Genomic DNA, 144,179 nt, shown 5'->3' on the forward strand with positions numbered 1-144,179 from the left:
GTATTTTCTATCACAACTATAACAAATCCCTTTTTCTCTTTTTCCTCCAATTGTTGTGGTATCAACCTTGTAGGTTGTGGAAGGCTAGAAGCAATAACAATTCCCTCTTTATAATTGTGAGTGGTATACTTCCTTGTCGCCATAATTTTTCTTTCAACTTTTCTTGCCACCTTGAATGCCTTCTCCAATGAATCAAGTTCCCAAAGGAAAACCTCATGTTGGATGTTATCCTTTAAAGTTCCTATGAAGACATCAATCCTATGCTCCTCTGGAATATCATTTACCTTGATATTCAATCTTTGGAAGTCCTCAATGTGCTCCGCCATTGAACCCTTTTGTTTGATATTTATCAATTGGCTAAAGAAGGTATTACTCTTTGTATCCTCATAATGTGCTACCAATTATTCCACAAAAATTGTCCAAGTGACAATTGATTTATGAGAACAAAGGCATCAATACCACACAAATTGATTTTTCTCTAAATATTGAGATGCAATGCATACCTTTTGTGTGTTCGACACATTATGTAGATCAAAGAATTGCTCCATCTATAGTATCCATGTTACCGGATCCTTGCCATCAAACTTTCTCATATAAATCTTTAGAATGTGGTCAGCCTTCAACCCACTATTGGAGTCTCTAAAATCAAAAATTTGTATTCCTTTGATCCTCATCATGATTTTTATGGAGTACTTTATCACCACTAGGAAGCATTTCTCGCAGAAACTTTGTCAAACCTTCCTTCAAATCTTCTAGGTCCCTTTCATTTATATTTTTAAACCATCCTTCAAACCTTCCATCTTAACATTTATGTCATCTTTCAAATCTTCCATGTCTTCTTTTAAGCCATTCTTCAAGCCATCCATATTAGCTTCCATTTCTTTTTTTGTTAGTCTTTGCAAGAGCGAAATTTGTTGCACTTGGTCTCATAATTTTGATATATCATGTTGCTATGATACCAAATGTTAGGTAACCAGATCACAAAAAACATAGATTGACGACTTTAAAATTAGCCTCTTAGTGGGGGAAACCTCCTTTACATCACATAAATGAACAATTCTTGAATGATACAATTGACTAGACCTCCTTGCTATATATAAGAGTCTAAGGGGTCACAATATAATTAGAGCCTACATAACAATAATAATGTAAGGACACAACAATAAAAATAGTGAGCTTCTATGAGGCATAACAATAAAAATATGGGGGCTACATAGGAACAACAATAACAATATGGGACTACACTAACAATAACAATAACAATAAAGGGGCTACACTGGTATTACAGGGACCTAACACTGGCTCCTTGTGTGAAGGTAAAGTCTTTAGAAGCTTTAAAAGGGAAAAAATAAAGCATCCTTGGTGGAAAGACTTAAGGATGGACAATCACGGGTGGAGCTAAAAATTACCGCAAATGCATCTAAACTAGTGCTTTCAATCATTGTTATTGGTCCAATGTTTGAAAAAAGCTTTAAACTCTATTGCTACATCCATTTTTCTTAACAAAACACACCCTCCATTGATTCCAAAGGATAGAAGTCCTTTTGGAACAAGAAAAAGAAGACATGTATCAATTAGGCTTAGATAAGGAAAGAGATCTAAGTCTAATCTCTTCAATACGGCAATAAAATCAATTAATGATGGTAAAATACTCCATTAGTAAACATCCTAATTGTTACTTGAAGCCCAATCATGAGATATACAAGACAAAAAGGGAATAAATTTAGATATATGATTTTCAATCATAGGTTTTAATTACCTTAAAACATGTCCTTAATTTTATAAAGTTGTTAAGCTAAAATGTGACTTTGTTTAACACACAAATAACTAATTAATTAGGAGTAATCATAAATTAATAAATGCCAAAGGATAAAATGTCATAATACCATCTTCTTAAACCAATTTGGCTTGTTGGACACGTGTTGAGCCCTTTTATTCATAGATGCAAATCAACCCCAAGAGGCCAAAACCTTCCTTCTCAAACATACACACATGCAAGAAAAGGTTCTATACCAATCAAATTTGAGCCTAATGTTTGTATTGTGTCTCCTCATACTAACCACTAAACCATAACTGCACTAAGTGACAAACTTACATAAACATATTCAACTCAAAATCAAACTTTTTATTTTTTTACATTTTCATAAAATTAATACAGTTTTAGTTCATGGGGTGTAAAATAGATGAAGATGGGGTGTATTGTTAAGGTATTATGTGATGTGAAAGTCATCGGTTCGAAATTTCATGGAAAAAAATCTAGTCATGTTAAGAGCTACTGTGTCCTGGGCCGGGCATGATCCTCGGGTGTTTTTGACGACTTAGAAGCCCTTGGATCATGGTTTCTCAAGGCAAAAGTTAAGCGTGTAATCATCTTAGGACTCACACAACTTAGTAAACAAAAAAAATCAATACAATTTTATATTAATTTACCCTTTATATACCCAAATTAAATGGGAGGTTCTCCTTGACATGAGGCTAAATTATAAGAAGGGTTAGCGCCAAGCTTGGATGCATTCACTAGATTTATCTAGAGAGGAGTTTTGAGTAAATCTTTGGTGTTTGGTAAAGTATTTTGAGCAAATCTTTGGCAATTAGATAGAGTAAATAAATGAAATATTGTACTTCACTAAAACCAATATTAGATTGATCTAGAGAGGAGCTTTTGAGTAGATATTTTGTTTAGATAAAGTATTGTGAGTAAATCTTTGGTAGTAGGAAAGAATAAATATATGAAATGTTATATATCATTAAAACTAACTTTTTATGCTATTGTATGAATTGAAATTATGTTTAGTTAATAAACTACTGTTTAATGTTTCTATATCTATCGGTGCCCATATGTTGTCAAGGGGGTCAAACCATCTGATAAAAGTGGAATTTTGTTCAAGTGTAATCCATAACAATGTCATATTTAACTACAAACAAATTTTGAATAAATAACACTAGGAAAAAAGTACTAATATAGTGCTATAAAAGAAGCAATAAACTAATTCTAAGAATCTACAAAGTTAGGAAACCATAACGGACTAATGATCTTGTTAATTATTTTGTCCCAAAAAAACAAAACGAATTGAAAATAAAAAGACATCATCATCACAACCAAGACAATAAAGTTAATCTTCTTAATAAATTGTTATTAAATCCTTCTTAATACAAGTGGTATCCAATTTAATAAGAAAGATGTGAATGTCACAGCCATAATTTATTAAGACAATGCCTTTGAAGATATCCTCCAACCAAACTTTTAAATGCCCATCCTAAATCTCTTTTTAGTGTTAGCACACTTTAAATGCCATTTCTCATTCTTTTTGGGTACTTTGCCAAATGAGTATATGTACTTTTAAAATCCTCTTTTATTATTTGGAAATGAGTAGTGTGATTTGTTTTTTTTGGATGACGAAATGGTTGGCATAATGGGATGTTATCCTTTTTACATGGTTTTAAATTCCACGAGGGGATACTTTTGGCCCCTTGTAATAAGGCTCAAGGAGTAGACTCCCCTACCCTCATGTAGTCTCAATTCTTGCTAAATTGTAAATTCTTATTAAGCTTGTATTTGACTTATAAACAACCACTAAATCGATTTTGAGATCATCCAAATTACTCTAACAAATTACTTATTGTCCATAATATATATAGATTTGTGTTTTGGATGAATTTTGACATTTATATTTTTTCAATATATTTTAAATTTTTTTATTTTTTATATTATAATAATAATAATAATAATAATATTATTATTATTATTATATTATATATTATTAATAATAATATATTATATATATTTTAAATCTTTTATAAAAATTAAAATTTTTAAATTAAAAAATAATGTGTAAAATCATAAGAGGTTGATCACAAACCTAGTGCAATACCTAGATAGTTTTATAATGGAAAATGAAATTAAATATAGTATTTTAACTTAGAAAAACTAGGCTAACACGTTTTTAGTAATTAATTTTATTTATAAGTAATTTTTATATGAACAATAAAATTACTAAAATATTTTTTATAAAATTTATAAAATTATATTTAAATTTTATAAAATCATGATAGGAATATAATTTATATGGTAAGAGATAAGTGCTAGGTAATTTTTTTCATAGATGAGTAATTGGAATATAATATGTATAGTAATTAAGATTTTTTTCCAATAATTCCTCAAAGATATACGGCTTTTTGCAAAGTATTATTTTGATTTTTATAGTTTATTTAGGACATTTTTTTTCTTTATAATTTTGAATAAAGACCAAAATTTTATATTAAAAGTTATTTTTAACATAATTAGAATTTATGGGAAAAAATGAACTGCGAGATTGAATGGTTTAACTTGCAAAGTATTATTTTGACTTTTATAGTTTATGCCAGACATTTTCTTGTTCCTTATGATTCTAAAATATATGCAATTTAATAAAGACCAAAATTACCCAAATTTTATATTAAAAAATATTTTTAACCTAATTAAAATTTATCGAAAAAAATGAACTGGAAGATTGAATAGTTTAACTTGCGATAACATATCAACAATTAACTGATTCCGAAACCAATTTTTACTACCCAATTAGGGAAAAAAGTTTGTTTTTAATTAATCGACATCTCGTTATCTATCCAGTTTTCTAATTTTGAAGTCATAATCCTTTTCTATCTAATAAGTTTGTGTATAAATAAATATTATGCGTGGTTTTAAAATTATAAATCATGCATAATAAATTATTGGTCGAGCGGCTGGGGATGACGGTTTTCTCGCATCGGTCTCGAGTCCCATTTGTAGCACTGCCGCAGCAGTATATGATGTATTAAATGAGGATTGATTGTGATGTGATGGTTGTACATATTGTATATTGATTATTAGGCCTAATACAACTTTTTAAGAGGACCTTGTCCTCTCCATTTAAACGCAGTTGTCTATAACGCGACTTTTTGAAAGTTTTTTCGATGGGTTTTTCCGGTCGAAATCCAGCACGAATTTATTGGAATCGCAAGTTTGATAGCTAGTTTCTGCACAATGAAAGCGTCCCAGGGGTTTTCGAGGGTGCTGAATCCAAATATGCAGTTAAAAAACCATTTTAACTGCAACAAATCAAGATTTAACCTCAATTTCTTCCGCCGGATTCCGTCACCAGAATCTCCAAAAAATCGCATTATAAACAACTCCCATTTAAATTATTGGAACTCATGATACTATATATATATATATTTCTCATCTCTATATATATATAATTATATATTTTTATAACTTTTTATATATATTTTTCATAAATAAATAAATAATTATATTTAATATTAAAAGACTTTTACTCATTTGGGTCCAAATATTGTGAACCAAGACGAATTTTGATCTTTTTGTAATGATGGTACAAACTTTTTAATAATCGCTTGAAGCTTTCTAATAATGTATTTATGTAGAGTTAAAAATATTTTTTTCTATTTTTTAATAGATATCGTATTTATTTATTCATATAGGTATTTTTTTAAAAATAAAATTGAATGTTTTTTATAATTTATATAGTTCTTTATGAATGAGAGGAATCTTTATATTTTTTATTTTTTTAATGATGAAGCAAAATTAATTTTATTAACATTTTTTTAATAGATATTGTATTTATTTATTCATATAAGAATTTTATCTATTTATTTATTTTGATAATTTTTTTATTTTTATTTTTATTTTTTATTTTTTATTATTATTTTTAATTTGTTTCATATATATTTTGTGGGAAAAAGATTAAATTGTAATTGATGGTAATATTTAAAATGGTTATAATAAATTTCAAGGTTTCCGTGCCTTTTTAAAAGCTAGTTAGGATTTAGAACTAAGAAAGAAGTTAAGATAGTCTCTAGTGTTGAGCTTCTCTTTATCCAAAGGATAATTGACAAGATTGCTACGATTCTGAGGAAGCAATTGATTGGCTTCATCTTTAGACCTTTGAAAACCATTCGTAGCTCTTTAAGATCTGTCAAAGACCCTATTGATGCAAAATGCATGAGAGGTGTTTATTTAATTCCTTCTTCTTGTGGAACTCCCTACATTGGAGAGAGAGGGCGTTCCATTTCACGAAGGATTCAGGAGCACGCAATGGATCTTAGGCACTGTAGGACGTAAAAGATTAAATTGTAATTGGTGGTAATATTTAAAATGGTTATAATAAATTTCAAGGTTTCCGTGCCTTTTTAAAAGCTAGTCAGGGATTTAGAACTAAGAAAGAAGTTAAGATAGCCTCTAGTGTTGAGCTTCTCTTTATCCAAAGGATAAATAACAAGATTGCTAGGATTTTGAGGAAGCAATTGATTGGCTCCATCTTTAGACCTTTGAAAACCATTCATAGCTCTTTAAGATCTGTCAAATACCCTACTGATCCAAAATGCATGAGAGGTGTTTATAATTCCTTCTTCTTGTGGAATTCCCTACATTGAAGAGAGAGGGCGTTCCATTTCACAAAGGATTCAGGAGCACACAGCAGACCTTAGGCACTGTAGGATCCACTCCTCTACTCTAGCAGAACATGCTGAATTAGTGAAGCACCATATTTGCTTAGAGGATTCTAAGGTCCTTGCGAGGGTTGATCGTTTCCATCACCGGAAATTAAGAGAAGCCATTGAAATTGAAAAGAGAAATAAGACTGTTAAGGGATGATAATTGGAAGTTAAGCAGTCTGTGGGTCCCTTCTCTTTGTTCTTAGCCCCGCTTTCCTACCTCTGTATTAATTAGTGTTGTCATGTTCTTTGGCTTTTAATTGTTTTGTTTTATTTTTATTATATTATATTAATGATTGGCTTTTTTTTTTTGGACTTATTTGTATTATATAATACTCATTAATAAAATAATAGAATATTTCTCTTTCATTCATATCACATTTAAGTAAATAGTGATATTATTATTAGGATATTATTATATATTTTTATTAACATTTTATTAATAATAGTTTGTAAAAATTTCATATTTTCTTTAATTTTAAATCAATTAAAACTAATATAGTTTATTTATAGAGTAGAAATTCATTCCTATCACGTTTACTTAAATAATGATGATATTATTATTAAGATATTATTATATATTTTTATTTTTTATTAATAATAATTTGTAATAATTTCTTATTTTTTTAAGATTAATTTTAAATCAATTAAAACTAATATAGTTTATTTATAGAATAAAATAATAGAAATTATGGTGGTAAAAAATATATAAAATAAGTTGGAATTAATTTAAAAGAAGTCAAAAGTAACTATTGACTAAATTAATTTTTATCCCTTAACGTTCCTTGTTATTAATTATTCTTTTGAACGTTGGATACTGACCGTTGCATCTCTGAGATATATTTTAGCAATCTGTTGATCTTGCTCCTCAGCCTGGTCTTGATGATGAACCTAGATTGAGGTTCGAAACACGTCGACCAATAATTCTCCATGTGATTTTCTGGAAGATCTTAATCATCATGTATGTGATTAAGGTTAAATGTTACTTATAAGTATATGACATCTCTTCTTGAGTTTCAATGTTTATTAGTATGGGATGCTGGCTTACTTGTGGATAGTATCTAACTTGACACTGCCTTTTGATTCTAGAATAAGACCTATTGATTCTAGAATAAGACCTAAAACTACTTTTAATTGGCTTTGAATTCATTTTCTTATGAAATTACAATGTAGGTTAACATCCCAACACTGATTCTAGAATAAGACCTAAAACTACTTTTAATTGGCGAAGAATTCATTTTCTTATGAAATTAGAATGTAGGTTAACATCCCAATACCCAAACGTGTATGAGAAGAGTTAAAGTTTGTCTCCATATAAGGTACATACAAAACATTATATGTGGCATGATTTCCTTGAATAATAGTGATAAGTAAAGTGCATTCATGAATAACATCCAATGTTAGTGATTCTCATTATCAATTAAAACTAACATATGATAAGTATGATAAGTTTTATTGCATTGGAAAGAAATCCAACATCTATACAACATGCCTTAAATACATCCTATTTTCAACTTTATAAATTCATGCAAATTAGATCTATTCCCTTTAAACTTAATTATCAATCAAAATATTTTTCATTTATCCATTAATACAACACCCATGCAAATTGGTTGGAGGAAGAGGGCATAGGAAATGAGGGGTCATACACTAATGCACATATCTATACCATCATACATCTACAATAATTCCAATGAATGAAAAAGTTAGCCAAAAATTTAAGTTGATCATTGTGCTAATGCCATTAAGAGAAAAGAATTTTTAGAATCACGGTGTTTCAAGTTCACAAAAAAAGACACAATTTGATTATTTTTTATCATATTATATGGGAATTTAAGGAAAAGTGTCATATTTGTTGTAGTGCATAGATTTTGTATTTATATACTTAAATTTCAAAGATGATTATGAGGATTATTATCATCTTGAGATGAATTTTTAGTGTTGGTAATTTCTTATTGGTTAGTTCCTTGATCAGAAGACATGATCGAAATGAATGATTGATTATTGGTTATGCATGTTTTGAGGTCATTTGCTGCACACAGGGACAAGTTTACTACAAAATCAGTTTCTGAAGTAATGGACAAGGATCTTAGAAAAGTGAAAGAGGTTTTTTCAATCACATACCAAATAACACAAACCTCCTTCAGTTTATTCACAGGTGTTACTATGTGGGATATATGCAGTGATATTTGAAGTCTACATTAAAACAAAATAAATTTTTCATGTGTTTTACTGTTTTAGTCATTATAGTACGACGCCATTTTACAACAGACATAAAGTAATTTTGAGAAACCCAAGGAGGTTTTTGTCAACCACGAGCCATATAAAAAAAACCTCTTTCAATTTATTCACAGCTATCCTGAACTGTAATATTTGACTAGATATTTTCAACCTATTTTTACAGATTTTAATATTTAAGATTTACTATTTTAGAGATTATTTTGCGACACAAATTCTGAGAAAAAGGAAATGAATTTCTAAAAAGTGAGAGAGGTTTTTTTTTCCAAAATAAACTTATCTACAAAAACCTCTTTCATTTTTGTAACAGGTGTTATGGTTCAAGAGATACGAGTTCATCTTTGACACCCATTTTCAGAAATTCGGTCCTAATTTAATGTAACTGATTCTATCTTGAGGGAGATGGTTGAGCTCAACTCCCTTAGTACATGGATGAGCTAATTGTATATATTGTATGAATTTCAGAGCATAAGAGGTTGGATTTTTGCAGTAGAGTGAGGCTGCCATTGGACTGTGTAAAGTTTTCCTAGAATATTATTTTAATGAAGCTTTTTTTGCTCTTTAAATTTGGGATTCATCACAGTGTTTAATGTGGAGCATGTTTTTTTTGTAAATTAATTTCCATGCTTTGTTTTTTCTACTAATTTGGTTACAACATTCTCTAAGGGAAGTGTTAGGAATCCATCCATGCATGATGCTCCTTTCACAATGACTAAGTTGTTTGATGTAGTGGTTATCTTTTCAGAATCCATCCTCTGTCAGATGCTCTGTTGAGTAACCCTGTGCTTCTCTTTCTTCTAAAGTTGCCACTGTAGATCCATCCCCTGATTGATGCCTGTAGGGTAGTAGTCTTTTCCCTCTTATCTTCTCTCATTATATCTTTAATTTGGCTGTACATTACACTTATTTTGCCCCAAGTTTGCCGGCAGATGCTAGCCTCGATTCCATAGCCCAATGATCCTTTCTCCTGCTGTTTTCAACCCATAATTTTCAACCAAATCCTTATTCTTCATAGCTAGCCTAAGATTTAGTTATCGTAGCCACATTTTGTTGGCAAAGAGAGAGCCCTCTCTGGTCTAGTAGGGCTAGATGCTAGATCTAAAGCTTGGTCTGTGGTTACCTCGAAAATGCCTTTTTTCAGCCGTGAGGTACATTCTGAGTGTTAACATATTGGCGCCGTTGCTGGGGACGAGGTGACAGATCTTCTCCAGGAAAGATCATTCAAGTTGCAGATTTGGTTGCTGATGGTGGACAACAATCAGACATATATGAAGGCTGAAACATCCACCTGATGACTCCACTGTTCGAAATCATGAGTTTCAAAGTATTGATGGTGGGTCCACTGGCTAAATGAAGGACTCAAATGTTGCTTCTATTTGTTCAAGGTATTCTTGTATCGATTTTTCTCATCTTCCTGGTTTTCCTAATCAATTACCAAAGGATGCATATATTTTGAGTAATGGCCCTATATTCAATGGGGGAGATCTAACTTTGACTCTCGAACATAAGGAAAATTTTAAAACATTTGTGAAAATTCTTAGAGTTAAAAAGGAAGATGTCTTCATTAGATTGTTCTTTGATTCGTTTCAAGGCAAATGTAGAAGATGGATTAAAAGTTTTCTTATCAGATCTATGAAGTCATTCGCAGATTTTTGGCATATCTTTCTTGAAACATGGATGGAGAAAGAGGAAGAATTCAAAATAGAGGTGCCCTCTATTCAAGGCTTTAGAGAATGGGAAGACATGTGCACAAACGATGAGGTAGATGAGAACTTTTCTTCATCTCTTTCTTTTTATTTGAAGTCTTGTCGATGTAGCCATGAAATTGAGCTCAATTTTTTGCAAGAGTTTGCCATCAAAATTGAAGGAGATCTAACTGAATTGGAGACCCAAATACAGTCCCAGGATCTGGATTGTCGAGTCCCATTATTTTGGGACCTTTTTCAGCAGAAGGAAGAGAAGGTAAGGTTGCTCGTGGATATTTGCATTGATAGTTTGCAGCTGGAAGCATGTATTGAGGAGTTGGGGCAGCAAACAAAGTCTAGTTTCTTCGATCCTATTGCAGCGTACATGGAAATTTTTTTCAGTTTGAATGATAGATCAAATTGTCTTTTGCACAACCAGACTCATTATGTGCATGTATGGCTGTCAGCATTTACATTTGTGTCCTGGTTCAAGCACTTCCAAGCAGCATCCTTGTCACAGTTACTTGATTGGTTGATCTGGCATTACAACATCACTTGATCTATTGATTTTGCTGCAAAGTAGGGTAGGTTTGTGTATAAATAAGCTACCTAAAGCAGCATTTTAGTTTCCAGTATTTGTTTATGTACAGGTTGCAGTATGTGTATGTTTTATGGATTGGTATAAGTTGTTTTGAGTTTGCAGTTGTTTGACCGTATTTCCCAATGGATGAGGCACTAATCTACATGTTCCCAGAGATCTACGGTTCTTGGCACCTCCAAGGAGCTGCCATCCCTGATGGCGCCACTGTTAGAGTCAGTCCTTTGGCCTTCCTATAGTGATCAAAATGGGCCTCTTACTAGGTTTGGTTTGGTTAAATGTTTTGCACATGATCTTCAGTGTAAAACATGTCATAAGCATGTTCATCAGAAGAAGCTCAGAAAAATATTTCAATTGTATACCACACTCCCAAAACCGGCTCCCGGATCAGAAGACATGATCAAAATGAATGATTGATTCTTGGTTATGCATGTTTTGAGGTCATTTGTTGCACACAGGGACAAGTTTACTACAAAATCAGTTTCTGAAGTAATGGACAGGGATTTTACAAAAGTGAAAGAGGTTTTTGTCAATCACATACTAAGTAACAAAAACCTCCTTCAGTTTATGCACAAGTGTTACTATGTGGGATATATGCAGTGATATTTGAATTCTACATTAAAACAAAACAAATTTTGCATGTGTTTTACTGTTTTAGTCATTATAGTGCGGCGCCATTTTACAACAGATGAAAAGTAATTTTGAGAAACCCAAGGAGGTTTTTGTCAACCACGAGCCATATAACAAAAACCTCTTTCAGTTTATTCACAGTTGTCCTGAACTATAATATTTGACTAGATCTTTTCAGCCTATTTTTACAGATTTTAATATTTAAGGATTTCCTGTTTTAGAGATTATTTTGCGACACAGATTCCGAGAAAATGGAAACGAATTTCCAAAAAGTGAGAGAGATTTTTCTCCAAAATAACCTTATCTACAAAAACCTCTTTCATTTTTGTAACAGGTGTTATGGTTCAAGAGATACGAGTTCATCTTTGACACCCATTTTCAGAAATTCGGTCCTAATTTAATGTAACTAATTCTATCTTGAGGGAGATGGTTGAGCTCAACTCCCTTAGTACAGGGATGAGCTAATTGTATATATTATATGAATTTCAGAGTGTAAGAGGTTGGATTTTTGTAGCGGAGTGAGGCTACTATTGGACCGTGTAAATTTTTCCTTGAATATTATTTTAATGAAGCTTTTTCTGCTCTTTAAATTTGGGATTCATCACGGTGTTTAATGTGCAGCATGTTTTTCTTGTAAATTCATTTCCATGCTTTGTTTTTTCTGCTAATTTGGTTACATCATTCTCTAAGGGAAGTGTTACGAATCCATCCATGCATGATGCTCCTTTCACAATGACTATGTTGTTTGATGTAGTGGTTATCTTTTCAGAATCCATCCTCTGTTAGATGCTCTGTTGAGTAACCCTGTGCTTCTCTTTCTTCTAAAGTTGCCACTATAGATCCATCCCCTGATTGATGCCTGCAGGGCAGCAGTCTTTTCCCTCTTTTCTTCTCTCATTATATCTTTAATTTGGCTGTACATTACACTTATTTTTCCCCAAGTTTGCCGGTAGAAACTAGCCTCGATTCCATAGCCCAATGATCCTTTCTCCTATTGTTTTCAACCCACAATTTTCAACCAAATCCTTATTCTTCATAGCTAGCCTAAGATTCAATTATCGCAGCCACGTTTTCTTGGCAAAGAGAGAGCCCTCTCTGGTCTGGCAGGGCTAGATGCTATATCGAAAGCTTGGTCTGTGGTTACCTTGGAATTGCATTTTCTCAGCCTTGAGGTACATTCTGAGTGCTAACACCCCTTCTCACACTTATTTATAGTGTTGTTGTAGCTGCTACAACCCCCTTGAAAATTGTGCCCATGCCTTGATTTTGGAGTTTACCTTCTCTTTATAAGAACCTATCTTTCAATGTCATCTAATATTCCTTTTGATTTTCTAAGTGTTATGATGACTTATCTTTGCATGTAGTTCTTGTGATGACTTGATTAGGTTATCTTGATGATAAATAAGTATTGTCAATGACATATAAACAAATTCTAACACAATCCAAATTCCATCCCAATATTGTACCAATTGTCAGTCTTCCCTCTTCAAACTAAACAAATTCTTTGTCACTCAAAACTGCATTATCCCTTAAGCATCAGAACTGTACACACCTTGAAGACATGCAATCCATCAGTATGCAAACTACACTATCCCTCTCTCAGAGTCAAGACTGTGTAATCCACTGAGTGAATTAGTTGTGCAATCCCTTATTGCTAGGAATTATATAGTTCCTTTTGCTAGTGTGGCTGTGTAGTTTCCTGGAATAAGCTAATGCTCATCCCTAGAAAATAGGGAGTTCACAATTAATTTTTGACAAGTGGCAAAAAATGTTTCTATTTTCAATCTTGAGATAAGTGTCATTGTTTCCTTGATTTTAGGCATGCACGTCATAAACCCTAACCTAAGCACGTGGGGGCTGAATCTATCTAATAAAAATTATAATAGCTCATTTGCACACTCAACATTGTAGCTCTAGCCTTCCCCATGAGATCAAGGAGCTTTGGACTTGGTTTCTAGCGCTTTTCGTGTAAGTTTTTCATGCATCACTTTTTGTTTCTTTTATCACTTTTTCCGATATGGGTGTTATTTCTCCCATTTATATTCATGGTGGCTGGAGTTTCTATTGTTATTATCTTTTACAAATGTTGTTTCAATCCGTCATATATTTTTCATAAGTTTGGCACCGCTTTCTTGCTTATTTCCTACCAACAGTTGTAGCTACTAAGTCATTTTGTGCATGCATCTTTTTCCTTTTGCATGAACTTTTCTAGCCCATGATTTTGACTAATCTAAATCGCCTTATGATATACACATCTTCCTACCCCAACATCATATATTTAAGTTTTTCTCTCTCTTTCTCGGGCAAAACTGTGTAATCTTTGGGCAGTTTCTACCCCTTCCAACTACGCATTTCAAATTTCCAAGCAATAAGGTCAACCCTTTGCCTATCAGACTACGCAGTGCGCAGTCACTATATCTCCCAGTTGCGCATTGCATAATTCCAAGCCTCGGTTGTCAACCTTGGCCTTTGAGGATGCGCTATGCATAATCTCTTCCCTCTCCTACCCAGCTGAGACTGCACATTACACTGTCTCAAGCCTCAAACTTCATCCCTTTATGATGAGATTACGCAGTTCATAGTTTAAGAGCCTAGTCTACCTTCTTGAGCCTATAAACTGCGTAATCCTTATATTTAGTTAGTGTTTTGTTGCTTTAACATTAATGGATGAATTGATATACTTAATATAATTTTTTTTTCCATGAGTGCATATTTTTGTGACAAGTACTATAGGTTTTGAGCTCATCTCTCTTTTATGAATTGTCATCACCCTCAAAAGAAACAAAAGAGAGTAGTATCGATGAAGTGGTTGAGAGCACTTCAGTCACCATGCCTATTTTATTTGACACTCAACTCTTCATAAAAAAGACGCAAATATCACATGGCATACAGTCAAAGATGCATTCACACCTACTGATTTCAAAGCATATCTGGAGGATAGACAAGTGTATATAAACATCAAATGGTCAGGTTTTAAAATATTTTCTTGCAAGTTCCCAGTCCTCCCTTGTCCAGATGTCATCAAGTGGATCTTTTTGCACCTAGATACTAAGAGCATGGCCCTCAATAATGTTAGTGGGTAACGACATGCTTCATATTTGGCCCATGGTATTCACCTAATGTATCACTTGCCTAAGCCAGAGGAATATATGGATTCATACTTTTGTTCAATCACTAGCTATTTGAGTACCAAAGATGTTATCAAGACTTGGGTGAAAGATCCATCTAATTTCTTCCAAACTCCCAGCAATACATACAAGACTAGATCTCTTATAAAGGTGTTCCAGTACCTTATTGTATTATGTTATTAGATATATGGTTAGAAGAGTACTGAAACCTTCTGTGAAGGTTGGGTTTACATGCTGCATCAGATTTTCAACGAGGGGAGGGTGTTCAATTGGTCAGACCTTACAACTTAGGATTAATGTAAACAATGCAAAGAATCCATCTAAGGGAAAACAAGCAAGATTTTATATGTCTCCATAACAGTTAGATGGTATATGTCCTCAAAACGTTTTTTCTTGGCACGAGCTGGACTTGGACACCCAAAGGTCCTGTTATTAATTTCTATTACAAACTTCTTTTAGAGTGCAATTATAGAGGAGTCATGGAGAATTTGGCAAACCACTTCCTCAAAGTATTGTACCAAATGATTTTTTAGGAGGAATCACCATACATGTCCCATGAGGCTACGGATTCAATAACAAAACTTTCCCATTGGTTTGCATCACCAGATGGAAATTACCTCAGGATTTTCGGTTGCTAAAAGTCATCATGTCTATTACCGAGGTATGCCACAGATAAGTTGGTCATACAAGAGATCGCATATCATCTTACCACAAGCTTATCAACAATAATGCAAAGGAAAAATAAAGCACCTTGGACTACTTTTCTTTTGCAGGTGGGATCCTACAAAATCAAGAACCTGAAGGTTGCAGAAGCTAAAGCTAATGAGTTGGAGAACTTCAAGTTTGGCACAATGGAGTACCATTTGTGTGATATTAGAAGCATTTACAAGCAACACTATGCCAAGATATGTTTCAATTGGCCAAGTGGGACCTATTCTAGACCAAAGGAGGAGAAGATTAAGAACTACTATAATGCCTCTAGGCCCCATGCATTAGGAATCCAAGAGGGTCCATCCCATGTGACTCTAGAATAGGAAAGTACTCTGGAAGCAAGGCAACCAGAAAGGCATGACCCAATGAATATAAAGTATAAAAGGAAGGTTTATCATAGTCCAGTAGAGGAGAAAAGATCTAAATTCAAAGTGGATCTAGCTATTCTGAAAGTGATTATGACAACAGAGAGGAAGAGCAAGAAGAAGAGAGATGAGTAGAAGAGACAAGAGGACGAGCAAAGAAAATAGGAAGACATGAAGACAGGAAAATGCAAGAAGAAGAAACGAGAAGAAATGAGGAAGAAGAAACAATGTCGAAGCAAGTAAAAGAATAAGGACATAATTTGCTACAGGAATTAGTGAGTAAACAATAGCAGGATCAAGAAATTTCCCAAGATATTGAAGAGTTAATAGTTATTTAAGACATGGAGGTAGAACAAGAGAAACATAATCAAGATGTTGATCTTATGCCCAATGCATAACAGATCATCATTTAGTCTTTGCCTCCTCCTACAGATGGGTAAGCTTTAGGTGGTGAAGAGGTAATTTCTCCTTTAGATGATGATCTGGTCATGGATATTCACAACTTGACTTTCGATGAGCTTCCAAGGAAAATTGTGCAAGCGAGAAAGAAGCATTTTCTTGATGACCTCACACATCCTGCTTTCATAAAAAAATAAGGTGATTGTTATGGACACCAAGAAGAATCCAGAAACTATTGTTGCAACTAACTTGGCCTTTGCAGGAGATTCTAAGGCAAATACATAGTATATGATGGCAAAAAATAGGCAAATGGAAAATAATTTGCAAGTTACGAGACAACAAATAGAACAAATCTAGGAAGAGACTCAAAAGTTGGCTCCCATACATGTGTACTTGAAAGATCTTCAGAAAACTATATTTGGTGAAGTACAAGCAATGGGAGAAACTATGATGAACATTTATAAGGAGTTGGTCACAATGCACAAAGCATTTGTCCCCTTGCATGACATGCAGGAGAAATCATGGGATAATGCTAAAGCTTTGAAGGTCATTCACGTAGCTATCACTGTAGTTCATGAATGGGGAATGAAGTATCGAGTTGCACCGCCAGACTTGGTTAAGAAAACAAGGCAAGAAAATGAGTTGGATAAAGTTGAAGTTAGAATGCTTATACAAAGAAACAAACAACTCATCACCTTCACATCCAACATCTTGTCTTACTCTGCATGGTTGTACAACAATATGGTTTCTTTGGTGAAATATCATAAGACCCCATCAGTCACGACATTCATAGAAGAAAAAGGTATAAATGCATCCAAGTAGGAAGTTTCAGAATACTTGGTCCAGCTGAGGCAGATTGCTACCAAGGAGGACCTAGAGATCAACAAACATACCATGCAAAAGTATATTGGTGGCCCTGCCAAGATCAACACTATTTTTTTCTTATTGAAGAAGGAGACAAAAATTGGTTCCAAAAATGTATACCTAGATGCAATCGAAACTGGAGTTCGCTTTCAACCTAATATTCTTGCAAATTTTGCGGAGATCATCAGACAATACAAATATTGGCATCATTATGTGACCAATGATCTACATGTTGAAGCTGCTTAGCTAGAGTTTCCTCAAACTCAAGCTTGATATATTTACTTTTTATTATTAGGCTCTACAGAAAAATATTAGAAACCTATAATGGAGGCTTGACCTATGAACATTGACCCAAGCATGAGATCTATGCTTTAATAAGTCAATTAAAAATTTATTTTGACAAATATATTACATCTTGACTCAAGTACAATTATGAAGACCGACACTAGTTAGATTTTTCAACACTCCCTCTTAATTAGGGAGGTATTCATAATAACATATATATAAAGGTACATGGAATATCTTGAAATGAACTACAAAGAGTTCTAGCACACTTAGTGTTGCGAACTAGATACCTGATGAGGGTAATCTATTAGGGTGGGACGAAGATGGACTCAAGCTTTCAGCTAGTCTAGGTACCATCAAGCTTACTTATTGACCATCAACCTAGGGTTCTAGGTGCGTATCCAAGGTCAGAGCTCCAAGACCAACTCCACCATTCCTCTTAGATATCTAGATATCAAACCATGGGTTGACCAGATGTCCTCCCAAGCATCCGCTAGTAGATGCTTCAACTCTCCTATCAAGCTAGATATATCCATTTGTCCAAGCATGTTTCCGGAGTGTTCAATATTTTTATGGAGAGATTTACCTGTACAAACACAACCCAATCAATAATAAACTTTCAAATATAAGTAAACACAAACCTTTGGGGTCCTCTAATGCCAAGTTATCCAGATACAATTTGTCGGAAGTTTTCTTCTTCTTTCATTTCTTCAGCAACAACTTCATGAACATCTAAAAATAGTACTTTTATCCATTTGACTTCATCCATACTTCAAGGAATTCACTGACATAATATTCCCTCCCTCTTAACTGGGGAGATATACACTTTCTTCTATCTAGGCTCCCTCTCAACTTAGGGAGATCAACAACTTCATAACATTGGAGAAACTTCATCCTATCAAGGCTTCATTTATGGCATCAAGGTTATCTTGATATATAAATTCATCATGCTTATATGAACATCTTGATCATCTTGAAGATCATGTACTTGAAAAACTTTAATAACACGTACAATCAAAAGCAGACGTGACATCAAGTTATTAGATACCTAAACCTAGTTAGAAAAGGTTACATCTTCTTATATTTTAGATTTTAACAATTTGTTACGGTTTCAACATAAACTCTAGACTTCAAAGACTTAGATAATATACTCTCAAGATATACTTTGTTTCTGATAATCAAGTTATCCTCTTGGCATATGTATATCTAGGGTTTCATCATTGAGACTTATATCAATACTTAGGTAAACCCTAGAAACAATATATTACATCAAAGTTAGATAGAAAACAATCTTAACAAAGTTATGGTTTCGATTGAGCGGAAGCATACATTCCTAGGGTTGCATTCCTAGAATCTCCTTTTATAAGGGTTTTGCTTATAAACCCTAATTTACCAAACCCTAAAAATTTAGGGTTTCGACTTGCAACCCCTAACTTATCAAAGTTTTAACAATCTAAGGTCTTGGTTTATAACAATGATAAAAACAAAAAACCCTAAAAGACTAGGAATTTACCATAAAACGAACAAAAATCTAAACATTATAATAATATACTTTTCTATATTGGTTCTACGAAGACTAGGGTTACAACATTATGGTTAACATATCTTTAAGCAAGGATTTCATTGCACATACCCTAAGTATTTTAGGGTTTCATTGACATATCGTTAGGTTAGGGTTTTACAATGAACCCTAAATTTTAGGGTTTCATAAACAAATTGGATAATAGTATGAAGGTAGATTTAATCTAGAGATTAATTACCCTAACAAGAATCCATATGACTCGAAAACCTAGACATGAGAGAGTTAGTAATACCAAGAAAAAATTAAAAAATATATATAAAGGATTAGCTGCAAATTTGTTGTTTTGAACATACTTGAAGTTGTTCCTTTTTATAAACCTATTATGGTTATTATTATTGAGGGGAATTCCTTTCAATTATGATTTCCTTATGAGTCTTCTTGTGTCCAAGTATCCCACTCAAGTTACCATTCCTCCAATATTAATTTACAAGCACAACCAAAATATACAAGTATAATAGCGTAGAGACCATCTAGGGGTTTTATTATTTTGAATGAATTTCATCATTCAAATCCATTTTCATAAATAATTTCCACACCCTAGATAACCTAAGTTAGAAACAATAGTATTGGGGTAAGTGTTTATATATACATTTAATCTTTATCTCAAAGAGAGACTTGCGGACCTTATAAACTTCTCATAATGAACATATAGGGTATACCTTAGACCTTTTTGATTGAAGGATTGGTGTTCCATAGGATTTGATGCTTTTCTTGGAGATAGAAAACATATTAGTAGATGGATAAAACACAAAATAACAATACTTACTTGATATTCAAGTTTTATTCCACATTTTGTAGAAATACATCAATTTCTTCATCGTTCAATAGTCAACTTTCTTCATTGTAACTTGCCTTTCTTCAAATATAGTGAATGAAATGTAACCTAGTTTAGTCCTCGAAGTCTGTGGTGATTGTAACCTTATAGTAGGCTTGCGATGTCCTTTGGTTTAGTTCCTTTGATACAATTTTGATTGATGACATGACTTAATTTTTAATGGCATTGAGTTCATTATGTGCTTAGATCTTTGGCTTATAGTTAGCCTCACCAATGTATACTTATGCTTCAATATTGTGAGGGAGGTTTGGCTCCTTTCTAGGATGACATAGGTTGCAGACGCCTTTCCAAATTTGCACTGATATTTTCCTTTTATGAAATACTCATAAATTTGATCCCTCCATAAGTGTATTCAATCCTAGACTTTAAAGCTTTGAAATGACACCACAATTTAAATTTTTTAATAGAGAATTCAAACCTTCGCTTTAAGATACTTTGCTTCTGCTATTTATGCTCAGATCTGTGGTATAGTTACTATGGAGAGAGATAGAATATGTGTCCATATTTTAGTCCTACTTACCTTTAGTAATTTTGTCCTAGGTAGATATCCTTCTTCTTAAGCCAATGTGAGCTTCTTTCAACCCTTATTTCCAAAGAACCAAGCTCTGAAACCATGTTGAAAATCTAGGGCATCATGTATTTAACTTGATTTCTCTTCTATTATGACATTATCTTATGATGGTTCACTTATTGTATCTTCTTTCAATTTGTTATGTTCTTATCATTAAAACTAAGGGCAGTTGATGAAGGACACAAATAAAATGGAACACAAGATGTAGGCACACAGCTAGGGAAAACCCCTAAGTAGGGGAAAACCCAGTCAAGAATTCTTCCTTCAGTAGATTCATATCAAAGTGAGACAACCAAGACTCTTGACACCTAGACCAAGAAACAGCCTTCCATTCATCAAGTCAGCCTAGCTCACATATGTTGGCCCATTTCTTTGTATGAAGTCCATCTTGACTTTCTTATACTGTGGTCTTGCACTAGTAGTCATCTTAAACTTCAATATTGTAGCTACATGAAATATTTGACTTCAGTCCTGTAGTCATAAATATCAGTCCTAATTTTTGGAGCACATAAAAACTTCGGTACTCTGTAATATATAATTTTGTACCATATATAAACTTCGGTCTCCTGTCATATATATACTTTAGTCCTCTGTAATACATATATATACTTCAGTCTCCTGTCATATATACTCTAGTCCTATGTGATATATACTTTTGTACCATATATAAATTTTGGTCTCCTATCATACATATACTTTGGTCCTTTGTAATACATAAACTTCGGTCCTTCTATAATATATATGCACTTCGGTCCTTTGTCATGTTTTGATCCTGAGATAGCTTGGTGTTTTGGCCTAATAACTTATCCATTACTTCAACCTTGTGAACTAACATTCCTTTGATTTCCTGTAATCCAAGTTGCACTGAAGTATATATCCAAACTATTTTGTGATCTCTATCTGAACTTGTCTGCACTTGTAATTTGGGTCAAGTTCATGTGTGTATATAGGTTTTCCTGTCTATAATTTGGTGCTGACTTAAATAATTTGATGAGCTGACTTGTAGAGAATTTATTTGTTGAGGCTGGCTTGCAAGGAGACCAAGGCTTGCCTTGATGGAAGAGGTAGGACTTTAATTTGACACTTAAAATATTTTTCTATCATGTTCCCAAGAAGGGTTTCTTGCATCAAATTTTGACTTTGACTCAACAGAAAAATATTAGAAGCCTATAATCGAGGCTTGACCTATGACGATTGACCCAAGCATGCAATCCATGCTTTAATAAGTTAAATAAAATTTCCTTTTGACAAATATATTACATGTTGACTCAAGTATAATTATGAAGATCGGCACTAGTTACATTTTTCAACAGGGTCTAATTGGGACTTCACATCAGGGAGACCCCCTCCCCTGTTGGCAGCTTCCAGCACCCGCCAACAAGTGTGTTTCAATGTTGGGTTAGGACTAACTTTTCCATTGGTTGGGTCAACTGGTGCAATTAGAAAAATGTATAGTGAATACTCAAAAATCAATTTCTCCTCAACTGTGAGGAGTTAGAAGGTGTGTCATATATTGTTGGAAAAGTATCAAAATAAGCTTTCCAAACAAATATCCTATGCTCCCATTTGAGCTAAGTAATTAGAGTAAAAATTCCTTCAAATATAGGGTATCCAAATGGGGCTTTCTTGTACTTTGGTTGGGTCGAATTGACAAAATATTCCATATATCCTCATTCCTATGGAATTAGAGGGAGTGCCATATATCATTGGATAGGTCCCATAATATGCTATTTGAATATCTAATTTCCTCTTTCATTTGGATAGCCTTAGACATTAAAAACAACCATTTTCAACAAGAAGACAAAATCCACTCTCAGTAAGCATGAAAAATCACATTCTTGGGTTAAGCTAGCTAAATATGGTGATGATTAAGAAATTTCAGGTGTAGCACTGCACCAATAAAGTGATTTGACCTCCAGAACACAAGAGATGATTAATATGAGGAATAGTGACTATTATGAGCCTCTTTTGAAGAGTTTTCAAGAGGTTTTTTGCATTCATTAGTCAATTAATTTTTTTTAACTTGAATTTCACCTTTAATTAACTTAGTGTTACTTAAGAAAATTCAAGAAAAATCCTTGTGAGTGAGAGAAAATATTGTCATAGCCTTCATGTATCTAGATTGAGGCTCAAGAGAGCATTATATAGCTGAGTTAATGTCTAGAGAAGCACTAACCCAATGGCTTAGTGGAGAGTTGTGGCATTGTGTTGAGGCTTAGTGGAGTGCTGAGGAGGCTTAGGGAGGAAGAAAAGTGAGATTGAAGGCCAATTATGATGGTTTTAGGATTGCCTTGAGGCCCAAGAGGGCACTATAGAACGGGGTTGATGATCAAGAGAGCGATATGGTTTCTTGATAAGGAAAAATTTGAGAGAGGCACAAGAAAAGGATTTTAGTAGGGTTGTAGTGCTACTTTGAGGCTCAGTGGAGCATTGTAGTGCTAACTTGGGGCTTAGGAGAGTGTTACACTAAATTTGAAAAACTGGAAAACCATGTTGCAAGGCTAACCCATAGGTGGTAACAATTAGCTAAGGGTCAACAGTGTGACATAGTGCTAGCTGAAGGCTCAATAGGGCACTACACTGAGGCTTTGAAATACTAAAATTTGTAAAGAAGATCAAGTTGAAACCTTTCTCTAAGAGATGCCTTAGTAGGCTAAAGAGTTGCAAGGTCCTTTTGTTTTGATAGACTAAGGCTTAATGCTACTCATTATGTTTGGACTGGTGAACAATATTAATCAATCTCACAAGCCTTCCTCCATTGAATCAAGTCATCAGAGAGCTAATCGTAGATTACAATTTCTACCTAGGATTTACAAGATAACTTCTAAGCTTATTTGACTAGGTGGGCCCCTCTATTCTTCCAAGGTCAAGGAACTAGGATGAATTAAGAAGGGTTGTTGTATTAACTACAACAACTCTATAGGTAAATTGTTTCCCAACCTTAATACTAATTTTATTGTTGTCATTATGAAAGTGGGCCAACTTGAATCATTGATGACTTTCGGCTCATCACACTTTGAAATAACATCCACAAAGTAATTGCTAAGATTATAGTCGTTAGGATAAGGCCCTATCTCTCAAATGTAATTATCCTTGAACAATTTGGATTTATCAAAGGTTGGCTTCTATATGAGGCCATTAGGTCATCTTAGGAGGGTTTTCATACCATTAAAACTCAAAATCAAGCAGTATCGATTTAAAATATTTATTTCTCTAAAGCATATGATTGTGTCTCCTAGTTATACCTTCAATTATTGCTACTACAAATTGGATTTTTTTTGGATATGGTGAAATGGATTATGATATGTCTTGATAATTTCTTTTTTTGTCCTTATAAATCTGTGCAACATCCTTTTTCTTCAAATCTAGCAAGAGTCTTCGCCAAGGATGCCCACCACCATCTAACCTTTCCCTACTTATTGCAAATGGCCTCAATCGAGGTTACAAAAATACAAAATTTGGTGAGAGGTTTCTTAGTGGGAAGAAATGAAATCTTAATGCACCTACTATTTGTAGTTGACATATTAATATTTTTCCTATGTAAAGCATCAAAAAGTCATAACCTAAACAAAATTTTGGACTTGTTTTGTGATGAAATGGGAATATTGATAAATCTTGGTAAGTCAACCACATTTTTTCTAAGTTCTATAGAGGCGGGATGGCCATAAATTCAACCACTCTCTCAATCCTTTGCTCATGATACCAAGGAGGGCTTCAATATGAGGTCAAATCATTATGGAAAATTTGATTGGAGGTGGCCATTGGCTCGTATTGAAAAGAGGATCAACTTTTGGTGTAACATGTGGATTTCGCGGGGTAGGGGGGTGAATCACCCTTGTTAAATAATCATTTGTTTCTAAGTTGTGCCTCAATTTCCTATGTAAAAATAGTGCAAAGTACCTTGGGTCACATTTGGTTGCATGGAAACAACTCTCAAAACCAAAATTACTTAGAGGTTGGGGATTAAAGGAAGTTGTTGCTTATAGTAAGGAACTTGCGATAAAGTTAGTATGGACTTTTATTATTAAGGAAAACCTTTGGAGGTGCATCCTTGACTGGTTATGTCAAATGAAAAAGCCTATTCTAAATGCTTCTAATAAATGGTAGGCTTTAACATTAGCTTGCCCTATTATTGGAAAATTCCTAGCTTGGAAGGTGGGGATAGGATCTAGTGTGAGGATGTGTGTTTATGCCATTACAAGATGCAATGATTAGATTCTTCTTTCCATTGGTTGGTCATGTGTCTTCATGAATTAGGACGAAGCACTTTAAATAAGAGTGGGGATCTAATGACAATTGATTTGGAATCAAGGCTATAAATTAGCAGAGTAATAGATCCAGATGAACATTAGCATCAATAATTGTTGTTGATTCATGATTTTCTAAAGGCACATGTTTAGGTCTTAGACAATGAGAATGAACTGGTGTGGCACTATAAAAAATAGGGAGTGATCTTTTCTTCCAAATTAGGCTATTAAGTCATGTTGTGTGAAGAGGTCTAGGGGATAATTTGTGGCATATAAAATTGTGAAAATTAAAAGGTCCACTTAAGATCATATATTTTTTTGGTTGGTTCTTTAAGGTAAGGTTTTAACGTGGAACCAGTTACAAATTAGAGGGAAGCATGGACTTGGTATTTTTTATCTTGTAAATCTTGGATGAAACAAATTCTCACTTATTTTTTTATATGCCCTTACACATCATAGGTATGGTGGGAAGTTAAGCAAGGGCTAAGGATTTCTCATCTATCACAAAATGAATCCATATATGATTGTTTTCATGAGTTTTTCTTGGAATCAGTCCTTTCCTATCTTAGTGGCATGAGATGCATGGCTTGTATAGAACTTGCGAATTTTCAAAGATAAGGTATCCCCCTCATTCAAAACTTTGTAAAAAGTTTTGGACTTGGTACCAAATTATCAATTTGCATTGAAGGAGTTTAAGCAAAATGACTTTAGGGAGGTGATGATCGATAAAACTCAAACATGGATTTTTCTTGACTGTATGTGTTAAGAAGATAATGATACATGTGACATTGGGTTTGCGCTTTAATTCTCTAATCTTCCTTTTATCACTAAGAAGACCAATGTGGGTAATGGCACAAACAATAAAGGTGAGTTTATCACATTGCACAAACTTCTTAAATGTGCCTTGAAAAGCAATGTCTTTGCTATCCAAGTGTTAAAGGATTTAAAATTAATTGTTGATTCAATGAATGATGGAGTGAAATTGACTAATCTTGCATTACTTGGCTAGAACTTGAAATCATGTGTCTATAATTTTCAGAGTCATTCATATGTATAGGGATAAAATTGTTCTGGCAGACTTTCTGTCCAAAGAGGCCATCTTTATCCCTGAATATAAGTTAGTTGAGGAAGTTCATGCTAATGGGAAGTTGTCTCCACTTTAGGAAGATTTGTTTTCTGTCAATTAGTTTTAGTTTGAGTTTGGTATAGTTCAAGTTAAAATCTCCCATACTATTGATATGTTTCTGATTTTGTCATTGTATTGAACAAAATTTGAAATCCTAAGAGCTACTCTTTATTTTTGTTGGCAATTGATAAGCATGTAAGTTTTGGTTATACCTTAGGTTAGTAATGAAAAAATCATCATTATCATCACATATTTTTGATATAAAATAATTTATTTATCACTGATATTGAAATGATTCTTTCAATATTAATATTTTTTAAATACTATATTTCAAGTCCATATTAAACATAGAGCTTCATTATAGTTAACAAACAATAACTTATAAAAATTCAATTCTCTTTACACGAATGTAATTAACCAACCATAGCTCATCAAGATTGAAATCTCTTTAAAAAAACAAAAACAACAAAACAACCCAACTAAATTTAATATTTATAAAATAGTCTGGTGTTACATTGTGTCAAAATTTATATGCACAAATAAATTTGAATAAATAGTGTCATTATCCAAACATACCTTCTCAAACATAATCACTATGATTTGGCCTCTATTTTGATTTGCTATTTTTTAAAAGTTTTTTATTATTATTTTCCATAACTATCGCTGAGAAGATTTGACTTATACCAGCACCTTGATGTCTCTCTGCAAAAACAAGTCAATTTCACAAACGCGTATGAATGAAATTAATGATAATGGGTATCTTGCATAAGCGCACAATTTGGTTAAAGATCCATATTAACGAGGTTCCCAAGTTCTACAATAGTTTTCTTATATCAAATTTTATTAATATTTAGGATTTTTAAACAGATCAAATCTTTTCAAAATATTATAAAATTTTATTATTATAAAATTTAGAAAAAATTATATAAAGAAATTTGATTCCTCTAAATTCTTGATAAATTTAGAGTTAAGATGAATCTATACTGGTTTTAAATAATACATTAATAAAATATTTTAATCATAAAAAATATATATATATTTTCACTTATTTTGTATAATACATATATATTTCACACTTTCCACATTAAAATGCATGCCCCTCACATTCTAAAGTAGAATATCTCCTTATATATATTCTTTTATCCACATATGCATTGAAATTTTTGATTTCTAATACATATTAAGTTTTATTTTTTATTATTATTAATATTTCATATTAAGAAAAATTTAATTTAAATTAATTTATTTTTCTTCATATAAAGTTGATATAAAATTATATTATTTAATATGAACATTGAAATATTTTACTTATGGTAGCACTAGAATAGTGGAGTAATAGTTTGTAGAGAAAACTGTGGATGTTTTGATCTCTTCATTATATAATCTTTTCTAGAAACTACTATTACACTATGACTCACAACTGTGGAAATATTCATTCAAAAGCACTAGAATATCTTTTTGTTATTAATATATTTTTGTTTTAAATATACGTTCCATTGTACATAGAATAAATTACATATAATGTAATATCAAAAATAATATTTTTACATGCAATTTGTCAACTCCATATTAATAGTAAACGAATATAAAGTAATTTTATTTCTTTATTTTACTTTAAATTACTTTATCTCTATATAAACTTAAAATGGAAATTAAAGTAAATTAATTTTTTTACTCTCAATTACTTCACATTTAAATATAAAATTAATGTGAAATTAATATGAAACTTGAAATCTTATATATATATATATTAAACATCAAATTTATTATTATTATTTTATATATTAATACAAATATTATTTTATTATTTGTAAATATAGCATTATAAAACATCATTTTAAAATGTAATATTATGAAATCACATTTACAAAATTGTATAGCATCTATTAACATTAAATTATTGATAATATATATTTCCTATTTTTTTTTTTAATTTAATCTATTAAAAACCCTTGAACTAATAATAATGGCTAACCATCTTGTTGAGCAATCTTGTGCTTCTTTAATCATGTGTCAATGGAAGAGGTTTTGAGTTCCATCCATGCTTTTTCATGGCAAATTTATTAACAAGCTATTGGTATGAAACTAATGATAATGGGTGCCTTATCCAACACCTTGATCTTAATCAATACAGTTGGGTCTTAATCAATACTTGGGTCTTGAGGTTTTGAGTTATGACATTAAGTGGCAATCTGGTGTTATGTGGACTTTCTCTACCTTGGGCTCATTAGTCCTGCAATTTAGAGGTGGAATAAGACATGATTGTGATAAGGCAGCCACGTGTCAAAAATAGAAAACTTTGACCAACAATGTACTTTGACCACTTAAGTCATGGGATATTGGAAGCAGGCTTCCGTCCACCTAACCATCTTGACTTTAGGAGGTTAAATTTTGTGGCACCTAGGACGTCTTCAATGGATAGCAAACAAGAAAGAAGCTTCGGGGAATATTGTTTGTTAATTCAGTTGGCAACTCAGAGTGATATTGTTGTAGGTTGACCATTTCTATTTGAACGCCGAGTTTATTAACTTTGACTTGACCGATTTCAGATTAAACAAACTAAATATAATAATTATAACATTCAAAGCACTTTAGTACTGTCCTACCCTCTTTGACTAAATATACTTTAGTGTTTTAGGATTTTAGAGATTAAATTTATTTATAATTAAAAATATTTTTTAAATAATAAAATCTACATTGATTATTTTATTTTAAAATTTAAACCTGATTTGATTTTAAATAATGAAAATTATCACTAGTCTAGATTACTTTCATAAGGATTATATTTCATTTTTTAGGGTAAAATTTTAGTAAAGGTTTGGATTTGGAGAGATTTGATTTTTTCAAACTTCAATTTTTTTATGCAAAATTTTAGTAAGATTTGCATTGAGAGAGATTTGATTCCTAGATAGATTTACATTGGTTTAATTATTAATGATTAATAATTATAAATATTAATTTATTTATTTTTTATGTAATTTCATCGAGTCAAAATGTTATTTTATATATATATATATATATTGATTAAGTCAAAATGTTTAGATCACATAACATAAACATAATAGGACATTTCAACATTTCTTCCATAGTGAGTTGGAGAGTGTATCTCCCTTTAAATGTAATATATATATATATATATAACCGTTATCACTAATTCAATTCAAATATACACTAATTCAATTCATATATATATATATATGAGTGGTATCACTAATTCAATTCAATATATATATATATATATATATATATATATATATATATATATATATATATATATATGAGTGGTATCACTAATTCAATTCAAATATATATATATATATATATATATATATATATATATGAGTGGATGGGCATCTTTCCAGAATTGAATTAGTGATAACGGAGATGGTTAGGGTTTCAGGAACAACGACTTGCGCCGCCGACGCACTGCAAACCAGAGCTCAGCCAAAGTTATAACCTGGTTATCGATCTACCGCCCACAAGCTTAAAGCTAAAGGTGAAGCCATATGGCTGGATCGAACTGCGCGAGAGTGGATATGGGTCGTGCTGCTGCTGCGTCCCCTTATTCACCTGGGTAGGTGAGGTTTTGTGCCAATGAATGGAAGCTGAGAGCTACAACGGACCCAACCAAAGTGGCCATGATCCCAGAGGGCCGGACTTTCTTGCTAAAAGCAGGTATCCTTGACATAGCGGTTGGGTCTATGAAAAACGATCCCTACAGGCCAGATCCGGAGAAACCATGGCATAGACAGAATACAAAACTCAGTGGTGCATTTGGGTTCACAGAGAAAAAGCCCGATCCAACAGATCAAGGCCTCAATAAGGTCATTCCACTCTGTATGGACGAAGATCTGATACAAATCTTCATCAAATTGATAGGGGGCAGACATTACTACATGCGACTCAGCAAGGGGATGAGTATACAAGAGTTAAAGAAGGAAATCCAGATTCAACTTGGAACCCCAACAAAATACCAAAATCTGATATATACAGGACATAGTCTGCAGGATAACCACACACTTCAACACTATGGTATAATCAAAGATTCAACTATCATTCTTAATCTGAGACTGTATGGCGGATGCAATGGAGCCAGCTCAAAAAATACAGGTTCCTTTCGTGATGCAGTCAAAGGAAAGGAAAAAATGCAAAACAAACCAGCACCAACATCAGAACTACCAGGCCCCTATATTGTGGAACAAAAACCAGAATCTCCAATGCTTCAAGTATCTTTGTCGGAGGTAACTGCTCTACACACAGATCTATCCAAAAATGCTATTATCTGTAGATTTAATGGTTTTTGGCCAAAATCTGATGCTCTGCATCAATGGATCTTCTCCACATGGTCATCTAACTGTGAAATTTACCTATGCCCAAAAGGGTTTTTTATAGTTAGATTCAACACAGAACAAGAACGAGATAGTATTATCAATCAGGGGCCTTGGTTTTGGGGCAATGTTGGCCTCTTCACCACCCCCTGGTTTCCTAATTTTGATGCCAATACTATGAAAGTCTCAACAATTCCTGTTTGGGTTAGGCTACATAACCTCCCTCTACATTTTTGGCATCACAAAGTTTTAATAGCCATTGGGAATTCCTTGGGGAAATTCCTAAAAATGGATGAAGATAGAGCTATTAGGGGAATTTTCACATTTGCCAGAATATGTGTAGAAGTGGACCTGAGTCAGGGGCTACTTGATCACATCACATTGAACTTCAATAATTCTTTGTGGACACAACCGCTAGACCATGAGAATACAACATTTAGATGTCGCAGATGCATGCAAATAGGGCATCTCCAATATGCCTGCCCACTGGCCAGGAAGGACCCCAAAGGGAATAAGAAACAACAAAAAAAGCCCAAAGGGTGGCAGCATACCGACCTGCTGGAAGAAGAGGACATGAAGACAGAACCTGCAGGGAACCAATCACAACCTGACACACAAATGGGATAGAAATGTACATTGGAAGAGAATGCCCCAAATACTCAGTTGGGGCCATACAATATGAAACAACAACAAGAACCTCAACTGGAATTAAGTGGCATCAAACAAACTCATGCATCCGAAGGATTGGAATCTAACAAAGAGCATCCAATGAACACAATGGAAAACCAACTAGCTATTATTGTACCCACTCCTAACTCTGGAGGTTGGCGAAGAGTGGAGAAGAAGAAGGGCAGAAAAGTATAGGCTAGCTGGAATTTATTTATTTTTCTCTTTTTTTCTTGTAATCTTTTGTTTCCTGTCATTACAGGAACAACCATCTGCATATGCTTCAAGCATCTACAAAATGTAATTTTTTCATATGAATAAAATTACGACTTTTTCCACGGGAATATATATATATATATATATTGATTGTGAAATGAGAAATGGTTTTTGGACATGTGGTATTGCCCCATGGTATTGTAACAAAACATTTTTACAAGTTAATAATATTCATGGTAAAGTGAGGATGAATATCCATGGTTGAAAATCTTGGTTTTTTTCCCAAGGAAAAAGAGTAATTTTCATTAAGAAATTTAAGAAAATTATATGTTGTAATCCAGCATTTGAGCAATGCTTTCACTACTATCAGCAGAATGTCAGATGTTATGAGCATTATATTTACATACCTTCCTTCATTAAACTTGAAGGGTCAAAAATAAACCAGGTCTGTATTTGCAATGTTAAAGACTATAAAGAAGAAATAAACAAAAGGCAAAAACTAGGATGATCATATTGATTAGTCCTGTGAATGAACCACCTCTTCGATGAAAGGCCAATGACAGATCTGGAAAAAGTCTCCATCCCTGCACTCTTGACTCAACCACTGTCCTCTGGTTAGCTACGTGGCCTCTTTGGAAAGAAGATCAATGACTTCATTCCTTTACCTGTAGATATGAGAGCAGACAAAAGACTCAAACTGAGATTTTAATTCAATAGCTTCCTCCACCAAGTCTCTGAGTGTGTGCAAGTGACAGTTATAGATCCCATTTATCCAGTTAATGATGAGCTTAGAGTCTCCAAATATTTGAAGGTTATGGCAGTGTTTTTCCTTGGCAAAGAGGAGGAGATGTCTAAGACTGTTTAGTTCTGCATAGTTGTTTGTGCCTCTCCCTAATCCCACTTTTATTTTGAAGCTCACTGACTCATTCAGGTGTAGGACTACCCCTCCCCCACAACCCTCTGGTTGGGCCGAGCCATCGAAGTATGCCCATGGTTGACTTCTGTCTATTACTTCTGGGATTATTTCTCGAGGGGGACACTGGATCGGATCCTTAGGGATTGAGTTATAAGTGGCCAACATGTGATTGTAGACTGCCGCTCCCAATATATCTTTATCCTAGAAAATTCTATGGTTCCGGATAATCCATATGCCCCAACATATAATGAGAGGTAAGTTTTTTAATTTCTGGTTGGTCGTGCTTGACCACCATGTCTACCAAGCCTCATTTACATTGTGGCCTATCCAACGAAGATGAAATGAGAGTGGTGTGGTAATGATATTCCAAATATTAGCCAAAACTGAGCAATGGAGAAAGAGGTGATCTGTGTCCTCGATGGCAGCTTTGCATAGGCTGCATCTGGAAGGGCCATGAAAATTTCGATTTTTTAGGTTTTGGTCTATGGGAATTTTATTTGAAAGGATAGTCCAAATGAGTAGCCAAGCTTTATGGGGGGCTTCCGTCTTCCAAAATGAAACACCACCACCAACAAATAACTCCCATTGCCCAAGATTCCATGATTGCTGTGAATCCAACCTTTGGAGAGTATATGTCGGTTGGGTTCTTGGCCCATATCAGCTTATCCTCTTTTGCTGAGATCTTGATGTTTTCCTCCTCTAGTGCCCCAAAGAACCTCAACCACTCCCTACTCCATCTACCACTTATGCCTAGATGCTCAAAATCCCGCCATTGCATATTTGGCCTCTCAATCAGCCCCTCCTTCAAGATGTGTGCAAGTTGCGAGAACCCTGCTGCCGTGAGTTCCTGTCTCATCTCTCATGGCAAAATATGGGCATTTCCACTTCCTGCCCAGGTATCAGATCCAATTCTGATTTGGGATCCATCCCCCACCTTCCATGTTAGGCCATGTTTTATGATATCAATTGAGTGTGTTATGGCCTTCCAGATGATTAAGACCCCCATGGGACTGTGGCTGGGGCTATGAATCCAATCTGAAATTGATAGTGGATAAATGTACTTGTTGTAGACCACATCCTTCCAGAGGCTGCTCGAAGTAATGATTTTCCAACCCAATTTTGCTCCTAGGGCCTTTCCAATGTCCTGGGGTTCCTTGAGTCCCCAGCCTCCCCATTTCTTTGGTTTTGCTATCCTTTCCCACTTGACCATAGAGAAAATTTTACCTGTTGTTTGGCCCCGCCAAAGGAATTTGCAACAGATCTTCTTGATTCTATGAAGAATGCCTTTAAGGATCCAATCCAGACACATCCTGTAGACTGGAATTGCCTCAAGGACTGATTTTATGAGGGTGAATCTTCCTGCCCTAAAGATCCACTTCTGCTTCCATATATTTATTCGGGCTTCAATTTTTAAAAGCATCCACGCCCAATCTACAACGTGGTACCCGTTTGGATTAAGTCTAAAACCCAGGTACTTCAGTCTAGCTTCGAGCTATTACCTTATGAACCTAAAGTGCTGGGAGGCATATCTTTGTTCATTTGGGAGATAGGAGCTGAAAATGATTGTTGGTTTGTCGAAGTTTGGCTCCATTCCTGTAGCTTTACAGAAGAGAGATAGAACTGACTTGAAACTAGAGGTATTTCTAAAGGAGCCATTTAGAAAAATTAGAACACCATCAACAAAAAGAAGGTGAGAAATAATGATCCTGTCATTGACTTCCACTCCTCCCAGAGTGCCATTTTTTCTTGTTGATTTTATGAGCCTACTGAGTCCTTCCATAATCAGAAGGAATAGCATTGGAGAGAGAGGGCAGCCCTATCTGAGTCCTCTCTCGACATGGAAGAAGTTAGAAGTTGCCCCATTGATTACGACACTGAAAGAAACAATTGTGAAACAACTTCCCACCCATTTGATGAATTGGTGAGGAAACCCAATGTGAGTGAGCATGAGCTGAAGATATGTCCAACTAACTCTGTCAAAAGCCTTAGATAAGTCAATCTTGAGAATGTCCACTTTTTTAGAATGGGTTTTGATGGAGTGAAGCATTTCCTGAGCAATGCCTATGGCCTCCTAGATATGGCAGTGTTTGAGGAAGGCAAATTGTTCCTTTCAGATCATCTTGGAGAGGACTGGCTTTATACGGAGGGCAATAATCTTGGAGGTAATATTGTATATGCAATTGCAAAGGGATATGGGTTTGAAGTCATCAAAGGATTGAGGCTTGTCCACCTTGGGAATGAGGGTGATGAAGGTGGAGTTGAAAGCTTTCGACATTCTTCCTGAAGTTCTGCAATCTTCGACATCCAGGAGGAGGTCCTGTCCGATAAGCTCAAGGAAGGTGATGTAAAATTTGATGGGCCAGCCATCCGGCCCAGGACTCTTATGTTTACAAATAATTTTTAGGGCTACCTCCAATTCCTCCAGAGTGATGGGTAGATTCAACACCTCCCTTTCATCTTCCTCAACAAATAGAGGGACTGCCTCTGCCACCTGAAGGATTTTCACTATATTTGCACCACTTGTGCTCTTGTAGATGTTTGAGAAATGTCGAACCCCAAAATCCGCAAGTTGTGCAAAAGTGTTAGCCTCTCTCCCATGCTGGTCCTTTAGTGCCCAAATTGCGTTGACTCCTCTCTTGCCTATGGCATATTGTTGAAAGAACTTTGTGTTTTCATCTCCAGATTTTAGCCAAATAGCTCTACTCTTTAGGCGCCAGGTCTCCTCAGCTATTCTCAAGAGTTTAATATTTTCTTTCTCTAGGTTAATGAGTTGTTCCTTAGTTTGAAGAGATGCAGAACTAGTCAGCCCCAATGATTCTAGCTGAGCGAGTTCCACCTCGATCTTAACCAACTTCTTCTCGTATTTTTTTTTCCTTTCCTTGACCCAAGCTATTGTTTTTCCTTTGAGACAATTGAGGTTATTTGAAAGGACTACAGCTGGAGACAGCCCAGCTTCCCTGTTGTAGTGGGACAAATTTTCCTTAACCAAATCTTGGAATCCTTCCTCGTTGAGCCATGCAACATTAAATTTGAAGGGGGAGCTTGGCTTCCTAGCTGCATCTTCGATTTCCAGGAAAATCTGGGAGTGGTCTGAACAACCCCCGGAACCAAACCAATGTCGGATTTAGGCTAGACAGTTTAAAAGGGGCAGTTTGATGAGGAATCTGTCTAATTGACGGGCTAGGGCATCCTCCACAGTTCTGCGATTCCTCCATGTTGGCATTTTGCGAGAAGAATCAATGCTACTGAGATCATTGTCATCCAACATCTTCTCAAAAAAACTCGTTAAAACATCAGATTGAGCCCTGTGCCCCCAATATTCTGCTATCCCCAGGGAGAAGTTTAGATCTCCCAAAGGATTAGGTTCTCAAGTTGAAAAAGTTCACATGTAGCATGCTTTCCCAGAAAGCATCTCTGTGATGGCAGGGTTCGTATATATTGAAGATCCTCATAGTGATGTTGGGAGAGTTTGAAATGATGTCTGCACTGAGGAAACCCTGCCCACCCCAAACATTAGTGATTCTGACAGAGGTTTTGTTGAAGCCCAGAGCAATTCCTCTCGAGCGTCCTCTCACATCCAAAAAGAAAAACTCCCAGTTGAGCAAAAAGGGTTTTAGGGTTTGAAGAACTGAGGGGCCATCTCCTAAGGTTTCTTGAAGCATTAGGAAGTCCAATCTTTCAGCGAGACACATCCTTTTCAATGCCAACTTTTTATCAGGGCTAGCTAAACCCCTAGAATTGAGGGATAGGCCTTTTATGGGTCCACTTTAGCAGGGTTCCCCTTTGCTCTAAGGACCCGATCTATGGGAGTTTGAATATCAGAGGCCACCTTGAGGCTGGCCCTTTTGATTACTTTGGAGATGCGGGATTGCCTACCCCGAGGTGCTTTGGGGGGGAGAGGTGGGATTGGGCCCTCCTCCAATCCAAAGGTGTGGAGGGAGGGAGGGATGGAACATAGGTTGTACCGGTGGGAGGGTTCGAAGGCCAAATCCCCAGGGGGAACTCGGGTCTGGATAATTTGGCTGGTAGAGCAGGGAGTGTTTAGGATGGGGTCGGGTGTAGAGACCACCAGGCAGCAGGCTTGGTTCATCTTGGGAGGGGAGGAAGCTATATTTGATTTTGCATGTATTGTATCAGAAACAGAAATTATATAATTAGTCAAAATATGAATATGAGGGGGAAAGGTGATACACGTAAAACCCAATCCCTCTTTGGAGCGAGCCCTGGTGATCAGAGCCTCTGAGTTCCAGTTGTTTGAATCTGGTGGAGCAGTAGGCAGCCATTTCGGTCCTTTCAATAGTCTAGATTGAAGGGCCGTGATCTCTCCCATTCCCATATCTATTTATGTATAAGCTTCTACGAAACTTCTCGGGGGTTTTGGCCTAATCCCAGTGACCAAAGGGAAATACTTGTAGAGGTGACTGACTTTGTGGCATCGCCTAAATCTAAATGGAATGCCCTCCTAGTCCAATTCCTGCCAAAGGATAGTGGTCCCCAGTTGAAACCGATAGCTTTCGACTAGGCCATCCCTTGTATCCAGGTAAACAAGGATGTGAGCCATTGCTAGAATTCCAGTGTCCATGTATGATCTGTCATGGTCTAGGTAAGTATCGAGGTCATCCCTGATGATTCTAAAGATGTCCTCAGACCAGAATTGTAATGGGAGGCTTGGCAGCTAAACCCAAATCAACCCTGCACCTATACTCTCCTTCTCCGGGTCGAAAAGTGTTGTCCATTGCTTGAGGAGCACGAGGGTCATCTCCAAATGCCAGTAGCAAGTCAACATCTAATTCACATCATCTGGCTCAGAGAAAATTAGTGCGAACCATCCCCTTGACATTGCCAATACCATGGGGAGTTGTTCCAGGACATTCCCCTAGACTTCCATAGTCTAGCGTTTCAGGTAGCTCGATAAGTAGTTCCTGCCTCGGACGCATCCCACTAAGACTGTGATTTCTGTTAAAGTTGCTTTGTCCATGCCTATACCTTCTCCAAACACTAACATCCTTCCCCTTTCCCTTGTCTTGGAGAGCTTTGACTGTTTTCCCACCTTCGCATTCGAATCTTGAATGGTTGTGTGGTGACTTCCTGTTCTTGCCAGGCTGTCTTCTAGGTCCGAATCCTTGCGTTCTTCCCTTTCCAACTCATTGTTCACCAGCCCCTTGAAAAAACCCGATTGTTGCACATTACTTCTTGGGTCATAATGCGCAAAAGCATCCTGATAAGGTTCGGGCCTCCTGGGTAGGGTCTTTACAGTTCCATGGGTAGCGTTTGGTGCTATATGGTCAAACCCCAGTTCTTCAAAAGCAGAAGCAGCGAAACCCTCTCTGTTCTGTAGTCCCTCTGTTTGCAGTTGTTGTCTGCTCCAAGCAAGAAGGTCTAATGGTGACGGATTAGATAAGAAGGGGGAGCTGGTGCCTTCTACTATGCTTATAAAGCCCTCCGTAACTGCCACGGTTAGTTGAGCAATGTCCAACCCTTGTAGTGAAACTTCCATGTTTGCCAACCCAATATCATTTTGGTTTACCTATTCTTCCGGTGTAGAGACGATAGCCAATATAACACCCCCTTGGGTTTGCAGACGGGATGCCACGAAAATATCAGTTTGAGAGTAGTTGTCTGAGGTGTAGTCAACAAGTTCCTCCTCGTAACCCTCCTCCATCCCCAACATCTTTGCGAAAACTGATAGGGTACGAGTCAAGAACCACAAGCCAACGAACCCGGGTAACTATTGCGGGTAGAGCACTAGCCACAAAACCTTTAAGCCGCGACGGGTATTGCCAAGGTAACCTGCTGCCTTGTGGTAAGGATGCACTAACCACTGCTCATGCATTGGCAGAGAGTAAAGGGGCCGAAAGTTCTAACCGGGGAACTGCAAGTGCTTGCAATGGTAAAATTGACTGACCACCTTTGAAAACTAATGCTAGCACCTGTTGCGCACTGTAACTATGGGAATCCCATAACTATTCCTCCTATTCTCACTATAACTGACCTCACTCTTACCTTAACCCTAGTGCCGAGTGAGAGAGAGTGGTGTCAAGAACATATCTAGCTTTGAGTCCCTTCCCCTTCGCTTTTTACCCGTTCGCTGGAGCTCCATTGTAGAGATCTTGTTCGATTGCTTAAAAATCTTGTTATGTTGTAAGTATTAAGTTTTTATGTGCTTATTAATGAAATTTAAATATGGTTACAAAATTTTTATTTTAATTGATATGGTAAAATGCATCTTAATTTATAGCTACTATTTATATCTTATATATTTTAATGTGATAGAGGGTTTAGATATATCTTTTTTCTTTTGGATTTAGTTAAAAAAATGTTATAAAATTAAATTCAAAAAATATTTGTAAAATATTTTGGTTGTGAAATGAGAAATGGTTTTTGGGCATGTGGTATTGATGAGCAACATTATTCTATTTACAAGTTCATGATATCTATGGTATGAGCAATAAAATGACATATATGAATGAAATCAAAGCAAAATCACAAAATAAAATCTACTCTACCTTACATTCTAATATGCTCCATGACATCTACTTCACATCTCCTTCCATGTTGAGAACATCAAAGCTTTATTCAAATTCTTCAAAATTACAAAGTACAACAAAGCTCTCCAAAGCTTTCCAAAGCCATCAAGGAAGAACTACAAACTCCAAGCTAAAGAACTACAAGCCAAGCTAAGCTAAGACTAAAAAGCTAAGCTAATGAAGGAGAGAGATCTCCTATTTATACAAAAAGATGAGAAGCCATCTAATTAATGAGAGTCCATGAATCTCTCCCACTACCTCTAGAGTCCTAATCAAAATAGGAACTGATAAGAAACATGTCTTCTTAGAGTTTCAATACAATTAGGAGATGTGACACATATCCCCATGATCCCATGATTCTTTCTACTCAAATTCGAATTTGGCCTTAGAGTGCCACACCAGGGTCTTCTAGAAGCCTCCTTTTGACCTACACATGTCAACAATCTCAACCCACTTGTTAGGTATAAGCATATGCACATTATTTTCTAATTTTTAACCACAAATTCACTTAAAAAGGCTAAGAATTAATCAAGTTTGGAAAAAAATAAATGTGGCCCAATGATAATGAAAATAGGATGAATGTAGTGACATATTAGTGAAATGGAGGTGATATAATGGACATAATAGTGAAAGTGTAATGAAAATAAATGACATTTTCAAGACCCAACAAGGCCATTAGGTCATCTTAGGAGGGTTTTCACACCATTAAAACTCAAAATCGAGGAGTATCGATTTTAAATATTTATTTCTCTAAAGCATATGATTGTGTCTCCTAGTTATACCTTCAATTATTGCTACTACAAATTGGATTTTTTTTGGATATGGTGAAATGGATTATGATATGTCTTGATAGTTTCTTTTGTTGTCCTTATAAATCTGTGCAACATCCTTTTTCTTCAAAGCTAGGAAGAGTCTTCACCAAGGATGCCCACCATTGTCTTACCTTTCCCTACTTATTGCAAATGGCCTCAATCGTGCCTTGGAGGTTACAAAAATACAAAATTTGGTGAGAGGTTTCTTAGTGGGAAGAAATGAAAGCTTATTGCACCTACTATTTGTAGTTGACATATTAATATTTTTCCTATGTAAAGCATAAAAAAGCCATAACGTAAAGAAAATTTTGGACTTGTTTTGTGATGAAATGGGAATATTGATAAATCTTGGTAAGTCAACCACATTTTTTCTAAATTCTATAAAGGCGGTACAACCATAAATTCAACCGCTCTTTCAATCCTTTGCTCATGATATTAGGGAGGGCATCACTTACTTGGGCTTCAATCTGAGGTCAAATGATTATGGATAATTTGATTGGAGGTGGCCATTGGCTCGTATTGAAAAGAGGATCAACTTTTGGTGTAACATGCGGATTTCGCGGGGTAGGGGGGTGACTCACCCTTGTTAAATAATTATTTGTTTCTAAGTTGTGCTTCAATTTCCTATGTAAAAATAGTGCAAAGTACCTTGGGTCACATTTGGTTGCATGGAAACAACTCTCAAAACCAAAATTACTTAGAGGTTGGGTTAAAGGACGTTGTTGCTTATAGTAAGGAACTTGCGACAAAGTTAGTATGAACTTTATTATTCAGGAAAACCTTTGGAGGTGCATCCTTGACTGGTTATGTCAAATGCAAAAGCCTGTTCTAAATGCTTCTAATAAATGGTAGGCTTTAACATTAGCTTGCCCTATTATTGGAAAATTCCTAGCTTGGAAGGTGAGGATGGGATCTAGTGTGAGGATGTGTGTTTATGCCATTACAAGATGTAACGATTAGATTCTTCTTTCCATTGGTTGGTCATGTGTCTTCATGAATGAGGACGAAGCACTTTAAATAAGAGTGGGGATCTAATGACAATTGATTTGGAATCAAGGCTAGAAATTAATAGAGTAATAGGTCCATATGAAGATTAGCATCAATAATGGTTGTTGATTCATGATTTTCTGAAGGCACATGTTTGGCTCTTAAATAATGAGAATGAACTGGTGCGACACTATAATAAATAGGGAGGGATATTTTCTTCCAGATTAGGCTATTAAGTCATGTTGTGTGAAGAGGTCTAGGGGATAAATTGTGGCATATAAAATTGTGAAAATTAAAAGGTCCACTTAAGATCATATATTTTTTTGGTTGGTTCTTTAAGGTAAGGTTTTAACGTGGAACTAGTTACAAATTAGAGGGAAGCATGGACTTGGTATTTTTTATCTTGTAAATCTTGGATGAAACAAATTCTCACTTATTTTTTTATATGCCCTTACACATCATAGGTATGGTGGGAAGTTAAGCAAGGGCTAAGGATTTCTCATCTATCGCAAAATGAATCCATATATGATTGTTTTCATGAGTTTTTTTTGGAATCAGTCCATGAAACCATTTCAGTGCTTTCCTATCTTAGTGGCATGAGATGTCTAGCTTGTATAGAACTTGCGAATTTTCAAAGATAAGGTATCCCCCTCATTCAAAACTTCGTAAAAAGTTTTGGACTTGGTACCAAATTATCAATTTTCATTGAAGGAGTTTAAGCAAAACGACTTTAGGGAGGTGATGATCAATAAAACTCAAACATGGGTTTTTCTTGACTGTATGTGTTAGGAAGATAATGATACATGTGACACTGGGTTTGCGCATTAATTCTCTAATCTTCCTTTTATCACTAAGAAGACCAATGTGGGTAATGGCACAAACAATAAAGGTGAGTTTATCACATTGCATAAACTTCTTAAATGTGCCTTGAAAAGCAATGTCTTTGCTATCCAAGTGTTCAAGGATTTAAAATTAATTGTTGATTCAATGAATGCTGGAGTGAAATTGAATAATCTTGCATTACTTGGCTAGAACTTGAAATCATGTGTCTATAATTTTCAGAGTCATTCATATGTATAGGGATAAAAATGTTCTGGCAGACTTTCTATCCAAAGAGGCCATCACTATCCCTAAATATAAGTTATTTGAGGAAGTTCATGCTAATGGGAAGTTGTCTCCACTTTAGGAAGATTTATTTTCTGTCAATTAGTTTTAGTTTGAGTGTGGTATAGTTCAAGTTAAAATCTCCAATGCTATAGATATGTTTCTAATTTTGTCTTTGTATTGGACAAAATTTGAAATCCTAAGGGCTACTCTTTATTTTTGTTGGCAATTGATAAGCATATAAGTTTTGGTTATACCTTAGATTAGTAATGAAAAAATCATCATCATTGTCATCACATATTTTTGATATAAAATAATTTATTTATGACTAATATTGAAATGATTCTTTCAGTATTAATATTTTTTAAATACTATATTTCAACTCCATATTAAACATATAACTTCATTATAGTTAACAAACAATGACTTATAAAAATTCAATTCTCTATACACGAATGTAGTTAACCAACCATAGCTCATCAAGATTGAAATATCTTAAAAAAAACAAAAACCACAAAACAACAAAACTAAATTTAATATTTATAAAATAGTCTGGTGTTACATTGTGTCAAAATTTATATGCACAAATAAATCTGAATAAATAGTGTCATTCTCCAAACATACCTTCTAAAACATAATCACTATGATTTGGCCTCTAGTTTGATTTGCTATTTTTTTAAAGTTTTTTATTATTATTATCTATAACTATCACTAAGAAGATTTGACTTATTTAAAAAGTCTGCTGTGATAGTAGTTCTGTTGAGCTTTCGTCCGAAGTTCGCAGGAAGTTCGCCAAAGGATCGAAGGGACACCAAGGCTGTTTTGAGGCGTGGAAGCCGTTGTGAAAGCCGAGAGAGTGTGAAAGATCTGAGTAGGTTCACCACTGGTTCACCAAGAATTGGCCATCAACACTAACGAAGAGGCACAACAAGTTGCAAGCTCGTGACAGGAGCCCCTGCAAGAAATTGGTATCAGAGCCAGTAACATCTGGGTCTTGAGGTTGGTACTCGTAAATCCAAAAATACTCATATTTCAAAATGGAATTGTTCAGGAAATTTGTTTCTTTCCGAGAACTTGAAGAGAGAGATTCTCAAGCTGAGGAAAATCCCCTTAGAGAAATGTTTGCCAGTAGTTCAAGTAGAACTCTTAACTCTGCTGAACTTACCTATGAAGAAACTCAGCCTTCAGCCCGGTGGGAATTACACGCTATTACTCCCTCAGAGGTGTACAATGACTTAGCTCCTTTTCATTTAATTGTTGCTTCTAGAATAAGTATTAAAGAATCTGTCAGTCAAGTTCAAGAAAACTCCGACAGTATCCAGACTATATCTCTGCTTAATCCCAAAGCCTTACAAGCAGAAGCAAAGAAGCTAAAGACAAATTATTTGCATTTAGGGTGCATTCGGGTTGGAATCAATCCTTTAATCCATAAAGGATTACATACTTTTGTGCTTGCTACTGTAAGAGACATGACGCACAACAAGTATACAGATTCCATTATTGGCGGAATTGTGGCCCCTCTGTCTGATGGTCCAGTCTATTTCGACTGCTTCCCAAATTTCTCTGTGTATGTCTATGATGAAACCATTGAGGAAATCTTGCAGTTGCAAATCCAAACAATGGGGTTTGATATGAAGAAGAAGAGGAATAATATAGCCATACAGAATAAAGCCTATTTCCGACATACAAATATTTTGTGGCTAGCTATCCGTCATACACCCAATAGAGACTCCAAGTCCAGTGTTGTTGTTAAAACAGATCCCAAGAACCAAAAAGTTGAACATCTGTTAATCAAATGGGAAGACTTGCAGTTTCCAGAACATTGGGTTGTAAACCATTCTAGGCCTCATATACCTAGAAATATCACCTCTGCAAATATCACTGAAAATTCTTCCAGTGCAATTATTTCCTTTCTTCGAAGATCAACCATTGACCGTAGAAGAATTGATGCTGCTTGTAAATCTTCAAAATACTACAGAGATCCTTCCACTGTGGATACCGCTTGTTCATCCTCGTCCTCCTGTAGACATAACCAGTTATATGAATTAGCTCAGCTTGTAAATTACTCTTCCTTAGAAGTAAAATGTCCAGACTGTGAAGATACCATAAATCTGCTTACATTAGCCGAACAAAATGTTCATCTGCATCATAATCCAAGAACTGGTATTGCTCCACCTTCTATTTCCATTAATTCGTGTCTGAATCCCAAATGCTCTGACATTCCTTTCCCTCATGAGCCAAAGCCAGATTCAGACCATGTCCTTATGATACACACAATTGAAGAAGAAGATCCTAGACTTACTGAGATGATTTGCTTGATGAGACCAGCAAAGCCAAGATATGGGCTAGGAAAACTTGAGCAATCATAGTTAATTCCAAAATGTAGATTCAAACAAATTCCTTCTGACTGTAAGAGACTGGCAGTAATGGAAATGCATAAGTTCTTTTCACTCATGAATGGATGTTTGAAGTCAGAAATCAGTGCCAAATGGATGAAAGACATGTTGAATTGGGATTTGTATACAAATGCTCAAGCAGAAGAATTTGACCAAGCATACACCCCTGAACAAAAGAAACAGTTGGCAACTGATTGGAAACATTATATGGAAGCAAATAATACTTGGATATCTTTCTATACATGGAAAGATAAAATTGCTCCTATAAATGTTTTCACTGGAACCACTTTTAGCACTACAACTGATAAGCATGGGTGGACTGCACTTGACGGGTTAAAAGTAGAAACTCCTACTACATTTCCTTCTTATAAAGGAATTATTTTAGGATAAAATACAAATGCAGCCAAAGTCATTCCTCTGGTCCAAAAGGATGACAAGGCTTTAGGCATTGATGGAAGAATCCAAAAGCCAGTGAACAACTAAATTGGACCAATACTACTATCAAAGGCCTGGAGATGAATGTAGCAAAAACAGAAGATGTAAAGAAGCAGATAGACGTTGTACAATCTTCATTGAATAATGTAAATAGTTGTCTGAATAATTTGCAGTTTGATTCCAGCATGACTCGTTCCTGTTTTGATCTCTTCATTATATAATTTTTTCTAGAAACTACTATTACACTATGACTCACAACTGTGGAAATATTCATTCAAAAACACTAGAATATCTTTTTGTTATTATTATATTTCTGTTTTAAATATTACATTCCATTGTATATAGAATAAATTACATATAATGTAATATCAAAAATAATATTTTTACATGCCATTTGTCAACTCCATATTAAATAATAAACGAATATGAAGTAATTTTATTTCTTTATTTTACTTTAAATTACTTTATCTCTATATAAACTTAAAATGGAAATTAAAGTAAATTAATTTTTTTACTCTCAATTATTACACATTTAGATATAAAGTTAATATGAAATTAATATGAGACTTGAAATATTTTATATATATTAAACATCAAATTTATTATTATTATTTTATTTATTAATACAAATATTATTTTATTATTGGTAAATATAGCATTATAAAACATCATTTTAAAATGTAATATTATGAAATCACATATAATATTATGAAATCACATTTACAAAATTGTATAGCATCTATTAACATTAAATTATTGATAATATATATTACCTATTTTTTTTATTTTATTTAATCTATTAAAAACCCTTGAACTAATAATAATGGCTAACCATCTTGTTGAGCAATCTTGTGCTTCTTTAATCATGTGTCAATGGAAGAGGTTTTGAGTTCCATCCCTGTTTTTTCATGGCAAATTTATTAACAAGCTATTGGTATGAAACTAATGACAATGGGTACCTTATCCAACACCTTGATCTTAATCAATACAGTTGGGTCTTAATCAATACTTGGGTCTTGAGGTTTTGAGTTATGACATTAAGTGGCAATCTGGTGTTATGTGGACTTTCTCTACCTTGGGCTCATTAGTCCTGCAATTTAGAGGTGGAATAAGACATGATTGTGATAAGGCAGCCATTTAGAGGTGGAATAAGACATGATTGTGATAAGGCAGCCATGTGTCAAAAATGGAAAACTTTGACCAACAATGTACTTTGACCACTTAAGTCATGGGATATTGGAAGCAGGCTTCCGTCCACCTAACTATCTTGACTTTAGGAGGCTAAATTTTGTGGCACCTAGGACGTCTTCAATGGGAGGCAAACAAGAAAGAAACTTCGGGGAATATTGTTTGTTAATTCAGTTGGCAACTCAGAGTGATATTGTTGTAGGTTGACCATTTCTATTTGAACGCCGAGTTTATTAACTTTGACTTGACCGATTTCAGATTAAACAACAATACTAAATATAATAATTATAACCTTCAAAGCACTTTAGTACTGTCCTACCCTCTTTGACTAAATATACTTTAGTGTTTTAGGATTTTAGAGATTAAATTTATTTATAATTAAAAATATTTTTTAAATAATAAAATCTACCTCGATTATTTTATTTTAAAATTTAAACATGATTTGGTTTTAAATAATGAAAATTATCACTAGTCTAGATTACTTTCATAAGGATTATATTTCATTTTTTTGGTAAAATTTTAGTAAAGGTTTGGATTTGGAGAGATTTGATCTTTTCAAACTTAAATTTTTTTATGCAAAATTTTAGTAAAGATTTGCATTGAGAGAGATTTGATTCCTAAATAGATCTACGCTGGTTTAATTATTAATGATTAATAATTATAAATATTAATTAATTAATTTATTATTATTTTTTTTAATGTATAATAACATTTTGACTCTATGAGATTACATAAAAATAATATATGTATGTATGTATGTATGTATGTATATATATATATATATATATATATATATATATGAGTAAATGGGCATCTTTCCGGAATTGAATTGGTGATAACGGAGATGGCTAGGGTTTCAGGAACAACGACCTGCGCCGCCGATGCACTGCAAACCAGAGCTCAGCCAGAGTTATACCTTGGCTATCGATCTGCCACCCACAAGCTTAAAGCCAAAGGTGAGGTCGTATGGCTGGATCGAACTGCGTGAGAGTGGATATGGATCGCGCAGCCTGCTGCGTCCCCTTATTCACCTAGGCAGGCGAGGTTTTGTGCCAATGAATGGAAGCTGAGAGCTACAACGGACCCAGCCAAAATGGCCATTATCCCGGAGGGTTGGACTTTCCTGCTGAAAGAAGGTATCCTTGACATAGCGGTTGGGTCTATGAAAAATGATCCCTACAAGCCAGATCTGAAGAAACCATGGCGTAAACAAAATACAAAACTCGGTGGTGCATTTGGGTTCACAAAGAAAAAGCCCGATCCAACAGATCAGGGCCTCAATAATGTCGTTCCACTCTATATGGACAAAGATCTGATACAAATCTTCATCAAATTGATAGGGGGTAGACATTACTGCATGCGACTCAGCAAGGGGATGAGTATACAAGAGTTAAAGAAGGAAATCCATATTCAACTTGGAACCCCAACAAAATACCAAAATCTGATATATACAAGACATAGTCTGCAGGATAACCACACACTTCAGCACTATGGTATAATCAAAGATTCAACTATCATTCTTAATCTGAGACTGTGTGGCGGATGCAATGGAGCTAGCTCAAAAAATACAGGTTCCTTTCGTGATGCAGTCAAAGGAAAGGAAAAAATGCAAAACAAACCAGCACCAACATCAGAACTACCAGGCCCCTATATTGTGGAACAAAAATCGGAGTCTCCAATGCTTCAAGTATCTTTGTCAGAGATAACTTCTCTACACACGGATCTATCCAAAAATGCTATTATCTGTAGATTTAATGGTTTCTGGCCAAAATCTAATGCTCTGCATCAATGGATCTTCTCCACATGGTCACCTAACTGTGAAGTTTACGTATGCCCAAAAGGGTTTTTTATAGTTAGATTCAACACAGAACAAGAATGAGATAGTATTATCAATCAGGGGCCTTGGTTTTGGGGCAATGTTGGCCTCTTCACCACCCCTTGGTTTCCTGATTTTGATGTCAATACTATGAAAGTCTCAATAATGCCTGTTTGGGTTAGGCTACATAATGTTGGGTTGTGTTATATTCTTTCCATGTAGTTAATAGGGGGTTTGAAGGACACCCGTAACCCCACTTTATGGGGTCCGGGGCAGCGCCCCGGAAAATTTTGGTTTTGGACCATATGTTAGGTTGGGCAGACCCACCTATGGTTTTGTGCATGATTTTCGCACATGTTTTTTGGACGCGATGGTTTTTCGGTCCATGGTATTGGACGCGATGGTTTTCAGTCCATGGTATTGGATGCTTCGGCATGTATAAATATGTATTGTAACATTGAAAGGAATATAATGAAAAATCAAGCTGGTAGTCCCGGTTTTTGGATCCAGGGAAAAATCTCTATGCATATGTGTTTTATGGGTTATGCTCTCGCATTGTTTATTTTCTTTGTTTAAGAATTCGTATGCAGGTAATTTCTGTACAGGGTTAAAACCTACATTTGGTATCAGAGCTTTTTTGGCTTCAAGGGGACGCCTTTGTTGCTGAGGGGTTTCGCTCGGGCCTATGGTAGACCCTATTCAGTGGGAGATCTGCGAGATCGATTCTGGTGGTGAAAGAAGATGGCGAGCAGTGGAAAGATAGAGATTGAGAAGTTCAATGGTCAGAATTTTGAGTTGTGGAAACTCAAGATGGAGGATCTGTTGGTGGATAAAGATCAGTGGATCGCGGTAGATCCGGGTACTAAACCATCGGGAGTGACCGATGAAGAATGGAAGAAGTTGGATCGGAAGGCAAAGAGCACAATACGATTGTGTGTCTCAGATTTAGTATTGTTGAATATATCAGGGGAAGCTACGACAAAGGCTTTGTGGGTCAAGTTAGGGACTTTGTACCAATCTAAGTCTCTGGTGAATAAACTGTTCCTGCGGAAAAAGCTGTATAACCTGAGGATGAAAGATGGAGACTTGGTGACAGAGCATCTAAATGCATTTAATACTATGGTAAGTCAGTTATTATCTGTTGATATTAAAATTTCAGATGAAGATAAGTGCATCAGTCTGTTGTGTTCTCTACCAGATTTGTGGGATAGTCTGGTTATTGCAATAGGTAGCAATGCAACTGCTTTGCAGTTTGATGAAATAGTCTCAGCCTTGCTGACGGAGGAGATGAGACGGAAAAATATGGACAACCAGAATGGTGATGCCTTGTCTGTACGAGGACGGTCCCAGAACAGAAACAAAAATAAGTCATCGAGTGGGAGATCTAAATCTAGAGGGAGATCTAAATCTCCAGGAAAACCTACAAAGGTGGTGTGCTGGAAATGCGGAAAGGAAGGGCACTTCAGAAGGGATTGTAAATCTAAAGCTCCTGATAAAGGAAAGGGATCTGATGATGCTCCTTCTACAGAGGCGAAAACCACCTCAGATGAAGGCGGGGATGTGTACTTGGCTTCTTCAAGTACACTTGTAGATCATGAGGCATGGTTGATTGACTCAGGTGCATCCTTTCACTTCACTCTCCATAGAGAGTGGTTCTGCGAGTATGAGAAATACGATGGTGGTGATGTCTTCTTAGGAGATGATAGGAAGGCTAGAATCATTGGTCGGGGAAAAGTAAAGTTGAAGTTGCAAGGTGGAAGGGTTAGAACACTTCTGGGTGTTCTACATATTCCTGCATTGGCCAGAAATCTGATTTATGTAAGCAAGTTGGATGATGCAGGCGTAAAGATGGTGTTCGAGAAAGATACCTGCAAGATGGTTCGAGGAGCACTGATATTGATGCGGGGAGTTCGGATTGGAACTCTGTACAAGCTGCAAGGTAGCACTGTTGTTGATGGGTGCAATAGTTCTATGGTTCTTGAAAATGGAGTAGAAAATCTAGTGGTCTCTGGAGAGAAGACCATGTTGTGGCATCAAAGGCTTGGACATATTGGAGAGAAGGGCCTTCGAATACTTCATGGTAAAGGTATGGTAGAAGGTATGAATGATAGCTCTCTGGATTTTGATTTCTGTGAAAATTGTGTGTATGGGAAGCAGAATCGGGTGAGTTTCCCCTCTGGTGGTAAGAGGACGAAACAAATCTTAGAGCTTGTGCACAGTGATGTGTTTGGACCTGTGAAGGTTCCATCACTGGGTAAGTCTGTGTACTATGTATCATTCATAGATGACTTCTCAAGGAATACATGGATATATTTCCTTAAGAAGAAATCTGAAGTCTTTGACAGGTTTAAAGAATTTAAGGCTCTGGTGGAAAATCAGACAGAGAAGAAGATAAAGGTGCTGAGGACAGATAATGGTGGAGAATTTTGCAGCAAGGAATTTTAAGAATTTTGTAAGAGGTGTGGTATAGCACGCAGAAGACTACTCCATATACACCTCAGCAAAATGGAGTCGCAGAAAGAATGAACAAGACGTTGATGGAAAGGGCAAGAAGCATGCTCAGTGGTGCTAGGTTAGGACAGGAATTCTGGGCAGAGGCGGTGGATACTGCATGTTACCTGATCAACATATCACCTTCATCAGCGTTGGAGGATAAGACTCCACAAGAAGTATGGACTGGTAAGAATCCCTCTCTTTCACATCTAAGGGTATTTGGATGTGATGCATATGTACATGTTCCAAAGGAGAAATGAACCAAGTTGGATAGTAAATCTGAAAAGTGCATCTTTATTGGGTATAAGGATGGTTTAAAGGGTTATAAGCTTTGGAACCCAGTCACACGGAAGGTTGTGTACAGCCGAGATGTGTTGTTCAGAGAGGTAAAAGATGTTATTCAACATGAAGTCCAACCAAAGGAACTTGAGAAGATAGAGTTTGAGCCAAAGGAGGAAGAATCAAACTCTGCAGCAGAGGAGGAATCAGAAGATGAAGAGCCACAAACTCCAGCTGTGAGAAGATCAGTTCGAGAAAGAAGGCAGCCAGAAAGGTATAGTCCATCTGCTTTCAGTTGAAATTTTGCTTTGTCTGTTACTGATGATGATCCCAGAACTGTGAAGGAAGCAGTGGATTCAAAGGATGGAAAACTCTGGAAAGAGGCCATGGTCGATGAAATGGCATCTTTGCACAAAAAAGAGGCTTGGGATCTGGTGGAGTTGCTGGCTGGAAGGAAACCCATTGGCAGCAAATGGGTGTTCAAGAAGAAGACAAATGCAGAAGGAAAGGTGGAGAAACACAAAGCTCGGTTGGTAGCAAAAGGTTATTCCTAGGTGCCGGGAATTGATTTTGGTGATATTTTTTCTCCTGTTGCCAAGGTAACTTCTATTAGATTACTTTTATCTGTTGTTGTTGCTTTTGATTTTGAGGTAGAACAGATGGATGTGAAGACAGCATTTCTTCACGGTGATTTGGAAGAGGAAATCTACATGAAGCAACCTGAAGGCTTTGCGGTGAAGGGTAAGAAAGAACTGGTATGCAAGTTAAAGAAGTCTCTGTATGGGTTAAAACAGTCACCAAGGATGTGGTATCAGAAATTTGATACATTTATACGGGGACTTGGCTTCACCAGAAGTAAAGCAGATCATTGTGTGTATTTTAAATTAATTGGTGACCGTGTTATTTATCTGGTCTTGTATGTGGATGATATGTTGCTGGTTGGAAATGACAAAGAAATTATCCAGGATTTGAAGACCCAATTGTCCTCCAAATTCGCATGAAAGATCTTGGTGCTGCAAACTATATTTTGGGCATGGAAATTAAAAGAGATCGGTCAAAGAGGAAGCTCTGGTTAAACCAGAAGAAGTATGTCGAGACAATACTGCAGAGGTTTAATATGCATGATAGTAAACCGGTGAAGGTTCCTATTCCTGTAGATGTGAGGTTATCTGCTGAACAGTGTCCCAAGACACAAGAAGAGGAAGAGGACATGTCTCGTGTTCCATATGCAAGTGCAGTGGGTAGCCTGATGTATGCAATGGTCTGTACTAGACCAAACATTGCACATGCAGTGGGAGTATTGAGCAGGTTTATGTCAAAACCTGGGAAGGAGCACTGGACAACAGTGAAGTGGGTTTTTAGGTATTTGCGTGGCACTAGTGATTATGGTTTGTGCTACCAAGGAAGACCAGGATTGGACAGAGTGTTGGATATTCATGGATTTGTTGATGCAGACTGGGCTGGAGATCTGGATCAAAGAAGATCTAAAAGTGGGTATGTGTTTAACCTATTTGGAGGTGCAGTCAGTTGGATGAGTAAGAAACAATCTGTAGTGGCACTATCAACTACAGAGGCAGAATACATGGCAGCCACTCATGCAAGCAAGGAAGCAGTTTGGTTGCAGAGATTGTGTTCAAGTATGGGGTTAGTATAGGGAGCTATAAGAATAGACTGTGACAGCCAAAGTGCAATTTTCTTGGCAAAGAACCCTGCTTATCATTCAAAGACAAAGCACATTGATGTTCAGTATCACTTTGTGAGGGATATGATAGAAGACAGAAAGGTGTTGCTGGTAAAGGTGGACACTTTGAAGAATACTGCAGATGCATTGACAAAATCTGTGAGCTCTGAGAATTTCTCTTGGTGTAGAGAAGCAATGGGAATCTCAGGGCTGAAAAAATGACTAAGCTCTCCTGTGGCCCCCTGTGGAAAGAAAACAACAAGTGGGAGATTGTTGGGTTGTGTTATATTCTTTCCACGTAGTTAATAGGGGGTTTGAAGGACACCCGTAACCCCACTTTATGGGGTTCGGGGCAGCACCCCGGAAAATTTTGGTTTTGGACCATATGTTAGGTTGGGTGGACCCACCTATGGTTTTGTGCATGATTTTCGCACATGTTTTTTGGACGCGATGGTTTTTCGGTCCATGGTATTGGACGCGATGGTTTTCGGTCCATAGTATTGGATGCTTCGGCATGTATAAATATGTATTGTAACATTGAAAGGAATATAATGAAAAATCAAGCTGGTAGTCCCGGTTTTGGGATCCAGGGAAAAATCTATGTGCATATGTGTTTTATGGGTTATGCTCTCGCATTGTTTATTTTCTTTGTTTAAGAATTTGTATGCAGGTAATTTTTGTACAGGGTTAAAACCTACACATAACCTCCCTCTACATTTTTGGCATCACAAAGTTTTAATAGCCATTGGGAATTCCTTGGGGAAATTCCTAAAAATGGATGAAGACAAAGCTATCAGGGGAATTTTCACATTTGCTAGAATATGTGTAGAAGTGGACCTGAGTCAGGGGCTACCTGATCACATCACATTGAACTTCAATAATTCTCTGTGGACACAACCGCTGGACTATGAGAATACAACATTTAGATGTCGCGGATGCATGCAAACATGGCATCTCCAATATGCCTGCCCACTGGCTAGGAAGGACCCCAAAGGGAATAAGAAACAACAAAAAAAGCCCAAAGGGTGGTAGCATACTGACCTGCTGAAAGAAGAGGACATGAAGACAAAACCTACAGGGAACCAATCAGAACTTGACACACAAATGGGACAGAAATATACACAGGAAGAGAATGCCCCAGATACTCAGTTGGGGCCATACAATACGAAACAACAACAAGAACCTCAATTGGAAGTAAGTGGCATCAAATGAACTCATGGATCCGAAGGATCGGAATCTGACAAAGAACATCCAATGAACACAATGGAAAACCAGCTAGCTATTATTGCACCCACTCCCAACTCTGGAGGTTGGCGAAGAGTGGAGAAGAAGGGTAGAAAAGTATAGGCTAGCTGGAATTTATTTTTTTTCTCTTTTTTTTGTAATCTTTTGTTTCCTGTCATTACAGGAACAACCATCCGCATATGCTTCAAGCATCTACAAAATGTAATTTTTTCATATGAATAAAATTACGACTTTTTCCACGGGAATATATATATATATATTGTGAAATGAGAGATGGTTTTTGGACGAAGGATCAGAATCTGACAAAGAACATCCAATGAACACAATGGAAAACCAGCTAGCTATTATTGTACCCACTCCCAACTTTGGAGGTTGGCGAAGAGTGCAGAAGAAGAAGGGCAGAAAAGTATAGGCTAGCTGGACTTTATTTTTTTTTTTCTCTTTTTTTTGTAATCTTTTGTTTCCTGTCATTACAGGAACAACCATCTGCATATGCTTCAAGCATCTACAAAATGTAATTTTTTCATATGAATAAAATTACGACTCTTTCCACGGGAATATATGTATATATGTATATATATATATATATATATATATATATATATATATATATATATATATATATATATATATATATATATATTGATTGTGAAATGAGAGATGGTTTTTGGACATGTGGTATTGGCCCATGGTATTGCAACAAAACATTTTTACAATTTAATAATATTCATGGTAAAGTGAGGATGAATAGCCATGGTTGAAAATCTTGTTTTTTTTTCCAAGGAAAAAGAGTAATTTTCATTAAGAAATTTAAGAAAATTACATGTTGTAATCCAGCATTTGAGCAATGCTTTCACTACTATCAGCAGAATGTCAGATGTTATGAGCATTATATTTACATATCTTCCTTCATTAAACTTGAAGGGTCAAAAATAAACCAGGTCTGTATTTGCAATGTTAAAGGCTGTAAAGTAGAAATAAATAAATGGCAAAAACTAGGATGATCATATTGATTGGTCCTGTGAATGAACCACCTCTTCGTTGAAAGGCCTATGGTAGATCTGGAAAATGTATCCATCCCTGCACTCTTGAATCAACCATTGTCCTCTGGTTAGCTACATGGCCTCTTTGGAAAGAAGATCAACGACTTCATTCCTTTCCCTGTAATATGAGAGCAGACAAAAGACTCAAACTGAGATTTTAATTCAATTGCTTCCTCCACCAAGTCTCTGAGTGTGTGCAAGTGACAGTTATAGATCCCATTTATCCAGTTAATGATGAGGTGAGAGTCTCCAAATATTTGAAGGTTATGGCAGTGTTTTTCCTTGGCAAAGAGGAGGAGATGTCTAAGACTATTTAGTTCTGCATAGTTGTTTGTGCCTCTCCCTAATCCCACTTTTATTTTGAAGCTCACTGACTCATTCAGGTGTAGGACTGCCCCTCCCTTGCAACCCTCCGGCTGGGCCGAGCCATTGAAGTATGCCCATGGCTAGCTTCTGTCTATTGCTTTTGGGATTATTTCTCGAGGGGGACACTGGATCGGATCCTTAGGGATTGAGTTATAAGTGGCCAACATGTGATTGCAGACTACCACTCCCAATATATCTTTAACCTGGAAAATTCTATGGTTCCAGATAATCCATATGCCCCAACATATAATGAGAGGTAAGTTTTTTAATTTTTGGTTGGCCGTGCTTGGCCACCATGTCAACCAAGCCTCATTTACATTTTCACATGTCCAACGAAGATGAATTGAGAGTGGTGTGGTAATGATATTCCAAATATTAGCCGAAACTGAGTAATGGAGAAAGAGGTGATATGTGTCCACGATGGCAGCTTTGCATAGGCTGCATCTGGAAGGGCCATGAAAATTTCGATTTTTCAAGTTTTGGTCTATGGGAATTTTATTTGAAAGGATAGTCCAAATGAGTAGCCAAGCTTTATGGGGGGCTTTCAGCTTCCAAATGAAACACCACCACCAACAAATAACTCCCGCTGCCCAAGATTCCATGATTGCTGTGAATCCAACCTTTGGAGAGTATATGTCGGTTGGGTCCTTAGCCCATATTAGCTTATCCTCTTTTACTGAGGTCTTGATGTTTTCCTCCTGTAGCGCCCCCAAGGAACTTCAACCACTCCCTACTCCATCTACCACTTATGCCTAGATGCTCAAAATCCTGCCATTGCATATTTGGCCTCTCAATCAGCCCTTCCTTCAAGATGTGTGCAAATTGTGAGAACCCTGCTGCCGTGAGTTCCTGTCTCATCTCTCGTGGAAAAATATGGGCATTTCGGCTTCCTGCCCAGGTATCAGATCCAATTCTGATTTGGAATCCATCCCCCACCTTCCATGCTAGGCCATGTTTTATGATATCAATTGAGTGTGTGATGGCCTTCCAGATGATTGAGACCCCCATGGGACTGTGGCTGGGGCTACGAATCCAATCTGAAATTGATAGTGGATAAATGTACTTGTTGTAAACCACATCCTTCCAGAGGCTGCTTGAAGTAATGATTTGCCAACCCAATTTTGCTCCTAGGGCCTTTCCAATGTCCTTGGGTTCCTTGAGTCCCCAGCCTCCCTGTTACACAGTAATTTGTCACTGCCTTCATCCCAGTCTTCCTACTGTGTCATGAGTCCAAATCATTCATGCCCATGCTCTCTGATGTTGCCAAATGACCCACTTTGCCAAAGTTTCTGCATCATCGCGACTGTTGTCAAAATAAACACGCTGATGAGCACTCCAAAACAGACCATACGCGTTGTCATCGCGGAAGTACACGTGATTCCCGCGATGGTCGAATTTCATGAGACAACGCGACTGTTACATTTATTTTATCGCGATGACAATACCTTCTCCATTATGCAGTAGTGATGTCAGCGCGCTAGTACAGTTATGTACCCACGATGATCTAGTTTGGGCGAGTTTGTTCTAACAGCCGGCCTTCCAGATGACTCCAGACCTAGTTGTTGGCCTTGTTTATGTCGGCCTCCCTTCTCTGGCACGACTGTTCCGTCATTTGTGCTACCTTCCTTAGAGATAAGCTCATCTTCCCACCATTCATGGAGACTCCTTCTCCTATTTAAGCTTTCACCATTGCTATGAGTTGCTAGTTGGGAATTCTTAGTCTTTGGAGTGTTGCTGATAGTGTTGTGAGCTTGATAGGTAGCTGGTGTGACTATTGTGGGATTGTTTGAGGGCTTGAGGAAGGTTGTGAACTGCTTTTGATCTTGTGTGAAACTTGTGAGTGAGAGAGACTTGTATTGGGAGATCCATCTTCAAGGGTGAATGCTTGAGGAACATGTTGGTTGGACCCTCCTGAGAAGGCTTGTGACGTCAAGACCTGGGTTGTAAGCTTACTCTATTTCATATTTAATAGAATCGATGATGTTTTCCTATGTATCTTATGCAATGTACTAGATAGCTCATGATTTCTTGAATTTATGGGTAAATAGTTCTTTGTTGTATCCGGTTATGTGCTTTGTTGTATTTCCTTGCTTTGTTTCAAGTTGATTACTCTCTAGGAGAAAGAAGCGGAAGCTGGAGCAGCGCAACGGAACCTCATCGACCATCGGTTGAGGTAGGCCTCTAACTTGAACTATTTAAGGAGAATTGTTGTTGATTTGTCCTTGTTTGTGACTAGACCCACTCTAGGGCTAAAGGGGTTGCCTCTGTCCGTAGAGGGAACACTTTCCTGCTTCACAAATTGGCGACTACGCTGGGGAGCTGGCCTTTGTCCCTTTTTGTTCATTCTTGCCTTGAGTTTTTTGTTTCGGTCTCTTTTCAAAAAATTTGGGGATTAGTTGTCCGTTTCTGGGTTTCCTGGTTTGGTCGAGGAGATTCTTTGTTTGTTTAAAGATTGACTGTCTTGGTTTGGGAGTTTTTGGCTCGACTGTGGCTGTCTTTGAACATCATCACATTTTTTAATTAAACAGTCGCACTGTCATCGCGCCACCCTTTTTGTAATTTCCTGTCCATCGCATTATTACACCTAACAGACGCGACGGTTCTGTAAATCGGACCATCGCGGAAAAGGCGTGTACTTCCGCGCTGACATCGCATTGTTGCTACGCGTCGTTCTTTATCAGCGCTTTGTTGTTGTGTATCACCCACATTGATTGTTGTAGAATTGAATTTCTTCAATTCTGCCTCCTGAATCTGTTAGTCTTGCTATCCCCTGCTGTTCTCACTTGGTTTATGACTTGTTTTTCACTGTCTGGAGGTTGAAGCACTCTCTTGTGAGTTTTGTTGAGCGAATCTTGCCTTTTTGCTTTATGACCTAGTTTTATTGTTCCATGTTTGCTGGATCAGCTTTGCTTGGTTGCTTGTTCGCAAAGATTCGTTTGCTGCTTGCTGTTGGTTTGATTGAGCCTTCCCCTTTGCTTGCCTTTGGTTGATTATCTAAGTGATCGTTGTTGAACCAATATTGGCATTGTTTCGATTTCTCTTCACTGCCCGGACATAGATTACAATTGTTTGGGGTCAACCAGTTTTCCACATTTGTTTGTTGCTTACTGATTTCTTTAGATTAAAGGCATCAAAATAAAAAAATTGCATCTCATTTAGCATGCGAAAGTGAAAGAAAATTTGCATTTCAAGTTTCATATTGAAAAGTTAATGTTTAGATCTCTCATTAGTAGTATTCATGCATTTTAGCAATTGATGTCTGCTTGCATTGAGTGACTGTGTGTTTCCTTGGTTTTCTTGGTTTGGGAATGATCTCTTTACCCTCTCGTAGGTAGGTGTTCATTGAAGAAAAAGGATACTTCATTCATTTTAGCTGCATCCTAGGCTTTGAGACATTACATATGGTAAGGCCTGAAAACTTAAACATAATCCAAGATCAAATTTAAAATGAACTGAATGAATCTAACAACGCATTGGAACATAACGCACACATTTAGAGGTCTAGGCTAGAGACGTGCTCTCGTTAAACCTAGTCACTTTTGTTTCACTCAAGGCTGGGTGATTCCTCCTTCTGTGACGCAATAGTGGTCTAGTACGGATTTGAGCTCCCACGTACTGTCGAGTATATGGGGAGACCCCACTAGGTTATCATCCTTTATCCATAGGAAGCCGTGTCTGCCGCCTTACAAGCCGTAACGCACCGAACACAGCATTCGGGAAGATTGACTGCCGTACGGAAAGTCCTTGGTTTTCATATGATTGCCAAGGTGTATATGTAGTTTTACGGATTTGTTTGGTAAACCTTTTTGCCTAGCTCTCTAGAGTAGTCACTTTCGTTCCTTTTTGGACTCCCTAAAAGAAAAGGTCCATCTGAGCACTTGTCACTTCAGGTTCATTAAACATTCGAATGCGACTAGAGTCATCTTTTGTCCTTTTCTCGGCTCTTTAAAAATGAAAAGGTCAAGTTTTGTTCCTGTGTCTTAAAATTTATTCGGCCACGATTCACATTTACCCGGTTAGATCTTGTTTGTGTTAGCTTGAGTAGGGTCCTTTCTTGTTAGTTTGCCTAGGATCTTTTGAAGTTGTCATCCTGGCGGAATCAACGATCCCGTCTCCCGTTCCAAGTGACCAAGGGTCTCCTTCTTCTGTTGCTCTTGAGGTACCGGTTGTGAGTGATACTCTCCCTGTTATTCCGAGAATCCAACCGATTAACTCTCGCGCTCCAGACGATGAGGCTTACGAAATTCACTGGAACCCCATTTGGGAACCTTACGAAGAGGATATTCCTTTTACTCCTACTGGTGTTTTGGTCCTAATGTCTTCCTCTGACATGGATGACACATCTCCTATAGCTAGTGAGACACCTGTTTTGTCAAGTATCGAAACTCCTATCCCAGCCACATCCCTGGTACCCTTACGCTATAAGGATTTGAGGGATGATATGGGTTCTAGGAACCCCTCTTGAGGCACCATGTGGGATCACCACATCACTCCCACTACGGGATCTTTTATTCCACAAGTTCACAATACAGTCGTCACTTCAGTCCCGACTATTTCGACTATTTGTGTAGCGTATTCAACACCGATTGTTAGTGCCATTACAGCATCTTCGACTGTAACTACTGTTGCTGGTCCATCTCACGGCCCAGTAAATAGTGGCCAGCCAGCACATACACCCAGAGTTGTTCATCCTGCAGTTGGTGCCCCACCTTCTTCTGGTTCCATTCCAGCAGGGGAGGCATATAATCAGTATTCGCATGCCGTCCAGAATCCGGGCGCGCAAGGTCCAAATCATTATTATGACCCTATAGGGCATCATTTGTATACTTCCTTGCCATCTCAGCCTACGGTTGAGGTCTCAGTTCCATTAAGCGTCGCTTGGGGTACCACTGGTTATGGTGGTGGCCAAGCGCCCCGTTCGGATCAAGGACTACCTTACCAAGGACCATCTTATCAAGGTCAGCCGTCTTACACGCAACCTTCTCATGGACAACAGTATTACGGGCAGTCTTATCCAGGGCAACCTGGGGGCCCACAAGGACAACCCTTTCAGGGACAACCTTCGGCCTCTGGTGGTCCGTCTTTTACCTATTTTTCTCAACCTTCTGGTAATCCAGGACAACCTTACATGCAACAAGGTCAACCTCGTGTCCACCAAGGTTATCCATCTGGGCAAGCTGGTCAACCTTATGTTCAGCAAGGCCAACCCGCTGCCCAGTAGGGTCAAGCATCTGGGCAAGCTGGTGAGCCTTACGTGCAGCAAGGCCAACCCACTGCCCAGCCTAGTCAACCATCTGGACAAGTTGGTCAACCTCAGGGTCAACCAACCGTCCAGTCCACTCAACCATCTATTTCGCAAGGACAACCCTTGGTTGTACAAGGACAACCTAACACCCAACAAGCTCAACCTTCTGGGCAAGTGGGTCCATCCCAAACTCAACCAAGGCAACCTTCCGGCCAGGTGGCCCAATCTCCATCCTTTCAAGGACATCTTTCTGGGCCTGCTCAACCGGGCATGCAAATGGTGGTTTCTTCTCAAGCTCAACCCGGTTTTCAGCCCCAGGCTGGGCCCCAGACCCAAACTGGTCTTCAGATGCAAGGTGGGTTTCAATCCCAACCTTCTTACCAAGCGCAGCCTGGTCCCCAGGCTCAGTATGGAGCTCAACAACCGTATGGTTACCAGCAACCCCAGGGGCAAGCTCAGTTGGCCCCGTACCAAAATTATCAACAAATGCAGGTCACTCCTTATCAGAATTACCAGCAACAGTTTGTTGCTCCTGTGGGCCAAGTTGGTCATCAATGGGGTGCTGGGGGGCAAATCCAGAGTCAACCGTTCGGTTATGGCTACAACCCCTATGGACAGAATCCCTACAGACAGAACCCTTATGGGCTAGGCCCGTCCGGAAAAAGTCAATGGGGGAAACCACCAACTGGTTGGAACTCTGGTATTACCTCTTATCCACGGCCACAGATGTCCTTCAATCCTTAGTTACCTTTCTTAGCAACATTGGAACTGCCGGATGTGTCCAAATTGACTAATGATCATATCCTTCATAATCCATTCTGGCCACCAGTTCCAACTAAGATACCCGATGATTGTCCCAAATTCGATGGCAAAGCTGGAGAAGACCCTCAAGCCCACGTTATGACTTATCACCTTTGGTGTTCGTCAAATTCGTGGCTTGACGACTCCATCTGGCTCCGCCTTTTCCAAAGGACTCGCACCGGCTCAGCTACTAAGTGGTACATTGAGTTGACTCATGGATCCTTTCAAGATTTCAACTCATTGGCAATGGCATTTATAACTCACTTTTAGTTGCCCATTCGGTATGAGACGGGAACGCATCTCCTCACGTCTCTTAAACAGGACACGGCCATGCACATATCCGATCATATACATGAATGGAGACGGTGTCATCGTTTGATCAAGTTCTGGATCCCTGATCAGCTCCTGACCGATTGGTTTACAACCTCCTTTGTCCCTGCAATCGCGCGAGACATTGCTATGGGAGCTTGTGCAACTGAAGAGCAATCTATCGCGCGTGCTCAGTACCTCGACTTAGTTTATTCTCAGTCAGGTACCTTATATGATTATTTGCCTGATGCCCCGAGACCCGGAACTTCCAAAGCTCCACCAAAGCCATCCGTTGACGGTATTATTGGCTCTGTATATCCGTCTTTGAAGAAATCATCCGCGAACCCCGGGAATCAAAAATCGAATGCTTCAAACGAAAACACTTCTCAGGGTGTATCTAATTCCGGAAATATTTTCGAGGTCAACGTCGTCCAGTCCACCACGTCGGATAAAGCCTTGAAAGGAAAGAAGAAGGGGAAAGCGAAGAATAAATCTAAGCAACCCAGACAGGACTCCCCTAAACCTCCACCCGAGGAAGGAGCCAAACGTAAGCCCAAGTACCCTTGTCTTATCTGTGACGAGGATCACTATACCAAAGACTGCCCGAGGCAGTCTGAAGTTAGTCGATTGTTGAAAGGTGCTCCCGGGACTCCTGCTGTGCTCAAAGAGCCTTTTCCCTCACAGTAAACGCAAATGGTGGTTGATCCATCTCAACCCTCTTCTTCCTTTGGCTCTCAAGTATTTATGGCTAGGACGATCCCCGTCCACATCAGTACTCGGGCAAAAGAGTATCCGTCATTCGGCGGGAAGGAGCCTGAAGTCCCCTCAAGCGCTCCTCCGTCCAGTTCTGGTCCGCTCCATATCAAGAGACCTAGCACTGAGACGCCTATTCGACCCCCTCCTAAAGGTGTACTTCGGAGATCATCTTACAACCCTAATGCTCGTGCTGCCCAGCACTACAACATCGTTGAGAACTTAGCTCAGGCTCCGTCAGCTATGTCTGCTTTAGAAGTTCTCCAGAGCTGCCCCCCCAAGAGGAATTCCTTGCTATCGGCCATCGGTGGCATCGACCCGACCGACTCGGATTTGATCACGTTTGATCTTGAGAGCCATGTACTGAGATTGCCTCACCAAATTGCCTTCCTCATTCAGGTCATCATCAATTCGAAAAGGATTCATCGTACAGTTATTGATGAAGGCACGTCAACTTGCATTATGTCTATTGCTTGTTGGAAGGCTATTGGGTCTCCGACTCTGAGTCAGTCTCCAACGACACTGGAAGCCTTTGATGGGAGAGAATCTCACCCTTACGGTATCCTCCAACGATTGCCGATTACTTTGGAAGGGAAGATCGTTGAAGTGGAAGTTGAAGTTGTCGATGCTAACCTTACTTACAACCTCCTTTTGGGCCAGAGCTGGACATATGCCATGTGTGCCGTGGCTTCATCCCTCTTTCGTGTCATTCGTTTCCCTCATCAGGGGAAAATTGTCACGGTAGACCAGCTCTCCTTCTTCGCTTCCTCTTCCGAAGGTAACGTGCCTTTTGTGGAGCATACCTCCATTCCCGTAGAGAGTGTGGGAGCCGGGCTCTTTAAAGACCCTGCCCTCATGGGTGTCTTCTCACTCCCACCTCCGAATCTTGCCTCGATCGGTTTGATTTCCGCTCGTTCTGATTCCCCGTTGCACACTGTCACTACCCTTGGCCCCTTTGCAAAGGGGGGCATTGATTATCTAGCTTGTAACCCTCGCTCCACTGGGGGGCATGGGCAGATCATCGGTGCCGTTGATCATTTTACAAAACAGGCCGAGACGGCACCTACACTATCTAGGCCGGTCACACAGTGGTGCAATAGGGTAAGTACCGAAATGGGCTTGACTTGAACAAGTATCATGCGTGCACTCTATTTTTTGTACATACGTGTGCTTTCAGCAAGTGTGTTGTGTGTGCATGTTTTCATGTTTTGTCTTGGTGTGTTGGCATGATTGCCGCTTATTGTGTCCTTTTTGCTTCTTGGACAGATGTCTGGTTCGCCTTACGTTGGTTTCGCTGATGGTGCCTCCCGCAGTACACGCAACTTGTCCTCTGCGGCATGGGTGATCTACGATCCTCATGGTGAGTTAGTAGAATTTCAAGGGGTTTGTCTAGGTTGTACCACGAACAATGTTGCTGAGTATAGCGCTGTGATTGAGTTACTAGCCGAGGCGATTAACCTCGGTATTCGAGCATTGGTTGTGAACTTGGACTCTCAGCTTGTCGTTCACCAGCTCAATGGGCGATATTTCATCAGAGACCATCGCATTTTAAGGTTGTATTTACGTGTTAAATTGTTAGAGAGGAATTTTTATTTCATTACATATCAGCATATTCCATGACGATTGAACACGTTATCTGATGCATTGGCTAATCATGTATTAGATAGACATTTGCGTAACATATAATCAAAACATCATACAAGCAAGCAAATAAAGCACAATAATAGACCATAGGAATATATATATATATATATATATCGTGTGGCACACCGAGGCCAAGGAAAATTTTAAGGATGGAAAATTTTCTTGAAGTTTAAAACATTGGCGAATCTCACTAATCCCTAATATGCAAATTATAAATGTTTATTGATATATTTGTAAAATTAATCAAATTTATAATTATTTTATATATAGTCTCTATATAATGTTGGCGATTTTTAAGGTAAAATAATTTTATATTCTAAAATTTGGGCGAATCGTCTTTTATAAAATTGGAAATTGGCGAATCTTTTTTGTGGAAAAATCATGGAAAATTAGCCCACTGGGCGAACATTAGCCCCTAAAATTTTCCATGACCGAGGCGCTCAAAAATAAGTCTACATGTCTAAATAGAGCCTGTGTTCTCTGTACATCTGAGACACATGTCTATCAAAAAATCACCAGTAGAAAATAAAAACCTAGGTATCTACTGTGGCGGGTTGTGCTCCCTATATTGCACAGCCGCTCGTGCCACTCGCCTCAACAGGCGGTGCATCCTGGGTTCCACTCCTACTGTGTGGATCTGGGATGCTATGGGGACCTCCTCTATCCCCATGTAGTCTGGAATCCCTACTAGTAGGCCCTCAAGGTTCCGGATCACTGTCTCCATCGTGTCATCTCCCGGAGGAGCTAGGGCTAGAGCTCCAACGCCCTGCGCGTCCCTCCGCGCCTCTGGAGCCAGTCCAAGGGGTCTCACCGGTCCTACATCTGCATACCATAGCGTTCGTCATTAGGACATGTACATGAAAAAATAAAAAACATCATAAAAATAAAAAATCAAAAAATGAGATCAAGTGTCTTACCACCGTCATCCCACTGCTCTCCAGCGGGCAGTTGCATGTCAGGATCTCCGCGGAAGTCCATGCCGGCATACGGCCAATCCTCCACGAAGATCGTCTATCGCTCCAACCACTCTCGGAAAAATGTCCCCCATGCCACTGGTCGGCCGCCACCTCCTTGTGGCATGACGTGAGCCCATCGTGTGGCCCTCGTCTCACGTGGCCTAGGTGCGTCCAAAGCCATGTCCTGCAACTGCAGTGCCAGCACCCGCTCCAGCATGAGCGGGAGTAAGATCAATCCATAACCAAACTGTTTCATCTCACCACGACGACAGTTGGTCAGTTTCCTCTTCATGCTTGCCGTTACTGCCCCTGCCCAGTTAAACATGGTGGGATTTAGGCATTCGAGGGCCAGTCGGAGATGAGTCTTCGAGGCCTCATGTTGGGCCTGGGAGCCCGCTACCCGTGTCACCATGAAAAGCATCGCACGAAGGATTATGTCCTCCACCGTTGGGATTGCCACCTTTCCGCTCCTTGACTTGCGTGCCTGTGGGCACACCTGAGCCATCAGCATATCTAAAGTATCACCCTCGGGTCGCTGCCCCTCCAGAATGGGCATCTCACCTCGACGAGACAACCCGGTCAAAAAATAGATGTCTGTAGAATCGAACTCAATATCCCGGCCTCGGATGACAAATTTCCCATCCGTGGGATTCCAGGCCCTGATCAGTAGCTCCAGCAGGTCAGGTTGTGCCTGTAAGCGTGGAGTTAAGAAAAATTTGAGTAATCCGCACCCCCGCAATGCGTTCCGGCACCCGGCATCAGCAAAAGCCGCTATATCATCGTTATCATGCACGCGTTCTTGCCAGACGAACTCCATTATAACCCTGCATGACAACAAAATTCCAATAGTGCCCTGCTTCCAAAGTTTGAAACGTGAATTTTATTAAAAAAAATTCGCGCGGCATCATCGTGACTGTTTATAAAACAAACGCAAAGATAATGGGCGCCTGTGTTATTTTTCTCGGGTCAACGCGGAAGTACATCACTTTTCTGCGCTGATCCGGGCGCGACCTGTGTAAATTTTTATCGGTCATCGTGGACCCGATAGCGAAACCCGCGATGACCGAGAGCGGAATGTAAATTGAAAAACCGCCCAAATAAACACATCCCACCGTCAAATGCAGTAAAAAAGACATCAAATCAGAGCGTAGGGCAATGTGTGTCTACCTGGAACTGGTTTCGGGACGAATGATGCATGTACGGGGCCGAATTTCGTTCGCCAACCTCAATGCTCCAAGTTGCTCCACAATGGCTGAATGGTAACAATGGTAAAAAATATGGTTTAACCTCCCTATTTATGGTAATTTTGTGAAATTAAATATTATATTTCATAAATGTTGGTTTTTCTCATGGTTTTTGCTATATGCATGGTCAAAATATGGTTTTTAACTATGTTTTTATGCGCATTGTTCATATTATCTTGAACGGTTTACGTGTGCCGTGTTCTTTGTGCAGGATCTCAGGTGGTGGAATTACGACAGTTTTATATGCACTTGATCCCGAAAAGTCATCTTTAAGCTCTTTTCCGACTTGAAACATGAAAAGATGGCCGAGTTTCCCTCTTGACTCGTTAAAAGAAACGAGAGGCAGTCACCTTTAAGCTCTTTTTTCGACCGTTTAAACTTAAAAAGATCGTCGAGTTTTTGTCGTTTCCGACTCGTTATTGGCTACGAAACGACGTGCTTCTGACCGCTTTTTTACTTTTTCAGGTCGAAATTACTACTTACGAAAAGTACTCCTCAATCATATTGGTCGGGTGGTTCTTTCGAGTATTGTTTTATACTTTTTTGGGCTCGAGAGACACAACTCTACGAAAAAGGCCCCCCTGGAGTTTTCCTTTCCATGTCTTTTTCAAACTCTCTAAACATGAAAAAGACTCCGAGTTTCACCTATGTTGGACTCGTTAAACCCTGACGACATTGGACTCGTCACCATGACGAGACTCGAGCTTCTCCTTCCTAGGGCTTGTTAAACTATTACTAGGTTGGATTCAAAAACAGGTTTATCATTGATTGTCTATGGCAGCTCGTCACTCTTGAACATCGACACTTTTGCTTTTTGTCGGGTTGGGTCATCCATACATCGTCATTTGGCCTTCTGCAGGTTTGGGTCATCATTCTAGCCTTATTTCATGTGATTCATGCCGCCTCCTTCGTGCCTCTGTTCCATCATTGCCTGAATGCTACCGCCCCCCCTTCCGGAGTTGTGTCGCCGATATGTTCAAGAGTATAATCCCTCTGCAGTTTACACCCTCGCCTCCTCCTCTGGCACTCTGCTCCGCCATCTACCACTTGTTCCTTATCTCGTGTCGTTGATGAGGGAAACATTATGGCCCTCCTACGACGGGTCGTCTCCTGTCGACATCAGCTCATTATCCAGGAGATTGACCTAGAGATCCCCTTTGGTACCTTAGAGCTTGCATGCCTCAATGGCAAGTTCTTCGCACCTGACGGTTGGCTTTCATCATTGGTCATCGATTGGGTGATTCCATGAGTTTTCAACTTCAGCTCCCTTTTTCACACTTCGTGGATTGTACTGGACAGTACCTTGAGAGCCATTGGCATTATTGGTGGTTTCTTTCGCGCTTGTTAACGGTTTTCATCGTTGACCGGTAATCAAGCGATATTCTATCATGCTCGACCTCAGCACCTCTATTCGCATGGTAGGATTTGTACTATGATCAGATGGGTTCAAGACCCCGAACTCAGCTTACACGTGTTCAGGCCGTGTGGATTGGTTTTATGATTACATGACCCATTGATGGATGGTTGTGACCATAACTGAGTCTTCATGGATGGATGCGACCATATCTTTATTATCATCATGGTCTCATTAGCTGGGTGGCTGCGTCCATACCACAGACCTATTTCGTATGTCTTTTGGATGGCTGCGCCCATGCCTAGACTACATGTAATTCATTATTAGAGATATCAGTTGTACTTGCGTGCAGGTTCTTCCCGATGGTGTTCCAAGTCCGTCAGTTTGGTAAAGCATTTCACCCCTCCCACTCTCTCGGGCTTCATACTTTATGGGGCATCTGTTACATAGTAATTTGTCACTGCCTTCATCCCAGTCTTCCTACTGTGTCATGAGCCCAAATCATTCATGCTCATGCTCTCTGATGTTGCCAAATGACCCACTTTTCCAAAGTTTCTGCATCATCGCGACTGTTGTCAAAATAAACGCGCTGATGAGCGCTCCAAAACAAACCATACGCGCTGTCATCGCGGAAGTACACGTGATTACCGCGATGGTTGAATTTCATCGCGATTGTTACATTTATTTTATCGCGATGACATGACCTTCTCCGTTATGCAGTAGCGATGTCAGCGCGCTAGTACAGTTATGTACCCACGATGATCCAGTTTGGGCGAGTTTGTTCTAACAGCCGGCCTTCTAGATGACTCCAGACCTGGTTGTTGGCCTTGTTTATGTCGCCCTCCCTTCTCTGGAATGACTGTTCCATCATTTGTGCTACCTTCCTTGGAAATAAGCTCATCTTCCCACCATTCATGGAGACTTCTTCTCCTATTTAAGCTTTCACCATTGCTATGAGCTGCTAGTTGGGAATTCTTAGTCTTTGGAGTGTTGCTGATAGTGTTGTGAGCTTGATAGGTAGCTGGTGTGACAAGTGTGGGATTGTTTGAGGGCTTGAGGAAGGTTGTGAAGTGCTTTTGATCTTGTGTGAAACTTGTGAGTGAGAGAGACTTGTATTGGGAGATCCATCTTCAAGGGTGAATGCTTGAGGAACATGCTGGCTGGACCCTCCTGAGAAGGCTTGTGACGTCAAGACCTGGGTTGTAAGCTTACTCTATTTCATATTTAATACAATCGATGATGTTTTCCTATGTCTCATATGCAATGTACTAGATAGCTCATGATTTCTTGACTTTATGGGTAAATAGTTCTTTGTTGTATCCGGTTATGTGCTTTGTTGTATTTCCTTGCTTTGTTTCAGGTTGATTACTCTCTAGGAGAAAGAAGCGGAGGCTGGAGCAGCGCAACAGAACCTCATCGACCACCGGTTGAGGTAGGCCTCTAACTTGAACTATTTAAGGAGAATTGTTGTTGATTTGTCCTTGTTCGTGACTAGACCCACTCTAGGGCTAGAGGGTTGCCTCTGTCTGCAGAGGGAACACTTTCCTTCTTCACACTCCCCATTTCTTGGGTTTTTCTATCCTTTCCCACTTGACCCAAGCGAAAGTTTTACCTGTTCTTTGGCCCCGCCAAAGGAATCTGCAACAGATTTGCTTGATTCTATGAAGAATTCCTTTAAGGATCCAATCCAAAGACATCTTGTAGACTGGAATTGCCTCAAGCACTAATTTTATGAGGGTGAGTCTACCTGCCCTAAAAATCCACTTCTGCTGCCATATATTTATTCGGCCTTCAATTTTTACAAGCATCCACGCCCAATCTGCAATGCGGTACCCGTTTGGCTTAAGTCTAAAACCCGGGTACTTCAGTCTAGCTTCGAGCTCCTGCCTTATGAACCCGAAGTGCTGGGAGGAATATCTTTGTTCAATTGGGAGATAGGATCTGAAAATGATTGTTGATTTTTCGAAGTTCAGATCCATTCCTGTAGCTTTACAGAAGAGAGATAGAACTGACTTGAAACTAGAGGTATTTCTAAAGGAGCCATTTAGAAAAATTAAAACACCATCAACAAAAAGAAGGTGAGAAATAATGATCCTGTCATTGACTTCCACTCCTCCCAGAGTGCCATTTGTTCTTGTTGATTTTATGAGCCTACTGAGTCCTTCCATAATCAAAAGGAATAGCATTGGAGAGAGAGGGCTGCCCTGTCTGAGTCCTCTCTCGACATGGAAGAAGTTAGATGTTGCTCCATTGATTAGGACGTTGAAAGAAACAATTGTGAAACAACTTCCCACCCATTTGATGAATTAGTGAGGAAACCCAATGTGAGTGAGCATGAGTTGAAGATATGTCTGACTAACTCTGTCAAAAGCCTTAGATAAGTCAATCTTGAGGATGTCCACTTTTTTAGAATGGGTTTTGATGAAGTGAAGCATTTCCTGAGCGGTGCCTATGGCCTCCTAGATATGGCAGTGTCTGAGGAAGGCAAGTTGTTCCTTTCAGATCATCCTGGAGAGGATTGGCTTTATGTGGAGGGAAATAATCTTGGAGGTAATATTGTATATGCAATTGCAGAGGGAGATGGGTTTGAAGTCATCAAAGGATTGAGGCTTGTCCACCTTAGGAATGAGGATGATGAAGGTGGAGTTGAAATCTTCTGACATTCTTCCTGAAGTTTTGAAATCTTCAACGGCCAGGAGGAGGTCCTGTCTGATAAGCTCAAGGAAGGTGATGTAAAATTCAATGGGTCAGCCATCCGGTCCAGGACTCTTATGTTTACAAACAATTTTTAGGGCTACCTCCAATTCCTCTAGAGTGATGGGCAGATTCAACACCTCCCTTTCATCTTCCTCAACAAATCGAGGGACCGCCTCTGCCACCCAAAGGATTTTCACTATATTTGCACCACTTGTGCTCTTGTAGATGTTTGAGAAATGTCGAACCCCCAAATCCGCAAGTTGTGCAAAAGTGTTGGCCTCTCTCCCATGCTGGTCCTTTAGCACCCAAATTTTGTTGACTCCTCTCCTGCCTCTAGCATATTTTTGAAATAACTTTGTGTTTTCATCTCCAGATTTTAGCCAAATAGCTCTACTCTTTAGGCTCCAGGTCTCCTCATCTCTTCTCAAGAGTTTAATATTTTCTTTCTCTAGGTTAATGAATTGTTCCTTAGTTTGAAGAGATTTAGAACTAGTCAGCCCCAATGATTCTAGCTAAGCGAGTTCCACCTCAATCTTGACCAACTTCTCCTCATATTTTTGTTTCCTTTCCTTGACCCAAGCTATAGTTTTTCCTTTGAGACAATTGAGGTTATTTGAAAGGACTGAAGCTGGAGATAGCCCAACTTCCCTGCTGTAGTGGGACAAATTTTCCTTAACCAAATCTTGGAATCCTTCCTCGTTAAGCCATGCAACATTAAATTTGAAGGGGGAGCCTAGCTTCCTAGCTGCATCTTCGATTTCCAGGAAAATTGAGGAGTGGTTTGAACAACCCCCGGAACCAACCCAATGTCGGATTCAGGCTAGACGGTTTAAATGGGGCAGTTTGATGAGGAATCTGTCTAAATGATAGGCTAGGGCATCCTCCACAGTTCTGCGATTCCTCCATGTTGGAATTTTGCAAGTAGAATCAAAGAATCCATAATGCCAACATTTTATCTTCGCGTCTCGTCAATCCCCTGCTGATTCGTAATAAGGCTAATGAGATAATTTTCATCCAACAACTTCTCAAAAAAAACTCGTTAAAACATCAGATTGAGCCCTGTGCCCCCAAGATTCTGCTATCCCCAAGGAGAAGTTTAGATCTCCCCCAATGATTAGGTTCTTAGATTGCATAAAGTCCGTCTGTAGCATGCTTTCCTAGAAAGCGTCTCTGTGATGGCGGGGTTCATATATATTGAAGATCCTCATAGTGATGTTGGGAGAGTTTGAAATGATGTCTTCACTGAGGAAACCCTGCCCACCCCAAACATTAGTGATTCTGACAAAGGTTTTTTTCAAGCCCAGAGCAACTCCTCTCGAGCGTCCTCTCGCATCCAAAAAGAAAAACTCCCAGTTGAGCAAAAAGGGTTTTAGGGTTTGAAGAACCGAGGGGCCATGTCCTAAGGTTTCTTGAAGCATTAGGAAGTCTAATCTTTCATTGAGATACATCCTTTTCAATGCCAACTTTTTATTAGGGCTGGCTAAACCCCTACAATTGAGGGATAGGCCTTTTATGGGTCCACTTTAGTAGGGTTCCCCTTTGCTCTAAGGACCCGATCTATGGGAGTTTGAATATCAGAGGCCACCTTGAGGCTGACCCTTTTGATTACTTTGGAGATGCGGGATTGCCTACCTCGAGGTGTTTTGGGGGGGAGAGGTGGGATTGGGTCCTCCTCCAATCCAAAGGCATGGAGGGAGGGAGGGATGGAACGCAGGTTGTACTGGCGGGAGGATTCGAAGGTCAAAGCCCCAGGGGTAACTCGGGTCTGGATAATTTGGCTGGTAGAGCAGGGAGTGTTTAGGATGGGGTCGGGTGCAGAGACCACCAGGCAGCAGGCTTGGTTCGTCTTGGGAGGGGAGGATGCTATATTCGATTTTGCATGCATTGTATCAGAAAAAGAAATTATATAATCAGTCAAAATATGAGTATGAGGGGGAGAGGTGATACACGTAAAACCCAAGCCCTCTTTGGAGTGAGCCCTGGTGATCGAAGACTCTGAGTTCCAGTTTTCTAAATCTGGTGGAGCAGTAGGTGGCCCGTCTAGTCCTTTCAATAGTCTATATTGAAGGGTCATGATCTCTGCCATTCACATATCCATTTATGTATAAGCCGCTATGAAACTTCTCGGGGGGTTTGGCCTAATCCCAGTGACCAAAGGGAAAGACTTATAGAGGTGACTGACTTTGTGGCATCTCCTACATCTAAATAGAATGCCCTCGTAGTCTAATTCCTTCCAAAGGATAGTGGTCCCCAGCTGAAACTGATAGCTTTCGACCAGATCCAGGTAAACAAGGATGCGAGCCATTTCTAGAATTTCGATGTCCATGTATGATCTATCATGGTCTAGGTAAGTACCGAGGTCATCCCTGATGATTCTAAATATGTCCTCAGACGAGAATTGCAATGAGAGGCTTGGTAGATGAACCCAAATCAGCCCTGCACCTATACTCTCCTTCTCTGGGTCGAAAAGTGTTGTCCATCACTTGAGGAGCATGAGGGTCATCTCCAAATGCCAGTAGCAAGTCAACACCCAATTCACATCATCTGGCTTAGAGAAAATTAGTGCGAACCATCCCCTTGACATTGCCAATACCATGGGGAGTTGTTCGAGGACATTCCCCCAGACTTCCATAGTCCAACGTTTCAGGCAGCCCGATAAGTAGTTCCTGCCTCGTACGCGTCCCACTAAGACTGTGATTTCTGTTAAAGCTGCTTTGTCCATGCCTATACCTTCTCCAAACACTAACATCCGTCCCCTTTCCCTTGTCTTGGAGAGCTTTGACTGTTTTCCCACCTTCACATTCGGATCTTGAATGGTTGTGTGGTGACTTCTTATTCTCGCTGGGCTGTCTTCTGGGTTTGAATCCTTGGGTTCTTCCCTTTCCAGCTCGTTGTTCACCAGCCCCTCGAAAAAATCTGATTGCTGCACATTACTTCTTGGGTCATAATGCGCAAAAGCGTCCTAATAAGGTTCGAGCCTCCTGGGTAGGGTCTTTACAGTTCCATGGGCAGCGTTCGGTGCTATATGGCCAAACCCCAGTTCTTCAGAAGCAGAAGCAGCGAAACCCTCTCTGTTCTATAGTCCCTCTGTTTGCAGTTGTTGTCTGCTCCAAGCAAGAAGGTCTAATGGTGACGGATTAGATAGGAAGGGGGAGCTGGTACCTTCTACTATGCTTATAAAGCCCTCTGTAACTGCCATAGTCAGTTGAGCAATGTCCAACCTTTGCAGTGAAACTTCCATGTCTGCCAACCCAATGTCATTTTGGTTAACCTATTCATCCGGTGTAGAGGCAATAGCCGGTCTAACACCCTCTTGGTTTTGCAAACGGGATGCCACGAAAATCTCGGTTTGAGAGTAGTTGTCTGAGGTGTAGTCAACAAGTTCCTCCTCGTAACCCTCCTCCATCCCCAACATCTTTGCGAAAATCGATAGAGTGCGAGTCAAGAACCACAAGCCAATGAACTCGGGTAACTGTTGCGGGTAGAGCACTAGCCACAAAACCTTTAAGCCGCGACGGGTATCGCCAAGGTAACCTTCTGCCTTGTGGTAAGGACGCACTAACCACTGCTCAGGCGTTGGCAGAGAGTAAAGGGGCCGAAAGTTCTAACCGGGGAACTGCAAGTGCTTGCAATGGTAAAACTGACCGACCACCTTTGAAAACTAATGCTAACACCTATTGCGTGTTGTAACTATGGGAATCTTGTAACTATTCCTCCTATTCTCACTATAACCGACCTCGCTCTTACCGGAACCCTAGCGTCGAGTGAGAGAGAGTGGTGTCAAGAACAGATCCAGCTTTGAGTCCCTTCCCCTTTGCTTTTTACTCGTTCACCGGAGCTCCATTGTAGAGATCTTGTTTGATTGCTTAAAAATCTTGTTATGTTGTAAGTATTAAGTTTTATGTGCTTATTAATGAAATTTAAATATGGTTACAAAATTATTATTTTAATTGATATGGTAAAATGCATCTTAATTTATAGCTACTATTTATATCTTATATATTTTAATTTGATAGAGGGTTTAGATATATCTTTTTTCTTTTGGATTTAGTTAAAAAAATGTTATAAAATTAAATTCAAAAAATATTTGTAAAATATTTTGGTTGTGAAATGAGAAATGGTTTTTGGGCATGTGGTATTGATGAGCAACATTGTTCTATTTACAAGTTCATGATATATATGGTAAAATCGGTGTGAATATCCATGGTTAAAAATATTGTTATATTGTAAGTATTAAAATTTTTATTTGCTTATTAATTAAATTTAAATATGGTTACAATCATTATTTTTAATTTATAAGGTAATACTACTTATATCTTTTATATATTTTAATGTGATATGTATATTATGATTTTCTTTTATCTAAAAATTTATTGATAATTTTATTCATAAAAACAAAATTACAATATTACAAATAACAAATTGAATTTATTATTATATTATTTTTTCTTCGACTTTCAATTAGTTTTTATAAAGTTTATTAAAGTTTTGAAAAAATAAATATTAAACTAAATATTTTGAAAATTAAAAATATTTTTTAATTTTTAAAATGTAAATTTCGTTTTTGGTTGATGAATATTTTTATGTGGTTTTACACAGAATTGTCAAATATAAAAATTATATTAAAAAATAAAAAAGCATACCCAATAAGTGTCATAATAATGATTGTTATTGCAAACACAATGCCATGTGAATTAGTGTCATAGTAATGATTGTTATTGCAGCCTTTGCACAATACAATGCCATGTGAATAAGTGTCATAATAATGATTGTTATTGCAGCCTTTGCACAATACAATGCCATGTGAATAACTGCCCACCATAATTTAATCAAGTATTTGCATAAAAATGGATAAGAACAAGATGTAAATAAATACATTTATGAAAAAAATATTGATAATAAATTAAAATGGTTATGAATTCAAAAAACAAATAACTATGTAAATAAACCAACTCCATTTTTAATATTCATATTTTTCATGGTTGAACACATTAGTCTATGCAATTTTAGTTCTTTAATGTTTTTACTTTAATTTATCTATCAATTACTTTTTACATAACAAGTAGCAGCAACATTCCATATTACATTGTTTTTAATTACTTTTTAGGCCCATTACAACATTTTCCCAATATTAAGTTCTATATTACTTTTAACCTTTTATTATTATTTAATTGAGCTTGCATTTACATGTTTAATAAACCCCTCAAACTATAAATAAAAACCAATGTAACACTTTTTTTATATTAATAGAAAAATTGTGTACTAACTTACAAAAAAAATACACCACTCAAACTAAACTTAACTAGCAATTGCACTAGATGTTGCAAAGAAATGTAGTAAGGCATAAATTCAAGAAGAATCATGAAATAAAAAAAATTTGTTGAAGATAAAAATTAGTAAACAAAATGTCATTCAAAGCTAGAAGATAAAAAGAAATCACTTGCCTCAAAAACACAAGGTTTACATCTCCTAGTGGCCAAAATTTTAATTTGTATTATAACTTCTTGTATATATCATTAATTTATATTGACAATTCCAACAAACCATTGTAACAATTTACATGGTGAAGAGCCCTCTACATGGTTGAAGACATTGATTATTCACACAATCCAATAAAAAATCTTTACTTCCAGTTTTCCTTTAGAAGTTCTTATTGAGTTATAATTAGTGATGGATACTATAGTGTTATATAGATATTTTTGGGTTGATCATTTATTTTCAACTGGATAGTATTATACTATATAGATATTTTTGGTTTGATAATTTATTTTCAACTTGATAACACATATTAGACATAAATTTCTTCTAACAATTCACAAAAATAAAGTAAAAACACATGGACGTTTCTAATTCTCAAATAGTATTGTAACATCCCTCACCTCACATGAGTTGGATTGATCAGTTTGAGGAAAAACAAATGAAGCAAATAGAGGAGAAATAAGTAGAGTAAAATATATAAGAATCCTCGTTTGAGAGTCAAAATCAAGAAAGTGAATAGCATTAGATTTAGTATGCTTATCCAAAACTCGAAAGAGGAACGAACAAAAATAATCTATGAAAAAAAGACCTCCAACTTTGTATGTGATCATGAGTAAATATCAACATCAAAACTTAATTTAAACTTGTAATGTTTATGCAGTATTTCATATTTATAGTTTATTTTCATTTGTTCATATATTGTAAAAAAAAAAAAATTCAATGAATTTTTTTTTTTTAATTAAAAACATACTTAACATTTTATCATTAAAAATATCTTCTACATGTCTATTTTTTTGCCCTTTTATACTACAAAATCATCAAATTTATCTAAATTTTTTTCTAACATGAATCATATCCCATAAGACAAAATAATTAAAAAAAAATAAAAATAAAGTGGACAACATTGTACCATGGCCATCATTCTATTTTTATTTTTAATGTAAATTATTATTATTATAAATAAATAAAATTTTAACTTCTTTTGAAAATTATTGTGAGTGGGAAATAATTCATACTTCATTCAAAATCCACAATGCAAATGAGTAAATTCATTATTTTATCAATTTTTCATGAAGAATATGCCATATTGAATTGGATTTGTCATTACATATCATGAAAATTTATAAAAATAATTAAATGATTAGTAAGTATTACATTAAAATTATCGTTTGAACCAAATTAATTTGAAATGATAATGATATTAAGTTATATTGGAAGATAAAATCTTATCACCGATGACAAATAAATCGTTTTCCAGTCTGCAATTACAATTTGTAAATGAGTGGACCATCTGAGATCTGTTTGTCAGAAATATTAAGAGAGCACAATTTATGGACGGGTGGATCATTTGAGATCTATTTGTGGGAAATATTAAGAGAGCACAATTTCCAGATTCGTGGAGATAATATTGATAAATTGATTCAAACACTTCATACATATGGATAGATCCTTAGACAAGACCTCAATCTAAATGAGGTCATCTATCTATCTACAAATAATACAACAGAATATCACATCTGACATGGGTGAAAAGCCAATAGGTAAAAATGGATACTGTGCGTAAAATGTGATTTCATTCTTGGTTTGTTAACAAATCCATGCTTTCTATATCAATTTTAACTTGAAGACCCAAACTATGAGATAAGACAAGCATCCCAACCTGGGTTGGGGACAAATCTAGATAGTGTAATGCTTCACCATATTCAATAGAAAACAACCATCAAAAGGGACATATGGAAGAACTGAAGATAACCTTTCTTAACACGAACAAGAAGTTACATGAAATTTTATTGAGGATTGAGCCCAAAAGAACCTTTGGGAGCTTCAATGGAAAAGATGAAAGACCCCCACTTCCCATGGAGGTGCCAATAAGAGTATGGTTGCTTTTGGAGGCACATCTAGACTGTTCTCAAAAGAATGAATCCAATTTTGTGTGACATTAGTATAAAAAAGTCAGTCACTAGTGATAATATGAGTTGTGTATCCTAACAATTAGTATCTTTGTCTCTCTCATAAATGTAGCAAGAGAGATAAGGTTTTTGTTTAACTTCCTGAAACTTACAGTCATGAGGATGTACAAATCCACAAGCATCCCTAAATATGTAGGAAAGTATGTGGTATATTTTTGTAAAATGGCGATCAACCATATGTTAGAAAAACAAAAATATATCTAGATATGGAAAGGACAATATCTTTCTTCTAAAAGCTCGGACTAGATTGAAAGACTTGCAAAAGATGTATATAGCTTGTAAATTCAACATTACAATCATATAGTTTTCTGTTTCATTTTAATTAAAAGGAAAAAATGAAAAAAAGTATTCCATTTTGTGTGATGTGATTACACTTACACTTAGTTAATCACAGCTGCATATAATGTTGTAAGCATGATAAAATTGCTATTAAGTCCCTATAATACTAGTGTATCCCCCTTATTGTTCTAGAAGATGAGACTTTATCACAAGTAGAGGGGCGCATTGAACTACAAAAGGTTTTCTTTAGTTATCCATCTCGAAAACAAATTCTTTCAAGATTTTTACCTTTCTATTCCTACTGGGAAGACAGAAGCACTTGTTGGTCATAGTGGATCTGGAAAAAGCATAATCATTTCCTTATTTGAACGATTCTATTATCCTATTGTAGGGAGTTTGATGCAACAAAACTGCAACTTTACATAATTTGCACGTGGATCTGTGGGTTATGGGCCTACATATACATCTGAATCATTTCAATTAGCGGATTTCACAACAAACCTGACCAATCACCGCCAAGCGCGTGTCGCACAACTGACGTATTCATTTTAACACTTGACTTTTGGCCCTCCAAATCTCCATCGTCGATCTTTCTTACTTGATCCAACAGCTATCACGTCACTCGCTTGCCATTAGCTTGGCCAATCTCCATCGTCGATCAATCCCACGTGATCCAACAACTATCGTGCAATCTTGTGCAGATTCTTGCACAACCGATGTCAAGTCGCGAGCATGCAAGAAAAGTGGTTTTCCTGTGCTACATGTCAACACCTTAGGCTAATCACGTGAATTTTAGGAATACTGCTTACCACCTTTAGGGAGGACGAGATACCACTTACCATCTTTTCAAGACCGTTCCATCCTTCTACTAACACGTGGTTTGATCTCTGCCATTCATCTTCCATCAATATCATCTGTCGATTTGTTCTTGGATCTCTCATTCACTTATCGGTGGAATTTGCATTTCCACAAATTTATCTCTTGCATACTGGTTTAAGGCAAAGTTCATAGGAACTTCGTCCCTTACACTCGCACACGCAATTTACCAATTTACAGTAAATAATATACACGTAAAAAATAAACAGACACACAAATCCAAAATTCGCCTAGATGTATAATAACACGCATATTTCAATTATAAATAGAATTCGATTACAGGCTAAGGCCTCACGGCCCGAGTCACAAATTGCCCTGTGGCTACATTGCCTACTTTATCTATCTCTTTAACACAACACAGACTCTCTTATATAGGAAATTACAAAGGGAGGAATCGTTTAAGATCCATGAGTTTCTCCCAAAATCACTCAATCAAACCCCCAAATCTCTCCATACGCATGCATGGCAGATAATTACATTTAATCAAGCCTTCCAGAGACTTATCAATTCCATCAATTTACCTCTGTTTAAATAGAATTTTCCTCGGTTTACAATGATTGCCCACGTTTCCCCTTTCATAGCTCTAAATTTAAATTTTGATTAAGCGTGTTCCGATGCTCCTGCATCAGACTCCCAGGTATAGAAATTTTATGACCTCCTAGTCATATGCCTTCTTCATCCCTTAGCAATTCTACCCACATCCTCTATGGAATTGCCTTTATGATCTTTCCATGAGCTACAACAAAACCTCTGCAGTAATAAGTCATCCTTGCTACACGATACCTCACCAAGCTTCTCTTCTTTGAGCTTAGTCTTTCAACATCTCTCTGGTTCTCCCTTCTGGAACCAATTGAGCACTCCTGGCTCTAGGTTGCTGCAATCTTCTCACCTTCTTCTGCTGCTACCTGTACGATAATATAAAGACCACAAAATCACCAATCTTCAACATATTTGCACCTTTACACAGAATCTATTTCTGCTCTGATACCACTTTGATGCGGCAAAACTACAACTTACATAATTCGCTTGTGGACCTGTGGGTTATGGGCCCACGTATACATCAGAAGAATTTCAATCAGTGGACTTCAAAACAAACCTGACCAATCACCGTCAAGTGTGTGTCGCACTACTAACGTATTCATTTTAACACTTGACTTTTGGCACTCCAAATCTCCACCATCGATCTGTCCCACTCGATCCAACAGCTATCACATCACCCGCTCATCAACTAGCTTCGCTGATCTCCACCATCGATCAATCCTGCATGATCCAACGGCTATCATGCAATATCACGCAGATTCTTGCACGACCGATATCAAGTCGCGAGCACGTGAGAAAAGTGGTTTTCCCGTGCTACGTCTCAACACCTTAGGCTAATCGCCTGAATTTTAGGAATACCGCTTCCCACCTTTAGGGCGCATGAGATACCACTTACCGTCTTTTCAAGACCGCTCTTTCCTTCCACTAACACAGGGTTTGATCTCCACCATTCATCTTCCATCAATATCATCCATCGATCTGTTCTCGGATATCTCGTTCACTTATCGGTGGAATTCACATTACCACAAATTTATCTCTACCATATTGGTTTAAGGCGCAGTTCATAGGAACTTCGTCCCTTACACTCGCACATGCAATTTACCAATTTAAAGTATATACAGGTAAACAATACACAGACACACAAATCTAGACTTCACCTAGATGTATAATAACACACATGTTTCAGTTATAAACAGAATTCGATTACAGGCTAAGGCCTCATAGCCCGAGTAACAAATTTCCCTGTGGCTACATTGCATACTCTATCTATCTCTTTCACACAACACAGACTCTCTTATATAGGAAATTACAAAGGGAGGAATCATTTGAGATCCATGAGTTTCTCCCACAATCACTCAATCAAACCCTAAATCTCTCTATACGAATGCATGGCAGATAATTACATTTACTTAAGCCTTCCAGAGACTTATCAATTCCATCAATTTAGCTCTATTTAAATAGAATTTGCCACGGTTTACAATGACTGTCCATGTTTCCCCTTTCACAGCTCTAAATTTAAATTTTGATTAAGCGTGTTCCGATGCTCCTGCATCATAATTTTCAATCATTTCCTATTAATGAAAATATCTCTTAATATCCACTCCATTTTTCCAAAATAGACAAATAGTAGACATCATTTAGCATATAGAAGTGAAATGTAAGAAAAATTACAGTAGCTGATACTTATATACCTGGAAGAACATACAACATTTTTAAATTTGCTACCTAATTAAAATTACATTTATGATAAAACCAGTTCCTGAAAGGAAAAAAAAATATAGAATAATAAAGTTCGGACTCTGGAAAAAAGTGCCATAAGGAGTCACCAAGGAGAAGAGGTTCACAAGGATAAAAAATAATAATCTGTACACATCTAGTTTTTCATATAAACTAATTACCAATATGTAAATCCAATAACGTGAACTCCCACCAATAGGGATTTCTTGGCATCAGAAGGTTGGAATAGTTTCATGGTGCTGATGATGTTGCAATGATGTCAAAAATACCAACAAAAGATATAGCAGACAACAAACTGTAGACGCTATAACCAAAGCCTTAGAAAAATGTTTCACACCTTGACCGGTTGACCAAGAACAAAGGTCAAAGAACTATATCAGATAATTTCACATAAATGATCTAGATCTCTCTGAAATTGGATATAACACCTAGATACAAGGATATAGGACATAAATCATCTACTAAGTTTGATTGAAAGGGATCCCATTTCATAAAATTTATTTTGGAGGGCCTTTTGGTGGAAAGAAATTTTACTGGGAGAACAAGCATCGCAAAGTCATCCACTGATTATGTGGTTTTACCAAATACTTCCAGTATGTATCCCAATATAGTTTGGTCAGCTGTTTGATTGCTTCCTCTTTGGTCTGAGTTGTTTGTTTCCATTGTTGTTCCAGTTGTTCTATATCTGGGAGAGCCCATGGTACGAATTCTTTGAAAAAGTTGGCACTGTGGAGGTTTTCATTAATGACCTCAATTTTGTTGTTAGTTGCATCTGTTGTTGTCATTTTCACCCTTTCTACTTGCTTTAACTGTGTATCCCAATCTGAAAATAGAATGTCTTTGTGGGATTCTTTTATTTTTGGTAGATCAACCTCTCTTCCCTCATTAGGTTCCTGCCAGGTAATAAATTTAGAAATATTTTTATGGATTTCTTCATATTCAAACATTAGATCAATCACTTGGTTTGTCAATTTATCACTTGTCTCACAGTAAGGATTGATCTGTGAGATTTTCTAGTAGAACATCTCTTGTTGTTGTATCAATGGGGAATTTAGATTGATTTATTCTTTGATGAACTCATTTGTTTGAGGGTTATCTTTAAATCTGTCTACCATGGCATGCATTGGGAAAATATGTGAATCCTTTTCTGATATGCTTTCCTGGTGTTGTAACCTCATTTTCTCGAATTCCTTATGAAGTTGAGCTACCTTCTGTTCTTCTTATTGATTAGTTTTCTCTTGTTCTAATTGTTGTTCAAGAAAAATAATTCTCTATTCTTTTTCTTTTAGTAGTAGTTGTACTTCTATTTCTTTATCAATGGTCGTTGTGGCATAGGCGCCTGCAAACTGTGACAACTTCGTAAGGTTTTCTGATGGGTCAACAGGAGTGTCTTTCCACACAATTTCCATTGATTCGTTCTCTAGAGTTGCAACAATCGTGGTTCCTAATTTCCTCTTATTTCTTTTTCTTTTAACCACAACCTTACGTGTAGTGCTGTAAAATATTTCGAGTGGAGGTATCTCTTCAATTTTTAAGACAATTTCAAAAGTGGGAAAAGCTGGAATAACCTCAATATCTTGAGTGTTTGTAGCCCCTTGCTCTATTGTCTCTAGATTTTCTTTGTGCTGAGTCTGTTTGGGGGTCTGAAATCCAGATGTTTCCTCAAGACTTGTGCATGTTTGGAGCTTCTAATTGAATTGCTCCCATTCCTTGTCTAGGTCAATGACTGGAATCTTCCATGTTTGAGCTGAAGTGGAGCCGATCTCTGTCTGTTTCTTGGTCAAGGCCTGTTCGAAAATTTCCTCAGTATTTCCTTCTGTGTCTTTCTCAGAATCTTTATTAGGACTCCCTTCTCCATTCTGTGTTTGTTGCTCGTACTCTTCTGACTCGTGAGTTGATTTCTCTTGTGTTTCCTCATCAAAATTTTCCTTTGAACTTCCCTCCAGGCTCACGCTAGGAGTCAGTTCTCTTATTGGTTCAATTTGTAATAGGTCCAATGGGACCTTTAACAATCTTTTATTCCTATATACATGAAAATCATTAATATCATCTAGGCTTAACTGTAGTGATACTAAATGTAGGACTTGTGCAAATGATTCGGCTCCTTGAAAGAGGTCATCAAATGGATCCTTTTCATGAGTAAACTGTTTGAATTTAACCATGGTGGTGAATTCTTTAGCAACTTGATTTGGATCATACTGTCACCTTGGAACTGTGGCCAATTTTAGAGATGTAATATTCTCTACTTCTTTTACTGCATGTCCATATTCATGTAGTGTGAAAGTGCCACATTGTAATGGGAAGGCTAGCCAAATGGATTTCTTCTGCTCCTTTAGGGCTTTGGTTAAACCATCCCCAACTGTCTGGTAAGCTATCTCTCTTGCAAATAGCTTATCTGGAATATAATATGGGAGGACATGTGGAGCTGCAATGCTCCCAAAAACTCTAATATAAGTCAATGTTTCTTCACTAAACCATCTTGCGATTGGAAAGATGTCTATCTTGGCTTCTTTGGAAAGCTTAAGAGCCATTTTATCAAAAATGGTTTTATAAATAGGCAACATAATACCATGGCAGATTTTGTAAAAATGGAAATTAGATTGGGATTCCCATAAGATTTTATGATACACATGGATGGGAAGAGGGTTCTGTACAGTCCACTTCCAACCCATGTTTGGAAATTGAGAGAAAAAATAAATGTGTCCATTACATAAGCGCTCATATAAAAGGGGGAATAATTCTTGAGGAAATACTTCTCTTTTTATGATATTCCCTAATAGCCATAGCTAAATTGTCTGATAAAATCTGACTCCAATTCATAATCATTATGTTAATTGAGAAATCAATTAATGGAAGCCATTCTGTAGAAAATTTGGTACTATTAGCTTTACCAAATAATCTAAACATCATCACAACTACGAAATTATGTGGGGCCAAGAGGGATACAATTGGGTACATAATGGATTTCTCCCGTTTGAATTTTCCTGAGCCTAACCTCCAGGTCTATGTAACGTCCAATGAGCCCTCGTTCTCTTTGGAAAAATGCTCAAGGAAATATTTGTCATAGAGATTTTTGCGCTCTAGTAGATGGTATATATGATGCAAATTTTCTGGTGTGAAAGACCTCATGACCTCATGTCTTGCATTCCTGAAAGTTTTGTCTGAGATATTCACAATATCAATCACCCATTTTACCATATATGTGTATGGTAATATCTTAGGTCTTGCAGTTGTTTTGTGTAAAAAGAACATGCTAACTCAAAGTAGGAAGCGTCAGATGATTCTTTGGCATCATTTGTTGCCTTTGTTTCCAGTGGCCTAGGTTTCTCTTCTTCCAGTAGGTTATACATGGCTTCCCATGATGTGGTTCCTCCGTCTTTGCTACCAGTGTTATCAGAGAAAAGTGGTGTCGTGTCCAATTTCTCAGATGCAGTAGCTTTTCCCTTCTTCTCCATCTTTTCAGACGTTGTTTCCTTCAAAGGTTCCTTGAAATTGAGTAATGGAGATTATCAGATAAACACATAGAGCGAAAATGATAGTGAACATGCAATGATACAGTTAATTCTGAAAGGTAACAAGGAAGAAGACTTTATTCGAAAATGCAGATGAAAGATATCAAATCACGTCGAGCTGTTTTAAACATAAATTCCATTAAAAATCGTTAAATACACACTAAGGTCTTTTATTATTTCCTTTATTATTCATTTAATCCATGGCATTGAAAATGTGAAAAAAAACTTCAAGTTGATCAGTTTGAAGTGTGTGATGTCGATTATGCGATTGTGATAAAGATTATCACAATATCGCAAAGCTAAAGATCGCACTTTCGGTTATGCACTATTTCAAAGTTATTTATAATTTTGCGACATGCGATGTGATCAACATACCTTTTATCATTTTGAGCAAATTTTGCTTGAATGAATACTTATTGAATAAAGTGACCTTTCACTATGTGCCGGACCTAACCTAAGTTATAACAATTATCGCATGCTTCCATCGGGTCTGGGTTATATCGCATTTCACAACCTTTCATGGTTCACAAGATTGGCCTTTGTGTAAGTGCCGCGATGCGATCAGTGTTTGGCTTTTTTTGTCGCAATATTGCAAGTTGTGTATTCTAAAGGTTTTTCTTGTTTGTGCTTTTTCGAATGCCGCTATGCGATTGTGATAGGTACTTTATTTTGTAAGAAATACTTTAAGCCTTAGTTTTAATGAAAATTCTAATGATACCATAAGTCTATTACGGTGGTCCCTTGATCTGAAATGGGGACCTAAAGGCTTCTTGTTAGCTTGCAAAAAACTCTCCCACTCCAAAGCTTAAATAATCCCAAGATCTAGCTTATGATTAACCAATTGCGGAGTTAAAAATGCTTGAAACAGGTGTATGCTTGTGTTTGTTTTTAGACTGTTCAAGTCCTTTAGTACATTTGATTATGCTAATATTTAAACACACATAACAGTAAATAAAGCAGCAAACCAACAAACACATAAGACAACAATATAATATGGAGTTCACCTAAACCTCTTGGGCTACGTCTCCTTGATCTCTAGTCAACTCAACTAGGCTCTCTGGGATTATGGCATAAATTCTTTTATAACATCTATGCTCAACTCCATTGGTTTACAACTAAACCTATGGGTTTAGAATACCATCTTATCCCGCTGGTTGTCCATACTCTGCAGACAGATCTAGGCTTCTCTGGACTAGACTCCTTCAATTAGCTGTTGAAAATAATACTGAGAGGGGGGGGTGAATCAGTATTATCTAATTCTTTTAATAAATCTTCCTTATTTGTTCTTTGAATTATTTTTGCATGTCAGTACCATAAAATAATGAGCATGAACAAAGAGAAACAGATAGTCACACCAAAGAACACAAGATGTAAGGTGGAAACCCAATGTGGGTGAAAACCACCTGCTGCAATATGTCTCTATCTTCTTTCAAATTAGAAACTTCTTTTATAATGGTTTTGTACTGGTGCAGTCCTTTACCAGTACGCACGCTGCAACCTGCAGAGAGCTACAACTCTCTCTCTCTTGTTTTCAAGTCTCTGCTGGAAGGGAGCTACAACCCCCTACTTCTTTTCATAAAGCATCAAATGATCATCAAGTACATAAAAGTTACAGTCCACTACAGTTATCAGATCAGCAATAACAGAACTAACCTAGAACACCTTATCAACAGAAAAATTCAATCAACAGAACATTTTAAGACAGGTACGCAGTTTTCCCTTCTGTGGCCTGCGTCGCTACGCAGTTCACCTTCTGCTTTCCTGCGTATACCCGCAGAGATCCTTCTGCCGCACTGCGTGCCCACACACTGTTCCTTCAACCGCGCTGCGTACTATTACTGCAGGTACGCACCCAGAAATATTATCGCGCCGCGTACTTTTACTATGCGTACGCACCTGAACCTTAGTCGCTCTGCGTACCCACGCAGCTATCCTTCTTCTGCTCTGCGTACCCACGCAAGCCTCCTGTTTCTGCTCTGCGTACCCACGCAGATCTCATGTTTCTGCTCTGCGTACCCACGCAAGCCTCCTGTTTCTGCTCTGCGTACCCACGCAGATCTCATGTTTCTGCTCTGCGTACCCACGCAGCTCTTCTGTTAAACACCTGCGGCCTTCTGATTAGGGCCGAATAGGCAGTCTACCAGAGTGGCACAGTTGCTCAGATCTGATCATGCGCTCGAGAGATCACCCTTCACAGATTCGCCTTCAACTTCCCTTTCATATAGATCAAGCTTTTAAGACCATAACCCAATATTTCAGATCTAAAGATATTCAATTGCAAAAGATGCTTAGCCAAGTGATCTCCTTTGCTTTATATAGGCAAGCTCCTCCTAAAATCATGGAACAATACCACGAGCCAAAAACCGTAATAACACAAATACCGTCGGCTAAATACCAAGAGTAAAACATAATAAACCCCACGTGTGCTTTTCTCTGCCTTGAAATGTGTGCACTGGGGGTACGCACCTCCTGAACGGCTGGCCTGCATATCTGGACGCGGTCCCTGCATGGTGTACCTGCGGGTACGCACCTTCTGAACTGATTTCCTGCGTACTTCTTAATTTTCAACATTTTGAGAGCCTTGCCACGGGAGTTGCCATCAAGTACAACATCTGTAACATATAGCCATACCAGAAACATAATGCCAACAATCTCCCCCTTTGGACTTGATGGCAACCTCACAATCTTCACCTTCATTCTCCCCCTTTGACATCAAGGGCAAAGGGGTATGCTCCCCCTAAGATCATGCTCCCCCTGAATATGAACCAGATCTGTAACAAAGAACCATAATCCACTATGAAAGAGATAGAGACATATTGCAGCTATTTCCAAGATCTCCTTCTGACCATCCTCCATAATGCCAACAATGCATTATATGCTCCCCCTGAACCTGTACCATCAATCAGAAACGGTTCAAAAATAAGATGATGCATCAATAACCCCCAGCTTTTGCCTGAGGTATTCAAAAGTGTCCCTGGGTAATGGTTTGGTGAGAATATCAGCAACTTGTTCCTTAGAAGGAACATAATCCAACTTGACCTTTTGTTCAAGTACTTGTTCCCAGAGAAAATGGTACTTGATTGGTATGTGCTTGGTTTTCGAATGCATAACAGGATTCTTTGAGATGCTGATTGCACTTGTGTTATCACATAAGATGGGGATTGGTGGTGTACAAGTGATTTGAAAATCCTGCAAAGTCTGCATCATCCAAAGGAGTTGGGTGCAACAAGATGCAGCAGCAACATATTCCGCTTCAGCTGTAGACAAGGAAATTGAACTCTGTTTCTTGCTGAACCAAGATACCAGTCTGGAACCCATAAAGAACGCACCACCACTTGTGCTTTTCCTGTCATCCACGCTTCCGGCCCAATCTGCATCTGTGTAAGCATGAAGTGTAAGATCTGTATCTCTAGGATACCATAAGCCATAATTTTGAGTCCCTTGAAGATATTTGAAAATTCTCTTCACTGCCTGAAGATGAGTCTCCTTCGGATTTGCCTGAAATCTTCCAACTATTCCAACTGCATGCATGATGTCCGGTCGGGTACCTGTTAAGTAAAGTAAACTTCCAATCATAGATCTGTAGGTTGGTTGATGTACTGCTGCAGATTCATCATTTGCACTAAGGCTACATCCTGTGACCATGGGTGTACATACTGGTTTTGCATCTTCCATACCATATTTCTTCAAAATCTGTTTGAGATACTTGGTTTGAGATAAAAAGATTCCTCCTTCCTTTTGTTGGATTTGCAAACCAAGGAAATATGTCAGTTCTCCTAGCAAGGACATTTCAAATTCTTTCTGCATGACCAAGGCAAAGCTTTGACTCATAGCTTCTTCATTGCTCCCAAAAATAATGTCATCTACATACACAACAAGTATTAGCAATTTGTCATTTTCAAATTTTATATAAAGATTGCTATCTGCTGATCCTTTTGAAAAACCTTGTTGATGAAGATATTTGTCCAAACGATAGTACCAAGCCCTTGGAGCTTGTTTGAGACCATAGAGAGCCTTTTTCAATCTGCATACAAGATTTGGATCATTTCCAAGAATGAACCCATCTGGCTGTTCAATGTATACTTCTTCTTCCAATTCTCCATTTAGAAAAGCTGATTTCACGTCCATTTGAAATACTTTGAAGTTTTGAAAACTTGAGAGAGCAAGGAACATTCGGATGGCCTCAAGTCTTGCAACAGGAGCAAAGGTTTCTTCAAAGTCTATTCCTTCTTGCTGCGCATACCCTTTACAAACAAGTCTGGCCTTGTTTCTAATTACTTCTCCATTTTCATTCAATTTGTTTTTGAAGACCCATTTTGTTCCAATAACATTCTTATCCTTTGGTCTAGGAACCAGCTCCCAAGTGTTGTTCTTTTCGATTTGCTCAAGTTCTTCATCCATTGCTTTCACCCAACATTCATCTTTGCATGCCTCTTTCACATTTTGTGGTTCAGTGGAGGAGAGTAATGCCAAATAGCTTGAGGCTTCTGCAACTGTTCTTCTTGTTTGTACACCTGCTTCTTTCTGCCCCACGATCTGAGATTCTGAATGATTCTTCAGAACATATCTGGATGGGGTTTTCTCTTCTATTCTTGTCTACTCCTCTGGTTCTTCTTGAGGTTCTTCTTAAGGTTCTTCTTCTTCATCATTCTGTCTTTGAGGATAGCCTTCATCTTCTCCGATGTCTTCATGATGAACTTGCCTAGGAATGTATCCCTTCTCATCAACCACTACATCAATGCTGTCAACAATTTTGCCAAGTCTTTTATTGTAGCATTTGTATGCTTTGCTATGTGGAGAGTAACCAAGAAGAATGCCTTCATCTGCTCTAGGTTCAAGTTTGCCCAGCTGCTCATCAGTATTCTTGATATAGCATTTGCTCCCAAAGATTTTGAAGTGCTTTACCGAAGGAGTCTTACCACTCCAGAGCTCATGAGGAGTTTGAGTGCTGTTCACCCTGACATTTGTTTTGTTGAGAATAACAACCGCAGCATGTGCAGCTTCACCCCAGAAAGTTGCGGGAGTTCCTGAATCATCAAGCATAGCACGAGCCATTTGTTGGACTGTTCTGTTCATTCTTTCCACAACTCCATTTTGCTGAGGAGTTCTAGCTGTAGAGAATTCTCTTCTTATCTCATGTTCTTCACAGAAATCGAAAAATTCATTTGAGGTAAACTCCCCACCTCTGTCGGATCTGAGGCACTTAATTTTGTGACCTGATTCATTTTCAACCAAAGCTTTGAAGGATTTGAATTTTTCGAATGCTTCATCTTTGTGCTTCATAAGTCCTAGCCAGACAAACCTAGAGAAATCGTCAATGAATAATATCAAGTATTCTTCTCCTCTAGGTGTTCTTTTCCTGAATGGACCGCATGTATCTGTATGTACTAGCTCAAGAGGCATGCTAGCTGATCCTTCCTTCTCTGGAAAGTTAGTTCTGGTTTGTTTTCCAAACTGACATGATTTGCATATGGTGTTGTCAGGAATTTTGATATCTGGAAGATCGCGAACTGCCTGATATTTGCATGCTTTCCTTATTTGTGAAAAGCTTAGATGCCCCAACCTCCGATGCCATAGCCAGTGCTCATCATCCTTGCTCAGATAGCATTGTTGTTGTCCTTCTTCAAATATGTATAGATTATTTGGAGTTCTTTTGCCTTTGATCACTGTTTTACCTGTATCAAGATCACGAACAAGACATCCATTTGATCTGAATATAACCTCGGTTCTTTGATCACACATCTGGCTGACACTTAGAAGATTATGCTTCAATCCATCAACATACAAAACATTTCCAGCCTTGACCTTTTCTTTTAACTGAGCAATGCCCTTTCCTTTTATAGTTGCAGGAGTATCATTTCCAAAAGAGACTTTCTTTCCCTTTTCTAGAGCAGAATAAGACTCAAGTTTTTTTTTATCACCTGTCATATGCTTCAAACATCCACTGTCAATGTACCATAGATTTTCCTGTCCTTCTGCATAAAATGCTATCCCACATCTTTCTGTTTGAGGTTCCTTTATTCTCCATGTTTTGGTGCTTGAGGCTTGTTCCTTTTTCTGCTGAAACCTGCTCCTGCATTCAGAGTCTTCATGACCAAAGTTATTGCAAATAGAACATTCAGCTTCATTTTCAAGAACCGAAAAGTTGTTATAGGTCCTTTTTGTAATCCCTGTCATACTTCTTTGTTTTTGAGCTTCCCTAGTCATGATCGTTTTATATGCAACACATTGAGCTGCTTTGTGACCAAAGTTATGGCAAGAAAAGCATTGTCCATTGAAGAAACTTCTGCGGTTATCAAATCTACCAGCCAACTGATTGTAATTTCTATTTTCATCTATTCTTGAACCAAATTGAGAAGATTTTACCTGTGGTTGGTTGTAGCTTTTGTTCACCCTCAAGATGGATTGCCCCTGATAGTTTCTGTTTGTAATTCGTCCCTGCTTTACCTGATGATCTTCATTGTTATTTTGTTCATTTCTTCTTGCTGCATCAAGATAACTTTTTGAGGTGGATGCTTGAGAAGTTTCTCCATTATAGCCCAGACCTGTCTTGTTTAGTGGAGACCGCTGCACATTGATAATCTCATCCAAAGTTTCAGATCCTTTGGCAAACTTGAGATTAATAGCTTTTGTTTTCTCAATCTCTTTTCTAAGACCAACAATTTCACCTTCTAATTTTTCAAGATGTTTTTCCTTTTCATCAATTTGAAATTGTAGAGTATCAATGATCATGTTCTTTTCTTCTATACATCTCTTGAGTCTAGTAATTTCATCATAAAGTTTATCCACATCTATAGCATCCATATAATCATCATCTTCAAATGCCATTAACAACTTATACTCATTACCTTGTTCATCTTCATCACTGTTTGATAGACCATCGCTATCTTCATGAGTGTAGTAGCTTTTCTTATTTGCGTTCTGTTTCTTGTTCCATCTAGCAGGTTCCTTTCCTTTATCCTTATAGGGACATTTTGCAGCATAATGACCTACTCTTCCACAAGCAAAGCATTTAAAAGGTAACTTACCTCTAAACCTTCCAGAACCCCTTTGAAGATTTCTGACAAAATTTGATTCTTCTTCCTCTTCTTCTAGGACGTGGCTTGCTTCATAATAATCTCCTTTGCCTGATGCTTTGAAAGCAGCTTCTCTTCTGTCTGATGGACCTCCCTTTCTCATTTCATAAGCAGTTAGAATTCCATGTAGCTGAGACATAGTAAGAATTCGAAGATTTTCCTTTTCTTCTATTGCAGATACTTTAGATTCAAACTTGGGGGACAATGATCTTAGGACCTTTTCAACCACAATAGCCTCTTTTATTTCTTCACCCAAATTCTTCATACAATTAACAACTTCATCTACCCGAAGAAAATAGTTAGCCACACTTTCATCATTATACATTTTGAGAGTCTCATACTGAATTCTGAGAGTTTGAAGTTTAGCACGCTTTACCTGTTCGTCTCCTTCATAGCTCGTGACAATTTTGTCCCATATCTCTTTTGCGGATTTATAGTGCATTACCTTCATGAATTCTGATTGAGATATACATCCTAATAGAGTACTGACTGCTTTCGCATTTGTTTCATACTTCTTTTTCTCGGCTGCATCTGTAGGAGTAGCTGAAGGAAAAGCATAGCCTGTCTCTACGATGTCCCAAACTTCTGTACCAAGAGATTGAAGATAGGCAGTAACTCTTACCTTCCAATAATTGAAGTTTGTCCCATCAAAAACCGGTGGCCTGATTGATGCTTCTCTCTCGTAGTTGCTCATGATGAACGATCTACCTTCAAGCGATCAAGCTTCTCTGAAGGACCTGCTCCAATACCAATTGTTGAAAATAATACTGAGAGGGGGGGGGGGGTGAATCAGTATTATCTAATTCTTTTAATAAATCTTCCTTATTTGTTCTTTGAATTATTTTTGCATGTCAGTACCATAAAATAATGAGCATGAACAAAGAGAAACAGATAGTCACACCAAAGAACACAAGATGTAAGGTGGAAACCCAATGTGGGTGAAAACCACCTGCTGCAATATGTCTCTATCTTCTTTCAAATTAGAAACTTCTTTTACAATGGTTTTGTACTGGTGCAGTCCTTTACCAGTACGCAGGCTGCAACCTGCAGAGAGCTACAACTCTCTCTCTCTTGTTTTCAAGTCTCTGCTGGAAGGGAGCTACAACCCCCTACTTCTTTTCATAAAGCATCAAATGATCATCAAGTACGTAAAAGTTACAGTCCACTACAGTTATCAGATCAGCAATAACAGAACTAACCCAGAACACCTTATCAACAGAAAAATTCAATCAACAGAACATTTTAAGACAGGTACGCAGTTTTCCCTTCTGTGGCCTGCGTCGCTACGCAGTTCACCTTCTGCTTTCCTGCGTATACCCGCAGAGATCCTTCTGCCGCACTGCGTGCCCACGCACTGTTCCTTCAACCGTGCTGCGTACTATTACTGCAGGTACGCACCCAGAAATACTATCGCGCCGCATACTTTTACTATGCGTACGCACCTGAACCTTAGTCGCTCTGCGTACCCACGCAGCTCTCCTTCTTCTGCTCTGCGTACCCACGCAGGTCTCCTGTTTCTGCTCTGCGTACCCACGCAGATCTCCTGTTTCTGCTCTGCGTACCCACGCAGATCTCCTGTTTCTGCTCTGCGTACCCACGCAGCTCTTCTGTTAAACACCTGCGGCCTTCTGATTAGGGCCGAATAGGCAGTCCACCAGAGTGGCACAGTTGCTCAGATCTGATCATGCGCTCGAGAGATCACCCTTCACAGATTCGCCTTCAACTTCCCTTTCATATAGATCAAGCTTTTAAGACCATAACCCAATATTTCAGATCTAAAGATATTCAATTGCAAAAGATGCTTAGCCAAGTGATCTCCTTTGCTTTATATAGGCAAGCTCCTCCTAAAATCATGGAACAATACCACGAGCCAAAAACCGTAATAACACAAATACCGTAGGCTAAATACCAAGAGTAAAACATAAGAAACCCCACGTGTGCTTTTCTCTGCCTTGAAATGTGTGCACTGGGGGTACGCACCTCCTGAACGGCTGGCCTGCGTATCTGGACGCGGTCCCTGCATGGTGTACCTGCGGGTACGCACCTTCTGAACTGATTTCCTGTGTACTTCTTAATTTTCAACATATTGAGAGCCTTGCCACGGGAGTTGCCATCAAGTACAACATCTGTAACATATAGCCATACCAGAAACATAATGCCAACATTAGCGCTCTGAGCTATCTTGAGCTCTAGCTTACACCAACTCCCTTAGAATTCTCTCACTGTCTCTGGAATGCCTTCTTCTATCTTCAGCACACTCTGAATACCAACAACAACTGGATCATTTGATCTCTTTGCTGTTCTAAAGCTTCATTACTGCTCCATGGCTCTTAGAAGTCTTCAAGATTTTTTGAACTCCATCTCAATGGATTCAACAGTCCCCTACAGTCACCTTGACTATTGGAACCTTGAGAATGAACATTGGCTCTATTCTCTGCAACTGCCTCCAACCTCTATTGGCCTCTGCTTCTGCTCTCGGCTCTGGCTCTGGCTTCTCTGAGCTCCCTGGTTTTCGCTTGACCTCCAAGCGACTCCAAAACTCTCTACACTGCCTCTCAATCGTGCTCTCTGGTTTTTGTGAGGCCTCCTTCCGCTCTGTGGCTTCCTGTCCGTTTCTCTATGCGTGATCATTACTTTGTCTCTTCAGCTGGCCCTATGGCTTCTAGCTCTGTGGCTTTGCACGTTACAAATGCATCATTGTTACAAAACGCTCGCTTGCAGTGTGGCACAATGGTCAGAGATAGTTACAAAGGAATCAGGTCCTTTGTTCAGGTGAAAACCCGAAAACGGAACAAAATTCCAATACACAGAAATATATCGGAAATACACTGTCGGGCGCAAAATTCAGACTTAAAATAGAATGCAACCGCATCTATAAACCTATCAGGTCCGCCATTCCATCGAAAATCACAATTGCATGGCGTATTGGCCAAAAAACCCAATACACAGGAAATACAAAAAAATCCCGCATTTCTGGATTTCAAATATTCTGAAATTGCATCCATAATTCCCATTGGGTCCGCCTTCTATCGGAATATCGCAATCGCATGTAACGGTCCTTTGTATCGGGGATCCACCGATCGCCCAATCATTGATCACCCCAATTAGATCCTGACTGTTGATCTTGCTCATCAATCTGACAGTTGGCATGTGATCGCACATCGGCCCATTGCTTTGTCGCATATCACAATATCACTTTCGCAATGGCCCCGAGGGTTTTCCCTTTGGTTATGCTGACCGTCGATCCGCCGATCCACCAATCACCGATATCGCACATCTCATATCGCATCGGTGGGGTCTATGCCTCTGCTCCTCCGATCGTTGATCGTCACAATCGCTTCATCGCATTGATCACATATCGCATATTGCTCTGCCTGGGGTCCCAATATCGAGCGAAGGCCTACCTTCGATGTGATAAGTCAGAGGTTGCAATCGGGGTTCCTTCTGCCTTGTCTCAAGTCTTTCCCTTTGGCACATTTGCGATGTGATTTCTTCAATGAGCCTTTTAGGCCATTTTTATAAGAACTTGCCTCCTTTTCAAAGGACAATGGCAATCTTCTTTATGCGATAACTTCTTCATCCGAAGTCCATTTTAGCCCAATCAAATTGCATTAGATTCAAATTGAAAAGATCTATGCAATGGAACTATTTTCAGAAGCATCCTTTGACTTTCATTTTTGGGTAAAAAGTCATCTAGGATCATTTTCTGATCACGCCTTCCCACTAAAAAGCTTTTGGTCTCCAAAAGTATGATATACTGATATGAACAGTAGATGAGAGTACAACACCCTCTTTTTTTAGCCTTCATACACTTGGTTGCATGGCTAGTGCCTCTGAACCAAAGCTTTTGAACACTCCCTTCCTGGATGTGCTTGTCCTCCTGGGAAGAACTGTCTTCCTCCTTGACTTCATGCAAAACTCCTGCTAAGAAGGTCACAGAAGGTAGTTTGAACTTCTCTACCTTGATCATTGATCCAAGGTGGCTCAAACCAATGTGAAGTTACATCTTCTTCACAAAATTTTCATTTGTACCTATTTGACATACTGCCAACAACAACTGTTAACAACAATAGGATTACAGACAACAACTGGATGGACTAAACTCCTGCTTCAACAAAAGAAACAGATTTCACATCTTGTGAACACCTCCATGTCTTTACATCTGCATACAAATGATTGACTATATAACAAGCCAACAAATCATGCCTTTAAAACAATTGACCTTCAAGTCAAGCATGTCGAAAAAGACCTTTAGGACTCTTTTTCAAAAGATGAAACACTTCATCATTATCTCCATCTTGGAGACCAAATCAAATTTTCTCAAGTCAATATTGCATTACATTCATGTTTAAAAACAAAGTAATCAACCCTTCAAGTTAATTACACATACATGTTCAAATACAAGGAAATCATCGGCATCCCTGTGTTCATGCATATCATGCTTATGCATGCATTTCACCTTTCAACTTTCGCTTAAGCACACTGTACTTCCAAAGCTGAAATGAACATAATGTTGCAGCAACAAAGTGAGTCTCCTACTCAGCTGTTTCCATTCACCTTCTTGGTAAAACCCTGCAACTTGCATTCCATTAACAAAGAAATGCAAATAGATGCATCAAATCAAAAGACATGTAATCTTTAATTGGATAAGAACTCTAACCATTTCTTACCAGTCCATTTCAAAGGTCCTCCCTTTGTCTACACATCAGCATCTACATGTGAATCATCTTGAAACACATCAATCATGGAATCTTTCTTTCCATTCCTGCCATTTTCTCTTTCCACCTTTTTCAAGTATTCTGGAAGCACTGTTGGATTCAGAGTCCAACATTTTGCAACAATATGTCCTTGCTTATGGTAGTAAGTGCAACACATGCGCATGCTTTTGACAACATGATTTGCCTTATACAGTGGACCTTTGGCTTCTTGCTTCCTTTCCTTCAAAAGTTTCCTGTATGTGGCCATTCTCTTCCAACATCTAAAAACATTATGGTTAACCAAACCACAAAAAGGAACATGCAATTCTTTTCACATACTTATATGGAAATTTACCATGTTGAACATAATCAAAAGGAATATGATTAGAACCATATTTATACCTTTCTCTTTCACCTTTATCGCCTTCATGAGGAGGTGAATTGAATGAAGAAGTGACTCCCCTTGGAACGCCATCAATCTCTTCAAGGCTTTTAGAGTTTCCACAACTCTCTGGTTCAAGTGCATGCTTATGAACACTTGCATCCTGCAAATGATGTTTCAAGTTATTGAATTCTCCATGAATACAATATTTGCACTCTTGAGGTAGAAGACCTGAAATGAAACTCCTTCTTGGAACTGTTTCAATGGTCTTCATGGCAGCTTTGGAACTTTCTCCATAAGACTGTGCATAGCCAAGACCCAAATACTTAGGCCTTTCCTCAACCATTATTGGCTCAACAATACCTTGTGCATGTTTGCCCAAGCCTTTTCCTTCATAGCCCATCTTGGACATTAACTTGGAACCTATGCCTCTAGTATGTTTTTCAAAAGAACCAATATAAGAATTCTTAGGAGAATTTGAAGACAAAAAAGAATTGTTTACCTCTTCTTCAAGCTGATACTTGACTAAGGCTTCTTTGGCAACAAAGACCTGTGTCTCCAACTCATGCATCCTTTTTAGGTTCATATTTTCAATATGAAGTTGCATCTCCATTTCCTGCAATTTTTCAGAAAGCAACTGCTTCTCTTCCTCCACGGAATTCAACTGGTCTCTAAGTATGATGTTCTTCCTTCCATGCTCATGCATTTCTCTCACCTTGTCCATCATGATGAACAAGTCTTGCTTCATGTATTCATCAAAGAATCTTGTGAAGAAAGAAGATTTTGAGGACTCACTTGTAGATGTTTTCATTATGCCAATGAACAAAAGAACTTCAAACAAGATTAACAAAGAGCTTTATTCAAGAAACCTTTTGCAACAAACCTCTTGTGCTTCAAGGATTGCCTTGAGGTTTTTTGGGATAAGAAGAATGCCTTCAGCCCTTCTTCCTTCTTGTCCTCTCCTAGACTTAGCTAACAATAGATTTCCATAAACCTTTGCAAACTCAAACACAGTCAGTTTACAAACAATCAAACATCAAAATCCTTGCTACTGTTTGAACACCTTTCAAGTCAAACAAGCATATACTGGTACCACTTGCATCATGATGCAACGCGTGCTCTGGTATAACCTTATTTGAAGGTGGGGTTAATCAACCTTAGGCCCTGATACCACCTGATCTGAAATGGGGACCCAAAGGCTTCTTGTCAGCTTGCAAGAACCTCTCCCACTCCAAAGCTTAAATAATCCCAAGATCTAGCTTATGAATAATCAATTGTGGAATTGAAAATTCTTGAAATAGGTGTGTGCTTATGTTTGTTTTTAGATTGTTCAAGTCCTTATGTACATTTTCTTATGCTGATATTTAAACAAACATAACAGTAAATAAAGTAGCAAACCAACAAACACGTAAGACAACAATATAATATGGAGTTCACCCAAACCTCTTGGGCTACATCTCCTTGAGCTCTAGTCAACTCAACTATGCTCTCTGGGATTATGGCATAAATTCTTTTATAAGCTCCACGCTCAACTCCATTGGTTTACAACTGAACCTATGGGTTTAGAATACCATTTTATCTCGCTGGTTGTCCATACTCTACAGATAGATCTAGGTTTCTCTAGACTAGACTCCTTCAATCAGTGCTCTGAGCTATCTTGAGCTCTAGCTTGCACCAACTCCCTCAGAATTCTCTCACTGTCTCTAGAATTCCTTCTTCTATCTTCAACACACTCTGAACACCAGCAATAGTTGGATCATTTGATCTATTTGTTGTTCTGAAGCTTCATTACTGCTCCATGGCTCTTAGAAGTCTTCAATATTTTCTGAACTCCATCTCAATGGATTCAGTGGTCCCCTACAGTCACCTCGACTATTGGAACCTTGAGAATGAATGCTGGTTCTATTCTCTACAATTTCCTCCAACCTCTGTCGACCTCTGCTTCTGCTCTCAACTCTGGCTTTGGATCTGGCTCTGTCTTCTCTGAGCTCTCTAGTTTTCACTCAACCTCCAAGTGACTCCAAAACTCTCTGCACTATCTCTCAATCATGCTCTCTGGATTTTGTGAGGCCTCCTTCCCGCTCTGCGGCTTCTTGTCTGTTTCTCTATGCATGATCATTCCTCTGTCTCTTCGGCTGGCCCTCTGGCTTCTAGATCTGTGGCTCTACATGTTACAAACGCATCATTGTTACAAAATGCTTTCTTGCAGCGTGGAACAATGATCAGGGACAGTTACAAATGAATCGGGGCCTTTCTTCAGACGAAAACCCGAAAACGGAACAACATTCCAATACATAGAAATATACCAGAAATACACTATCAGGCACAAAATCTGGACTTCAAATAGAATGCAACCGCATCTATAAACCTATTAGGTTTTCCATTCCATCACAAATCGCAATCGCATGGCATATTGGCCAAAAAACCCAATACATAGGAAATACAAAGAAATCCCGCATTTCTGAATTTCAAAAATTATGAAATCGTGTCCATAATTCCCATCGGGTCTGCCTTCTATCGGCATATCACAATCACAATTCGCAATCGCATGTAATGGCCCTTTGTATCGGGGATCCACCGATCGCCGATCACCCCGATTAGATCTTGACCGTTGATCCTGCTCATCAATTCAACGGTCGGCATGCGATCGCACATTGGCCCATCACTTTGTCACATATCGCAATATCATTGTCACTATGGCCCCGAGGGTCTTCCCTTTGGTTATGAAAACCACCGATCCGCCAATCCGCCAATTGCCAATATCGTACATCACATATCGCATCAGCGAGGTCTATGTCTCTTCTCCTCCGATCGCCAATCATCGCAATCGCTTCATCGCATTGATCGCATATCACATATCGCTCTGGCTGGGGTCCCGATATTGGGCGAAGGCCTACCTCCGATGAGATAAGTCAAAGGTCACAATCGGGGTTCCTTCCACCTTTTCCTTAAGTCCTTCCCTTTGGCACATTTGCGATGTGATTTCTTCAATGAGCCTTTTAGGCCATTTTTATAAGAATTTGCCTCCTTTTCAAAGGACAATGGAAATCTTCTTTCTGTGATAACTTCTTCATCCAAAGTCCATTTTAGCCCATTCAAATTGCATTAGATTCAAATTGAAAAGATCTATGCAATGGGACTATTTTCAGCAGCATCCTTTGACTTTCATTTTTGCATAAAAAATCATCTAGGATCATTTTCTGATCATCCCTCTTATCGCAATTCACAAATCACGATTGTTATTAACTTGTAACACACATGATCCAGAGATATGTGATAAAGTGAGAATAACTAGTTACAAAAGGACCTTTGCTTGATACCTTATGTTTATTTAGAAATTTATTTCTAATGGTTCAAAAAGGAAGCACTTAAGTGTTAAGTTTTTGGAGATTTTTTATAAAGGGTCCCCATTTATCAATAGAATATTAACTATAATCAATAAATGGGGGGTTTTTGAATAGTACAAAAATTGGCGATTCACGGGAAGAACCAGTTATCTCTGATATTTTTTTGAAACTTCTAAAACTTCCAAAATAAAGATAGTTCAGAAAATAGGAATTACATCAAATTTAAGATAAGTAACATTTCTCTAAATAAGAAAACAAAACTCACCTAATTATCATCCACTCAATATCCTCTTCAAAATGAAAATTCCTTTATCTATATCAGTCTTTACTTGGTTTAAAGATAAAGCATGGGGGCTCTTATGGATTAGCTTTTAGATGTACTAATTTGTCACAGGTAAAGCCTTTGCTGCCAGCAGGTGTCCATAGCCTTGACAGGGTTACCTTTTAACCATCAATTATTCAATATCCCATCCAGATAAGAGTGCAATTTTTTAGAGATAAATTCAGACTCATATACTTATTCTCTTCTATTTCTTTTAAAAAAAAATATTTTTCTTCCAAAAATGTTTCATTTTTCTACTTAAAAGTCATTGCCTTGGTTTGGTGGCCGAAAGTGACAATGCCATTCATTGGTTATAATTCAACTGAACAAGTTGGCTTGTGATGAGACCCCTTGTCTTTTGATTAAAATAATCTCAAGCCATTACCTTGTTTTGATATGCAGTATTGGTAATGTCAGTGTATTATTTCCCTATGAACATGGTAAGTCGGCTCTTAATGAGACCTCTTATCTTTTAAGTTTTATTATATTTTAGAATTACACTCTAAAAAGAGAAAATTTTACTAGATGGGGAGAATCATTGACTCCTTAAGAGTTCTTGGATGACAATTATAGAGTTAAAGGTGCTTATCTGCAAAGAGTCTTTACTTTGTTAAAGATACTTTTCTTGACTGATAATAGAACAAAGGTTTATTTATTAAGTTGGGGTTTCACAAAGAACAAATAATTTTGGTGGAAACAAACAGATTTAAGAGAGATAGAACTTAGCTTATTTTCAAATGTCATAATTATTTCCTTAACAATATCTACTTATACAAGCGAAAAATCAAAATATAAAAGAGATTCTTTATTGTAAGGCCAAAAGTAAATATTATTTAACTTTTATTTTCTTGGGAAAAGTAAAGGAAATAGTGTACAAGGGATAAAAGAGGTTAGCTTCTATGAAAAATATTTTTTCAAAATCTACCCATTGACAAGCAGAGAATCTCTCTTGCCTGATAAATCTTGCAATAGAAACGTTGATGGGCTAATTTGTTCCGCAATCTGAAATGGGCCAAGCCACATTCTTCGGAATTTGGTATGCTTACCTTTTTCCTCTATGCTTTATCCCACTTCAATACAAGGTCTCCGAGTTGAAAAGATTTAGGACTCACAGAATTTGCATCAAATGAAGATTTGACTAACTATTGATGATGTGCATGTATGATCTTGGATTTATCTCTTTCTTCTTCAAGTTTGAGGATTTGTGATTTCCTTAATTGCATAGAAGAGGAAGGAGTTTCTTCAATAAATTGAACCAGGGGTAGAGAGGGAATAACTACATTTGTAGGAAGAACAACCTCTTTCCCATAGACCAAATTAAAAGGAGAAGTGCCTATTGGGACCTTCTATGTTATTCGATCTACCCATAGAGCAAATGTTAAATATTTATGCTAGTTTTTCTGACTCTGATGAATAGTTCATTTGATGATCCTTATGAGATTTTTATTCGTTGATTCAACTAAACCATTTCCATGAGGATAATAATTAATAGAATATTAAGTTTGAAACCTCCTTTAAAAGCAAATTTAGTCATAACATTGTCTATGAAATAGGATGATTTTCCAAACATGAGGGAAGTTGGTAGGCCAAATCGAGTAATAATAAATTGATCAATAAATTCAATGGTGTTTTCAGAATTAGCTACCTTGAGTGGAATTGCTTCCACCCATTTAGTGAATTAATCAGTTGATGTAAGGATATATCTATGCTGCTTTGAAGAGTGAGGAACTATATCACCTATTATGTCCAGTCCCCATTGCTCAAATGGTTGTTCAATGTTGACCAGATGTAATGGTAATGCGGGTTTCCTTTTTATTCCAGCAACTGTTTAAATTTTTTTTCACTTCCTTACATATTCTTGTGCATCTTTGAATAAGGCTGGCCAATAATAGCCAGCATGCAGGATTTTATGCGTTGTTGTGTCTCCTGAAAAATTTCCACCAGCTAGTCCATCATGGAGTTCCTACAAAACATTTTCTGCCTCACATTTTTCAAGGCACCTAAGTAAAACAGAATCATAACTCTTCCTAAACAACATCAATGATGATTTCATATTGCTTAGATTTTAATCTCAAAGACCCTTTTCTTTTGTAACTGAGCTGCATAGGGGCATATCCATTGTTCAAATAAAAGATGATATCAACATATTTAGATTTAGTATCAATGAGGCTTACCTCACATAATTGTATATTATCACACAAATCTTCTGGTGCTGGTAGGTTGGATGCTCCAAAATTTTGCAAAAACCTGGACCTCTAGCAATTTTAGCTGGTCTAATCTCAATGTCATATTCTTGCAGTGTTGTTACCCAATTTGCTCTTTTCTCACCTAATTCTCTTTGCATTAGTAAATTTCTCACTAATGAGAATGGAACTATTACTTTAGTGTGAGCTTGAAGAAGAAAGGGTCTGAAATGTTTTATTGATTTAAAAACAGAAAAAGCATGTTTTTCAACATCTGAATCATTCAATTCCGCACCTTGCAAATTGGAGCTAAAGAAATAAATTGGTGCTTCGACTTTCTCATCATTGACTTGTGTCAATATAGCTACATATGATGTTTCAGAAGCAAAAGTATATAAAATAAAATGATTAGAAAAATTCAGAGTTGCTAAAGAGGGAGCATTTATAATTGCTTGTTTAATAAGATTGAAAGTTTCATGCTCATTTTGTCCCCATTTAAAAACATAATTTTTCTTGATCATAGATTGGAGGGGTAAAACAATTCATGAAATGTCAGGGACAAATATTTTGACGAAATTTATCTGACCTGGGAAAGATTGCATGGATTTTTTGTTGTGAGGCAAAGAGATTTCAAAAATCTCTCTTATCTTATCAGGATCTATGTGAATGCAATCTTTTGATACAATAAATCCAAGAAGATTACCCTCACTTAAAGCAAAGAAATATTTCTTTGTATTTAGAGAAATTCCATATCTCTGACAACATTCAAAGATTTGTTTTAAGTCCTTTAAATGATTACTGTGCTTTTTTTAATACATAGTTATATCATCTAAATAAATGACTACTTTTTTATTCCCAAAACATTTGAAAGTTATATCCATGGCTCTCTGAAATGTTGCACCAGCATTGATTAATCCAAATGGCATCTTTTGGTAAGCATATGTTCCCCATTTGGTTCTAAATGTGGTCTTTAGTCGATCATCTGGATGTACGAGAATCTAATTATAACCTGAAAATCCATCCAGAAAAGACATTAACTCTGAGCCTGCAACTGATTGCAATATCTGTTCCATAGGAGGCAATGGAAAGTTGTCCTTTTGACAAGCTTTATTGAGATTGCGAAAGTCTATACAAATTCGAATATCACCATTTTTTTTCCTGATTGGAACTAGGTTAGAAATGCACCTTGAATGTTTGATAGGAAAAATTATTTTGGCTTTGAGAAGTTTATTCAATTAAGATTTGATTTGATTTTATAAGTTTGGATGAATCTTTCTCAACTTCTGTTGTACAAGCTTTTCGTCAAATATCATAGGAATGGTATGTTGAATGATGGAAGTATCATATGTCTTAAGATCTTCATAATTCCAAGAAAAAACATTTTTGTATTTCTTCAACAAATGAATAAAGGCTAATCTTTCATCGAGTGTAAGACCAAGACCCAGATTAATATTTTGAGGTTTAAGGTTAGTTCCAAGATTAACTAACTCAAACCTCAATGCAGAACTTTGAAACTTTGAGTTATTTGGTTTCTTGAATCTATCCTTAAGATCATACAGATCTTCCAGCTTAACCACAGATTTAGGTATGGGATTTACACTTATTTCTTGCTTCAGCTAGCTATCGTGTTGATCTTCATATATTATCCGGTCATCATAAGAGCCCTTAGATGTTAGAAAATTTATGATATCTGGATCATTATTAAAAACTCACAAAGTGGTGATGTTATCAAGAATAGAAGGCCTAAAAGTTAATTCTATAGAAAATTGATCAGGACTATAATCTCCTGGTGGTATGAGCTTGGATGCAACGTTAGCCAAAAGATCAACACTTGCATTTTTAAGTCTTGGAATTGGGGAAATGTTAAATGCCAGGAAATGTGAGGTGAGGTCAAAAACCAATGTTTGATAATGCTTCAAATGTCCAGAAATACAATGAATAGTATTCCTCGCCTGTTTGATTACAAATTCTTAATCTCCAAATACTTGAAGGTATTTAATATCAAGGCCTATGGCTTTATACAATCATTGAACTAATGCCATATTCAGCAGTATTATTCATGCATTCAAATTTAAGTCTACATGCTAACATAGTTTTTCTCCTTCGGGACTAACCGATATGCTACCTACCCTAGCTCCATCATTAGATTTAGATCCATCAAAAAATAATTTCCAAAATAAAGAATTGACTACAGGTTTATCTGCAAAATTGATACATTTAGGAGGATATGTTTGAGAATATTTTTTTATTTGTGATGTAACAAAATTTTCCAAAAAGGGTGAAGTATGGGTATTAAAATTGTTGAAAAATGATTCAACTGAATAATTTCCAATGATATTACTACTCTATGCGATGAGCTCATTTTCTCCTTCCAGTTCTGTGACGATATACTTTAAGTGTTTCTCCCGGTCGACCCTTATTTGATTTGGCTTACCATTATAATGAAGCCACATATGGGACCAGTTTATTGTGAAATAGCCATGAAAATTTTCAGACCAATCTCTACTAAGGATCAAACCGTAGAATTCAGGGATATCGGCCACAAGAACGTCAATCACTTGACATACTTTCGGGTTTGATGATAGTCTAGTGGTAACTTGATTGACTTCTCCTATGACTTCGACTTGAGATCGATCTAACTGTACAATGCGAACAATAGATTTCTAGGGTTAGACATTCAATTTTGCACACACTGTTTTTAGAAAAATGTTAGATGAGGCTCCAGAGTCAACCAAACAGTTGTGAAAATCCTTATTGAAGACTTCAAAAGCCAAAATAAAATGAGGTGTATGGGATTTAGATCTACCACCTATTAAAGCAACATTAGTTGAACTCACTTTGTCTGATGAATTATTGGGAGGCCTACCCATTTCCTAAGTAGCCTAAGAAATTACAGCAGTAGGAAGAGGAGAAGTGGGGACTGCTTTTAATTCTTTGAGCAATAGCTTTTGTTGATATTTTATTTTCCTAATCTCATGGAACATGATATTATCTCTGGTATTCTTCATATCTTCGATGATGTTGTATTCCATCTCATCATATACTAGCAAGGTTTTGACTGAAGGTGAATAATTGGATTGTGGAGGAGTCATTTGAGTAGATTTGGGAGAATATTTCCTACCTATTGCTTTATCTTTGACAGAAGGAGTTGATGAATTCTGTTTTTTATTTGTTTGTGGTGAATCAACATTACTCTTGCTTATGGTCGACAGGTAATGCTTCTTATGATTCTTCATTATCTGATAAAGGAAGAATGAAATCCCACATTCCTTGTACTTCAACTATCTCTTCATCATCGGTTTGTTCTTCAATTGTTCACACTTCTTCTTCCTCCACATATGATTCAACATTTGATATTGTATTTGGAGGTTTAGGATCAAAGGGAGGATTTCTTTTGTAAGGTCTAAAATATTTCCTAGAAGAAGTCTCAACTACCTACTTTTTAATGTCGACCATTTCATTAGACATGGTTTTAAGTACCTTTTGTATACCTTCAAGATCGAAAGGATCTTTAGGTGCTTTCTTCTTGGATTCATCCTTGAAAGTGACCTTCTTGGATTTTCTTTATTCTAATGCATTCTCCTTTTCTAAAGCTAAAATGCGTTTTTCCACAGCTATGGCTTATTTCATATTTTCTGCTAAAGTTGGTTTGGAAACCCTATCGATAAAAATATCTGCATTTGAAGGAAGAGAAGAAATGTATCACTAATTTTGAACTTCAGTGCTTGGCCTGGATGCCATTGGAATTTTGTTTAATAATTTGTTAAAATGGGAATTGAAGTCCTTAATCGGCTCTTTAGATTCAACTTTCAAGTTGGAGGGAACATTAAGAAGAGTATTCGTTGAGCAGTCATCTCCAAACTTGGTTAGGAATTGTTTCTAAAATGCATTCCAACTATCAATGGAACCAGTTGGTAATGAAAATTACCAGGATCCTACTGATCTTTGCAAAGTATAAGGGAATAATCGTAAAACTATGTCTTCTTCTACAACTCCATTTAGATTTATGGACAACATAAAGTTATTTATGTGTTCTTCAGCAAGAATACCATCATCGAGATTGAATTTTGGCAACCATTTCAATGGATGAGAAGGTAATGGATGCAATGGTCCTTCCATTTAAACATCTCCTAGATTTGTCCATGGTCTTTGAGCCATTATGGGTATCTATGTGGAAGAATATGCACTAGTGGCTGAAGGTGATTGGGTAGAGGAAGATTGTGCTCCTATATCGATGTAAATCATGATCTGAGATGGTGAGGTGGATGATTGCGTTTGTAATGAATATGATCAAATGAATGAAGGTGTTTGTGGTGATGATGAAAGATTCTCACTATGAGTTTCAGAGTCTCATTTCTTAGTTTTACTTTGAGGAAGAGGTAGAGGAAATTCAAATGGGGGTGTTCCAAAATTTTCACTATGTGATCTAGTTAATCTTCAAGAGAAAGGAAAATGAGAAGAAACACTGGATTGAGATAATTCAGATTCTTCTTGGGACAGAGAAATCCCTTGTAATGTATGATTAAAGAATGAACTTAGGGAGTTTCTGTAGAAGAAGGTTGATCTGATTTCCTTAGAGAAATACTAATGGATTATAAAGATTTCTTCACAACTTCATGTACCGAGAAGTCGAAGGTTCAAGCCCTCCTTCTATGCCAAAATCTTGAAGCCTCGAAATTTGTTGCGACAACATGGGGGATAACCACCCGGTCCAGACCTTAAAAGAAACTCCTTTTCCATTTCGTATAGTGGCTTTGACTGGGGATAATGGGACTAGTTTCCCAGAGAGGATTGATTTGATAATGTTGTTGGCGTGATATAAGATATAATGGAGAATGATTCAACTAAGAATAATCTAATATAAATAATAAACATATGCATATATCTTAATCTAACATTATTTGACTATAAATATACTCGGGAATAAATTAAGATATGCGGTCCACAGATATGTCTCAAAGAAAATGGTAATAAATATTATTCAAATACCAAAAGAAATTAAATCATTCATGATAATTGTTTTGGATAAACAGTTAGACAAAACAATTGAGAAAAATTTATCGCATATTTTAATTGTTCATGTATTCAATACATAATCAGAGCTGAAACATCCTACAAAAGTGTAATAATGTAGAACTATAACTCAGATTTTCATACATAAGTGAAAAGGAATGGCATTGCTAAAACAATGGAAGGAAAGGGACATAAAATTGTGTTGTTGATATGCAAAGGCGATGATGTTTTGTTGCTGAAAAGAAGGCAATGGGTAAATTTCTATAATAAAAGAGAGGCACCTGAAATGGTGTGATGTTGCTGAGAATGTCATTTAAGATGGTGTGTACACTGGATGATGTTACTTTAAGAGGGAGGGGATTGTAACACCCCTGACATTTAATTCCCTATATATATTGTAATTGTCATTAATTGTGTTAATGATGCTTGTAAAGGAAAGAAAATTTAAATGAGTCAAAAGGATCTAGAACAATAGTAATATGCATTTTTATCAAAAGGTATTGTTAAAGACTAAATAAGAGAACAACCAACATGGATCATAATCCCTAAGAGGGTAACTTTCTTGAGGGAAAAGCTATAAGTGGGATTTGAGAAATTTCCTACCTTATGTAAATTAAATGTATTATTTTTCTAATTTGATATTGAACCATCCACCTACCAATAGTAATGAAAAAGAATGGGAGTAATACTAATCTGCTTCAGGAGTATAGTCCATGTACCAATTATGGACACTTTTGAGTGACCATGTAGCCTAAGGAGGGACCCAAAATAAATTCTCAAGGTGGGATCATGTCTGGGGGTGTGTGAATAGAATTAATAATAGGAAGAGCAGATAGAATAAGAGAGAATAACTACAGAAAAATGCATACTAGAGAAACCTTGTGAATTGTGGGGAAAAAACTTTTCCAGAAGTGAGCGCAAGGAAGTACCTCTAAATGGGAGGTTATTGAAATCCTCAAGTCACGACCACTTGGCGTGGAGGATATTTCTGAAGTGAGTTGAGTAGGGAATTAGTGAGGAGCCTTCACCTGAGTTTGGGGGCTTGAAAAAATTATGAATTCTTGTTTGATTGAGGCATGTAAGGCACTAGAGAAGGGAAACAATAAGGGATTGTTGGATTAGTGAAGGGATCCCTTTTGTGTTGTGTTGGTCTTGAATGGCCAAATATGGTGTGTTAATATACCTAAATCATCCCTGAAGTGCAATTCTTAAGCCCTACAAGTGAAAGAGAGTGGCCTTCAAATTCACCATAAGCATGTGATTTTGAGTGATCTTGAGAGAATATTTCTCCAGGGAATCAGATTTGGCTTGGTGGTGGTCAACTACAAGAAATATTGTTGTGTAGTTGAGCCTAAGGTTGGGTGTAGAATGGCTCACCCTTCCTCAATTTTCAGCAAGTTGTTATAGCCTAGATTTGTGTATAAACTCATTTTGTTAACAAATTTATATTGTTGTTTAGTGTTTTACAACTAATGTTGAGTTGGAATTTGATCTTAGGTATGAATGAATAAATGTTTCCTCTATAAGATAATGAATAAAAATCTCTAGTTGTAATTTGTTGTAATGACCCCAGTCATCTTGCAAAGTATGTATATATTGTGCTAATGGTCCTAGTCATGGTACATTCATGTATATAATGTAAATATTATCCTAGCCACCTTGCATTTGTAGGGTCATTGTAAGTACTTCCCTAGTTACCTGTGTATACATGTTGAAGATAATAAATATACCTATACATATACCTGTATTTAAACATGATTTAAATGTGTATTTGTTATTTGGAAATAATATAAAAAGGCTTATATGAATTTTGTAAACTCTATATGACTATTGTAAATTTCAAAAAGATGTATGAACTTGGCTATTGAATATCTTACTTAGATATTGTGATAAATATTTATAATTATAAAGACTAATTAATCTAGACCTATTAATATAGCCCTAGATTGTTTGAAAAGGAAGGTCACTAGCTAAGGTTGAATTGCCTTACCTTATAATAGTACCCTTACCTTTCCAGTTGAATGTCCTTACCTTAACTTAAATAGAAGGGCATAATTAATAAATAAAGGATGGGTAAAGTATAAAAAGGTTAAAATATATAAGGGTGTGTTCCTTTCTTCCTCTAGTTGGGTTATGTATCTATTAAGCTAAGTACAAATACATATACCTGTGTGAGTATTGGCACGTGGTTGAACATATTTTTTTCCCTCGCACTCTGTTGGTTATAGAAATAGTCTCGAGAAGAAGACAAGTGGTGGATAGGGAAGGAGAAAGGAAGCTAATTGTCACAACACTAATAGGTCTGCAAGGTTGATCAACAATGATTGGACCAAGAGGGACAGGTGTGACTTATTTGTTGTTCCAGAGAAGTTGGACTCTAACTAACCAGGGTTAGCATTCGAGCAGTAGAAAAGAGAGGAAGTTGAACAAGGAAGGCATGGACAACAAGAAGAAGAGAATAATGGAAGCGCAATGAGGGAGGAAACAAAAACTAGTAGATATAAAAATGAGTACAGAAGGTCGTTATTGAGGAATAATCATTTGAAGAACATAATAAAAAACATTCGTTAGAGGCACAAGTTCAAAATCTTTTGTTCGACATCATGAGGGAAGCAGGCGGACCTGCAACACTACAAGTTAGTCATGGTGAACCTACAAAGTCTTGTGTTTTATATGGTGTTAAACTCTTACTATTTGTGGCTATTTAGTATCTAGATGTTAGGGTGTATTTCAGCAGACAATGCTTTGTTTGAAATTGGGTTAACTAAAATATATATTATGAACAATGTGACTTAAATCCATTACGGTGATGTCAACCCTTATCATTATTTTATATTGCCTGATATACCTTGGATATAGATCATCCATGCATCCTAATAAAAAATGGTTAGGAATACACTTCGATGGTGCGATTGATTAATAGTACTTACCCTTTAGAGGGAGAAAACCCTGTAGTTATGTACTTTCTATGTGTAGACTGTAACAACTTCGGGTTAAATTTTCATGTAATAAAGGATAATAAAGGAAAAATAAGACCAAGGTCACAAGATACATATTCCAAGTTGAATGTTGGGTAAACACTATAGTGCACATCACTTTTGGTTTATTATGGCTATGGAAATTGGAAAAGGGAATGGCAAAGGCAAAGAGGCAATAATTGGCATATATTTATGAAAATAAGGAAAGTAGGAGAAAAGGGAGGTGAAGAGACCCAGATTTGCATGCTAAGGAAATTAGAGGGAAAATGAAGGAAAATTAAGAAAATGGAGACATTAGTAATAAAAATGTATAAGAGAACCAGTTCACAACTTTTGTTGGTTTTGTCTTGGGTCAATTGAGAAAGAGAGAGACAGGTCCAAGAGGAGAAAGCAAGCAAGAAAAGGAAAAACAAACAAGGAAGGAAAAAGAAAGCAAGGGGAAGGTTGGATCAACGGCTTTAGCAAGAATATTTTACAGGTAATAGGTTGCGTGTGTGATTTCCTAACTGAGGTGTGAATGCATTGAATATGCATTTGTTTATTTGGTTCATTTGTTGTCATTGGAGTGATTTTTTCCTGGTTTTACTATGGTTTCATCCTTGTATTTCCATTTCTGAGATAGTTATGGTGTGATGGGATTCATTTCTGGTTGACCTTTAGATTGTCAAAAGGTTTTGGAACTAGGTGAGGTGGTATTAGGAAAATTCCCAAGGGTTCGAGGCAGAGATGGTTTGCTCTAGGAAGCCCTTGACAGGTGGGTGGAGACAGGAAAATTCCTCAAGGTATGGTGAATAAATTTTGAGGCGTCCAAGCTTATTTTGGTTTTGTGATCTCAAGACTGGTTTAGGTGAGATCATAGTAGTTTGAGGGTGGAGGTAGTTTTTAACCTCTGGATTCCATTGGTTATTTATGTCCTGGTTTATCCCATGAGATCCCACATTCATGCTTGGAATATGGCACGGAGTGATTGTCTAAAAGAAATATTTGGTTCAGCCCAATCTATGGTCGGGTGATATGTGGAAGTCCCTAACTTTTTTGGATTTTGCATAAGTTAATAAGAGTTATTTTCCTATTGTAATCTATGAGCACTTGTACTTGTTATTAATGATGGATTCTATGGTTTTTTTTTCAAGGTTATTATTATTTTTATATGTTGGTCATAAGAATGTTTCTATGATGTTCCCTGAATATGGCTCTTGTTCATTATTTGATAAGTATTTGAACGGTTGATGAATGCATGAGCTAACAAGTGTGGTTGTAGCTATTTGAGAGGGAATTAGACCTTCTCGATGATTTTTAGATGAAGTTCAAAGATTTATGATTAGATGTTCATTCATGACATGTAGCTTACATGTTTACCATAAGTTTGACAAAAATTATATCATGTTCTAGGCAGTCTAGATCAAGTTCTTACTTCAAGTTTGAAGGTCTAGCATTATCATCACGCAAAATGTGATTTTCGAAAGTTACAGGAAGTTTTAAGCAGTGGTCTAGAGGCTAGCCTGGAAAGGTGGCTCAGATCTCATAATTGTTGGCACAGAATAGGGGAAATTAGGTCATAAACACATGGAGGTAGGCTTATGCATGCAGTTGGAGGCCTATAATTGCAGTCTTGCCTTGTTGTGCATGCGATTGCAGTGTTAGGTCAGTGAAAAGGGGTCCATCTCATGGATTGACACCTGGGGTGGTTTGCAACCTTTTTAATAGTCTGTGGTCTCTGAGGGGTGTCAATAAATTTGTTTGTTTTTCAACCCCGCTTCCATAGCTAGAACTTGGAGGTCGAGCGATATCATAGTATCACTCTGCTTCACATTTACCTAGAGGGCTTGTAAAAGTAGGTAAATGTGGGGAGGGGCAGTTATATATTGGTATCAGAGCTTCCAGGTTCAAACACTTGGACTGGATGGGTAGGATATGATTTTTATGCATGCATGGAAGTCATACACGTGCATTTTAGTGGCTATGGTTGTCATGTATAAAGTCAGTGTTACAGTTTGTGGCATCATGCATGATGATTGAGATGATGTCAATAGGTTGATATGGCAGTGTCATGATGTGTATATACATGTATATCGTTCTAATCTGGATTGATTTGTGCAGAAGAGATAGCCTCCACTGAAATTCACTAAGGTATGATTTTGATTGTGTTTATATTTGGTTTATCTAACATGGTATGTTTGTAGGAAGACGAAGATCGGAGATGACAAGAAGAATGGTGGATTACAATTCACGTGACTCTCCTTATATATTATTTGAGCATGAAGGAGAAGAGTACTCTCTTCACATAATAGGTACACTGAGAAGTCTGGAGGCAGAAATCAAAAGTTGCAAGGTAGATAATGATATGATAATTGGGTCACAGGAAAAGAAGGTCGAGGTGAATGCGGTCATCCTTCAGAGTTTATTAGATTTGTAAAGACAAGGAAAGCCAAGGATCAGTTATGGATAGGAGGAAAGGACTAATGGGGCATATGGTAGTAGGTCTCGATCAGGGCATAGGTTGGACAGGGATGACACCATCATAGGTGGTAGATGGATGGATACACCTGACAAGAGAGGTAGTGGTTATGGGTTCTATTCTAGTTTTGTTTCATATAAACATCATCGTTATCATCGTTATCATATTTATAGGAGGAGTGAGAGGGATTACTTTCCAGATGAGGTCAAGAAATTTAAGCCTCCTACATTCAATGGAGAGTTTATGAAACGGAAGATGCAGAAGAATGGCTTCTTGTGTTGTCACTCACTGCTTTTTCAGTCACCAGTGGCTTCAGAAGCTAAATAGGAATGATGTTTATGCCAAATTTTGAGCTATAGAAGCTATCAGATGAGATGGGACCCTCGCCAGTGTGTAGTGCTCGGAATATATTTCTGGGGATATATAGAAGTCCAAAAAAGGGTTCCTGGTTCAGAATTTAGGGCATGTGGAAGAATCCCTCTAGAAAGCTCAGAAAACCCAATAAATAGCTAATTTTGAGGGGAAAATCACATATCGGCGTTGGTGGGTCTGGTGCATCTCATATCGGCATCAGCGGGACCAGAAGGCAAAGAACATTAGTGATTATAGAAATTGTGATATGTCAATCGCCAATATCATATATTGGCATCGGCAGGTCAGGGCACCACATTTATTGGTATCGGCGGGATTTAAGTCCTAAAGATTGCATCGGGGGGCTGATAGTGATATGATGTAATATCACCGGGGGGCAATTGCAATACGATGTAATATCACCAGGGGGGGAAATTAATTAACAAAGAAAATGGTTAACAAAAAAGGAGTGAGTCCCGCATCCCGCATCACAACAGTCTCGTAATATAAAACTTCAAAGACCTTGTGAGGGCCAATTGCGATACAGTGTTGTACCATTGGGAGGGGCCGATTCTGAGTTACAAAGGAAATGGTTGCACCAACCAAGGGCCTGGCCTCCCATTCTCTTTCCTCCACGTGGCCATGACGATCGGTAGATCAACGGGGTCATAGGTCTGAAACTATAAAAAATCATTGATATTGTGATATGGACCAAAATCGTTGGGGAGGGCCGATTTTTAAATACAAAGGAAACCATGGAAAAATAGGGCTCGGCAGGCCTCTTTCTCTCTCCTCCAAGGGGGCCATGTGGTGGCCTCCGATTCGTCCACCGATCTGACATGGCAGTTGACGTCAGTCGTACAGGGGACATGTTTCACCCAGTTTCAGCATTTTCAGGGGTGAGATGGGGCCATTTCTGAGTGCCATGTGTCACCACTTACAGGGTGAAATGTGGCAGTGATGATGTCACCCCAAAAATCGGCGATCGCAATAGTTAAGGGGTAAAGGCTTAAGACAACGGTGTAGTGTGGTTGCAATTTGTGGGACTTCCCTTCCAAATGCGATATAAAATTATGGCAAGGTCTATATGGACCTTACATCCAGACTATCGGCCCACTCCAAAGAAAAAATTAAAGAGCGCCCCCCCCCCCGGTTGTGATTGCAATATCTTTTGGCAGGCCCAACCCCGCAAATTGGTGAACGCAAGCATAAATGGAAGCACCACAGGAAAAACACAATAACACTTTGAAGTGCGGGATTTCATAATAACAAAGGAAAGAATCCCCTAGACAGGATCCTGAAGGCCTTAGCGCCCGAGGGCTAAGCTCCTGGTCATATGATAAGAAAAGCACAAAGAGGCTAAAAGAATAAGGGGCTAAAGGGGTTAAAAGTGCCTGCATGTTCATCTGTTTTAAACATTAAGTACCCGCAGTCATGGTGCTCTGATATTGTTCTACAGTAGTTTCAAAGGACGTATGGGTCGGCACCTCCAGTATTGAATGAAGCAAGGGGCAGTGCATAAATGACAGTACGGGAGGCCTCTATGGAGACTTAATGCCTCAGCATGGAGTCTCGCTCCTATACATAGCACAACACTGCCCAGAAACACTCCATCACTTCTCCATGGAATAGCTCACTCAGGCAGTTAAGGTAGAATTAATAGAAGTTGGCCGAAGCAGAAGTGAACTGCCTCAAGTAGTCGAAAAGAGTAGCACGACAGCAAGGACGTGGCTCTATCCAAGGCCTCCAATGAAGAAGCAAGGGGACACCTCCTCCTTCCTCTCTTGACTTTCTTTCTATGAGCATTATTTTTTGTATTTTTCTAAGAAAGGGACTCAATCCCTGTTGTAATCTTAGGTAGGTGGTAGTAGAGCCTGACAGAGCCGAGACAGCTAGTCTAGCATGATAGCTAGGGATTAGGCTCAGATATTTTTATTGTAATTCAAAGCTCTCCCCCTCTTCTTATAAATAGGGCGATGAAACATAATACAAGGGTTCCATATTTTCATACCCACGAGGGCTAAACTCTGTGTTTCCATTTTGGTTCAATATGTTTTTATGGGACTTCATTGATATCATGGCTTAGTGTATGGACTAGTTATTGGACCCTTTGGGATAAATGGTGTTTCCCTATTGATTCCAAGCATGATTAATGTGTGGCAAGTTCCTCTTGGTAATCCCATTTCACCTGTGTTTTTCTTTCTTTGAAATAGTGTGATGAATGTAATTGGTTCCTCTTCAATCTATGGATTTATTTTAGATGCTTTGGTAGAGAACGATACCCATGTTATGTTTGATATGAAACCATCTTTTGCTCCTCTATTTATATCATCTCATTGGAAAACCATGGTCTAAGATTTTGTCTTGCTTACAGCCCTATCCATTTAATTCCCCTTTCTATTGGAACATGGATGCCTAGGATTTTGTTCGTTACAGCCCTATGCATCTATTTCTCTCCCTCCTTTCCTCCTATCCACCATTAATACAACTTCATTTTAAGTTGTCTCATTTTCATGTGTCGACCACCAGAAGGAGAAGTCATTTCTCTTTGATACTACCCAAAAACCCCCCAACATTTGGATCCATGAGTAGGCTTGAATCTTCCTCTTTGAAAGCCTATTGAACCAAGCCCCTCATACATTTTTACATGGCAATTAGAGTGCTGAAACCCCCTCACATATAACCTCACAAGCACTCCTCTATTTAAGATGTCCTGGGCACTGGTCTATAATCAACCCATAGGTTGTCTCTAGGGAGATTTCTTGTCTCATGCTACACTTGTGCTGCATGGTACAAGACTTAGCCACAACATCTTTCTGGCTCCATTGCCGAGGAACGGATTAGAATATTTTTCCCTGGGTACGACAAAGTTTTACATTACCTCTGTTAGGTGAGCAAGGGAAGTATGGTTTGAAGATATCTCACCTTGGAAACTCCACTGGTTAATTTTATGGTAAGCATCCTGGTGACTCGACTGTCTAAATACTAATTGTAAACTCTCTGGCTACTACACTTGTCAAGAAATGGAAGAGACGATGGAAGAGAAGGTTAGATTAATAAATAACTCCTTATATAGACTGATGGAACTATATTTAGAGAATAGAGGCCTTCGACGACAGTATTCCTCTTCGTCTAGCAAAGAAAAAGAAGCCAGGATGCATGAAGGAGAGGAAGATGATTTTGATATAACACTAAATGATGATGAGATGGATGATTGTTGCAGGCAGTTCTCCGATTTCATGATGGCTTGATTAGACAAGAGAATTTCTCTTTGGTTATCCAGAAATACATCAATGGGACACGACCAAAATGAAGGCACTTCCTCCGAGGAGCCTCTCAAACTAGCTGACAAGGAATGGGACTTCTATATACAAATGTCATTAAACCCTAAGTCCTCAAAGAAGAGAAGTCACCCTCCCCTTCCTGGCTCATCTGTGAAGAAGCCAAAGAGTTGAGTGGAGTTTGAGGCCGCCATGACCAAAAAGACATCAATCAACAGATTGTATGTGAAGAAGAGGCTGCTACAAACATTACTTTTCTATTCCATAACCCTGTGGTTGACATAATCATATTATTTAGTTAGCGCCAGAGGTCATTTCATGAGCATGTATCAGGTTCCATATTTGCAGATTTTTCATGTTGCATGTCTGTTTTAATTTTTCTTTTTCAATTGTAGAAAGGCATGTGGTACAATACTATTATGCTAGCCTAGTTTTATTAGAAAATTGAACATACTTAGCTAAATTAAGTATTGTGTATAAGTAGGATTGTACATAAATAATCTCACCAGTTGAACATTTACTTTTCAGTTGTCAGAACTTGTTTTTCTGCATTCTAGATTGAGGAGGAAAGTTCCATGGAGATTTTTCTGATTACAAAGATGAATTTATTACTGACTCCATGCCCAGTAGTGAAGGAGGTTTGTCTGCGAGTTCTCAGCACCTTGCCAACAAATCATTATCCCCAGTAGCAGCCAATGTTGTCACTCACTGCTTTTTCAGTCACTAGTGGCTTCAGAAGCCAAATAGCATTGATCTTTTATACTAAATTTTGAGTCATAGAAGCTATCATAATAAGATGGGACCCTCTCCAATGTGTAGTGCTAAGAAATATCTTTCCGGGGGTATATAGAAGTCCAAAAAATGGTTCTTGGATCAGAAGTTAGGGCCTGTTGAAGAATCCCTCTAGAATGCTCAGAAAACCCAAAAATGGCTAAGACTGAGGGAAAAATCGCATATCGGTGTCGGCAGGTCTGGGCACCTCACATATCGGCATCGGTGGGACTAGGAGTCAAATAACATCGATGATTGTAGAAACTATGATCCATCGATACCCAATATGATATATTGGCGTCGGTGTTGAACTAGGTTGTCATTGATGTCAATATGGAAATATTCTGGATACTAGAGTATGACATGAAGCCAAGGGGATGCAGAGAAAATTCATGAAGAGACAGGAGCAAAGGCCATCAGGATAGCCAAGCCATATATATATATCATATATATATGCGGAAACAGACATATATGCAAGGAGGTGGTCTTTGAAAGACATTGCCAAGCCAAGAGGAGTAGATGGAGACGAGAGGAGCAGAAAGAGCCACCAAGCCATCAGAGAGCCATGTCAAAGCAAGAGGAACGCTGCCTGTAAAACAGGCATATCGGAGCAAATGGAGCAAATGGACCAAGAGGAGCAGATGGAGCAAGAGGAGCCAAGAGGAGCAATATATATAGAGCCATCGGTATATGCCAAAGAGGAGGTGCACACAGAACCATCGGAGGAGCTACAGGAGCAAGAGGAGCCATCGGAGGAGCTATCGGAGCCATACTTATAGACCATACATATATGCCAAAGAAGAGGAGCAATGGAGCAGACAGAGTTAGCGGAGCTACAGGAGCAAACAGAGCAAATGGAACAGAGCATATATATATGCCATATCGAAGGAGTGTCAGAGCAGAGGAGCCATATCGAAGAGAATACTTCATATATATAGTTGTGTTTAAAGCCAAACTTTCATCAAAGCGGGAGAATACATAGGAGCCGTTTGATCTGCCAGATCAACAGTCCAGAAGAAATCGCAAAGGAGCAGAGAATCCTTATCGCATCGATGAAAGTCCCTTGGAGTCGTCGGAACTGTTCAAGGTGCAAGCAGCGAAATCCGGAGCCGAAACTCTTATCAAGCAAAATAGAAAGCATATCAGGTCCGCGAAGGACTTGTATCATTTCGGAGGTAGCGATCAGCGAAATCGCCGAAGGACCCGGAGCCGAAACTCTTATCAAGCAAAATAGAAAGTGTATCGGGTCCGCGGAGGACTTGTATCATTTCGAAGGTAGCGATCAGCGAAATCGCCAAAGAACCCGGAGCCAAAATTAAGTTAGGAAGGAGTATAAGGAGGTGTCGGGTCCGCGTTCCTTGTCGGAGAACGGAGCAACAGTGCAGTGGACGCAATATGCGACTTAGCGATGACCGTCCGATCTGAAGGAATAATGGACGGCGGAGATCTAATCGGCAATCGGCATATCGGAGTGATCGCGTCGGAAGGATCGGGGGAAGCGATATGTGACATCGCCGATAATTGGAGCCGAAATATTATAAAACAGAGCCTAAAGGTGCATCGGGTCCGCAGACCCTTTGTATTACAAAACTGCCGATGCGAACCTGCCGAAAAGCCGGACCCGAAATCATTAAGAAGCAGAGTATAGAGGGTCGTCGGGTCCGCAGAACTATCGCATCGCAAGAGGCCGCGATAACCCCGACATCCCGGACCCGAAGTCATTTTAGGAAGGGATGTAGTCGGCATATCAGGTCCGCAAGGGCGTCGGAGGTCGGAGTTAAGGGATTAATTGGGATCGCCAAAATCCGGACCTGCCGATAATTATAAAGGCGGGCAGATAAGATTTGAAATCTGTGAATGTTCATATTGAGCAGAATTACATGGGTTCCTGTGTAGTAATGTATATGTGACCGAAATCTTTATAAAGGGGTTTTATAATGTTTCCCATATATTATATGTGGCTATGGGTTTAAGCCTTAAGACATATATTGAAATGCTTGTGTTGATTGTATGTGTGGACACGGTTGGGCGGTGGCTTCCGATAGACATAAAAGCAGCGATAAAAGGGTGGCTCTGATTCTTAAGTGTGGAGGCGAAAATACTGTAAGGAATAGTCCCGATAGCTTGAGAAACCAAATCATGGCGATTATGATTATGATAAGGACGTGGCTATCCGTTAAAAAATGCCATCCCTGTGTATGCCCACAATCATTGGCAAAGCAGCGTTGTTACAAGTTTTTGAACTTGTGTTCTCTACGGATGACTCGATCCTTGCTCATTGATTCAACGTGTCCTATGAAAACGAATGGACAGAGGAAGCTACATCGACAAACAAGCCAACAAGTGAGGAAGTTGAAGCAGGCGAGAAGGAAGCCGAAGAGCCAGCAAGAAAGAGGAAACGAATGGACAAAGACAGGTATGCATAAAACAGTAAATATAGGACTGCATGTGTTGTGATGGTTGTTGAAAACAAACCAGAATATGAGTTAGCAGAAGCAGCAGAGGTGGTGGAGCATTGTTTGAATTTGCTAGTGAACACTGCTGCGGCTATTGAACACTGTTGGAGCTGTTGTGGGGGTGAAGAACCAGAGTGTGAGGTAGTAAAAGCGGAGGCTGTAGAGGCTGCAGAAGCAGCGAAGGTTATAGAGGCAGCAGCAGCAGAAAAGGCTATTGGAGACTATGCGTGGGCAGTGTGCAAAGCTGTGAAGACTCATCCATAAGAAGACATGGTTGTCATTGATACTGTAGTTTGGAGACTACAGTGAAGCTGTAAATAGACAAAACTCAGCAAAGAAGAGTTCTGAGAGCAGAAGGATTGGAGTCCTTGGGGTTGGAGCCTTAAAAGTGAGAAGGATGGGAGTCCTTGAGGCTGGTGCCTCAGAAGTGAGATTGGATTGAAGTCCTTGGGGTTAGTGCCTCAAAAGTAGGAAGGATTGAAGTCCTTGGGAGTTGGTGCTCTTAAGTCCAAGATTGGTGTCTTGGGAAAATAGAGTTGGTGCTCTAGAGGTTGGAGCCTCACCAAAGTCCAAGTTGGAGCTTGGCAACCGATTGTGACCATCTATATATTGTATTTATTTTACTGCAAAGTTATATTAATAAAAGCATTTATTCTTGTTGTTCATATTGTGTTCTAAATATATATGTTTTAACTGGTAAAACAATAGTGGGAAAAAGAAATACTGATTCACCCCCCCCTCTCAGTATTTCCAACAGTCGGCGGGTCAGGGCACCACGTTTATTTGTATCAACGAGATTTAAGTCTTGAAGACTGTGTCGGGGGGCTGATTGTGATACAATGTAATATCACCAAGGGGTTGATTGTGATATGATGTAATATCACTAGTGGGTTGAGAAATTCATTAAAAAATAAAATGGTTAACAAAACAGGAGTGATTCGCCCCCCTTCCCTCTCCTCCACTAGGCACAATCCTGCATCCTGCATCACAGCAGTTCCGTAATATAAAACTTCAAAGACCTTGTGGGGGCCAATTGCGATACAGTGTTGTACCACTGGGAGGGACCAATTCTGAGTTACAAATGAAATGGTTGCATCAACCAAGGGACGGGCCTCCCCTTCTCTCTCCTCCGCATGGAATCAGTGATCGGCGGGGTCACAGATCTGAATCTATAAGAAATCATCGATATTGCTATATGGACCAAAATCGTCAGGGAGGGATGATTTTTAAATACAAAGGAAAGCATGGAAAAATAGGGCTTGGTAGGCCTCTTTCTCTTGTCGGAAGCCACCGCTTGCAGGATAAGGTTGGAACACATAATACATCATTAAACTGACCATTGTCTAGATGAACAGTTCCAGTCCCTACAACATTAAGAGATCTATCATCATCAACATATATATTTTTGGTGTTACAATCATTTAAAGAAGAGAACATGGCTTTGTTTTTGGCCATGTGATAAGAAGCTCCAGAATCAATGAGCCACTCATGAGAATGAGAAGAAGAAGATACATTTAATGCATAACCAGACTGAGATGATTGACAACGACATGCACAAAGTGCCATTCCTGAAGATGAAGTTGAAGTTGAAGTTGAAGAATGCTCCACATGGATGTTATGTTTCTTCATTGCGGCTTCCAAGGCTTCCATCTTCTTAAAGCATTTAGATTCTAAGTGGCCATCTCGATTACAAAAGTTACAATGTCTATCAGTCTTCTTCCATTTGTTTTTATTGGTCCTATCATTTTGCTGAAATGATCTTTCATTTTGAGGATGAGTTTGCTTAGGACCCTTGTTTGTTTTAGGACCATTCTTTTTAGGATATGACTTCTTAGGATTCTTTGAATTTGGTTGCTGCTGGGCGGCTAACGCTTTCTTGGAAGAGTTTCCAAGATTAAGAAGACCAAGGTGTAAGAGTTTTTCTTGTTCTCTTATTAAAGAATCACAAAAAGAGTCAAAGGAAGGGGCCTTGTAGTCTTTTCCTTGACAAATGAAAGCTTCCCTTGTAGAATGGAAGGTGGAAACAAATACAGAGTAGGCTGGTCCCAACTTAGTAAGGATGGAATAAATAAGGTTACTATCTTCTTTCTTAACCTTAACACCTTCCAAGAGATATCTAAGGGTCTTGAATTTGGACAAGAAATCTTCAATGCAAGAAAAATTATTAGGATCCAATGTAAGCAACTCATTTTCAAGTTGATGGGCTCTAATTTCATTTTTAATCCCAAAAACTTTAGTGATTTGTTCCAATGCTTCATGAGGAGTATCAAGTTCTACAATATGGAATCTAAGATCAGGAGAAATAGACATCCCTATCAAACCACGTGCTTGATCTTGTCTATTTTCCCATTTTGCAGCCTTGTCTTCATCTTTTGGTTTCTTCTCTTGGCCTGTGGCTATTCTGTAGAGACCTTTACTTCTAAGTAAATCTTCCATGTAGGCTATCCATTGGAAGTAGTTAGTGCTGTCAAGAATGACTTGGCATGGACTTTCCATTTTTTTTTTTAAAACTGAAGCTGAAGATGCTGAAATTAAGTGTTCCAATGGATAGATCTCGAAAAATTAGGCTGTTTTTAAAAAAAACGGCTCTGTAAAAGGCTTCCGGATGAAGAAGTTATGGCTTTTTGAAAAAAAATTTGTTGAAGTTGCCGGCAAAGTGCGCGAATGTGCGGGAATGAAAAAAAAACGCCCCCACAAAATGGAGATTTGAACCCAAGACCTCTACTCTCTTAAAATAGTTTTGAACCAATTGAGCTATACAAAAAATTTGAGAGAGAGAGAGAGAGAGAGAGGGGGGGGGCCTTGGGTTGCGTGCTTGCCTTGAGAAAGCTCTTTTTTCCTACAAAACAAAAGCACAAAACCCAACACGAATATGCAAAGAAAAACGAACCTTACGGCTCAAAGTTAGCTTTAGCCGGAAACTAAATATTTTTCTCAATGTTTCTGATTTTCCAAGATCACACTAAGGTGCAGGGAAAAGAGCATACGCATGAGAAAAAAAACTTCCTTTCTGTTTCTAATTTGCCCAGATCACACAGAGTCGCAGGGCAAAGAGCATACGCAGAAATGAAAGGTATAGATCCGGTAATAAAAAAAAGCTAAATAAACAGAAACCGAAATAACCAGAGAGAAAATAACAGTAAACTGCAGATAAACACTGTATACCTCCAGATCTTAAAAATGACGCAGATAGGGCTACTGGAAACCTTTTCGCGTGAAACGAAAGGGGTTCCTCACTAGAACAGATGCTCCGAACACAACAGAGCAGTCCTCTCGGCCCGAAAGCAGTCAGAAATAGTAGATCTAGGAAATGACAGCCGCATGCAGTTCTACCGGCTTCAGATTTGGATCACCAACGGACGCGGCCCTCAAATAGCTCTGATACCATGTAGGAATTTACAGGGTAAGTTCCTCAGAAAGAACACCAAAAGGACACCGCTCACAACTAGATCACAGATCAATACACCAGTACTTTTGATGTGGTTAAAACCCTCAAAGAGGGAAACAATCCACGGCCTGAGCCAACGCGGCCACTTCAGGCAATTTATTAATCAAAGAATGAAAATTTACATAAGCTTCTCTCATGCACGGATTACACTACAAATGACCCTCCATGCACTTTAAATAGAATTCATGGACTAATCGGGTGTCAAGCCACGGATCAAGTGTCGGTAATACCGAGGAGAGAATGAACCGTCGGATCACTACATATCGTGACCGTCGGATTGTAAGTTACAAAATGTACAACGGTAAAGAAACACACTTTACCTAACTCTACACTAGACCAAGTTGAACTTAACTATATCCTATGTGTCGGAATATCCTAACATCTCTCTCCTCTAGGGAGGCCATGTGGTGTCCTCTAATTGGTCCCCCGAGCTGACATAGCAGTTGATGTCAGCAATGACATGGAAAGTAAGGAGGGTGATGTGGCCATATGGGGGACACGTGTCACCTAGTTTTAGCATTTTCAGGGGTGAGATGAGGCCATTTATGGGTGCCACGTGTCACCACTTACAAGGTGACATGTGGTAGTGATGATGTGACCCGGCAAATTGACGATCGCATCAATTAAGGGGTAAAGGCTTAAGACAACGGTGTAGTGCAATTTCGATTTACGGGACTTCCCTTCCGGATGCGATATAAAATTATGGCAGGGTCTATAGGGACCTTGTGTCTGAATTGTCACCCCGCTCCAAATAAAAACGTAAAGAGTTCCCCCTCCTCTTTGCGGTTTCGATTGCGATATCTTTTGGCGGGCCCAACACCACAGATCAATAATTGCAAGGATAAAGGGAAGAGCCACAAGAAAAACACAATAACACGCCGAAGTACGAGATTTCATAATAAAAAAGGAAAGAAGCCCCCAAATAGGAGCCTGAAGGCCTTAGCGCCCAAGGGCTAAGCCCCTGGTCATAGCCCCTAGTCATATGATAAGAAATTCACAAAGGGGATGAAAGCATAAGGGGCTAAAGGGGAAATTAAAAGTGTCCACCTATTCATTTGTTTTAAACATTAAGGACCTGCATGGTGCTTTGATAGTGTTCTGCAGCGGTTTCAAAGGACGTATGGGTCGGCAGCTCTGGTATTGAATGAAGCAGGGGGCAGTGCATAAATGACAGTATAGGAGGCCTCTACGAAGACTTAATGCCTTGGCATGGAGTCTCGCTCCTTTGCACAACGTAGCACTACCTAGAAACACTCTATCACTTCTCCTTGGAATAGATCACTAATGCAGTTAAGGCAGAATTGATAGAAGTTAGTCGAAGTAGCAGTGAACCGCCTCAACCAGCCGAAAAGAGCAGGACGATAGTAGGGACGTGGCTCTATCAAAGGGCTCCACTAAATTAGCAAGGGGACACCTCCTCCTTCCTCTCTCGACTTTATTTCTTTGAGCATTTATTTCAGTATTTTGCCAAGAAAGGGACTAGATCCCTGTTGTAATCTTAGGTAGTTGGTAATAGAGCTGAGATAGCTAGTCTAGCATGACAATTGGGGCTCAGGATCAGATATTTTGATTGTAATTCAAAGCTCCTCCCTCTTCTTATAAATAGGGGGATGAAACATAATACAAGGGTTCTGGATTCTCAGACCCGTGAGGGCAAAACTCTATGTTGCCATTTTGGTTCAATATGTTTTTATGGGACTTCACTAATATCATGGCCGAGTGTATGGACTGGTTAATGGGCCCTTTGGGATAAATGGAGTTTCCCTATTGATTCCAAGCATGATTTATGTGTAGCAAGTTCCTCTTGGTAATCCCATTTCACCTGTGTTTTTATTTCCTTGAAATAGTGTAATGAACGCAGTTAGTTCCTCTTCAATCTATGGATTTATTTTAACTGCTTTGGTAGAGAATGATACCCATGTTATGTTTGATCTAAAACCTTCTTTTTCTCCTCTATTTCTATCATCTCATTGTAAAACCATGGTTTAGGATTCTATCTTGCTTACATCCCTATCCATTGAATTCCACTTTCTAGTGGAACATGGAGTCCTATGATTCTGTTCATTATAGCCCTATGCATCTATTTCTCTCCCTCCTTTCCTCCTCTCCACCATCAATACAACTTCAGTTTAAGTTGCCTCATTTTCATGTGTTGGCCACCAGAAGGAGAAGTCATTTCTCTTTTATATTTCCCAAATACTCCCCAACATTTGGATCCATGAGTTGGCATAAATATTCCTCTTTAAAAGCTTATTGAACAAATCCTCTCATACCTTTTTACCTGAGAATTGGAGAGATGCAACCCCCTCACATATAACCTCACAAGAACTTCGCTATTTAAGATTTCCTAGGCACTGGTCTACAATCAACCCATAGGTTGTCTCTAGGGAGCTTTCTTGTCTCATGTTGCACTTATGTTGCATGGTGCAAGATTTAGCCACAACATCTTTTTCGCACCATTGTCGAGGAACGGATTAGAATATTTTTCCTTGTGTAGGACAAAGTTTTACATTCCCTCTGTTAGGTGAGAAAGGGAAGTATGGGTGAAGATCTCTCACCTTGGAGACTACACTGATTAATTTTATGGTAAACATCCTAGCGACTCCACTATCTGAATACTAATTGTAAACTCTCTAGCTACTACATTTGTCAAGAAATGGAAAATAACATGGAAGAGAAGGTTAGATTAATAAAGAACTCCTTATATAGACTGATGGAATTGGAGTTAGAGAATAGAGGCCTTTGATGAAGATATTCCTCTTCCTTTGACAAAGAACAAGAAGCCAGGATGCATGAAGTAGAGGAAGATGATTTTTATATAACGCTAAATGATGATGAGATGGATGATTGTTGCAAGCAGTTCTCTAATTTCATGATGGCTCGGTTGCACAAGAGAATTGCTCTTTTGTTATCTAGAAATACATCAATGGGACACAACCAAAACGAAGGAACTTCCTCCGAGAAGCCTCCCAGGCTAGCTGACAAGGGAAAGGTACTTCTATATACAAATGGCATTAAACCCAAAATCATCAAAGAAGAGAATTCAACCTCTCCTTCCCGGCTCATCTGTGAAGAAGCCAAAGAGTCGAGTGGATTTTGAAGCTGCTATGACCAAAAATACATCGTTCAGCACACTCTATGTAAAGAAGAGGTTGCTGCAAACATTTCTTTTCTATTCCATGACCCTATGGCTAAGTACATAAGCATATTCTTCAGCCAGTACCAGAGGTCATTTCATGAGCATGTATCGGGTTCCATATTTGCATATTTTTCATGTTGCATGCTTGTTTTAATTTTTCTTTTTCAGCAGTATAAAGACATTTTATGTCCCTATACTACTAGTGTAACCCCTTATTGTTATTAGTGCAACCCCCTTATTATATTCTTGTGCCCATGTAATCCCCATATTGTTATTATTGAGCCCCATAGAAGCCCATTATTGTTATTGTTGTGCCCTTACATTATTATTGTTATGTTGGCTTTGGTTACATTATGACCCCTTAGACTCTTATATATAGAAAGGAGGCCTTGTCATTTGTATCATCCAAGAATTGTTCACTTGTGTAATGTAAAGGAGGTTTCCCCGTCGAAGAGGCTGATTTCTAAGGCATTGATCTATCTTTTTGTGAGTTGGTTTCATAACATTTGGTATCAAAGCTTTCGATTATAGGGTTTCACTGCTCCAAATAGGTCATCGTGGAATTTTCGATATAAATTTTTTATACAAAGTTTCAGAAGCTAAAAAAAAAACCCATTTGAGCCGAAATCTTTCTGAACCTCGAGTCCGAATTTCAGATCTTGTCTCGCTATAGTTTTGGAGATATGATCTGAGGAAGTTAGGGCTTTTCCAAGCTCCAGAATTCCATCTCAAACAGGTCATCATGGAATTTTCACTATAATTTATTTTATACAAATTTTCAAACTCTGAAATTAAAACCCATTTGAGCCTCAATCGTGGTAAAGCTCGGTACCAAATTTCAAATCTTGTTTCGCTATATTTTCAGAGATACAATCCAATAAATTTAGGGTTTCTGCAGGCTCCCAAATTACATCCCAAATAGGTGACCTCCGGAAAATCATCATAACGTTCTCTTTGAGCATCAGATTGAAATTTCATCAGAAGATACAAAAATAAGAGGGAAAGTAATTTTCTTTGTATTTTTTTCAGGTCCAAAGGTTGAAACAGTAACACGTGGCACTTTGTACAAGTTAGCTCTACTGAAAAAGCATATAAGCAGGTCACTTGGGAGATTGGGCATAACTCTTTCTTGGAGAATCCAATTTCAATCAGTCTAGCGGCATTAGAAAGAGGAGGAATAGGGCTACTTCAGGTCATAATTTCAAACCTTGGAGACCCGAAATTACCGAGTTACATTTGTTTCAAGATCGAGCTCCTAAAATCAAGAAAAGGCGATATGAGGAAGTTTGATGGCAAGGATCTGTTAAATTGGATACTACAGATGGAACAATATTTTGATCTACATGATGTACAATTATTACAAAAGGTACGTATTGCATCTTTATATTTAGAATCGAATCAATTTTTATGGTATAAAGGGCTTTTTTCTCGTAAACCACTTGTCACTTGGTCAATTTTCATGAAGGAAATGATAGCACATTATGAGGATACAAAGAGTAACACCTTCTTTATCCAATTGATAAATCTAAAATAAAAGGATTCAATGGCAGAGCACATTGAGGACTTCCAAAAATTGAATATAAGGGTAAATGATATTCCAAATAAGCAAAGAATTGATGCCTTCATAGGGACTTTAAAGGATAACATTCAACATGAGGTTCGTTTTTGGGAACCTAATTCATTGGAGAAGGCATTCAGGTTGGCAAGAAAAATTGAAAGCGGAATTATGGAAACAAGGAATCCTACCACTCACAACTATAAATATGGAAGTGTTTTTTATCCTATCCTTCCATAACCTACAAGGTTTACACCACAACAATTAGAAGAAAAAGAGAAAAAGGGCTTTGTTACATTTGAGATATAAAATACACTAAAGGTCATAAGTGTGCTAAGAAGAAATTATTTTACATAGATTTTGAAGAGGAGGAACAAAATGATCAAGAAACATCAAAAGAAGAGTATATACACTAGAAACCAACCCCAGAGAAAGAAGAAATGAATCCAATCATATCTTGTAAAGCATTGGCAAGAATTACCACTCCTCAAACTCTCAAGATAGAAGGACATATCAAGAAGAAAAGGGTTCAAGAAGTGAAAGATCGCATCGAGCATCAAGAAATGAATTTGACCATATAATGTAATGCATTGGCAGGAATTACCACTCTTCAAACTATCAAGATAGAGGGACATATCAAGAAGAAAAAGGTAATAGTGTCTTGAAGGCCCCGAAAATCAGGTCTACAACAAGGGGGATACCCACCTGTTTCGGACCTTGGTAAGCAGCTCCTTTTCTGTTTGGGATGGTGGGTCCAACTGGGGATATGGGACCAGTTTCCCAATTTATTTGTGTGTGTCGAGAACTGATATTTCTTTTCTAATAATTCCTAAGTAAAATGATTTTATTCTAAATCTAATCTAACAACATGCAAATTGTTCTAATAAACAGAAATATCTAATTCTAAAACTAACGTTGGATTTAATATTTCGATTATGCGATCTAAAATAGTTTCTACAGCAATTGGTAATAAAGATCATTCAATCACTATAAGAAAAGAATTCAATAAAGATGAACTGTTTCGTATAAGAAGTTCATCGAATAGTTGTGAAAAATATATCGCATAATAAGTCATTCATATATTAAGCACAAATAGAATAGCCATCACCGTACAAAAGTTCCAAATGATAATTCAAGAATTCAAGAATTCATATATAAATAACTAAACATGACTATCACTTAAACACATAAGCAGAAATCATTAAGAGATAAAAGTACCATTGATAACAAGTTCTACTCATGAGCTTCAGCAATAATGATCTATCTCTTCTTAGATCAACATCTACTAAGAGTACAAAAGTGCAATTTCAGCAGCAGATATTAAACACAGATATCAATAAACCTTGTTCCATTCATTCATCAAAACCTCCTCTGGGAGTGCAGAAGTGCATGTTTTGAGGAAACGTTTTTGACAGATTTCAGGACCCTTCTTTAAATGCATGAGAAGGGTTGAAATACTACTACCTAAATCCTAAAAATAGTCTATTACGAAAATATAGGAGGCGGTTTAAATGACCGTCCTCATCTAAGGAAAAAATAAAACTAAAACTAAAACTAAAATTGAATCTGAAAATTACTATCTATGTATCTGTTCTCTGTGGTCGCAAGCATTCAGCATCGGCTTGAGGAGAGTTGGTTGGCCGACCTCCGACTTTAGTTGTCCTGCAAAAATAGAATCGGCAAGTGTTGGCGCTATCTTCTCGACAGAGTTAGTGAGGCATTTGAGAGTCATGCATTGACTGTGTGGTTTAACCAAGTACTGCCAGTAAGAATCCCAATTCAACTTAGTTAACCTATTAATGGACTCTACTCTTTCTTAAGCCTTTTTCCTCCAGTTGGTCTGTAAATGTTGTGCATTTGGGAGAAATTTACACAACATTTAAATATATCCTGATAAATACCACTGTTTTTAGAACTCGAGTTTTGCTTTTAGCCTTTAGCACTTTTTCCTGCAATTTTTCGGACTTTCTGGTGACTAAGCGTTCAGAGGCTTTCCTTCTCAAGGATTTTTTCCCAGTGATGCCTCAGTTTCTTGATATGGCCTTCCCTGGTGCCAGTTTTTGCCTCTTGCGCGTTTTGTTAGATGACTTTGGAAATCGGAGTTTCTCCTTCTTTTCCCATTATATTCTGAGCATTGCTACATATATTTTTCCGCTCCTGCAATTTACAAAATCAGGAAAGAGTAATTATATGAATAAGGTGATGGGAAAGCTTTAAATGTTGAAATCATATAAAATATATCACCCTATGTGAACTGACTTCTTGATCAGATCGAAACCTTATGTCATTAATGATCATCAACTAACTTATTAAATTAACATTAATGTGCATGACTTGACATCGGATTACGGAAAACCTTTTTTGGAATGATGTGCCCTACAGATCTGTGATAATTTGATTTTGCGATTTGATTCGCAATATCGTAGATCGCAATATCGCTAATCCGTTATGTTTTTGACAATCATTCATTACCATGTGTTTCTGTGAAATGCGATTTGCGAAACGTTTTATCACATATCGCCGGCTTTGAAGTATCTCACCTTAAGTGATATTTGAAGCGTATGAAAATTGCGATGCGATGAGTTGCTTTGGTGTGCGATCTCGCATTGCAATTTCATATTTGTAGGAGTTTGCTTATATGATGTCGTTATTTCCTTTTTGCGATGCGATGCTTTTTGAGAGAGATTTTATTCGAACTCATCATAAAACTTAAGTCTTTTTTAGATTTTGCAGGTATTCTCCTAAGTTTATGATAGCAAGATTTATTCAAAAAAGGAAATACAAGTTTTAATTTATCGTTATTTTCTAGAGAAGGGTCCCCACTTATTTTAGTATTGATGTCAAAACTAAAATAAGAAGGGGGATTGTTGCTGGCCACAATAATTGGCGATTCACTTGGAAGAACCAGTTATCTCTGATTTTCTTTTGAATTTTCTAAACTTCCAAAACAAAAAGGATTTTTTGGAAAATCAAACCTTATTATAGAAAGATAAAGTATATCATGCTTTCAGTTGTTAATGCTAGTTTGTTTCTTCTATGTTAACTTTGATTATTTACTTCCTAAAGCTAGTCATTGTATTTACATCAGCCACTACTTAGTTTGTAAAGATAAAAACAAAGTCTCCTCTATAAATCAGTTTTAAATATGCTCATTTGTCGTAGGTAGAGCCTTTGCTGCTAGCAGGCGTTCATAGCCTCGACAGGGTTACCTGTTACCCAGCAATGATCATGTATCCTACTTGGAGAAATATACAATTTTCAAAGAGAAATCCATATACACACTTATTGTTTTTATTTTCTTGTAATTCTTAAAGAACAATGCCTTGGTTTGGTAGCCAAATTATGATAGTGCCACTCACTTGATTTATAAATTTTCTAAATAAGCTGGCTCATGATGAGACCCTTTGTCTTTTGATTGCAACAATCTTAAGTCATTGCCCTGTTTTGGTATGCAGTTTTGGCAAAGTCAGCAAGCTATAATATCTATGATCATGATAAGTCGGCTCGTGATGAGACCTCTTATTCTTTAAGTTTAAAGTGTATCATTGGATTATTCCTTGAAGATCGTAATTCTCTAGGTGGGGAGGAAGTCATTGGTTCCTTAAGAATAGCTCTGGACGACAATTATAGAGTTTTTGGAAAGAGATTTTCTACAGAGAATCCTTGTTTTTGTTATTGATGCTTTTCATTGACTGATATAAAACAAATTCCCACTAAAGGTTGCTTTTTATCAAAATTCACAAAGTTGAAACTAGTATCATTTCCGAGCTTATAGCCTTTAACTGTAGCTTTCAAAAGTAATGACCAATTTTCCAAATAAATTCTATTTATACAAGCGAAAAAACAAAATCTAAAAGAAATGCTAGTCTTTTTGATGAATTCCAAACGTAATCATTAACAACTGGTTTTATTATCTAAATCAAATGAAAAACTAATCTACAAAAATAAAAAAATATTCTTCTATGGAAAGTATTTTTTAAGGATCTGCCCATTAACATGTAAAAATTCTCTTTTCCCTACTAAATCTTGCAACATAAAAGTGGATGGACCTATGATTTTCGCAATTTGGAATGGGCCAAGCCACATTCGTTGAAACTTCATATGTTTTCCTTTTTCTTCGTGAGCCTTATCCCATTTTAAAACTAAATCTCCAATTTGAAAGTCCTTTCTGGATACCATGTTTGAATCAAAAGAAGCTTTTACTAATGCTTGATGATGAGCATGAGTTATTTTAGCCTTTTCTCATTGTTCTTCTAGCTTAAGAATTTGCCATTGTCTTAGCTATAAGGATGAAGTTGGTGTTTCATCAATAAACTGAACTAAGGCCAAAGAGGGAATTGTTAGATGAGTTGGGAGAACCACTTCCTTCCCATAAACCAAATTAAAGGGAGAAGTGCCAATGGAGGCTTTCTGTGTTATTCGATCTTCCCATAAAGCATACATCAAAGCTTTGTGCCAATTTTTATGATTTTGGTCAATGGTTCGCTTAATGATTCTAATTAAATTTTTATTTGTTGATTCAGCTAACCCATTCCCCTGTGGGTAATAATTAGCAGAATATTTGAGTTTAAAATCTCTTTTGAGTGCAAATTCAATCATAGCATTGCCATAAAAGTACGATGCATTATCAAACATTAAAGAAAAGGGTAAAACAAACCTAGTGATTATAAAATGATCTATGAAATCGATGATTTGTTCAGCATTAGTTGTCTTGAGAGGAACAGCTTCTACCCATTTAGTAAAATAATCTGTAGCTGTAAGGATATACCTATGTTGTTTAGAAGAGTGAGGAACAATCTCACCTATTATATCCAGTCCCCATTGATCAAAAGGTTGATCAATATTGATTGGTTGCAAAGGCAATGATGTCTTCTTTTGTCTTCCAACAGCAATTTGACAAATTTGACATTTCCTTACATAGCTATGCGCATATTTAAATAGTGTAGGAAAATAGTACCCTGCGCGCAAGATCTTATGTGTTGTAGCATCTCCAGCATAATGTCCACCTGTCGGTCCATCATGGAGTTCCTGCAACACTTTTTCAGCTTCAGATTTCTCAAGACATCGAAGTAGAACAAAATCATAATTCATCCTAAAAAGTACATCGTTTACAAGTTGATATTGCTTAGCCTTCAATCTTAGAGCTCTTTTCTTTGTATAATCCAGGTTTGAAGGAGCATATCCGTTCTTAAGATAAAATTGGATATCAGCATATAATGACTCAATAACATTTAGGCTTACCTCATACATTTGTACTTCTGAAGATGGTATTTCAGAAATAAGCGATGATCCGGCCAGGAATTTGCAAAGGCCTTGACCTTTTACAATATTTGCTGGTTTAATTTCAGTGTCGTACTCTTGTAAGGCAGTAACCCAATTTTCTCTTTTCTCACCTACGTCTTTCTGTACTAAGAGATTTCTTACCGCTGGAAACAGTACTATGATCTTTGTATGGGTTTTAAGCAAAAAGGGTCTAAAGTGCTTGATCGCTTTGAAAACAGCGTACGCTTGTTTCTCTATGTCAGAATAATTTAATTCGACCCCTTGTAGATTTGAACTGAAAAAGGCAATAGGGGCTTCCGCCTTATCTTGATTTTCTTGAGTAAGTATCGCAGCATATGATCTATCAGAGACAAATGTATACAAAATGAAGGGATCGGAAAAATTTGTTGTTGCTAAAGATGGGGCATTTACAATCGCTTTCTTAATCAGATCGAATGCTCCATATTCGTCTTAGCCCCATTTGAAGATTGAATTCTTTTTAATCATTTCTTGTAAGGGAGATACAATCCTTGAGAAGTCTAGAACAAATCTCTTAACAAAGTTAATTTGGCCAAGGAAAGATTGCATGGCTTTCTTGTTGTGAGGCAAGGGTATTTCGGAACTCTCCTTAATTCTATCGGGATCAATATGGATTCCAGATTTTGTGATCCGGATTTAAGCAGGAACGCAATAGATTACAGAGATAACCATAAATACAGAGATGCGATAACCATAAAAACAGAGATGCAGCGGAAATAATACTTCATTTCATTAATGGAGAATACTGAAATATGCTTACAAATAGAAATAACCCAGCTAGGGCGATGGTAGCTTATCTCTGAGAAGAGATGTGTCGGCTACATGCCTCTGAACTGTTTCGAACTGTGTTTACAATGAGGCTCGAAGGCCTATTTATTATTGAGAAACAATGGAAAACCCTTCACATTCCAAAACCTAACCCTAGAAGATGAAACGCCAAATTGTGGGCCCCGTTTTGGGGTGAGTTGGACAGCCAACTTCCCAGGGTCGCGAATTGGTCGTATTATCTCCGTTTGACGCGCATGATAGCCCGTTGGAAGGATATCTTCGAGGACTATGACGGAAAAGACAATTTTTATCAAAAAAATCGCTGGCGGTGGATTTCCCAAAAAGCGTCGTTTAGGGCCTCAAAACGGCTCCGAAAGTTTAGGACCCGAAAAACTGCTAAAAATAGTAAACTGCGCTATAATTAAGGAAACTGAAAAACTGAAAGAGACAGTTGTGGGGGTCCAAATGGGATAGGTGGGTGGCCACCAAAATCCACCTGGATCATTTTGACACTATAAATCCAAGAATGTTTCCTTCACTTAATGCAAAAAATGACTTTTTTGGATTAAGTGAAATCCCATACCTTTGGCAACGTTGGAAGATTTGCTTTAAGTCTCTGAGATGATTACCATGTTTCTTAGAGTATACAGTTATATCATCCAAGTAGATTACTACTGATTTGTTTACTAATCCCTTAAATGTGATGTCCATGGCCCTTTGAAATGTGGCGCCAGCATTGATTAGACCAAAAGGCATCTTTTGATATGCATAAGTACCCCATTTGGTTCTGAAAGTAGTTTTTAATTGATCGTCGAGATGGACCAAAACTTGGTTGTATCTAGAGAAACCATCCAAAGAGGACATTAATTCTGATCCTGCAACTGCTTGCAAAATTTGCTCCATGGGAGGCAAGGGAAAGTTATCCTTTTGGCAGGCTTTGTTCAGGTTTCGAAAGTCAATGCAAATTCTAATGTCTCTGTTTTTCTTTCTGACGGGAACTAAATTAGAAACCCATCTAGAATGTCGAACGGGAAAAATAATTTTGGCTTTCAATAATTTGTTGAGCTCAGACTTAATCTAGCTTTCCAGATTAGGATGGATCTTCCTCAGCTTTTGTTGGACGGGTTTTTCATCGGTTATCATTGGGATAGTATGTTGGATGATAGAAGTGTCGTAAGTCTTTAAATCATCATAGTTCTAGGCAAAGACACTTTTGTATTGTTTCAAGAGACGAATATAAGCTAATCTTTCTTCTTTGGTTAGGCCAAGACCTAAGTTGATATTTTGCATCTTGGTATCAGTTCCTAGATTTACTAATTCATAGTTCAAAGTTGAACTCTGAAGTTTTGAATTGGTAGATCTCTTGAATCGGTCTTTCAAATCATATAGGTCTTCCAACTTGACCACTGACTTTGGTATGGCATTATTAGTGCTTTCTTGTTGCAACTGTTTGTCATGTTGGTCCTCGTCAATTCTTTGATTAGTGTAAGATCCTTCTGATGTGAGGAAGCTTACAATATCAGGATCATCGTTGAAAATTATCCAATTTGTAACATTGTCAGGAATTGAGGGTCTAAAGATTAATTCGATTGAAAATCTGTCTGGGCTATAGTCTTCTGAGGGAATGAGCTTGGAAGCTACATTCGCCAAGAGGTCAGCACCAGCGTTTTGGATTCTAGGAATTGATGAAATATTGAATGCTATAAAATGTTCACTTAGATCTTGTACTAAAGATTGATAATTCTCTAAATGACCCGATAGGCAATGTATAGTATTTCGTACCTGTCTAATTACAATTTCAAAATCTCCAGAGACTTGTAGATACTTGATGTTTAATCCGATTGCCTTGTATAATCCTTGGACTAAGGCCTCGTACTCTGCATTATTATTGGTGCAATCGAATTTGAGTCTACAAGTTAGCATAGTTTTGTTTCCCTCTGGACTAACTGACACGCATCCTGCTCCTGCTCCATCGTTAGACTTTGAACCATCAAAAAATAGCTTCCAAAATAAAGATTTATTTACAGGACTATCTATAAAATTAACACATTTAGAACTATCTGTTTGGGAAAAAATTTCTACTTGAGATAAAACAGAATGTTCTAAGTAAGGTGAAGTATGAGCATTAAAATTTACTAAGAAAGGATCAATAGAATAGTTTCCAATTATATTGTTGTTGTATGCTACAGGTTCATTTTCTCCTTCCAATTCTATTACTATGTATTTTTTATGTCTTTCTCGCTCAACCTTTATCTGATTTGGTTTACCATTATAAGGGAGCCACATATGTGACCAGTCGGTAGCAAAGTATCCATGAATGTTTTCAGACCGATCCCTACTAAGAATTAAGCCATAAAATTCTGGAATGTCTACAACTAGAATATCAATAACTTGACATACCTTTGGATTTGATGACAACCTTATGGTAACTTGATTTAGTTCACCGATCACTTCTACATGCGACCAATCCAACTGAACTATACATACTACAGACTTTTGCACATGAACGTTCAACTTTGCACATATTGATTTGGGCAAGATATTAGACGAAGCTCCTGAATCTACTAAACAATTATGCAAGGTTTTGTTGAAAACTTGATAAGTAAGAAGAAATGGGGGAGTATGAGATCTGGATGTTCCTCCAATTAAAGCGATATCATTTGGATCAAATTTATTAGTCACATTAGTTGGAGGTCTTCCCATCTCATGGGAAGCTTGTGAGATTACAACTGCGGGCAGAGGTGCAACAGGTATCGTGTGTAATTCTTTCAAAAGGAGCTTTTGTTGATGTTTTAATTTTCTCAATTCATGAAAGGTAATATTAGCCCTAGTCTTCTTCATGTCTTCTACAATATTATACTCCATTTTATCAAAAACTATAAAGGTTTTGGATGGAGTTGGTGAATCGGATTGGATTGGGCTTGTTTGAGTCGCTTTGGGTGACGTTTTCTTACCTGCGACTTTATATTTAGATATCGATATTGTGCTCTTCTGTTTAGGAGTTGGTTGTGGAGGATCTAGTTGATTTCTACTTCTGGTACTAACCAGTGATGCCTCTTGATCCTCTTCGTCAGGGAGAATGAAGTCCCACATTCCCTGCACTTTTACAACTTCTTCTTCATCAGTGGGCTCTTCATTGGAAACTTCCTCTTCTTCTTCTTCTGATTCTGCATTTGTAATAACATTGGGAGGCTTTGGATCAGTCGAAGGATATCTTCTATAAGGCTTGTAAGGCTTTTTAGAAGAAGTCTTTGCTACTTGTTTCTTAATATCGACCATCTTGTTAGACATGGTGTTCAAAACTTTCTGCAATCCTTCTAAATCAAATGGGTCCTTTGGTTGTTTTTTCTTGGGCTCTTCTTTGAACGTGACCTTCTTTGATTTTCGTTCATCAACAGCATTTTTCTTCTCTAGGGCTATGATACATTTTTATATCGCTATCGCTTCTTTCATATTATCAGCCAAAGTGGTTTTGGCAGCCCTATCGACAAAGATCGCTATGTTTGATGGTAGCGCAGATATGTACCATTCACTTCCAACTTCTTTGCTAGGCTTGGAAGCGGTAGGAATTTTATTCGAAAGTTTGTTGAAACGTGAGCTAAAATCTTTGATAGGTTCTCTTGTTTCGGTCTTAAGATTCGACAGGTTATTGATCAATGTCGTAGTAGACCTATCATCACCGAACTTAGTCAAGAATTGTTCTTGGAAAATATCCCAACTAGTGATAGATCCAGATGGTAATGAAAAATACCAGGATCCGGCTGCTCCTTGTAAAGTGTAAGGAAAGAGTCGGACAACAACATCTTCATTAGTGACTCCATTGAGATTTATAGATAACATGAAGTTGTTGATGTGTTCTTCTGCTAGCATGCCTGCTTCAGGATTAAACTTAGGCAGCCATTTTTCAGGATGGGCCGGTAATTGACTCAAGGGTGCAGGCATTAAGACTGCCCCTGGGTTATTCCATGGATTTTGGGCCATCATTAAACTACTAATAGAAGAAATCGCAGAAGATGTTCCTTGTGGTTGAGAAGATGAAGATATTACAATTCCAGATGATTTTGAAGGAGATGTTGAAGTTCTTGTAGTGTGTTGGACAATAATTTGAAGTGGAGGAGTGGATGGTTGACTTTGCAGTGGAGAGGTTGAGATGGATGATGACGATGAAAGAGTCTCGCTATCAAACCCTTTAGGTGATTTCCTTGCTCTCTTCCTTTTAGGTAGAGGTAATTCAGTTGGTTCAATACCAAACTTTTCACTCTGCAATTGGGTAAGAGGATGAGAAGGGTTATAATGCGAAGTCACACTACCTTGAGATATTTCAGATTTCTGGGGCGATATAGAAAATCGCTGAATTTTATGGATCAAAGATTCAACTTTAGGAAGTTCAATAGTCGATTTCTCTGAAATGTTTGGGTTGGTGGTAGTGGTTGTTGTTTTATCGACTTCTCGCTCAATATTTATAGATTCTAAGTGCAATGGAGAAGTCAGGGGAGATGTCGAGGGCAATTTACTCTCAGAATGGTATTTGGATTTAGATTTACTAGCCATTCATAGTTCGAGCCCTCCTTCTAGCGCCAAATATGTTGAAGCCCCGAAAATCGGGTCTACAACAAGGGGGATACCCACCTGGTCCGGACCTTGGTAAGTAGCTCCTTTTCCATTTGGGATGGTGGGTCCGACTGGGGATATGGGACCAGTTTCCCAATTTATGTGTGTGTGTTGAGAATTGATATTTCTTTTCTAATAATTCCTAAGTAAAATGCTTTTATTCTAAATCTAATCTAACAACATGCAAATTGTATTCTAATAAACAAAAATATCTAATTCTAAAACTAACCCGGGATTTAATCTTTCGATTATGCGATCTAAAATAGTTTCTACAGAAATTGGTAATAAAGATCATTCAATCGCTATAAGAAAAGAATTCAATAAAGATGAACTGTTTCGTATAAGAAGTTAGCCGAACAGTTGTGAAAAACATATCGCATAATAAGTCATTCATATATTAAGCACAAATAGAATAGCCATCACCATACAAAAGTGCCAAATGATAACTCAAGCATTCAGGCATTCATATATAAATAACTAAACATGAATATCACATAAACACATAAGCAAAAATCGTTAAGAGATGAAAGTACCATTGATAACAAGTTCTACGCATGAGCTTTAGCAATGATGATCTATCTCTTCTTAGTTTAACATCTACTAAGAGTATAAAAGTGCAATTTCAGTAGCAGATATTAAACACAGATATCAATAAACCTTGTTCCATTCATTCATCAAAACCTCCTCTGAGGGTGCAGAAGTGCATGTTCTGAGGAAACGTTTTTGACAAATTGCAGGACCCTTCTCTAAATGCATGAGAAGGGTTGAAATACTACTAGCTAAATCCTAAAAATAGTCTATTACAAAAATATAGGAGGTGGTTTAAATGACTGTCCTCATCTAAGGCAAAAATAAAACTAAAACGGAATCTAAAAATTACTATCTATGTATCTGTTCTTTGTGGTTGCAAGCATTCATCATTGGCTTGAGGAAAGTTGGTTGGCCGACCTTTGACTTTAGTTGTCCTGCGAAAATAGAATCGGCAAGCGCTGGCGCTATCTTCTCGGCAAATTTAGTGAGGCATTTGAGAGTCATGCATTGACTGTTTGGTTTAACCAAGTACTACTAGTAAGAATCCCAATTCAACTTAGTTAACCTATTAATGGACTCTACTCTTTCTTCATCCTTTTGTGTCCAGCTGGTCTATAAATGTTGTGCATTTGGGATAAATTTACACAACATTTAAATATATCCCTGATAAATACCACTATTTTTAGAAATCGAGTTTTGCTTTTAGCCTTTAGCACTTTTTCTTGCAAATTTTCGGACTTTCTGGTGACTGAGCATTCAGAGGCTTTCCTTCTTAAGGGGTTTTTCCTAGCGATGCCTCCGTTTCTTGATCCGGGCTTCCCTAGTGCCAGTTTTCGCCTCTTGTGTGTTTTGTTAGATGACTTTGGAAATCGGAGTTTCTCCTTCTTTTACCATTATATTCTGAACATTGCTATGTATTGTTTTCCGCTCCTACAATTTATGAAATCAAGAAAGAGTAATGATATGAATAAGGTGACGGGAAAGCTTTAAATGTTGAAATCATATAAAATATATCACCCTACGTGAACTGACTTCTTGATCAGATCAAAACCTTATGTTATTAATGATCATCAACTAACTTATTAAATTAACATTAATGCGCATGACTTGACATCGGATTACGAAAAACCTTTTTTGGAATGACGTGCCCTACAGATATGTGATAATGCGATTTTGCGATTTGCTTCACAATATCGAAGATCGAAATATCGCTAATCCGTTATGTTTTTGATAATCATTCATTACCATGTGTTTCTGCGAAATGCAATTTGCGAAACGTTTTATCGCATATCGTCGGCTTTGAAGTATTTCACCTTAAGTGATATTTGAAGCATATGAAAATTGTGAAGCAATGAGTTGCTTTGGTGTGCGATCTCGCATTGCGATTTCGTATTTGTATGAGTTTGCTTATATGATGTCGTTATTTCCTTTTTGTGATGCGATGCTTTTTGAGAGAAAGATTTTATTCAAACTCATCATAAAACTTAAGTCTTTTTTAGATTTTGCAGGTATTCTCCTAAGTTTATGATAGCAAGATTTATTCAAAAAAGGAAATACAAGTTTTAATTTATCGTTATTTTCTAGAGAAGAGTCCCCACTTATTTTAGTATTGATGTCAAAACTAAAATAAGAAGGGGGGTTGTTGCTGGCCACAACATAGTGTTGATTGATTTGAGCAGTACCCATAATTTTATTCATTCTACGATAGCGAAGGAATTGAATTGCTTCCTATATCCAGCACCAGAGTGTCAATTGATGGTTGCAAATGGAAGAACCATAAATTTCTCTATAAAGTGCCATAATATCAAGCTATCCATGGGAGAATATGTTTTGAATAGACCAATTCTTTCCATTCCAATGGGTGGTGTTGATTTGTACTAGGAGTCCAATGGCTACAAACTTTGGGTATGATAACTTTTAATTTTCAAGAACTCTTCTTGAATTTTTTTTCAGCAGGAAAGGAAGTTGAATTAAGGGGTATCATAGGTAAAGTGGGAAATATAATCAGCTCTAACGGCATGACAAAGCTTCTAAATGAAGAAAAATGTGGCGTAATTGCACAATTATGATCGCTAGAGGTTCCCACGTCGAAATCATCTATTTCTCCATATCTCCAAAAAGCCTTGGACAATCATTCCAAGGTATTTAACACTCCTAAAGGCCTCCCACCTATTTGTGATCATGATCATGCTATTCATTTTCGAGGAAGTGTTCCTCCAAACATCAGGCTTTACAGAGATCCCTTTGCACAAAAGAGTGAAATTGAACATATGGTTGCAGAAATGTTAGACGTTGGTATAATTCAACCTAGTCAAAGTTCTTTCTCTACTCTAGCAGTATTGGTGCACAAGAAGGATGGATCATGGCACATGTGTCTAGATTATAGAAAGCTCAACAAGCTCACTATTAAAGATAAATCTCCCATTCCTCTCATTGATGAATTATTGGATGGATTGCATGGATAAATTTACTTCAGCAAGTTGGACCTTTAGGTAGGATATCATCAAATCAGAATGAAGACTAAAGACATTTAGAACTCATGAGGGTCATTATGAATTTTTGGTCATGCTTTTTGGCCTTACCAATGCCCCTTCTACATTCCAAGCTTTGATGAATTCCATTTTCAAACCATTCCTTAGAAAATTTGTGTTAGTATTTTTTGATGATATACTAATCTACAAGTAGTCTTGGAAGGATCATGTTCAACATGTTGATAGAGTGCTCAGACTATTGGACAAGAAACAATTATATGCAAAAACCTCCAAATGTTTCTTTGGACTACAAGAGGTGGAATACATGGGTCATATTGTATCTCATGAATGTGTTAAGGTAGACCCTCAATAACAAAAAGTTCTCCAAATCTTCAAGAATAAACTCTCTTTAGCACATAATCGAATGAAACAACAGGCAGATCAACATCGCAAACGAAACAAGTTTTGATATAGGCGACTAGGTATTTTTACAAATACAATCACACAAAAAAATGTCCCTCAAGCAAGCTAAGAAGGATAATAAATTATCACCAAAGTACTATGGTCCTTACAAGGCGCTACAAAATATTGGTATTATGGCATACAAATTGGAGCTTCCTGCATCTTCCTGAGTGCCCCTAGTTTTCAGTGTTTCATGCTTAAAGAAGTTTATAAGTGACAAGCTCCCAGTTCAAACAATATTTTCAAAACTTGATGAGGAAGGAAAAAAAATATTGGAACCTGAAGTAGTCACGGAAACAAGAACCCAACAGCTACGAAATCGATCAATATCATAGTATCTCATCAAGTGGAAGAGCTTACCTGCTGAAGATTCCACATGGGAGGACAAGAATTTTATACAGAAGCATCCAGAACTACTCAAGCATTGAGGACAACACTTTTTTAAGGAGAGAGGAATGTTAGGTCCCTATACTACTAGTGTAACACCTTATTGTTATTAGTGGAACCCCATTATTATATTGTTGTGCCCATGTAGTCCGCATGTAATCCCCATGTAGTCCCCATATTGTTATTATTGTGCCCCATAGAAGCCCATTATTGTTATTGTTGTGCCCTTACATTATTATTTTTATGTCGGCTCTAATTACATTATGACCCCTTAGACTCCTATATATAGAAAGGAGGTCTTGTCATTTGTATCATCCAATAATTGTTCATTTGTGTAATGTAAAGGAGGTTGCCCCCTCGAAGAGGCTGATTTCTAAGGCGTTGATCTATCTTTTCTATATTTTTGTGAGCCGGTTTCATAACAAGGCATGTGATCCACTACTCTTATGTTGGCCTGGTTCTATTGGAAAATTGAACATACTGAGCTAAATTAAGTATTGTGCATAAGTATATTTGTACATAAATAAGCTCACCAGCTGAGCATTTACTTTTCAGTTGTTAGAATTTTTATTTATGCATTCTAGATTGAGGAGGAAAGTCCCATGGAAATTTTACTGATTACAAAGATTCATTTATTATCGAATCATTTCCCAATAGTGAAGGAGGTTGTTCTGCAGGTTCTCAGCACCTTTCCAACAAGGCATTGTTCCTAGTAAAAGCCAATGTTGTCACTTATTGATTTTTCTATCACCAATGGCTTCAAAAGCCAAATAGCAGTAATGTTTGATGCCAAATTTTGATCCACAGAAGCTATCAGAATGATATGGGACCCTCTCTAGTGTGTAGTGCTCAAAAAGAGCTTTCCGGGGGTATATAAATTCCAAAAAAGGGTTCTTGTATCAAAAGTTAAGGCATGTTGAATAATCCCTCTAGAAAGCTCAGAAAACCCAAAAAATGGCTAAGTCTGAGGGAAAAATTGCATATCGGCATCGGCGGGTCTGGGCACATCACATATCAGCATCGACAGTACCAGGAGGCAAATAACATTGGTGATGGTAGAAACTGCGATACTTCGACCGTCGATATCATATATCAGCGTCAGCGGGTCAGGGCACCACATTTATCAGTATTGACGAGATTTAAGTCCTGAAGACTGTGGCGGAGGCCAATTGCGATACGATGTGATATCACCGTGGGGTCGTGAAATTCATTAACAAAGAAAATGGTTAAAAAAACAGGAGCGGGTCGCCCCCCTTCCCTCTCCTCCACATGGCACAATCCCGCATCCCGCATCATAGCAATCTCGTAATCTAAAACTTCAAATACCTTGTGAGGGTCGATTGTGATACAGTGTTGTACCGTCGGGAGGGGTCAATTCTAAGTTACAAGGGAAATGGTTGCACCAACCAAGGGTCAGGCCTCCCCTTCTCTCTCCTCCACGTGGCATCAACAATCGGCTGATTGGCGGGGTCACAGGTCTGAAACTATAACAAATCAACAATATTACGATATGGAACAAAATCGTCGGGGAGGACCAATTTTTAAATACAAAGGAAAGCATGGAAAACAAGGCTCGACCGGCCTCTTTCTCTCTCCTCCAGAGGCCATGTGGTGGCCCCTGATTGGTCCCCCGAGCTAACATGGCAGTTGACGTCAGTAATGACGTGGCAAGTACAGAGAGTGACGTGGCCGTACGGGGGACACGTGTCACCCTGTTTCAACATTTTCAGGGGTGAGATGGGGCCATTTCTGGGTGCCATGTGTCATCACTTACAGGGTGACACATGACAGTGATGACATCACATCGTATATCGGTGATTGTAGTAGTTAAGGGGTAGTGGCTTAAGACAACGGTGTAGTGCTATTTCGATTTGCGGGACTTCCCTTCTAGATGCAATATAAAATTAGGGTAGGGTCTATAGGGACCTCGCATCCAAATTGTTGGCCCACTCCAAACAAAAAGGTAAAGATTCCCCCCCCCCCCCACGGTTGTGATTGTGATATATTTTGGCGGGCCCAACCCCGCAAATCGGCGATCGCAAGGATAAAGCGAAGTGCCACAGGAAAAACACAATAACATGCCGAAGTGCGGGATTTCATAATAACAAAGGAAGGAAGCCCCTAGACAAGAGCCTTAAGGCCTTAGCACCTGAGGGCTAAGCCCTTGGTCATAGCCCCTGGTCATATGATAAGAAAATAACAAAGGGGTTGAAATCATAAGGGGCTAAAGGGGAAATTAAAAGTGTCTGCATGTTCATTTTTCTTAAACTTTAAGGACCCGTGGTAGTGGTGCTCTGATATTGTTCTACAACGGTTTAAAAGGATGTATGGGTTGGCAGCTCCAGTATTGAATGAAGAAGGGGGCAATGCATAAATGACAGTATGGGAGGCCTCTACGGAGACTTAATGCCTCGGCATGGTGTCTCGCTCCTCCGCATAGCGCAACACTGCCCAGAAAAACTCCATCACTTCTCCACAGAATAGCTCACTCAAGTAGTTAAGGTAGAATTAACACAAGTCAGTCGAAGCAGCAGTGAACCACCTCAAGCAGCCAAAAAGAGGA

The sequence above is a fragment of the Pinus tabuliformis genome, chromosome 5_1 (genome assembly GCF_031772625.1).
Source record: "Pinus tabuliformis cultivar Carrire ecotype Pingquan chromosome 5_1, CPIR1, whole genome shotgun sequence".
Lineage (NCBI taxonomy): Eukaryota > Viridiplantae > Streptophyta > Pinopsida > Pinales > Pinaceae > Pinus > Pinus tabuliformis.